Below are 144,179 nucleotides of genomic sequence, written 5' to 3'. Positions count from 1 at the left end.
CCCATTTTCTTTCCACTTTTATTCAGAACTGACCCTGTTACTCTAAACTTTTTTACGAGGTTTAATATAAGCGACTGTCGCGGACCCGTTCACCGGGAAAGACAAGCGCTGATGCCGGGCCGCTTGCCGCCGAGTCTCGTAGTGAACGTCAGGGAATGCTCTGTACTTGAAGCTCTCACATAATGCAGATGTTCGTTGTAGGTGAATGGAATTATGGTATCTTCAGGAAATAATTGCAGCAAAGATATATATTTCCAGGAACCAAAATTGAATTTGTCAACCAAATCGGAGATTATAATGAAATGGGACCCATTCACCGAGCATTGACGTGCAGGAGTGTCCTGGAAACATGGATTGATACTATTCCGAGTTCCCCATCACCGAGTAACACTTTCGAGAAGCGAGAGACAAGGACGTTAACAGAAACTGTTTACTCGTATTCGTGTTGACGCAGGATGCAGAGGTTTCATATCCAGCGTTCCCTCAAAGCAGGAACAGCAAATAAATTGGTATGAGCGAGGCAGGAGCGGTGAGTGTCTGTAGTTTTTATTCCTTTTTGGAAAGTGGGGCAACGGCGATGAAACGAAGGCTCCGCGGCTCTTAAAAACTTTCTGACGGTGGCTCAAAGGAGCGGGGGAGCCCGACGTTCTCGTCTCTCAACCGCAGAAAGAGAGAGAGAAAGGGGGAGGGAGGTATCCTCGCGCGGCCAAGCGCTTTGAGACTCGCTCCCTGAAGAAAGATCCACCGGCCAGAAAATACCGGGAAATCCACAAATAGAGCCGCACATCAAAAGAAAGAAGCGCTCTTATCCCGGCTCCCTGGCTATCCTAAGGGTCCGCTTAGAATCCCCGACACCGTTGCAGTAATGTAATGCAGGCAGAGCACTGAATCTGTGAAGAAGACGAGCAAATCCTGGGTAGATGCGGAGGTATCCGTGTTGAGCTGTTCGTCTGTGCAGAGTGTATATACCACTAGAAGAAGCATCTTGGCGCGCAACAACCCATTGAGCGTCAAGGCCTGGCAAGTGGTTTTTCATTAGGTAAATCTTGGTCACCTTCCCAGATCGTCGAAGCTAGTTTTCTCAAAGTAAATTGAAATTTTGAACTGCTATTTTTTTTCCTGGTAGCTCCCCAACTACGTCACCTTAAACTGTTGTTCCTTCACGGAGATTGTTATTATATATATATATATATAATCATACATATATAATGTAAGAAATATACAGTGTGACAACGATAAACTCCACATCACGTAGATGCCATCAAGGCTAACAGCTTTTATTGATGATGCTTTGGTCGATGCGGCTTCTTTTTGACACTTTGAAACTCAAAAAACAGCATTCCGGTTCTGAATGTATGCAACGACGTTGCACATGTTCAGAGTTGCCACTAATGGAATGACTTCTGAATTACGATTTGATTTGATATGCTTTATTTTACTTCGCTTTTTGTGCCACTTTTGGCTAATAAGTGGGATAAGTGATGATATGATGAAATTGATGAATAGACACTCACAAACATCCATTCCCAGGCCGGGATTCGAACTCGGGACACCTGACGTCGTAGCGCGATGTGCTAACCACTCCGCCACGGGGGCCAGCTTCTGAATTACGACAAACAAAATAGATATCCTATTGCCATGTCTGAATAGGTCACACACTCACGTAATTGCCAGAAAGCAAGTCTCGTCTCATCTCTAAATTTGGGAGTCATTTCTGGGCCATGCAATGCCTAACGAGGAATATATTAGTCCCGTAAGAAGAGTATTTAATTAAGTATGTACCTCGCTTGTCAGCATTATGGTCAGTAGGGAGACTCGAATTTAACCCTACGCTAAAATCTTGAAATTAATTTGAATTTGAAACCAGAATTCGAACCCTTACAGTCGTGAATACATAAGAAATTAGATGCGAAATATATTAATCTCGAATATCAATAACAAATAAAATTTCGACAATGAAAAATAAGACAAAATAATTTAAACTCAAAAGTTTGGCAAATTAGTTCTGAGCCCACTTTTTGCTCAAAGAGGCCAATCTGGACTGATCGTAGAATCCGAGGCCTCTTGAATGCAAGGCGACAACGTTAGCCAATAAATGTTGAAGTTAAAAGCGAAGAAAAAAAAGCGAACTAGGCTCAACACCGTAATCAGTGCGAAATTAATAAAATTTGTTAAAAGTTCAAAATACGATTTATAAAATGAGCAAGGCCCGATCAACATACAAACCCTAAAACACTGCAGAACAATTTAAGTGAACAGCCACGAAAGTTGAAATGTGGAACGTGAGTGTGCGGCAAGATCTTTGAGCAACTAATTCTGGTTGTGACATTTCGCTGTCAATAATGGCAAAGAAAAACGTATCCACAGTTCAAGAGCATTTCAAATAATATTCACAGAGTTGCCGACATTTTACATGAAAATTCCACGAAAACAGGAGGCGAACAAGTGCGCCTAGGAAGCACGCAACCAACACAACAGCAGGATAAAATGGGCTGCATAAGCATCAGGATACCAACCTCCATTGTTCCACCCCGATTACAATGTTCATAAGTGAACTTCGGTGCGAGGCTTGCTTCGAAAAGGCTTGCTGGGTAGCGAGTGCCCTATTCATGATGTTCGTGAGGCGTTGGACTGCCGCGCGAGATAAACGGGTTTGACTCCCGAGGTGAATGATCCCAGGCGTGAATTTTTCCGTCAGTGTACGTATACCCAAGACATGGGCATAATTTGCCCTTTCTCATCCATTGATCTTTTATATCCCATATAAGCTTACAGTATGAGAGAAGAGACCCTCTGTCTTCGCCATTTTTCTTTTAATTCTTGGGCCTCGTATTGAGGAAGGAAGAGAAGCTGGATGAATTGCAGGTTGTGTCCGTGTGTATCTTAAGGCCTCGTCAAACAGAAAGCGATCCTCCCGCGCAATCGCTGTGTGATTAAGATATACTACTATCCAGTCGAACAGTACGCGGGCAGACTAGGTGATCCACATCGCGGCGGTCAGTTTTCGGGTTGTAATTTTTCACAAAGACCGCGGCGATCACAACATAAAAATGGCCGATGACTACGTAAAGTCTCGAACATTTCTTGAGACATTAGAAAATATATGAAATATCTGTCTTCCAACGAACTCAGCTCCACACAAAGACACGCCAATCTCCTCTCTTTTTTCATTAATTTAGTGGACCCACTTTCTTCGCTTTCTTAAAACAAGTGCAAGCTAGTGGCGCAACTACAGGGGGGCAATTACCACCAAGAACTTCAAATTTTATGCAAATTAAAATAATTTTCGTAAGATTTTCTTGCTCGCTTGGCTCGCAATATCTGCTTTTCTTAGACTTACCAAGTTCAGAACCGTAGCTAGGGGACGCCGGGAGACGTCCCTGGGAGCTGAACGATCTAAATGAAAAAATATTGTAAAATTGATTCATTGATTTGTGTTTTAAGTCTACGTTATACACAGAAAGGCTAATTGAGACTGGGCCTATAGCTTAGAGTGGGTTCCGAACCACTATGTGCCTCTACCGGGTATCGAGCCCGAAACTCCTTGATCACAAGGCGACGATGTTACCACTACACCATCGGGGAAGCATAAAAGTTGTTTATGATATAATGCCATGGCGTTCCGTGAAATTATTTGCGCCCTATTCAATTAATATTGATTTCAGCCTGCAAAAAGAATGGATCCAAAAATGTTCTTGATCGCTTCGCTCGCAATTTATGTTTCTTCGCTGTAATGCATTGTAAATCACCAGACAGAGAAATAAGACTTGTCTTAATTGATTTTTTTAATGCATGAACAATTGTTTTGAGGAAAGGGAGCGTGCACATTTCAGAAACAATTTATGTAATTTTTGCTGTTGGTTTATTGTGAGATGGATGAATTGGTTGTGTAATGTATTAAAACAATGTATGCTGGATATAATATTTATTAAAGAAACTTTGAATACGTACACAATTTAGTGTCCATGTTGCATATATGTGAAACATATATCGTGCATGAAAGTTATGCTAATGTAAAAATAAGAATATACTTACTTGGCGTGCATTTATCAAGCATTTTCTGTCTTTCAAATATAGTTTATGTGCTTGTTTTCAGTTCTTAATGTGAAATTGAAAGTGTTAAAAAATAATTCAAATAGTTTGTTGGAACACAAATGCTTTAGCACAAACTTCTATCCCTTTTTGCGTAACTTACAAGGATTATAACGTCCTTGATATTACCACTACTAATAGTAATAATAATGTTGGTCCTGGGTTCGAATCCCGGTTTGGGCATGGATGTTTGCGAGATTATATTCATCATTTTCATCATGTCATCACTCATCCCCATCTTCGCAAATTAGCCAAAAGTGGCACAAGAAGCGAAGTAAAATAAAGCAAATCAATGATAACATTAATAATAATGTTATAGTAACATTATTAGTAACATTATTATTATTAACATTATTTTATTAACATTTTTATTATTAAGGGCTTCTTCTTCATCTGAACTGCTGGACATTGTAGGAAGGTAGGTTCCTATTTGGTGCTATACAGATTACAGTACGTACGTGCACCACACGGTGAACTCCCTCAACCGGATCGCTCTACACCCGCCCGCGTTCTGTTTGGCATTCGATATCGCGACGGACAACAGCGCGATATGCCCGCGCGCAGGCACGTATCCAGGAATTCCTTTTTAAGGGGTATAGATAGAACCTCACAATTGTTTAAAGCAGTAGCGGCAATTGGGTTCAAAAACGGGGGGTGCAAGGAAAATTTACTTTATCTTGGCAGACAAGGCTTAGCATTAAGAGACCATAGTGATAGTGTGGAGGCAAAAAAAATGGGGATCAACTATCCCATAAATCGTCGCCACAGTTTAAGGCTGTCATTTTAATCGGGACGTGAAATCGGAACATTTTTTACAAATTGACCCTCTGTTTCCATGCACTAACATTGTGTGTTGGAACCATCTCAGTATGGGTGTATGTCCATTTCTTCTCATCAGGCATCAAAACATTATGTACCAGAAGTGTTTTTACGAAGCTGCTACACATGCACGGGACAACGCGAGATTCAAACTGTGGGCTGCGAACTGGTCGCAGACAGTTCTCGAATATTTCTCTCCGATTCGAGCCTGAACACCACTAATGTGTCTTGTCCACCCATGTTTTCAGCTCTTACAAAAGCCGAAACCCACCAAAGTGTTCATATTCAGGCCTAAGCACTCGAAAGTGTTCAAAATTGTCTGTCATAGCTTCCGCAGTCTTGTCATATATCGGCAAGAAACAAAGGAAGTCTTCTAGAATACAGCTGGATCGCGAAACTAATGCACAGTGAAAACCCTTCCGTTCGCAACACATGTAATGTTTTGTCTCCCGATATGATCAAATGCTTACTCATTTATATCCAGTTATGTGCCCAAGGAGGGTTGGTTCCGTCCTAACCCCATTTTGCCCAGTATTCCTTCAAAAAAAGACCAAGATGGCAAAATGAGGACTGACCACCAAAAATAGTATGCGTGACTCCTCTCCCTTCCGAAAATCCTGGGCACGGCTTTCTATATTTCGGATACATTTTTTAAAATCAACTCACCAGAAGTTTCTGTCATTTCGTATTGGAGACTGAAGTAAGATACTTTCTTTCTGCAGCTTTGGATATTATCCTTAAGGGTGCTGTCGCCTGCCTTCGCACCTAACTTTAACAAAGCTCTAATTTTCCATCCTTGTGACTAATCTTCTAGACTAGGAAGATTTAAGACTGAAAGGACACTCGATACATGTCGTTTGGAATGAGCCAATCAACAGCAACGTTTCACACCATAGCGACAGAAAAGGCCGCACAAAACTACTTTCGACTTGTGAAATCCTCAAGGTACACGGTGTGAAATCTCGCCACTGTCATAGTTACCTAGAAATGGTAGCTCTTGTTGACCACAAAAGAAAAAAATATTCTCAACCGGTGTGAATGGCCCTCAGTTTTCTTCTCTCTCCTGGGTCAATCCATATGAAGTCATACAACATGGTTGCTCGACCATTTTTTAAAAAGTTTATTTTTTGTGTGGTGTGAGCCTCATATGTTGACAGTTCAGAACCACTGTTATTTTATTTTTACTATCACCGATTTGAAGATGGCGGGCATTTTCCTATCATGGTGCGCGTCATTTTCTCCATTCGTAAGCATCAGCGGCAACTTTTTTATCTCGGCTCTGGTAAGTCCTACGACAATGAGACAAAATCTGTGATGTTAAGCACATTATAGGCTACAATTATATTTCTGTGTAATTTTCTAAATATTATTCCTTCATAATAAATTTTAAGGTCAAAATTGTGTATTTTAATTGCTCAAAATGACATTTTTGAACATTTTTTTTGGCGGGGAAGGCAGTTTTTTTGACACTTCAATTTTTTTGTGCAAGTACCTGTGTACCAATAGAGTATGTCAAATTTATTTGAAGCTTGAGACTTTAATAATTTTTTTTCTACAGGGTAATAAACATGTACTTTTTGTTAAAAAAAATCCAAGTTCAGGGTTAAATATCTCTGGTGGGCAGTTGTTTAAAAATCTGAAATTTGTACACAATACAGTACTCCATGATAAGTAACTTCAGTAAAAATTTTGAGTTTGAGATTCAATTGGTTTAAGAGATACAAAACTCGTGAAAAATTCAATATTTTGCATTAAATATGGTATGCCTAATTTCATTTCTAATTAACATGTTGTGTTAAAATTCTGCAAAATGTAATTTGGAATGTCAATGAACAATATTAAAATCCTGAAATGGATCTGCAATAAAGTATATATACGAGGGCGTGCTGAAAAGTAAAGCTTCCTATCTTTTTATTTTCTTTGTTACCTTGTAAATGCATTTTGGATTTTGAGCAACCATACATTGCACTTATAAGACTTTCCCGCTTCTCCATTGAAGGTTTCAAACTTCTATCGCCAGGGGGTGCTGAACTATTGCGAGGAAAATGGCAGCATGTAACCATGAAATGTTGATGAAGCGCCTGAAGTAGCGTGCCGTGATCGAGTTTATAACCGCAGAAAATGTGCTACAAATTGACATTCATCTGAGATTGAAGGCATTTTATGGGGATGAATGCGTAGACATCAGTACTGTGCGATTTTGGGCTGTTAATGCTCGTAAAGAAAACCCAAGCTGAACACGATTCCGATTACTTCCATCAGTTGCAGTTCACGGCCTTTCATTCCATTCTCTCACATAGCTGAGATTTCTTCAGCTTGGGTTTTCGTTAAGAGCATGATAAACTCAAGATTGCACAGTACTGATGTCTACGCATTCATCCCCATAAAATGCCTTCAATCTCAGATGAATGTCAATTTGTAGCACATTTTCTGCGGTTATAAACTCGATCACGGCACGCTACTTCAGGCGCTTCATCAACATTTCATGGTTACATGCTGCCATTTTCCTCGCAATAGTTCAGCACCCCCTGGCGATAGAAGTTTGAAACCTTCAATGGAGAAGCGGGAAAGTCTTATAAGTGCAATGTATGGTTGCTCAAAATCCAAAATGCATTTACAAGGTAACAAAGAAAATAAAAAGATAGGAAGCTTTACTTTTCAGCACGCCCTCGTATATATACTTTATTGCAGATCCATTTCAGGATTTTAATATTGTTCATTGACATTCCAAATTACATTTTGCAGAATTTTAACACAACATGTTAATTAGAAATGAAATTAGGCATACCATATTTAATGCAAAATATTGAATTTTTCACGAGTTTTGTATCTCTTAAACCAATTGAATCTCAAACTCAAAATTTTTACTGAAGTTACTTATCATGGAGTACTGTATTGTGTACAAATTTCAGATTTTTAAACAACTGCCCACCAGAGATATTTAACCCTGAACTTGGATTTTTTTTAACAAAAAGTACATGTTTATTACCCTGTAGAAAAAAAATTATTAAAGTCTCAAGCTTCAAATAAATTTGACATACTCTATTGGTACACAGGTACTTGCACAAAAAAATTGAAGTGTCAAAAAAACTGCCTTCCCCCCAAAAAAAAATGTTCAAAAATGTCATTTTGAGCAATTAAAATACACAATTTTGACCTTAAAATTTATTATGAAGGAATAATATTTAGAAAATTACACAGAAATATAATTGTAGCCTATAATGTGCTTAACATCACAGATTTTGTCTCATTGTCGTAGGACTTACCAGAGCCGAGATAAAAAAGTTGCCGCTGATGCTTACGAATAGAGAAAATGACGCGCACCATGATAGAAAAATGCCCGCCATCTTCAAATCGGTGATAGTAAAAATAAAATAACAGTGGTTCTGAACTGTCAACATATGAGGCTCACACCACACAAAAAATAAACTTTTTTAAAAATGGTCGAGCAACCATGTTGTATGACTTCATATGGGTTGACCCTCCTTTATTATCTGGGCTTGTTCACTATACAGGCAATATCTTACGATTTGACATACACAGGACATGTACTATATAGACATTTTAACTAAAAATCAGTAGAAGTCAAGGGTGGCTCATGGATACTGACTCATCACTAATCGACTGTATGAATGGGGTCCCGGGTTCGATTCCCGGTGGAGGCACATGGCACAGTGGTTCGGATCCCACTTTAAACCGTACGTCCAGTCCCGATAAACCTTACTGTGCATAAAGTGGACACCAACTCAACTCCACTGTATGAACTGAAGTTTCATCTCATTAACCGATTCTGTTGTACAGATCAATCGGGGAAATTGAAGCCGCGTATTTATATCCTCATATATTCTAGAACGTTTCGCAGATAAAACGATTTATAAATATTGCCAGTAGTTCGACTCCTCGTATTCAAGAACATTCTCTCTCGCGGCTTCCAGAGATTAAAAATTACAATGAATCGCCTTACGTCTGGCGCTACCTTTGTTGTGCAGCTTCCAAATGCTGACAAGTCTCTACATAGTGCTCAAGTTCGCTGCGACAACATAGAAAGCGCAAGAAAAGTGTACGTGCACTATTATCAATAACAGGGATATACATAGAACAATCTCAGTCTTGCCTCGATAATTATTTATCTCCTCAAATTATCGTCACATTATTCAAAAAGCCAAAAACATAATATTATCTAGTGTAAACAGAAATATTACCTGAAGGGGGCTCGAGCCCCCTGCACCCTATCTTGGATACGCGCTATTAACAATAACAGGGTTATAGAACATTATCCGTCTTTCCCCCATAATTATTTGTCTCCTTAAATTATTGTCACATTATTCAAAAAGCCAAAAACGTAATTTTAACTAGTGTAATGTGAAAAGTTGCCCGGGGGGGGGGGTCGAAGCACCTGATCTCCACCTTGGATACATGCTATTAACAATAACAGGGTTATAGAACATTATCCGCCTTGCCTCGATAATTATTTCTCTCAAATTATCATTACATTATTCAAGAAGCCAAAAACCTAATTTTATCTAGCGTAAAAAAAATTCCTGAAGGGGGCTCGAGCCCCCTATACTCCCACCTTGGATTTGTGTTATTAACAATAACAGGGTTATAGAAGATTCTCAGTCTTGCCTCGATAATTATTTTTCTGAAATTATCATCACATTATTCAAGAAGCCCAAAAGAACGTAAAGAGAAAAAAATCCTGAAGGGGGGCTCGAGCCCCCTGTACTCCACCTTGCATGCGTGCTATTAACAATAACAGGGTTATATAACATTATCCGTCTTGCCTCGATAATTATTTCTCACAAATAATCACATTATTGAAGAAGCCAAAAACCTAATTTTAACTAGCGTAAACAGAAACATTTCCTGAAGGGGGCTCCAGCCCCATGTACCCCACCTTGGATGCGTGCTATTAATAATAATAAGGTTATTGAACATTCTTCGTCTTGCCTTGATAAATTATTTATCATCTTAAATTATCGTAACATTATTCAAGAAGCCAGAAACCTAATTTTATCTAGTGTAATGGGAAAAGATCCACACAACAACAATAACGGGGATATAGAACATTCTCAGTGTTTCCTCGAAAATTTGTTTATCTCCTTAATTTATCGTCACATTATTTTATTTTACACCACAAAAAGCCAAAAACCTCATTTTATCTAGTGTAAACCGAAATCTTTCGGGTGGCTCGAGCTCCCTAAGCTCCCCTTGGATACGTGCCTGCCCGCGCGGGAAGATCGCTTTCTGTATGACGAGGCCTTTAATGTGACTCTACCCTTATAAGCAGCTCTGGGGCTCCTCCAGTCTCTGGCAAGGACGAATCTGGTGAAAAAGCAGCCAGAGCGTGGTGTTTCTGATCAAATCACCTCCAGTAAGAAGAATCAAGAATCACACTTCCTCCCATATGTCTACATTGTACAGCGGAATGGAAGGAGAGCACGTCTTCGATGGCATGGTGACCTTGTAATCAATCGATCCAGGGTTCGATTGTCGGTGAAGGCACATTAGCTGTAGGCAGGAGCGTAACTAACACACACTACGCCCCTCCTCCCCGCAACTTTCAGCTGTGCGCGACTGCTCCTTTCCTTTTTTTAAAAAAAAGCTTTCCTTTCTAAAATATTAATTCACACCTACATGAAAATACACAGACAAACTGTAAAAAATTATAGATGAGTTTCAAGTGAGTCATACCTCGCTAACATGTCTATGATCTCAATGCCCCCTGAGAGCCAAATTATAGGTGATAATGTTATTATTACATCTAGAATTCTTTTAATGATTTCGCGCCACTTATCCAGACCTTACTGCAACATTACTTGAATATCTTTATGATTTATCCAAGTATGACATGCCATAGATGCATTCAAGTGAATTCAGCACTTATGGTGTTCTTTGATCTTTTTTACTTAAACCGTTCCAATCATTATGTTTCCCTTTCCACCACGCATCATTAAAGTGTTTATCGAACCTATCGCCAAACAATCAGCAGGGTTCACACTAAATAGCGTCTAAAACAGATGTGTAAAAAACAAAATCTCTGTTTTTTCTGTCCGGTTTTATTGCTAGCGTAATAATAATCGGACATTGAAATATTCAACTAATGAAGGTTTTCTTCGAATCTGGTAATTCACTTTCTAAGTATCTAGTGATTTTCTGTTTGCAGTTATAGGGGCATAAAAATATGTTTGGTTGAAAATATATTTTAACGGCGAAAAGAAAACTTTTGCGAACTATCGGTCTTTCTCAGTCTATCATTCTTAATGCGCCCCCGAAACTCGTGCTTTCCCCGCACGGCGGGGGTGTTGTTTACGCCACTGACTGTAGGTCTAATCTCGATTAGCATATCTGAGCGTAAAATACTAAAGCAAACCTTGTAAAACTTAGCCAATGGAAGCCTTTACCTTTTCGAGATGGTTCAGGACTTTTGGCCCAGCCTGTATCCACCATTTGCATGTCAGCTTGCAATGCGACATCCACTGGGAGCACCGTAGCTAATATGCTTTGCCATTGCGTGCCCTACCCCATCAAAATTCAGTCCTGAATGAAAGGATGCTGCATTTTTCTCTCCGTCGTGTGCGTCACTAATTACAAGGTACGCACAAACAGAAACGCCAGGTCCAACAACACTCCGATGCGTGGGAACAACACGTGAGGTTATTAGGGTTGAAATCCCGGCGGGAAAACTCGGGGCAGAGGATGCTCTTGAAATCCGCAGCGGAATTCTGAACATTAACGTCAGACAACGAAGGATTTCATATGCTTTGATAGGAAGGATGCGAAACACACCGCCCGCCCTTCCCGATGCTCATTTTGTCTATAGTCGTGTTTGCGGTGTTGCCAAGTCGATGTGCTCGGAGCCTTACAACGTGGCCACTCAACCCCCATCCACCGTCGAATGCAAAGTAGTGATGGACGTTTGTGTCCGAATGCAAAATTGTCCTAAACCTTCGGGATTCGAATATTGAATTCCGATATCCGAATCCTGAACCCGTTATTCAAAACATGAATTGTGGATCAGATATCCAAATATTCATTAGGAACCTATCGTGAATGTAAAATGTTTGTTTTAGTGGTGAGCTTAGAAGCAAGGCTACATTGCCGAATATCTTGATTCTAAGTAAGGCCTGGATGTTTCATTGAAATTAATTTATTTCATCCGTCCATCCTCATCGTTACAATTAATACTGAGAAGCAGAAACATGGCATAAAATTCCCAATGGTAGCTGCTGAACTCTTGAGACTAATATAAGCCGTTGAATCTAACAAAGAAATTCGTTTCTACGTTTTATAGATTTGGAAAAGGCTTTTGACAAGAGTATCCTGGACTAAGTTTCAGGAAGTGTTAGGAAAAAGAAAATAATATTTCTTTTACAATAATTATGTCTGCAAAAGCAATATCGAATATAAAGAATTTGTACATCAACTGATATGAGACAAGGTTGCCATCCGAGCACGCTGGCGTCTTAAAATTTGTGACATCTGTCCATATTTGGACGCTGAATCTACAAGTGTTAAAGGAGAATATTGCTTTATGTGTCATGGCGTCAATTCTATTCATTAACGTAATTACGTAATTTCACAAAATGGTTATTGACGGACTGTTCTAAGAAGCAAATTGAATTCAATTACAAAATAAATAACACAAAAATTGAAAGGGTTAACGAGATGAGAGATCTAGGAGTTACATTTGATTCAAAACTTACATTTGCAACACATGTTGAAAGGGTCGTAAATGAGGCACACAGGAACCTAGGGTACGCAATTAGAATGAGTAAAGAGTTTATGAACAAAGAAATAATGAAAATAATATTTAACGCTTTAGTCCGAAGCAAAGTAGAATATGCAGCAGAAATATGGGCTCCTCAGGACAAAAAGTACACGCATAAAATAGAAATGGTACAGTCCAAATTCGTAAGCTACGCCACTTATAAAGAAACAGGCATATATCCCCGATACGAATCATACACTTCCCTCTGTAAACACCACAACCTGCCTTCTCTCAGAAAAAGAAGGAAGATGCAATTGCTCTGTTTCTTGTACAAAATCATGAACAATAATATTAAAGTGCAACATCTTCTAGAACAAATACACATACGTGTTCCTATCTCCAAGACACGATCCAAAGAGGGCCTTTTTTACTGTAGTAACGGAAGATCGAACATTATAAATAAATCACCTATCAGGAGAATGTGTGAACTGTACAACAGATGTTCCGAAAGGGAACCAAAATTAGACATATTTCACATGCCTATTGGGACATTCAAAAAAGTTATTCAAGGAATGGAAGAATAAATGTCAACAATGTAAACATAAAAGCAGTTTTTGTAAATATATATTTCTTTCGTAGTTTATACTCAATTACATATATGTACGTGCTTTCTAGTGTGTCAATTATTTACAGGTCATTTATTACACACATAATTGATATATTTCTTTAATGTAAATAACTTCTATCCTTGATTTATACTGTGTTTATTTTATTTCCATATTTTATGTAACTTAATAATATTATATATCAGTATCTTATATATATTGTACATGGTGGTAAAGATCTGAAATACTGAGTGTAAAGATAAATACGTTGTGCATTGTACTTAATAATTGAAATATTGCATTCATGTAGGGTATTTTTGTAGATAATACGTAGTTAGATATTTTATTCCACTCTCTTCAATTAACATGTATTATTATAACTCGGTTTGTTAACTGTTTTATACACATAAAATTTACCGTTGACATGTTTTACGTTTATTTACATTTCAGAACAATAATATTTCTTACCAAACTGTAAATTTACAAACTCAAAGCAAGAAATGTAGAACACTGTAATTGTGCATTCGTCTGTTGTGTTTAATAATATGTAAATAAATAAATAAACATTGTCTTTGTGTTGAGCTGCGATAATGGTTTGATCTTGTACCTTCAGTTTTACTGTTGGGATTGAAGTAAGTTTGGTTAAAACGAATATAAATTTGATTTCTTATTTTTGTTATTTAGCGTCGTATTTTAGCCACGCTTGGCTAACTGCGACGATGAGAATGAGTGATGATATGAAGAAATTGATGAATGGACACTCGCAAAGAACACCCTTGCCAAGGCCGGGATTCCAACCCCTGGCATCGTAAAACACTGTTCTAACCATTCCGCTACGGAGGTCGGCGAGATAATTTACAGAGTTTTGAACTGCTGGCTGGTTAGCTACCTTCACGTTTCAAAATGACGGATAGCTAGATAACTTTGACTATTGATGCATACTTGCATGGAGCGAAACTTTTGATTTTTGATTGATTTTACTTCGCTTTCGTGACGCTTTTGGCTAATTTCGAAGACAGGAATGAGTGATGATATGGTGAAATTGATGATTCGAACCCGGGACTCCTAGCGTCGTAGCGCGATGTGCTAACCACTCCGCTACGGGGGCTGCCATGGAGCGAAACAGATGGACCCGTTTCAGTTTTCTGACACCACTTTGGAGAATACGCTTAGTGTGGTTCATGGTGCGAAGTTGTCTTCCTGTGTGCGATGAAGAAACGTTTTTGTCACGTTTGAAAATCTGTACAGTCAAATGCGAAACACACTGTATGTTATCACTTACCTTGCCTGTGTAAAAATCAGTCTCGCTTGAGTCGTGCCATTCTCACGGATGCCATAGAAGCGAGGAACTTACCTAGAAAAGAAAGGTTTTAAAAAAATGCTGTTCATTTTGCTCCGAATAAAAGGGGAGTAATTATTAAGTTGCTTTTTCAACTCCTTATAATATACCTGGTTGTAGTTTTGAACTCTGACTGAAGTTTCCTAGTTTCGAAAAGTAATGCTTGCCCTCAATAATATAATAAGACTAGGCCATTTTTTAAAATGTCTTCGAGTTAGTTTCCAAGCCCTTCATTGTCTTTCAAAGAGAAGCTAGTGTAGTTGGCTACAAAAGGAAAGAATGGGGAAACATGGGCCAGGCACACACAGAGCAGATGAATTCTATGGTGTTCGGGGAAAAGGCACATAAGTCACAAACTGCTATTTTCCGTTGCTTTTTTTAAATTATACATATATTATACGCTCGTATATATGTACAATACATATATATTATTATTGTATATATTAATACATATTATTATGTCTGTGTAAATATTCTAACAGTAATGAACCAACATATATATCATGGCTGTAATGTTTATTTTTTTTTTTTTACTTAGGTGCTTTTTTCGAACAGCCTGCAATTGTTACAGTATGTGTAAACTGATGAGATGTGTGGAAATGGCGACGCTACGGGGGAGGTTTGGCTCCAAATTTACCCTCAGACCTCCTAAAAACAAACGTAATCCCCAAAATGCAAAATTATGTGTAAACCCCTGGTAGTAATGTGTCACTGGAGTCAATTACCATGCTTTGGGTTGTCTACGTGGGGTCCTTATCTACCAAAATTACAGTCAGGATGAAGAAAAAAAAAGTGTTTATAAAAATTAATAGAAACTTGAAAAATATCATTTTCAGTAATATTTGTTGAATATTGTTTTTAGTCCACATAAAGGCTAATCGTGACCGGACCTAATATTCAAAGTGGGATCCGACTCGTCTATCTGCCTGTTTGACTTGGGAAGGTGGCGTGGAAATAGCAACCAGCCCGGATATGAGTGTCAAGGGAATTGTCTATTTGTGGCAGGAAGGTGTCATGTTAAATCTTATTACTGAAATATTTGTTATGCCGTTAATGCTGATTGATATAAAAGAGAGCTTGCACGCTTTGGAACCACCACGTAAGTATATTTTCGAATGAGCAGCGAATACTACATGTTGTTGTAGTAGCCATTGTGATATCTGCTGCCGGTGTGAGAAATATGAAAAATGTTTCCCTGCTTGTTAATTTCTCCTCGATCGCATTTACTTCACATAATGTACGTACATTTTAAAATCCACTTGATGCATAAGCAGACGATACTGCACTTCCTCCCTTTTGCCAACATGGGGCGCTCTGTTGCCACGGCCAGGATATGAACAGGAACGTTAATTTCCTACCAGCGTAGATTATCGTCTTTTGAATACCTCTTGCAGAATTACCCGTTGAAAACTAGAGAAATGCAACACCAATTCGTCATTAACTTCCGGTTTTTTCCTTATCTTGTTCCCCGCATGCAACGAGACTACCTCACCGTGAATGTGTCGCATGCAGACCACCCCCGGGGAAGTCCCTCGGAGCCTTGAAAGCGACACAAAACACTCATTCGGGATTAGATTTGTTTTGCTAAGTTCCTCTGTGCATGCGACAACGCCCATGCTTCAGTGGCATACGTTACTCAGGTGAATGCAAATTGATATTTGTTATTTCGAGTCCACATTCAACCTGTTTGTGCCAGTCACGACGATCGGAATAAAAAATAAAAAAATTGACTCATTCCCTTCCATTAATACGAAACAGCCATGTACTTGGGGTGTAAGGGGTGACCTTGCACGTAGGCGCCCAAAAGTCAACATCACTTCCACGTAGTACACCCCAGACTGCATTTTGCAGACGAACGAGGCTCTGGCGACTGTCCCCATGGCGAGTATAATTCTGTGTGTGTTGTCCTGCTTTTTTTGTCCTTGCGTGTGCTGAGTGCCCCTTTACAGACTCAGCTTTTAACGAAAGTCTAACTAACTAACTAACTCTCTAGCCTTCTTAAACCCGAAGGTTCATGGCTGCAGCAACACACGCCTTCCATCTTTCCCTATCTTGAGCAAGATCTATATACTCTTTTCCATCCCTACCGATTTCCCTTAGGTCCATCTCAACGTTGTCCCTCCATCTTCGTCTTGGCCTTCCTACAGGTCTCTTACCATCAGGTTTCCCAACAAGAATCCTGTAAACTCCTATTTCCTCTCCCATTTGTGCCACATGGCCTGCCCACCTAAGTCTTCTTCATTTAATTATTCTAATAATATCTGGACATGAATACAAATTATGTAGTTCTAAATTATGTAACCTTCTCCACTCACCTGTCTCCTCATCCCTTTAAGGTCCAAATATTTTCCTAAGGATCTTATTTTCAAATACTCTCAATTTATGTTCCTCTTTCAATGTAAGGGACCACGTTTCACACCCATATAATACTACAGGCAAAATTACGGTTTTGTATATTTTAACTTTTAGTTTCTTAGATATCAAACGAGAAGACAAAAGTTTATGAAGAGAGAAGTAACATGCATTTCCTGAATTAAGCCTACTTCTTATTTCCTCTTTAATATAATTTTCATTTGTTAATATTACTCCTAAGTATTTGAATTTGGAAAATGGTTCAAACGAGTTGTTATCAATAATTAGATTTTGATTATTACCTAACACTTGGTTTCGGCCTGTAAGCATATATTTAGTTTTCTCTTTGTTAACTTTCAAACCTATCTCTTTAGCAGTTTTGAAAAATATTTTAGCATTATTCTTAATTGTATTCACATCATCCCCCAGTAAGTCTACATCATCTGCATATGCTAACAACTGAGTCACACAATTTAATTTTAGTCCTTCGTTAGTTTCTTTTACTTTCCTAACAGCATATTCTAAGGCAAAATTAAAGAGCAATGAGATAATGCATCTCCTTGTTTTAACCCATCATGAATTGTAATTTTGTCAGACATATTAATACCCACACGAATTTTACTTTCTGTTTCACTGGTGCATATTTTTATCATACTAACAAGCTTCTTAGGTATTCCAAACTCGACTAATATATTATATAATTTATCTCTTTTGACCGAATCATATGCTTTTTTGAAATCAATGAATAGCTGATGGACATTTTGATTATATTCCCACTTTTTTTCAAGTGTCTGTCTGATGTGAAAAATTTGATCTGTAGTTGATCTGTTACGTTTAAATCCACATTGATAATCACCTATAATTTCATCAGCATATGGGGTTAGTCTTGTTAAAAGAATGTTAGACAATATTTTGTATATTGTTGAGAGTAGAGAAATTCCACGGTAATTATTGCAGTTCTTTTTATCACCTTTTTTAAACACAGGAACAATTATGGATTCTTTCCACTGTTGAGGGATTTCTTCTTTATTCCATATTAAACAAATTAATTTATGAATTTGACATATTAATGAATTTCCACCATATTTAATTAACTCAGCTGGTATTAAATCAATGCCAGGTGCTTTGTTATTCTTTAGCCTTTTAATAGCATCTTTAACTTCAGTCAAGTTAGGTTCTGGGACTAAAGGTTCTGCTGTGTGTACTTCATTCACTTCTGATTTATCTCCTACATGGACATTTAAAAGGTCATTAAAGTAGTTCTTCCATCTATTTAGAATATCGCTTGGGTCAGCTAGAAAATCACCGTCTTTATCTTTTATCAAGTTTACTTTAGGTTGCCACCCCTTTCTAAACTCACTTACACCTTTATATAAATCTCTGATATTTTTATTTTTGCTGTTTGTTTCAATTTCGTTAATTCTGCTTTTCAAGTAATCTCTTTTTTTACTTCTAAACGTGCGGTTAACTTCTCGCTTCATTCTATTATAATTGTTTAGATTTGTATCATCAGAGTTATTTAACCACCTAAGTCTAGCCTGATTTCTTATTTCCATTAGATTAACGAAAGTCAGAATATTTTAATATTTTAGTAACACGACACTGAAATTATGCTATTTAAGTTATGGTAAAAGGCTGGACCCTGTGTCGGGTCCAAAATAGCCTAAGTGCTGACGCATCCAAAAGTTTATCTTCAAATTCAAATTCACCCATGTACTTGGCCTACGTGATGGGGCCTCCCCGATGGCGCAGTGGTAGCGTAGTCGCCTTGTAAGCAAGAGGTCCCGGGTTCGATACCCGGTGGAGGCACATGCACGGTGGTTCGGATCCCACTTTAAACTCTAGGTCCAGTCCTGATTAGCCTTCCTGTGCACAAAGTGGACTTAAAACACCAAATTAACGAACCAAGCCTTCGTGATGAAATGTGTGATGGGTCGAATACAATTATACACCCATGCCTTGATCAGGGTTCGAACCTGGAACCCTAGCTTCGTAGCGACTTGCTCTGACGACTCTAGTGCCTGCAAGCTATATAACGAAATATATTATTGTGAGCGGTTGTATCTACGTTTTGTCTGGTATTATGTCTGGTATAAGGGCAACGAAATATTTAAAACTTTAGAAAGTTTTTAAAATGCCAATTAGAAGCAAGGCTTGACCACCACGTGATACGTAAGGTGCCTCCGGACGTAAGTGTGATTGGATTTGCTTTATTTTTCTTCGCTTTTTGCGCCACTTTTGGCTAATTTGCGAGGATGGGGATGAGTGATGATATGATGAAATTGATTAATCGACACTCACCAACATCCATGCCCAGGTCGGGATTCGAACCCAGGACTCCTAGCGTCATAGCGCGATGTGCTAACCACTCCGCCAGTGTCTCTAAATTCTAAACAATTACATCTTTTTAGAATTCCTTCTAGAAGATTCACATGAATCTTTCTGCTGTTTTCTTCCACTGTTGTCTAGATAGCTATGATATAAAATAGGCTTACGGAGTCAAGAATCTAATTGATATCTAGACAACAACTAGAAGAAACCGCTTACTTCAACGCTCTAGAAGAAATTCTGAACGGATGTCCTCTTTGACAATTTATTTATTTCGAAAGGAGATACATTTTGAAAAAGTATTTGCGTACGGACCAGCGGCACATTAAACAGTTCTCTTTCGTTTCAACTGACCTGTTATTTGCCAGAGTTCGTCCAGACAATCGTCCCTGTATCGTTTAATCGTCCCACGCTGTTCCCTCTCGTAATCGGCTTCCAGGAACTCGAACAAGAGCGCGCCTAGGACAACGTAACCGACGACGAGACCGAAAAGGCCGAGGTTCGAGAACAAGTTTCCGAGGAACACTCGGACGCAATCGCGGGCGCGAGCCGCGGTGCAATGCGTCCTGCGCGCAGCAGGCATCAGCCAACACTGATCGCATTGGCGGGCGACGCGCGAGCTACTGGGCTGCTCCGAGGTTCGTTAGTGGCAGGTCGCGTCCGCGATTGTGACGGCATTTCTCAGAAATTCCCTCTCTGAAGATGAAAAAATCCCTCTTTAATAAAGAAAACCTTCTCCATCGAAAAAATAAGTTTGAAAAACTTAAATTACACATGTGCTTTTCTTATTGCGCGTCGTTCTTCTTTCTCTTCTGATTAGTCGCGAGGATGAGCATGAATGACACTAGCATCAGTGGCGCAGTGGTCAGAGAAACGCGCTACGAAGTCAAAAGTCCCAGCTTTTTCGACAGTATCCATCAGGCCATATTTCATTCTCATCGTTCCGATTTACTCAAGAGGTAGAAAAGCCACTAAAATATCCGAAACAGAAAGAAAATGAACGATGAACTGATCAAATTTATGAAGGGACGAACATACACATATTCTCGAAACTCGTGAATAGGCCGTACAATAGCTTCGGCCACCGATGTGGCATTCAGATTATAAATTTCAATTAAAAAAAAACCTTCCCCTTTTGTATGAAAAACTTACCTTTTCTAAGGAAATCCCCATTCATAAGGACACAATTCTCTTTTGTAAGAGTTCCTTACATTTGTTGAACATTGCATACTTGTACCGTTTGAGTAACCGCGCTAGATAACGAAAACGCTAAAGAAGAGAGCCGTAAAATGAAAGGAAACTTCTGTTGCTTTGGCTTCTTCTTGGCATGCAAGGAGGGGAAGGGAAAAAACAAGGGCTGAAAGCTCCAGTGATGACGCCAGAAGGGGTCGGCCAGTCCACCACAGCATACAAGAAATATCAGGATTTGAGTTCCATTGCGCATTTTTTTGTACGGTATATTAATGTGACTACTGTGCGGAAAATATTCCCATCCTCCTCTTCCCCTCACTCATTTTTAGACTCGTTCACTGGGTAGCTTACTAGTAGAGCCACTTCAGAGACACGAGTTGGAGTCCTGATCGCGCCTGCATTTGTTGCTGTTTTATTGAAGAAAGACACATTACAGATGCAGTAGAATCCGCGATGGCGTTTATATTTCAGAACAAGTGGAGTAAACAGTGACGTAGAAGTCAAAATTGGCTTTAAATCCACTTTTAAGTTCAGATAGGCTAATCGGGACCTGACCTAAAATTTAAATCTAAATCCGAAACGTTGTGCAATGTGCATTCACCAGGGATCGAACCCGGGACTCCTCGATTACAAATCAGATGTGCTTGTAAGAGCTTCGGAGGATTAATAACATTCACATTTTGCTCAAATGTTTCTCAGAAAGGACATCTGACACGAAAAAGAAGTTTAAAAGTTTCCCGACTGATTAGTAAAAAATATTCTACAAATTGTCAATTAGGAACTATACACTCTTTTTTAACTATTTTGTTGCAGGATATTAAAGAAATGAGATTTTTCTTCAAGTGTTCACTGTTTATCTAAAAAATTACATTCAAAGTTCACTCCCTCCCACGCATCCACGTCGTCCCGGTATATTATTATCGACCTAACCCGTCAGAGTGCAGGTCGAGCACTCCGCACTATAACCTGGCACTGCGCATGTGCGTCATCTTGACTTCGCGTGCCCTCTCGCGGTCGTTAACTGAATTAATGCGGGACTAACCCTATTAGCAGAGTGATGTTCGAAGCAATTGGATTGGAAACTCCAGTCGGTCGCCGATGAACAGGCACGTCCAGCAGCTACCGGAGGCAAGGAAGGTCTTCCTGCCAGCGTTTCGAATCAATGAATTACACATTTTTGGGTGCATCGGCATTATGATCATTTTGCACCCTTCACTGTAAACGGAGCATAATCCCCTCATCTAAAATGCTTACCTGAGAGTTGAAAAGGGGTTAAAAGTGAAGGTTGCAAAAGGACCCGCACAACTCATTAAAAAGGTAAGCACACACTTGTAAAAAATTCCTCAGAGTGGACAGATTTATGATTTAAATATAGCCCATTTTCACCCCCAATTACTATTATATCGTCTCTGCCCTTCTCTCTTCTCCCGCATTTGACTTGAAGGAATAACTGCCATATTGCCGTGATGTCCTTGTTATTCTTGTCACTGCTTTTCAGGACTTTGTTCCTACCAAGTAAGGGTGTTCTGCTAAATATCCGATTTGGTTCGACAACGAACTTATCCTTACATAGGAAAACAAAAATCTGTCCTGGAACTTGTGGAAGCAGTACCCGAATGAACATACCCACAAAACGTTTAGTGATATTCGGAGACATTCAAAATATTTACTCAAAACAAGGTATACTGAATATGTAAATAACATAACAGCTGAGTGTGTTGCTGAATCGAAGAAGTTCTACTCCTTATTAAATTCGAGAAAACAGAAGCCTCGTGTACCTATGGAAATTGTAAATAATTCTGACGCCGCTGAAAGAACACAACTTTTTAACACTTTCTTTCATGAAAATTTCTCCTCAGAGACAGTTTCCGAACCTCTTCCTCGTGTAAAGTCTGTTATTTCCCACACACTCTCTCTTCGATTAAAACCTCCCCTCAAGAAGTCAAATCTCTCTCAACCCTTTGCCGTTCCTTAAGTCCCGATGAAATTCCGACTCCCTGGCTCACCCTCTGTGTCTCTTACTAAACAAGTGCTTTTATGCAGGTGTGTTTCCTGAACTGTTCAACTGTGCCAATGTTGTACCGATCTATAAATCTGGAGACAAACATTCGGTAAAATCTTATCGACCAATCTCTCTTTTGTCACCTCTCTCTATCATCTGTGAGAAAATAATCAAATACAGGTTGCTGAAGTTCACATCTCCCCTTATAAATACTGCTCAACATGGATTCCTTCCAGGCAGCTCTTGCTTGACCAATCTATCGGTATTACTTTCTCATGCCACTCAGTCTATCTCAAACAATTCCCAGCTTGACGTTATATATTTGGACATTTCAAAAGCTTTCGATAAAATTAACCATAATATCCTTCTTCATAAATTACAATCCAGATTTCACATCCATGGTAAACTTCTATCTTTGCATGCACGAGAGCAGCGTGTTATCATCTCTGTCTTCTCTTCCAGCTTTCTACCCGTCCTGTCTGGTGTCCCCCAGGGGAGTGTATTAGGCTCACTTTTGTTCCTTCTTTACATGGATGATCTGCCCGACAGACTGTCTTCTCTTCCCACAAATCTACTTCTCTTTGCCGATGACTGTAAACTCTTCAAGAATTTTCATCTGAACGCGATTCACTAATCCTACAACAAGCTCTTACAGAACTACTTTTGCGGTGTCGCCAGTGGAAACTTGAATTGAATTCTAAGAAATGCTCCTGCCTCAACATTTCCTTAAAAAGGACCAAAGTGCTCTCTTTTTATACTCTCGAAAACAGTTCCATGAAAAAGGTTTCCTCTCAAAAAGATCTTGGTGTTATCATCGACGAAAAGCTAAACTTCAATGACCACATTACACATGCGTCTCCTTGGTATTCTGTACAGGTTCCCTGAAATCCAAAACCAATCAGCCATTAGCATATTTTTCAAATCCTTTATCTCTCCCATTCTTGAATACTGCTCTCCCATCTGGACTATGGAGGCCTCTCTGATGGCGCAGTGGTAGTGTCGTCGCCTTGTAATCAAGGGCTCCCGGGTTCGATACCCACTTAAAACTGTAGATCCATTCCCGATTAGCCCTACTGTGCATAAAGTGGACTTAAAACACCAAGTCAACCAAACTGCACTATGGCATCTAAAACTAATCTTTCCAGGATTGATTCTGTCCTCAACTTTTTCCTCGCAATTGCTCGCCATAGAATTCCTTCTCTCAGACACCTCCATAAAACAGATATTATCTCTATTTTGAAGATCCAGTCACCACACACTCGTTACGAACTAGCAGATATGAAATTTTTGCATAAAATCATTAATGGCAAGATTAAAACCGAATTCCTTATCAACCAATTTCATCTACGAGTACCCGCACGGCAAACCCGCAACGTAAAGCTCTTTCACATTCCCTCTACAAGGCTCTCTCTCCTACAGCGGTCCCTTTACTATAGGCTCCCACACTTGTATAATAACCTGCCTGTAAATACCGATATTTTCTTGTCAGAATACAGTTTCCGACAATCGCTAAGAATGAACGTGTAACAATTTCTTTTTTTCGTCTGCCATCTTGTATTGTCTTGTGGTTTTTTGGGTTGTTTTTTTTTGTTGCTACAGTTTCAGTATAAAATGGTCTTTCAGTACTGTATCTGAAACGTTAAGTAAATAAATAAATCATTTTTAAAACATTTAAAAATTCTCCACAAATACCTCAATTACCCGTCGCAAAACGTAGAATTCAAGCGAACAAACTGTCCATCCTTCAGAAACGCATTAACTACCTGATTTTCCGCCCTCGATGGCGTAGAGGTTAGAGTATAATCCTACAAGGTCAAGGTCGAATCCAGGGAAAGCGTGAGCGAGAGTTTCTAAAACTACTTATCATCACAGGAAACTGATTGATTGACCTTTATTCACCTGGCTTGGAATGTCACCAGAAACGTCATGACGTCATCAACTCACTTTTGCAAAAGTGACGTCATCTTGTTTCTCTGTCCAGTAAATGAAACCCGTCGCGAAATAAAAAACGTGCCAAGACGCTTCGAAAAACAAAAGCGTGGTTTCTCCAAATCGAACAAATACGCAGCACCGCGCCGCGGCGGTTGAAGAACAATAGCGAGAGAGATACGAACGACTTTAGTCTTCGCCAAAGGTAAATAGAAAAAGGGAGACAATTTTTTCCGACTGTTTGCTTTGAAAGAGAAGGACTGTAACGTTGCATGCCAACACTGCCGCCTGGTGGAGAAATTTCGAAGTCACGAGAGGTGTTTCCTGGAGTCTCCTGGGGGAAGGGTAAGAACTTTTGTCTTGAGATATCGGCCTGCGTATGGGCCACCCACCATCGTGAGGAGATTGTGGAACTACGAATGAGTAGCGTAGCGCGGTCATGATAACCTACTACAACTGGTGGTTCGTCGTGCTGACCACACGTCACCCTGTAACTGGTTGGATGATTTCCCACCTCGGGTGAGAGAGTGAGTAGGTAGACCCGGACTCTCAATGGGCTGTTGCGCCACGGGTTATAAATGACGGATACAAAAGAGAAAAAGAGAGAAGTAAAGGAAAGAGTGATAGAAAGAATAAGAGTGTGAGAAGAAAAAAATTGCAGAAGAGAAATAAAGATTGATAAAGAGACTGAAATAGAATAAGAGCAACAAACTGAGAAAGAGAAACGGCAGGAAAAATAAAAAAGGAAAAGAACTAGAGTGAAAGAAAGTGAAAGAGAAAGAAAGAACTGTGAAGGAGCACTAACTCCACAAGAAATAAAAGGTCACGGTCATTCAGAGGCGTGTCGTCAACCCCCCCCCCCTTCCCCTTTGATTAGCAATTCAAACGCCACAACGTCGTTAACCTACAGTGATTTTTATATCCAAGAAAATATTACAAAAGGTATGGAAATGGGGCTGATGTATAACATTTTGGGCTTTAACTGGTCACCAGGATTAGCGCTGGCAGCAAGTGCTTATAACAGCCCGTTCCCTGCGTAGGACAGGAATAGATTACAATTTTCGCCTGGCGTGTATGAAACCCAAAACGACAGCGTTGTTCGGCGCGGCTGCTTGCGTTCGGTGCAGCAAAAAATGCATAATAAATGCGATTTCCAGCTGAAGAATGTTATTGCTCCTATTCCTGGCCTTATAAAACCCCTTCTACATGGTAGCCAAAAAAACGGAGCATTTGTTCGTATAAACGCTGTAAAAACCATCCTAACTTTCCACCATTGTTATTACTGTCAGGACGGACAATAAAGTTACATTCCACAAAGAATCAAATGTCAAATCACGTCTATCACGCAGTTCTATTGAAAAGTAACTATGGTTACCCAGCATTCATTGTCGTTCAACTCGCAGACATGTAGTAACAGACGGTAAAATTAATCCTTTCTCATGGGTCAATTGTACACGTAAATCACAAGATGATAATAAACGAATGAACGAGTTAGAATAGTAATAGAGAAGTCGTAAAGTCAGACATCAGCGCAACTGGCGGAGAGAATATGATTGTGAAGTTGTCAGTTCCTAATTCACACTCTTTGTTTCTATGTAAGAGATTTATTGTCATGTAATAAATCTCGTGGAGTGTTGACAATAAATTTTCTATTTACGGATTCAGTGCAAGTCCTTGCCGACGACTTGACTGCGATGCCATCTATCTGTAACAGTATGACACTCTTTTCCTTATTTCCACTTAAATTTGGTGAAAATATTAATTACATTAGAAAAAAGTGAAAGAAGTGTTACATTCTTTCCCTAACCCCTTAACCTAATCTATCATTAGAAACCAAAATAATAAACAGAAGTCACTTCAAGGAGCAAACTGCTTTTATCGTAACACTTCAGTTGATGGCCAGCGATGTTCAATCTTACTGTCATGTTAAGATCGTTGCAGACAGACGGGGAAAATGCTACATAGTACATCTCCTGTGTGTGCCTAATTTAAGGAATTGACATCTAAAGGCATGGAGGAAACAGGCAACGTGCACGTCTACAGTGTTTCAAAGGCAACAGATCCCGTTGCGGTAGCACTAGCTGAGACGTTTCCACACAGGTCAAACAGCGACAGCGAAAAATTGGGCGAAGCCTCGCCGGCTCGGTAGCTCAGTGGTAGAGCAATGGCACGGTATGCCAGACACCCGGGTTCGAGTCCTGCATTTTTCGCTGAAAATTCTACGTAGTGCATCCCCTGTGTTAGCCTAATTTAATAATATTTGGTTGTTATATATACCTATTACAATTTCTTAAAAGTTCTGAAATCTCGTTTTTAACGATTGTACCTAATCAGCACTTTTAAAGAATTTTGATAAGTAAGATTTTTTGGAACCTACTTCAGGATTTGTAGAGCCTAATTTAACATTTTTAGAACCTATTTTAGGATTTTGGTCCCTTTTTTAGAGTTCTTAATCCCTATTTTAGAAACCTAAAAATTTGAGATCTGCTTATATCTGATGGAAGCATACACATTTCAATATTGTGGGATTGAAATCAATCTAACCAAAGCAACATCAACAATAAAAGCTTAATAAATTAAACTTCTTTTCACTCAAATGTGCAGTTTTGGATTGCATTTAGAAGTACAGTATATCAGATGTAAATCCGTGACGAGGAGAATAAATTTAGAAATCATGCTCTGCCTTTTGTACTGCGCTTTAAAAACACACAGGCTGCAGTATTTGTCTTCATTCCGTGCGGAATCCACCCTCTCTGAAACACGTCACGTTCAGTCACGTTATTACTGCCATCTCGTGGGGATTATGAGAAATAAAAGAGAGAAAGGGGGAGAAGAGCGCGGGGGAGGAAACAGTTACATTTCGACCCATTAGTCTCATTAATGTTGACCGAACTGCCCTCTGTCGCTTCATTCAGGAACTACAGTTCACTTCGACGAAAAAATTATGTCAGTGTAGAAGGTTTTTCCTAATGAAAGAACACTACTCTCTTCATTAGAACAAGTTATGAGCTCCAATACTGAGTTTTGGAATGCATCTAAAACAGCCTGTTAATTAACGGTCGGTTGTTAGGGATCCCTACCCCCACTTCTTGTGTTCCCTGGAAATGATTGACAAGAGTACATGTAGAGGATTTAGTATTATCTAAGTTGTCAACTAATTTATGCGCTACCAAGTAGATACAACTACTTTTAATTTAAGATAAATATTTTTTTCTTCAGAGAAACAGTTAATGGCTAGTAGGTACAGTAACAATTCGTGAAACACAAAAAGTTCCGAATAGATCGTTAATGTCCGAGACAGGTAATAGTGTGAGGAATGAATCAGGTACATTTATTTATCTCTATCTCCACGAGATGGCAGTAATAACGTGACGTGTTTGAGAGAGATCAGAATCCGGGCGGAATGAAGACAAATAGTACAGTGTCTCTCAAAAGTTTTAGGACAACGACATTTTAAACTAGGCAACCCAATTTACACAAGGTGTTGGTGGGTTGCGTGTAGAGTTAGGCTCAATTTCAGGGTTGCCACATGCACAATAAATATTTATAAAATACGCGAAAGAAATAAAAACAAGTATTAGCGTATAAAAAGTATTAAAAATATCAATATTATATCGCAAGTGACAAAATTCTTTCTGAAAGAAAAATAATAGGTTTTCTAGCATTTCATCGCTGATGAGTCTACAGAAAAAAGAAGAGGTGAGAGAAAACGAGAGGTGACAAATGACAGGAGAAAGAGAAAGCGAGAGGAGAAGAGGAAAAGTAGAGGAGAGAAGAAAGAGAGGATAGACGAGGAGAGGAGATGTAGTGAGGAGAATGGAAAAATATTCTAGGAGAGATGAGGAAAATAGAGCAAAGAAGAGAAAAGAGAAGGAAAACGAGATGAGAGAAGAGTGGAGAGTAGAGTAAAGGAGAGAAAAAGAGAAGAACGAAAAGAAGAGGAGAAAAGTGCGTGGAGTCTGAAATCTAAGACAGGAAAGGAGATACGAGGAGTGGAGATGAGTGGGATGGAGATAAGATGCGAGAAAAGTAGGGAAGGCGATATGAGATAAAAGCAGAGCAGAAGGAGGGGAGAGAAGAAGGAGAAGGAGAAGAGAAGAACAGAAGGGACTGAAGAGAAGAGGTAGTTGCAGAAAATATCGTCTCAGCGTCAAGAATTGATGCATTGGTCAAATTATCGACATGAAACATTCAATAACATTTTGAAATGTATTGGAGAATGTATTAGATCGGTTCGAAATGCCTTTTGGCTTAGTTCAGAGCAAGGTAAAATCTTCCATGTAAGATCTTTGATTTTACCTGCGATTATACCACTAAAAACATGAATGTAATTTTCATATTTATAAGAATTATCCAATTTTTGTCCAATTCTCGGTTCGTTGAAATGGAGATTTTGTAATTTAATATTTCCCCTCCCCCCATCGTTAATTCCAAAGTGAATCATTCCGTTTCACACGGGGTGAACAATGAACACAGTGGGATAGGTCTAAAACTTACGAAAATTTTCTGCCACCGGAAGGGTTTGAACCTACGACCATCAGATTGACAGTCCTGAACGTTAAACACTACACTACAAGCTTTCGCTCCTGAAAGTAAGTAGAAGGAGCTGATCAATGTGAAATGTAGATGCAACTCTCTTCCTACATGTAATGTGCAAACAATACTTGTTTGTAACAAAGAAAACGAAGGTAGTACGACTCGGAGAAAACATTTAATGGAGAATTGCACATGATGAGAACTTTTCATTCGATATTTGCGGAGGTATCCTTGCATTGAACTTGAGTGGGAAAAGGGGTAAAATTAGTATGTCCTGAATTGCCACAAATATAAATAGTTATTTCATTAATATTTGTCAATGTCTTTGAAGCAGTACACAATTATCGTTAAAGTATTATAATTCACAATCTTATACATGAAAATATCCCTTTGAACGTGTGTCAATTCATTTATTTGTTTATTTTTTTTATAAATTCCATTTACAGAACAATGTAGCTACTATACACTGCTATTACAATTAATGTTACCATGCTCTTGTTTGTAATAAAAGGAGAATTAAAAAAAGAACACCTCCTAAGGAGGATCGAACCTGGGACCACAATGAATGCTTTCAGGAACTCTAACCACTACATCAGGCCCTTACTTTCGATTGAAACAACAATTTTTAAGTATTCTGTCTCTCCAATATTGTAAATGAAGTTGGGTATACATGTGGTTGAACTTTTACTTTAATTTTGGATTGCTTTCTTGTAGTATAGCAGATATCTTCGAGAAATAATTTTCGAAGTGATGAAGAAAAACGAGAATATTGGTAGTTGTGAAAATGCGAGTTATTTCTTTAACTTATTATTGTGATTAGACATTATTAATGAAAAATATCTAGAGGCTTGAACATTGCAGGACGATATTCTTTTCCTGTGATACTGCAACAGACGAAATGCTTGTTTACTGACGCAAGTCTGGTGTTCAGAACAGTCTTATGAAATGTATTTGCTGTTGCGTAAGGTAACACGAAATAATTACACCGTTTGCGAACTACCAAATCTGCGCAACGTTAGACGTAAACAGGCGGAAAATTTTATTCTTCACACTTGACAGTATTAGTCAAGAGAGACTCGTGGGACACTGTGTCAAGGTGCTGGAGTAAATCCTTCTTATTTTTCTTCCTCGAAGGACAACAATTTTTATAGTAGAGCAACAGTAGTTCCGCTCTTTCTTATTTCTTTTAAATTCTTCCACATTCCTTTCATTGGGTTAAATATAAATAAAAGTATTGCTTGCATTTCTGTCATTGACGTAGACCAGGCCAGTACGCAGGATTTCTTTGAGGGAGTGGCCAGACCCTAATATATATATGTGTGTGTGTGTGTGTGTGTGTGTGTGAGAGAGAGAGAGAGAGAGAGAGAGAGAGAGAGAGAGAGAGAGAGAGAGAGAGAGAGAGAGAGAGAGAGAGAGAGACAGATATTACAAAATAGTTCAAATAGTGCGAGCGCGATTCAAAAGTCATGATAATTCTATGTTTAGAAAATAATATATTTATAAATTAAATGTTGCGTACTAGGAATTATTATTACAATAAAGAACATGTCTAATTGTGAGTTAAGAAAACAACAATAACAAAGAGACATTCTCGCATCACGATTGCAGTTCGAAAAAGTCGGGACAGGGATTGAAAGTAGCGCACTGTCCTGACGAAATCGGTGAATCGGACGTCTGCTACTTTGCATTATAAAACTAAAACCATCCAATATGCAGCCTGAAGACTTTTGCGCAAGAAACAGATTCATTTATGTAAGAACAAAATTGAAATGTTTACACACTTCTAAAATCGACGATGTTATTTTCGTAGTTATTGATAGGTTCACATTTAAATATTTCAGGGTTCGAGGGGGGCATGGTCCCCATGCCCCCCCTGGATACTGGCCTGACGTTAGTGACGTAGGCAGTGGGAGAGAAATTTTGGAGAATCTTGTATTAAATTTATTATTTACATCCACCTTATGCTCAGATAGGTTTATTGACAATCGTGAACTTTTCGTTTAATAGATAATATTTGGTTTTAAACGACGGGAGAACAATGATCTAATTTTCTTTCTTGCTCTTTTGTGAGAATATATACTTCTACAATCGCGTTCGGAAACGGTGAAAAAAAAATGACTTGGTTTTCAAAGGCAGACAACCTTGGTAGCGTAGCTTGCTCGCGTTCAAAGTGACTCACTCACGCTATTCAAGGCCGCTTCTTATCGCAAAACATTGTCCGTCGATGCACCCAGATAGTTACGAGTGACCAGAGTTGAATTTTAAAGAGACTCTGAAGAATGATAGATTTCATCAGAAGCGGCTAGGTGGGCACTAGCTCAACATGCAATAGTTTAAGTGATAATTTCTGACAACCAAGAAACCTTATTGAATAAGTATTGGGATAAGTATTGGGATAGTAATACGCGTACCCGCTCCTTTTTAACAATGTAAGCTCGAAGACAATCTGTATTCCATTTGTTTGTATTGGCAACTTGGTCAACCTGAGGTTATTATAAGGAACTATTTCCTAGATGTTCATGTAACCATTATAAAATTACAAATAAAATATATTCACAAGCTTAGATATACTAACAACGAAGAAATGAATTCAGAGTTAATTTTCAAATGCATGTGTATAGAGTAATTCTAGAAGTACAGAGCTATATCAGAGTATTGAACTTCTTTTTGTAGGATAACGTTTACAATATTGACGCGACAGAATAATTAAGAACTGTTTCTCCAAGGGAAGCAAAGGGCGTAGTGTATTGGTTAGAGTTCTTGAAAGCATTCATTGTGGTCCCAGGTTCGATCCTCCTTAGGAGGTGTTCTTTTTTTAATTCTCCTTTTATTACAAACAAGAGCATGGTAACATTAATTGTAATAGCAGTGTATAGTAGCTACATTGTTCTGTAAATGGAATTTATAAAAAAAATAAACAAATAAATGAATTGACACACGTTCAAAGGGATATTTTCATGTATAAGATTGTGAATTATAATACTTTAACGATAATTGTGTACTGCTTCAAAGACATTGACAAATATTAATGAAATAACTATTTATATTTGTGGCAATTCAGGACATACTAATTTTACCCCTTTTCCCACTCAAGTTCAATGCAAGGATACCTCCGCAAATATCGAATGAAAAGTTCTCATCATGTGCAATTCTCCATTAAATGTTTTCTCCGAGTCGTACTACCTTCGTTTTCTTTGTTACAAACAAGTATTGTTTGCACATTACATGTAGGAAGAGAGTTGCATCTACATTTCACATTGATCAGCTCCTTCTACTTACTTTCAGGAGCGAAAGCTTGTAGTGTAGTGTTTAACGTTCAGGACTGTCAATCTGATGGTCGTAGGTTCAAACCCTTCCGGTGGCAGAAAATTTTCGTAAGTTTTAGACCTATCCCACTGTGTTCATTGTTCACCCCGTGTGAAACGGAATGATTCACTTTGGAATTAACGATGGGGGGAGGGGAAATATTAAATTACAAAATCTCCATTTCAACGAACCGAGAATTGGACAAAAATTGGATAATTCTTATAAATATGAAAATTACATTCATGTTTTTAGTGGTATAATCGCAGGTAAAATCAAAGATCTTACATGGAAGATTTTACCTTGCTCTGAACTAAGCCAAAAGGCATTTCGAACCGATCTAATACATTCTCCAATACATTTCAAAATGTTATTGAATGTTTCATGTCGATAATTTGACCAATGCATCAATTCTTGACGCTGAGACGATATTTTCTGCAACTACCTCTTCTCTTCAGTCCCTTCTGTTCTTCTCTTCTCCTTCTCCTTCTTCTCTCCCCTCCTTCTGCTCTGCTTTTATCTCATATCGCCTTCCCTACTTTTCTCGCATCTTATCTCCATCCCACTCATCTCCACTCCTCGTATCTCCTTTCCTGTCTTAGATTTCAGACTCCACGCACTTTTCTCCTCTTCTTTTCGTTCTTCTCTTTTTCTCTCCTTTACTCTACTCTCCACTCTTCTCTCATCTCGTTTTCCTTCTCTTTTCTCTTCTTTGCTCCATTTTCCTCATCTCTCCTAGAATATTTTTCCATTCTCCTCACTACATCTCCTCTCCTCGTCTATCCTCTCTTTCTTCTCTCCTCTACTTTTCCTCTTCTCCTCTCGCTTTCTCTTTCTCCTGTCATTTGTCACCTCTCGTTTTCTCTCACCTCTTCTTTTTTCTGTAGACTCATCAGCGATGAAATGCTAGAAAACCTATTATTTTTCTTTCAGAAAGAATTTTGTCACTTGCGATATAATATTGATATTTTTAATACTTTTTATACGCTAATACTTGTTTTTATTTCTTTCGCGTATTTTATAAATATTTATTGTGCATGTGGCAACCCTGAAATTGAGCCTAACTCTACACGCAACCCACCAACACCTTGTGTAAATTGGGTTGCCTAGTTTAAAATGTCGTTGTCCTAAAACTTTTGAGAGACACTGTACAACCAGTGTATTATAAAATGCAGCGGATTTCCTGAATCCAGCATTCGACATCCTCCACCTTCCCAAAGCAAAAGTACAAAGCTTGTAGGACTAGTACAGTACGGTTCATAAGTGTCACCGGTAATTGTATATCACCGGTTTTCATTCATTTTTCCCGTACAACATAAGGCACTCGACTGTACTGTTTCGTTGATGCTTTGTTCTTGACTCTCGCGTTGCATAGGGATGGTGTCGAGAGGAGACGAGGCTTGGCAGTCTCTCAGTTTCCTCTCGAGCTGTTAATGCCTGTCTCGTTCTCTGTGTCGTATCGATTTATAAACATGTCTCGTTTCAAGTCACGTAATATAAGCAACACATATGCAGGTCACCGAGCAACTTTTCACGTCGTACAGGGGCTGTTCACGAGCAGACAAAAGCAAATCGAATGGCACAATCGATTGTGGAACTTTAGCACAGCAATTTCCGGTTCGGTCAAAATGTTACCGTGGGTGGACAATTCAAGGCCATACTTGTGGTCTTCTCTTTCTCTTTTTGTGTGTCAGATAAAATGTATTACATAAATGTACTTAATGACGAGGAGAAGACGAGCGAGACATCTGGACAAAGTAAAGGGTTTTCCAAATCCTCTGGATGAGGAACTAATAAGAAATACGATATTATTCCAGGATGACATCCGTGAAAGAAATACGTGAAAACATAGCGATTTTCTTTGCAATCGTAAGATAAAGAGTCAAACGTTTAGTAACTAGTTTCCGCAGTTGGCAACCTTTCCGTCTGCGCAATAAAAAGGGGTGCAGAGAACAGGGAAAATGATTAGGGCAGTTCCCGTGAGAACCTCCAAAGAAATGGCCGGTAGTCCTGGCATTTTATTCATTTTTTTGCAGTCCTCGAGAGGGTGCTGTGCAATACGGGATCTGGCAGACTCCTAAAAGGGAAGCACCGAGAACCCTATTGGTCCAACAAGGTGGAACTACGATCAGACGGACAGAGTAATTCGGGGCTTAGAATATCTCTCCTTCTTTGGCTTTCTTACTCTCTTTTCCTCGTTCATCCTCCCTTCTATCTGAGTCTGTTGGTGTGTGTGTGTGTGTGTGTTTTCTATCCCCCCTCTATGTTCTTATCCATACCTCTCGTTTCCCCCTCTCCTATCTCTTTATCTCGCTCCATATCTTTCTCTCTCCGTGTGTTTCATTTTATTTTTGTTATTTAGCGTCGCTTTTCTGCCTCTTTTGGCTAATCGCGACGATTATGATGAATGATGAAATTGATGAAGGGACACACAAAGTACACCCATGCCCTGGTCGAACTTCGAACCCAGGACACCTGCCGTCGTAGTCTCTCTGTGTGTGTGCGTGCGTAAAGGTTCCTCTCTCTCCCTGTTTCTCTTTCTTTCTCTCTCTCTCTTCCTCTCAATCTCTAAATCCTGTTCCTTCCCGTTCCCATCTTCTATCTTACTATGTTTCGCTCTCTCTCTGTCTCTCTTTTTCTTTAACTAGCTTCTTTTTAAATATATCTCAATCCCTTTCCATGCCTATCTCATTTTATATCGCCCGCTCTCTGTAATGGTCTCATCATCGCAGACATCGTTGTTTCTATCAAGAACCAACATCTATCGCTCTCATTCTTGTCTGCATCACCTCATCTTATCATTTCCTCTCCGTTTCTATATACGTTTTATTTCTCCCATCATGACTATCTCTCTGTCCCCCCTATCTTCTCTGTTCATTCTTTATTCAACCAGAGGGAAGTGAAATTTATGTTAGCAAAATTACGGAGGAAAATAATTCTGAAATATGCATTTATTTTTAATTCATTTGAGGATTTCGGTGGATTTTTGAAACTTATTTAAACGTAAAACATAAAAATTTAAGGTTGCCGAACATGGGAATGTTATGTACCTACTTTCCTTGCACCAGACAGTAAATTTGCTAACTATTTGTAAACTGGGTTTCCTTGTGCAGACGTGTCGTATCAACACCTGAAAGCATCGATTCTGTGTTCTAAGCTTACTGGCGGGAAATATATTACACATCATGCTCGTAATTTACAGCTTGTACCGTTGCACAACTAACCTCGGAACAGGTCCCTACCGCGATACGAAATATCTCGTTTGAAGGGCTTGGTTGACCGTACGTCAGATAAGGCTCTTGTGTGTAAGGGGACAATATATTATGCTCGATAATTACCTTACGTGCGTAAGCGAAATGCCTTCAGTTGACGTGACCCGCAAATCAGCCAACTTTAAGAGGGAGCAAGGAACGAGGGTTTTGAATGTCTTTTGACAGCTGCTGGGGTGGAGATAACAACTAAAGGTTAATGGCGTAGCCTCGAACTCAAGGATCATGTTTCATGTTAACGAAGCTGTCTAGAAGAGATACGAAGTCAAGGTTGCTACACGTCTGGGAATCCCGAAATGATTATTCGGGAAGGTTGAAAATAAAATAAAGTTGTTAGAAGAACAAGGTAAATTTAGTGCAAGAAATGTAATTCAAAGGGTGGCTTATTTGAAACGTACAGAGTGGAACTAGATTTCAAAATCAAATTAGATATTTGATTATGATTATGAAAGCAGATACATTAAGACTTTTCAATTATTACGTGGAAATTAAAAAGAACAAATGCAGAATTGACCAGGACTCGAACCCGGGTCTCTGACATACAGTGTCATTCTTTACCAACTGAGCTACCGAGCCAGAACTGTCAACGGTGTGTTCACTGCCAAACTTTTACGGTGGCGGCGCCAGGCCAGCATAGCTGTATCCCTTCAAACTTTCGTTTGTCATTTGTTTGCCCGAAGCTTTACATTGGAGCGCAATGGAGTAGTTATTGAAACGTTATCAATTGGGGTTCGGAAGTTGAGGAAAAATCCTTTTTTTTTCCTAGTGTTCGAAGACGAGGTCCAACATAATATATGTTCATTTTGGGTCTTTGTAGGCCAGAAAAAGGTGGGTTTTATTTGTCCTTTTGGACGACCGAAATAGGATCCGAAGTTCTATTTCTGTAACCCTAGTGTGGTTAGGCCAAATATGATTCTTCAAATTATTGTTAATCTAAAAAATATATAATGTCTGAAAGAAGATGCATTTCATTCATATAGTTTTTTCGAACTGTGTGTTCCATACCACCAGAATTTTGTATTTTGTATTCGTTAAATATGTATAAAAACTCAATATGCTGACCAAGGCAGAAATTAATTTTATTATAAAACATAAACTAAACGTAACGTTTCAACCTTCTAGGAAGGACTTCTTCAGACTCTGTACCAAGTACAAAATGTATTTGTACTTGGTACAGAGTCTGAAGAAGTCCTTCCTAGAAGGTTGAAACGTTACGTTTAGTTTATGTTTTATAATAAAATTAATTTCTGCCTTGGTCAGCATGTTGAGTTTTTCATATCATGGAAACAAGGCTTAATGGTGTTATAATTAAAATTGGATCAAATTTATACGTCCTTTTTTCCGTTTTTAGGTCTTTTTATAGGACTTCTTTTTGGCAATTTATAGGTCTTCAACTTCCGAGCTCTAGTTATCACCTAAGCGAAAAACGTTTGGTCTACATTGATAATAAAAATGTATTTCATAAACTTTTTAGATAATATAGTATGTTGTAAGTTTCCGAAAATGGCATTCTTGTTAAGCTAAAAATTAATTTATGAAAACCCAAAGGCATTGCATTAAGAGCAATAAACTTGGTGTTATTTGGGTCGTTCCCAGTTGCCGATTGTTCACAATACAAAAATTTACGCTTTGTTTTTTCTGATTTCGAGTATGTGTAATTCCACTTCCCATAATACTTCAGAAAAATTTGTCAAGTGTCGAAAGCGCATGATATTTATTAGGTTGTCTGCAATAATTTAATGTTAACCTATGTTTTGTTCGTATTAAGCACACATACTTTCGTTCTATTTTTTATAGCACTAGCAAAATTTTAATTCCTGTCATTAAGAACGCCTTGGAGGTTGCGAGACGTGAAACGAAATATATTATGTTTCTTTGTAATAACCATTATGCTCGATAAATGCACATATAAAACAGACATATATTTACTAAATATGTCGAAAAGGGTAATACCATATAAAAATCAATTACTAACAACAACTAAATAAAAGTACAGTATTTTTCCTTAACGAACCAACTCCTAACAATAAAGCACGTAAACTCTGAAATTTACAAGTGACGTAAAAATAATATGTATATTTTAACGTTTATTTCAGTTCCGAAATCTTTTCTGATGTTGCCAATCATCTTTTTAATAATCCCAGTTTCACAGCAGTGTTCAGACATAATTCCTAAGGTTAAAATCAAAGTAAACGTGCAACTTAATACACCACCACTTCCAGCATCGATATCCCCATCGATTGAAATGGAAGAGCCATTGCCTGTCTGAAGCGCAACGGTGCTGCCACCTACAATTATCTTTGCTTGACCAGCCCCATAATTGTCTGATTAAAGAATAGAATTGATTGCGGTTTGATTTCTTCTCTATTCATCAATATATTTCTTTTTATTCCCTGACATTCGCTACCAGACTCGGCGGCAAGCGGCCCGGCATCAGCGCTTGTCTTTCCCGGTGAACGGGTCAGCGACAGTCGGTAGAGTCGCCTATTCAAATTACAGTTTTCATAATGTGTACTAACTTTGACTACAGAAGGTGTTAAAAATGATGTCCCTCTGCTGCAACACATTCCTGGCATCTCCGAAGGAAATTGGCATTTACACGTGCAAGTTCCTCTACTGTAATTCTCCCGATTTTTCGTACAATACTCTCTTTTAACTCACGGATGGTGTGCGGATTGTCTTTGTATACTATATTTCCCCATTTTCTTTCCACTTTTATTCAGAACTGACCCTGTTACTCTAAACGTTTTTACGAGGTTTAATATAAGTGACTGTCGCGGACCCGTTCACCGGGAAAGACAAGCGCTGATGCCGGGCCGCTTGCCGCCGAGTCTCGTAGCGAATGTCATGGAATGCTCTGTATTACACACCCTCGATCTCTCTCTCTCTCTCCTCTCTCTCTCTCTCTCTCTCTCTCTATTTCCCCCTCCTTTCTCCAGCTATTTCTTTTCCTCTACCAATCTATCTAGCGTTTCCGGCATGTCACTACTTCCATTTGTGTCTGAAGAAACCGCATAGAAAAGTGATTGACTGAATTGTTGTTTTAAGTTCACTTTATGCACAGAAAGGCTAATCGGAACGGGACTGGACTTACAGCCTAAAGTGGGATCCGAAGCATAGAAAAGTAAACTTGATTTAGGTAAACTACGTAGATCGGGTGTCTCAGTCTTTACAGAGGACTTTCTCATTCTCTCTCTCTCTTGTCTCGACAAGTCTCAAAGGAGCTGGTTTCGTTCCAGTCTCGATTTTGCAAGGCGGGTTCGGTTTCGTTCGAGACGAACTTGACGTGGAGGTGGAGGCAGAAAGTGTCTTAGCCCCTCCTCCTCCCCGAAAGTTGGCGATATGCGACCATATTCATGTTGTAATTAGCTCGGAAACATGTCCGAACATGCTTTTCATCCCTTGCCCAGACAACTTGCCGTAACTTCGGATTGAACTTCAGTCATTTCGGACAGCCTTCCCCTTCGCTACCCTCTCCAATCTTAATAAACGCATAACTCAAGTGACGCTGCGGATAATGCACTCTATTCTACGCTGATTACGCCTCCCTAACAACCTTCTAATTTACCTTTCATCAGCCTCCTCCGCAGAGCATTAACGGTGCATAGATTCGCTTAATGGGTACCTGATGAATTATTGAAAAATTTTCTCGCTAGGTGGTAGGCAGATCGCTCTTCCTTTTGCACCAGTGTTGCCAAGCAGGATCATCAAAAGGAACCGTGCTAAAATGAATTTTAATAGGGCCAGGAAAACTGGTTCTATTCTGTTTGCAACGGTTTTTCTAAAAGAAAAGTTTAAACATGTTTAAATAAATGTTTTTGTACATGAATATCTTAATCATCAACGAAGAATACAGAAGACAAATTTCTTATTCAATGTTTGTTTGCATTTATAAAAAATCTCATATATTCGCCAGTCGGAATTGGGTTATTTTCTTTTAGATGTCGCCCACTCGGTTCATTGTCGATATGAAGGTGACGAGGTTACCACTACGCCACCGGGGAGGCTAGTGGCAATTCAATTCGTGGGATATTTAACTTACCTTTCATGAATCAATGGAGTAATATTTCTAATTTGTTGCATTTTCTGGTTTACAATTGCATACTTTTTTTTTTGTTTGTTTCAGTGGTTACGCAACATGTTGCCGCCTTGCAATAAAGGGGTCTCTGGTTTGATCCGATGGAAGCGAATTGCACATTGTTACAGATCCCACGTTAGCCTGTCTGAGCTCAAAGGGATGCCACTGACTGCGCCAGACAATGATGCGTAGGGAGGTGGAACATTTTCCCAAGGCTGGTCACACCTAGCATACAACTAAATAACATGGGATAACATTATAGACAGATATTGAACTCGGGCAGCAAACCGTCTGCACTATGAATCTGTGGTTTGCTCTTACTATAACATGGGAGTCAAACAAACGCTATTTGTCGCGTGAGATTTAATGGAAAATAATGCTCAACGATAGACCAAAGAATAAGAAAAGCGTATTTCGTTTTTAACATAAATTGTGTTGAAGATTATATACAAGATATAATTGTGACAAAACAGGGACCGTGTTATACGCCCATAAAAACAGCATTAAATATACAGTATCAATAAGTACACAAATCCCATGGATGCTATCTCAGTCTCTACAGCACTGCCATCTTTCTCCTTCCAATTACTTTAATAGTAAACTTATCACTTCAAATCACTACTACTTTCGTGAAGACAATGGCCAAAAAAGCATGTTTAATCCTCACCAGTATGTTGTTTGAATATTTAGCTGCGATCCTTCGACAGACATAATCGAAAAAGTTGTTGTATTTTTATTATGTCTACTTTAAGAATAAGATACGCTCATAGTGCATATTTTCATCATCTGACCATCATTCCCTTAGTTTCTACTATCTTCCTATTTTGTACTCAAATAACAGAATGACCCTTCACCAGGTTATACAGCAGCATTGTCCGCAAAAATTAACACAAGTTTATAAAAATTAAAGTGAGTGTCCAGGCCCACGCAGGCGACAAATATTTTCTGTTACCAAAATTAAAGCTCTAGTGGAGCAAGGTAAATTTGCATTTCGGCAAATTTCCATCTGAAAGGTCGTTGGTTGATGAAAGGGTGGGTTTTCTCTATATTCGCAACCAGACCACCTGAAATGCTATGAGATGACTTTTGGAATGTCCTTGACCCAACTAGTGCCCATGACCAGACAGAAGTGGGCTATTTTTTAATGCTGACACAAGCAGACAAACTTGAAACGAACAATTACATGAGAAAATTACTCCAAACATATGCACATTAGGCTAAAATATGCACTAACGTCCCAAATATGCATTTGATTGACTGGGTGTTTTAAGTCCACTTCATGCATAGTAAGGCTAATCGGGACTGGACCTACAGTTTAATGTGGGATCCGAACCACTATGTGCCTCCACCGGGTATCGAACTCGGGACCCCTTGATTACAAGGCGACGACGCGCCATCGAGGAGGCCTCCAAATATGCATTTATATGCACTATAAAACTTTATCAGGGTAATCCACATCAAGTGAAATGGATAAATCCGTTGAGAGCATATGAATTTTCCTTAAGGAAAAAAACATGCAAATATGCAAAAATCCGCCCCATACTTATTACAGTATCCATTCGATAATTATAATTTGTTACCCTAAAAATTCCTATGACGTAGCGAGCATCATGTTACCTCCCAACCCACCCATCTAGGCACTTTTGCACCAACAACTCCCATATTTCAATACAGTGAGACTTCGGCACTGTTAAATATACAACCTAGTTTCTTTTTTACTTCATGTCATTGGACGTTGTCAGTTTTCGATAAATTTGAATTGTTCATGGCTTTGGTTTCGAAAAGTCTCTTACTTCTGTGAGTCTACGCCTAATCTTATCGTCAGTTTCTCGCAATGGTTTATCAACACAATATGATGATACTGTATTTATGGCCTACTCATCATTTTCGTGAATCTGAGCTTAAGCACGTATGTCCAAGAGAACCAGCGATCGTTAGTTTTTCGTTCTCTCACTACACTGCCCATTTTTTTGTGCTTAAACGAGTTGAGGCCGTGCCAGCTAGTCTTACGTGCAGTTTTTATATCGTAGATTGATTAGAAAAAATCGAAACAAACTGTTGTTTGCAAAATTGCATTTCTTACCCCTCATTACACAACGATTTGGAAACGCGTTATTCGCCAAATACTTCTGTCTTACCAAAGAAAGTATTTCAGTGATTCAAAAGTACAAATCAACAAAAGTTGGGAGAAAAACACTCTTACGTGATGATCCTGTAGCATGTCTGCGCCTCTGTTCATCCGTCCTTGCCAACTACCGGTATCTAAAAGATTGCAAGAGCTACGAAAAGATTGATGAACTGTTAGACATACCAAGCAACAGCTCAAAGCACCATAAATTAGTTCAATCAACCCGTCTGGCTGACGGAGGGACACCAATTGACCTGTCATTATCTCGACAAGCAAAATACGTAAAGATCCAAAGTTTTCTGAATTTTCAGCGTGAAATTGTGCTTTAACAAGTAAAGTAAAGTTTTCCCCTGTCCTTTACACCACGCCATGAAGGCGTGTAGAGGGTGTGGAGTTAAGGCCCCACACTTTCTTGATCACGGCCGAAAGTGGAGGTGATGTGATCAGAACCACGCCCCTGACCGCCTTTAACCTCCAGAGTATCTTCCAGGTACCCACTTTATGCGACGCTGGGTGGGCGTCGGAGCCGCTTGAACAGGTGGGAAAAATCTCGGTTTTCCCCCGCCGGGGATTGAACCCGGACCTTTCGCATTGTAGTCAGACGCCCTAACGACTTTTTTAAAAAAGAAATACCCCTATGATGTAGTATCCCCCGACAAACTGCAAACATCCATGTCCTAACCGGAATTCGAACCCGGAACCACTGGCGTCGTAGCACGCTGAGCTAACCACTCCGCCACTGAGCTACCGCGGCTCTGGTGCTTTAACAAGACATGAAATATTTCGACTGACCCGCTCCTCTCTCTATGACAGTAAAATAAGTGAATGTCAAAAATCGATGACTTTTTAATGTTCCAATATTTTCGAAATTACTCAAGCTTCAAATAAGAGTGGATTCTGATTATCGGCGCTAACCGTTTTATCAATTCCGGACTGCATATACCCTTAGTTACCAGATGACAAACTTTAAAATAGAGGACATTTTTAGATTTCACGGAAGTGTTATACTACATATAGAGTTACTCACAATGTTCGTACAGGGCAAACGTATCGACAGAGTCGGATTTGCTAAAGAGCATTTACATAAGGATCAGGAGCTTTGGGACAACGTGATCTTCTCCGATTGAACCACAATAAACCTGCTCGGATCAGATCGTGTAAGCAGAGTGTGGAGAAAGGCAAATACGCAGGACAATGTCGCCAATACAACGCCTACGGTAAAACGTGGTGGAGGATCCAGTATGATCTGGGCCCGTACGTAGACTAAAGGAGTTGCGTAAATGCAAGTCGTTGGTGGAATCATGGACAAACATGTATGTAATAATATCCTGAAGAATAACGTGAAAATAGTGCCCAGCAAATGGGGTTGCCACGTGTGTTCACGTTCCAGCAGCATAACGAGAGCAAACATACTGCTCAACTCAACAGGGACTGGTTGATTTTTAAAGTACCAACCCAGTTGAAAACACTATTTCAAAGTTCAGATCTGAATCCGATTGAGCATTTATGGACATTTTTGAAGATACTTGTCCATAAATATGAGTGCAAGTCAGAAGATGATCTGAAGAGGGCCGTCGCTTTAGAGTGGGAGGGAATCAGCCCAGACATCTGCAAGACCTTGGTCCCTTCTATGCACAGGGGATCCCAAGCAGTTATTAAGGCTAAGGGTTATGCCTATTAAATTACAAACAGTTGTAAATAAATCACCATACGTGTTATAATTACATGTAGGGAGAATACATAATGTACTAAGGCTTATTGAAATTTTTGCTTTCGTTTACTTCTCACACTTAATCTGTACGAACAACATTGTGAGTATACTTAGGTATATATAATATTTCTGAATTCTTGTTAGAATGTTTCGGCTTACCGCGAGTCGCGGTAGATGCTGGAAACAAAGTTCCTTGCAACTGAGAGTGTTGTATTTCCTTACTTTGAAATTGAACACTGAAACAATATTAACAATTACTTACAAATATAAAATTTTGTTACGAATCTTGAATTTGAAACAGTTGCCCATATCCTAGAAAAGAGGGCATTTCCCCATTTTCATAAAAACCCGCAAGGACAATTTTTAGGACCCGAAAAAGAAGATATGTCCGGGTAAAAGAGGACGCCTGGTAGCCCTATATACCCTCCATTTGGATACGCCGTTAATTTCGAGTTATTTAGTATTTAGTGTATCCGAAAAGCACAGGCATCAAGGAACTGCCAGAAGAAAAAAATATTCAAAGAAAACTGAACAAAAACTCTCTATGGGTAGTAAAACGTGCGCCTAAACCAAACATCTTGAAAAATGGGAGCTTATTTTTACTTTGGCTCATGGTTTTACGTATTTTGTAGCTAAAACGCAATCGCAAAAGACAAGCGGCAAATGTATCATGTGCAGGTGCTGAATGAACCTACGTTGGCCTTGCAAGGTATGCTGGAAGACCATGACTCATGCACTGACTTGAAGCGCACCACACTGTCAAGCCGCCGAGCAGAAGCTTACTTTTGGGGGAAGGGGGAAAGGGACAAGGGAGGGGAGGTGGTGGCGATTTCCAGTGCCTGCCTGCAGTGTTTTGTTGCTTTTACATTAGTGATTCTTTGCTTTCCCTTATGTATTTAATTATCCATTTAATTACATCTTATTTACCGAGAACTTACTGCAAAAATATATGAAGCTCCCCACATCACTAATTTCTTCACTTGTTAGATATATATATTTTCTCAATAATTGATTGATTTGGTTCATTTTTCTTCGCTTTTCTGCCACTTATGGCTAATCGCGAAGATGTGGATGAGTGATGATGTGATGAATGGACAATCACAAACATCCATACAAACATCCATGCCCAGGCCAGGATTCGAACCCGTGATCTCGGGTATCGTAGCGCGGCACCCTTTCAACAAGAACAAATCTTGTATTAAATAAAACACAAATTGCTTAAATTTCTTACTTAGCAACAAATTAACAAAGTTTCATTAGTTTTGATCAAATTTCTATCTCTCACTCACACACACATAAATATAAATGGCTGGATCTCAAAGAGATGGTATTATAAGTATTATGAGAATGAGACTGGGTGCTAATTTTCTTGTCGGTAAAGATCTAGAGTGGGAAATAGTTCCGACATAAACTATTGTCATTCTATAACTAATACTGCATATGATTTGATTTTTGTAATTTAGCGTCGCTTTTCTTCCACTTTTGGTTAATCGCGAGGATAAGGATGAGTGAATGTACACTCACAAAGAATAGCCATGTTTTGCCAGGGATCGAACCCGGAACCCCTGGCATCGTCACGGAAGTCGGTTCTTTGTATGTTGTGATGAAGAAAAGAAACATGGAAAAGGAAATTAACGGTTGTGACTCTCTCAGAGCCGCGAATGCACGACTCGGAAAGCCAAATATTAGGAATAAATTCGCAGATCTCAGCAAGGCACATTTTTATTTCTTTTTTCTTTTTAATCGAAAGAAAATCCGAAATTACAGCCATATTAGTAACAATATCGCCGAATATGACTACTTCGCTCATGAAATGGATATTCCCAAAACCCATAAAGTTCTCCACGATAGTCAAACTTCCAATTGTGATCCTATGGTAAAATTATTTTTCTCTCCCGAAAATGACATTTTGGACAAATATTTATCCTAAATCTTCCCATTAATTAATTTGTATGGATTACGGCACAAATTGGCAAATAAGAGTACATATTATGTACAAATACGTAGAAAAGTAAAAATCCAACTAAGTATATTTTACGGCTTCCGAATTAGCAGCGATCAAAGTTAGAATTGAGTGACGTTTTAAACACTCCATATTAGGTTTCTGCCTTGAGTTTTAAAAGAACGCTTTGTAACGACCTTCTCACAACGCCGTAGAGTTATGCAACACACGTAACGCCATGCGGGCTAGCGAGCATTTCAGGATCTAGGTGTCCCCTTTTTAGCCGCTGGCTATACAATATCATGCGCAGTACGAAAAAGGACTAGTTACAGCTCCAAAAGAGACGAGTTGGCAACACTATTTTTGTACGATCCTGAAAACCATCCAATATTGGTCTTGCCCCTCACTCCGCGTTATCATGCGCCCAGCTGCTATTTCATTACATCCTTCTCCCTAACCAAGTACACGGGGAGAGATCCTATACATTTCATTCATTAGCTTCGCTAAGATTATTTCTTGATGCCATAATTTTCAATGCAGCGTCGTTCCAGGACACGGTGATTTGATACTTTGGTGGTCATTAATTCCCAATAGTCGGAGATACCAATACGCTGCGTACATAGATTGTATGGGCGTAGGCAGAAGCAGATTTAAAGTGTTGCCTTCCCTAGGCCAAAGTAAAAATGCTAGGGGTGGAATCCAGACGAGACTAGACTTGGTAGTCCGTTGTCTCTGTATCCTCTTGGCGAGGGCAATACGAGCCTGATGTTGCTCATCTCGTTCTCGAAATATATAATACAAGCAACATATACAGTATGTCACCGAACAAACTTTCGCAGTGTACGGAAGTTTTTGGTCTGACGCCTCGTGTCAACGCAACGAACACTCGAAAAAATAAATCCATCCTGAATACATATTCATCCTTGCAGTACAGGTTCACAATTGCCAATAATGTTGAGTTGATGTTGCTGATTTGTTATTTTAAGTCAAATTTATGCACAGATAGGCTAATCGGGATTGGATATACAGTTTAAAGTGGAATCCGAACCACTATGTGCCTCCACCGGGTATCGAATCCGCGACCCTTTGATTACAAGGCGACGACGTTACCACTACGCCACCGGGAAGGCCCAATTGCCAACAATGGACTGACTTTGCAAGTCCTATAAAGACAATTGGTAAATGTTTACTATCCTTCGGACACCTATAACTTCTGAGTTTCATCAATTTTTGACATTTGTACTTACCTATCTGCTTCGCGGATCATTTTTTAACGTGTATTCACGTTTTTTTTATCAATTTTTTTTTAAAAAAATGTTTTTGTAACTGAAGAACGTACGTTTCCGCAAATGGTTTGTGGGGGGCTATGTGTCAATGGTTCGTATAGGGCTATGCGAGAATGGTGTGTGGGGCTACGCATATTTTTTTCGAAACCAATTTTTAACTATTGTAACCTAAACGTGACCCTACCTAACCTAACCTTACCGGGAATCGTTCATGGGGCTATGCGTCAATGGTTGAATTTCCGCTATGAAACATTCCCACATCACACAAAACACCTTCCAGATGTTAGACAATACTACAGGAACTTATTACGGTAAGTAGTTTCTTCTGTAGAAATGAATAAATCTGTCCGAAGGATAGTAAACTAGTACCTCATGATATAATACTTATTAGAAATCGTGGAAAGAAATAGCCTACCATGAGAGGGATTTAGCTAATATTACTTGTAGAGATATAGCCAGTCTTGTATCGTATTCGATTTGTTGGAATTGGTTATTCTGTAAGAATAGTGATCTTCGATTGTTTACTGTTATTATCTAATTTAGTTGAAAGGATGTTTGGTCGAACCTTGGGGTTAGCTGGAAGGATGCTCCTATGGTTTAGAATGGTGACAATAAGACAGCTAGGGGGATGCTTTACGAATAAAAATATTACTAACTGGGGGGATACCATCCTCCGCATCCCCCCTCACTTCGAGCACTGTCGACACCATAAGAAAACCCGTACCAAAAGTGAAAACGAAAACTCAAGACACTGTAATGTTAAAATTTCATTTTCATATAGCTAATAGCTTCTGTGAAAAGGGAATATGAAGTCAGACAATTAGGCTAACATTGTCGAGATAGGGAATTGAAACTCCCCTTAAGGCAGCCCCAAATAAATTAGTTTGCGCACGCCTATGTGAGCTAATCGTGAATAGACACAAGTTTAAAACGAATCTTAGCCACTGTGCAATGTGCCTCCACCGGCGATCGAACCCGAAAACCCTGGACTACAAAACAACAGCGTTAACTGCTACTCTATCGAGGAGATCCGATATACACAGCTCGGTCTCGAACTAGTGCTTAAAATGGCGATGTTGTGACTTGTAAGTCAACCACTTCAACTGCAGTCGTAATCTTCAATGAATACCCTGCATTGCTTTGGTGTAAAATTGATCTTAAATAAACCTTTCTGATTTATATCTAGCACAATAAAGTGACATATGTATATATACGGCAATTAGAATGATATGTAAATGTTAAGTTACTTACCTTCTCGAAGCTGTCAAACATATCCGGTCGACGTTTGCACGTCTTTCTCTCGTCGAATGCCCAGACTACACAACACTATTTCAGGCTGTCGTACAATCAAAATAGTTTCAAATACTCCTTCAAGTAACAGTTTTGTTACACTTGTACGTACAACGATAACTGACATTACAGCGAACACATGCAGCAACACCTTGAAACAACGAGTGACTCAACGCTTACGCTCAGCCACTTTGCACCTTCGAAACCTGTTTGTGCTTGTTCGCGATATAGTGCCCTCTTCACTCTCGTTAACCAGCCGTATACCAAACAAACCCTTGCAACTTTACTTTTCCTATGAAAAGCTTACATCAATGCTCGGTTTATGGACTTGCTATTTAAGATTGAGCCATTTGATAACGCCAACAATATTGCAAAGATAAAAAATACTGTCATTACAAAAAGGAACGACATCATTTCGCTACAAAATAAAGTCTGTTCCGGGTTTTAAAAAAAGACTGGAAACAATTTGCCACAGAGAATGCAAGGATATAGGGGAGGAAAAGTGTTGCCCTTGCACATTCGAATCAACGTGGAATTAATCTTTCAGCTGTAACGTAGTAATAGGGAGAAGGAAACAAAAAAAATTAAAGCTACAAGTGTGGCCGCGGTGGCTCAATCGGCATGAGTCTGCCTGCAGATCGTGCAGGTATCAGTTCGTACCGCGCTCCGCTCTTCGCGTGAGAAGGCTCAGTGATCGAACTGTCCGAGTTAGCTAGGGCCGTATACGGTTTGCTAGTGTTGTGTTAGTTCTTTTTCCTTCCGAGTGCAAGCGAGGTTTTGACTACAATTACCGTGCGTCAGTGAAGATACGATGAAATAGTTCACGATGAATACACAAAGAGAAAACACCTTGAAATTTGTTTTCCGTGAGGTCAAAACGCGACCTACGTCATTGGATTTTCATCGATGGTTTCATGATGTCTACCAAGTGCCTACGAACCAAGTGCTCAGTTTTGAAATAGATTACTTTCGTAAGTGTTTGTACGTGAAATTTGCGACAAAAGTGGTAGGAGAAAGGTTACTAAATGATTTTGGTGCTGAGGTAATCTACAGTGACGTAGATGGTGATCATAAAGTTGAAGTAGAATGGGCCCACCAGCGGCATGTAATCGTCAGAATCCATGTAGTCCCAATTGAATTAAGTGCAGAAGTGATAAGTCGCGTCATGAGGTCTTATGGGGAAGTGTTAAAAATTGAAGACGAGACATACTCTGCAGATCACATTTACCCTACTCGAACTGGACGTGTCTTGATTAAAATGATACTACGTAAACCCATACCCACATATGTAACAATGAATGGAGACTCTTATTGGGTAACATACCCTGGGCAGGTGCGTACGTGCCTCGCGTGTTCGGGGGAGGATCACGTAGTTGCTCAGTGCCCTAAGCGTCGATCCTCAGGGAACCAGCCCCGCAGGGGTCCGGTTAATATACCCGCTGACAATGTACCGATGGTATATGAACCAACTGTGCTACCCGTACGGACTAAACCAAGAGATTCAGCTCCGTTAGTTGCAGAAGTCCCAGCGTCAGGAGATAGAAATGGAGGGAACACGGATAGCCCCAGAATCACCGACGAGGAGACAGGTACCAGACAGGAAGTTAGTGAGAAGAATGCACCAACAGGAAGGGAAGAGATGGAGCAGCCAACATTGATCATTTCAGAGGAGATGCATCACATACCCCCGCCCCCACCCCCAAGTGCTTTGTTCGCGGAGGCAGAATTCCCCGTAGTTACCTCTCCTAGGAAATCACGGTCAAGATCTGTATCAAGGTTACGGTCAGTGGCGGAAGAGTCCATGGTGCTACGTAGAAAGAAGAAGAAAAATAATGAATGCGTAAGTTCCACAAAAGTTCATAACGAATTTAGAGTAGAACCTGGTACCGCAAAACAAGATGTTTCAAAGGGTAGTTTAACAAGTCACTCAGGAAATGTAATTAAAGAGAAACCTTCGACGAGTAACAAACTTACCCCAGATTTATTTAGTGGAAAGCATAGTTAATGCATTCTGGGCAGAAATTAGAGTTTAGTAATGTTGAAGAATGTAAGCAAGTTTAGTTTTCTTTTGTGGACAGTTCTAATCAGGCAAACATTTACCTCCCTTCATTAGGTAGTTTGTGTAAGGAGAAATGTTGGTTTATGTTTTGAGATGAGAATGATTTACGGGTGTAATGCGGGACAGAAATTAGTTTACTTTCCTAATGCATACAGTGTAATGTTACATATTACATGATAGTGAGTTACAAGATGAATATCGATATAATAACAGGTCGAAAAAATAGTGTAAATTGTGTCATGCACATGAACGATTATTATCATTCTGAAACCACTTAGAAAAAAAATACTTACTTTAGTGTAATTGAGCACCAAAAATGCACATTTACGTGGTATTCTTATATTCAGTTTATTATAACTTCCTATTGTGCATGAATTACAGTACTCGTCTGTGTACCCTTAATATCAATGGGATCTTGACTCCAGTGAAATGCAAATTGCTTGCGGACTTTGTCCGATTTCACTCGATTGACATTTTATACTTGCAGGAAGTTTGTATTGTAGATTTTAACTTCTTGTATGGGTACGAGGCTATTGTCAACTTGGGGACAAGCGGGAGAGGGACCGCAATTTTAATTAAAAGTGGTATAGAAATACAAAATGTAAAGAAATTAGTCGATGGGAGGGGAATTAGCTTTCAAAGTCAACACTATACTTTTGTTAATATCTACGCCCCCTCAGGACAGCAAAACAGATGGAAAAGGGAACAATTTTACCAGACTGACATAGTATAGCCTACTTACTTCCAAATAATGATTCGTGTATAATCCTAGGTGGTGATTTTAATCAAGTTCTGCGATCATGTGATTGTGTAGGCAAGTTTCAAAATAGTTTAGCATTAACGACCTTAATCAGCGATTTACAGCTGAAGGATATCTGGACCGAAAAACGAAAGGACATAGTGTTTACCTATTTCAATAACAAAGCAGGTTCTAGACTGGACAGATTCTATACACTTGGTCATACTATAAAATATGTGACGACAATAGATGCTTTGCCGGTACCTTTTTCAGATCATATAGCAATCAGAACGAGTATTAATCTACAAGAATCTAAATTAGTTTGGGGTCCGTCCTATTGGAAAATGAACTCTGCCCTACTTCAACATAATAATATTAATGATATGTTTGAAGAAAAATGGAAGTATTGGTGCCGCCAACGAAATTACAATACGTGGTGGGTAAAATAAGTAAAACCTCGAATTAAATCTTATTTTCAATGGCTAGAGAAAGAGAGTGCACGTGACCGGAACTTAATGTTGAACTTCTATTACCAATGTTTACATGAGTTATGTATGAGACCTGACGTCATCGAACATTATCCAGAGATACAAAAATACAAAGCACAAATCCTTACGTTGCAACGGCATCATTTGGAGGGTATCAAGATAAGAGCTACTCATGCGTCATCCTTGCAAGATGAACGAACCTCTTTATTTCACTATGTACAAACACAAAAACAAAAGAGAGCTCTTTTGATAAACAATATTGTCGATTCTGGCGGAGATACACATAGAACTCAACAAGGTATATCACAGGCGTTTTACACGTATTATAATAATTTGTATACTGGTAAAGAAGTAGATCAATTGGCTGTACAACAATTGCTCACCTCGGTAAATACATTTTTGACGGACGAAGACAGAACTTTGTTAGATAGTGACGTCACCGTCGATGAGGTGTATGAAGCACTGCGTACTTGTAACGTTAAGCGCACTCCTGGGAACGATGGCATAGGCTACCAATTTTATATACGTTTTTTTGATATTATAAAACATGAATTGGTCAAGATAATACAAGATGCTTTTCGAAACAAATGCGTGCTTCAAAATGAAGGTATAATTGTACTGATTGCCAAAAAAACGCGTCCGAGTGCAGTGACTGACTTTAGGCCCATTACTTTACTAAACTGTGACTATAAGATTATGGCCAAAGTCTTGGCTAATAGACTGAAACCTATATTATCTTCCTTACTCAGTTCACAGCAAACATGTGTCAGTAAAACTCAAAATATATTTTCAACGGTGGCGGGTATACGTGATGTCATATCTTATTATGAAATGCAACAAACATCAGCTTGTGTCCTATCCTTTGATTTTACAAAAGCTTTTGAACTTGTAATTCACCAATATTTGTTTGAAGTACTTCGAGCCTATCGCTTCAGTGAAGCTTTTATATCTGTTTTGCAAAGTTTCTATAGAAAGGCAACCTCCCGTCTTCTTATCAATGGATTCGTGACTCCTGCAATACACGTGACGAGATCCATTCGCCAGGGGTGCCCCTTGAGTATGCTTCTCTTCGCGTTGACCTTGGACCCGCTACTCCGATATATTCAGTGCCGAGCCCCACCCGCAGCGAGTGCTTTCCTTGAAACGCAAGTGTTTACATTCGCAGACGATTTATCAGCTTGTGTAACAACAACGAACCAACTTCAAAATATACTAAATGTAATGTGTTTGTATTGTTCTGCCAGCGGAGCGGAGGTAAACATGACAAAATCAAAAGCTTTACCTGTTGGCAACTGGAAGCAAGAAAATCCGGACATAGGGATACAATATGTAAACGAACTCAAAATACTGGGCATTACTTTTCATACTACCGAATCCAGAATGCTGGATCTAAACTGGACGAAAATTGTAAGCGAAATCAGGTTACAGTGCTATCAAATGAGAGGCAGACAACTCAATTTAATTCAGCGTGTTTGGTTCCTACACACTTTTATTTTTAGTAAATTAAATTATGTCACTCAAGTGTTGCCAATCACACAGCAATATCTCCGACAAATAAAGTCTGCTGTGGGATGGTTCATGTGGTACGGACATTTTTTTCGGGTACCTTTCCCGATCATGTGCCAAACACAAATGACAGGTGGTCTAGAACTATGGAATATTGAAAATAAATGTAAGTCGCTATTTTTAGCTAGAAATTATAAATTGTACTTAATCGAACAGTCGATTACATCAATGTGGTTGCGTATATTTACCGATACGTTGCCACCGCAAAATCCACCCAACTTGTCTCAACTAACAAAGCACCCTATGTATATACGAATTTTTGTACAAGAATGGAGTTATGTGGAGTTTCCCATGGATTTGAAGGAGAATACTTTGTCCAAATATTTGTATGAACATTTTCAACGACAACTTATCTTGCAGCAGAGTCGAATAGAGAAAAAAATTCCTAATGTTATTTGGTCAAATGTATGGCAAAATCTCCACAAGCCTTTCCTTGACACGGACATACGAAGTTTGTGGTATACCCTGGTGCATGATCTCGTTCCAACAAATGTTCGACTAAATGAAATAAAAAGATTACCAACAAATGAGTGTAGACAATGTGGAGAGGTGGATACAAATGAACATCGCCTCACTACATGTAAAGGAATTCCAGAAATTTGGGCCTTTCTCATTATGTGCCTTGCCAAAATATGTCGTATATCGCCAAAATGCTTTCAAGCAAAAATATGTATATTACCAGACTTCAAACATTTCCCTGTAAAGAAACAAAATGCTATTGTGTGGCTAATAGCACATACAATATACTATATATATAGCAAAAAGTTTGAACCAAATATCACAATATATACAATGTATCTTAAAAGATCTAGATGGAAACAATCAAAAAAACAAAATGTCAGATTGTCACAATATTTTGGTAAATATCTGGATGTAATGTAATTGTATGTATACATGTAGGAAAAAAATCCATTGATGTAAAAAGAATAAAAAAAAAAGTCAAAAAAAAAATCGGTAACGCGTCTGACTACCATGCTAAAGGTCCCGGGTTCGATCCCCGGCCGGTTCAAATCCGGGAACTTTTCTAACGTTGGAAGCGGCCCCGGCGACCACCCAGCGTCGAATAACATGGGTACCTGGGGGAAACCCTGGGGGGTAAAGGCGGTCAGGGGCGTGATGCTGATCACATCACCCCCACTCACGACCGGATCAAGAAAGTGTGGAGCGTTACCCCCACACCCCCTATACGCCTTCATGGCGTGGTGCTATGCACAGGGGAGCATTTTACCTTTTTTTTTTTACCAAGTGTTACATAATTAAAGTAATTATATGCACTGCGGCGCTTGGTGGCCGAGTGCGTTAAGTAGGTGACTTTCGATCTGGCCACCAAAATTCCCAGGTTCGAGTTCGAGCCAGGGCATGGGTATTCTTTGTGAGTATCCATTCGAATGATCATCGCTTTGATCTAATCCTCATTGTCGCGATTAGTTAAAAGTGGCAGAAAAGCTATGCTAAATAACAAATACAAATATTAATTACGTGTTAATGGAGCAACAATATGTTTACTATTATCTATTTATTCCTTATAATTAGTAGATCTCAAATAAGACACTTGTTAAGTTTATAACTATCTAGGCAGGAAGGAAATAAAAGTGTCTCGGGTTGGATTCTCGAGGGAGACACATTTCAGTGATTGGGAATTCACCTGAGGCTCTAAGGCAGAATTCACACCGAAGAAACACGCGGCACGCGACATGCGACACAAGTGTTTCACACCGAAGAGACAAGATGCTCGCGGCAAGCGACACTGGTTTCTTTGCTCAGTTTTCATGATTGTACCGATATAATTGCATTAATCAGTTTATTAGTTACCCGAAAATAACGTAACAACAGACATTGTTACATGTAAATTGCATTGTAAAATTTGTGCAAGTTATTGAAACTTGGGAGAGGCATTTTGTGCACGAGAAAACTGAGAAATAATATGCACTGACCTCAAACTGTATACGCTAGACTTTTCAGCCTGAATAAAGCGAATACCTACACACTAGAGAAATGGTTCTCAACCTTCGTGAAACCATGTCATGGTATTTTTTTTAAGTCAATGCCCTTAGCCGAAGAATTTTACTCGTAAATCTTTACAGTATTGAAGATTTTATGCATGAATTAAAATGTACCTATGAAATTAAATATTGATAAATAAATGCTAGCATAATCATAAGAGTAATAATAGTTTGATTACGTGTGTAGAATTGTTGACAAATATAAAAATATGGAAGACAAAGTGGTAACGTCGTCTCCTTGTAATTAAGCGATAACCGGGGAGGCACCGGGCAGATCCAGATCTTATTAGTATATTTGTGCATAAAATGGACTTAAGAAGCGAAAACTCACAACTCAAATATGATATTGGGATTATGATAGTTGTCAACCAGTTTCATCAGAACATTTCGGTGCTCAGTATAGTTGAAACGAGGGCACGGTATCGGGTCGCGGCCCGGCGGTTGAAAAACAATGCACTAGAGTACTTTACCATGTTGACTAATATATTTTGGACTAAAGTGCCTCCATAAGCTCCCTTTTTCAAATAAAAGCAGTCAGGTAAATGGCCAAAACTCGGCCTCTTTTCACGATGTTGAAGGCAAATTACAGCCGATAGATAACTGCATCAAAAAAATTGATAAAGCGAAATGAACGTTGTGTTTAAATCTTAAAACACTGTTAAAACATTGTACATATCGATACTTTATTATATCAACAAATTAGAGGTTCAAACATAATGCCGGTTGGGCTCTCTTCTAGAGTCTACATACAGCTCGTTGGAATGAAGCGCGAACAACAAACTGAGAAGCACGTAAGCGACACGTGACACGTGCATCTTGCCGTGTTTCTTCGGTTCGAAAGGTTGCATTGATTACTGAGTGTTGGCTTCCAAGAGGCACGTGTTTCGTGTCGCATGTCGCGTGTTTCTTCGGTGTGAATTCTCCCTAAGACTGGTCGCTCACAAAATGTTTAAAACGAGTTTGACAATTGTAGAAGGCGCGAGGGTAGATCGAAAGAGCAAATGTAAATTTTCTATTAAGCACTATTGAACTAGTACTGTAAATGGAGATTTGCACTTTTCAACAATCGATCACTTCCTCTTTTTATATCAGTTATTTTAGCGGTGCTCTTGTACAGCGGGATTTATTTAAACTCCCGGAAGGTGGGGAGTGAAGCTTCTCCTTCTCCTTCTCCTTCTCCAGACAGCTGTGTGGGTGTCGCTAGGGACGAGCCTGGTCAGGTGGTTCTACTGTCTGGCTGCCTTAGCCGAGACCATGGACAAAAGTGCGCATGCGCCAACTGGACGCGTTCGGTGGCTAAATAGGGGTGACGGAGCTTTGGACAGGAAGCGGGTTCCTTGAAAATCGTCTGCTGTAGAAAGAGCAATGAAGTTTCAACGTAGTAACATCGCCGCCAAAATACATACAGAGATGTTTACGAATTATGTAAGGGTTATGTAAGCCAGTCATATACTATATCAGCAAACAGAACATATCAGGAAAGTATTCATATCGTCACATTAGTAGATAAACTTGTTTGTAGAGCAGTAGCTTTATTTTAGATCATTCAATTAAATTGATCTTCTTAGTAAATATTATAATTAACACAAATGTACACAACATTAATCAGGATAGTATTCAATAATAATAATATTGTTGTATATAGTATTATAAATATAAATGTAGTAACTGAATGGCTTGTGACATTTTCTAGCAAAACGAGGGTGTTTTGTAGAATGTGCAACAGGGGCCAAAACGTCCCAATTTTCCTCATTCCACTTCGAAACGGTTTGTTGCGAATTGTAAGAGCCATCACAAACACAACACAGAAAGCGCTAATAAACACAACAAGCAAACCCACGCAAGCGAAATACCACAGGGTAGTTTGGCGAGTGCTTCTCCCTGCTTCCCCTCTCGCGTTTGGAATCGTCCTTTCCAGGTAGTTTCGTCTTCCTTGGCCGAACTGTACCTGCCTGTTACGTCATATCGCACAGGCAGCTCAAGCTCCTGGCTATGGTTGAAAGGAAAGAAAGTAAGCGATGATTCACATGAACGGCCCGTAACGCCTGCACATTTTGGTAAAAAACATATGCTTGAGAGCACATAATCGAATACAGATACTACATTTAGAGCACTTTCGATTTCCTTTCTGATTAAAAATTTAGAAGCGACTGCGAAATAGTGAGTGTCGCAGCACAGAGCCAAATGGCCAGGCTTCACGAGTTTTGAAACTCATAGACGCTTGAAGTTTTTTCTTAACGCATTTTTGTTATTTAGCTCCGCTCTCTGTCATTCTTAATCAATCACAGCGATTAGGGTGAGTAATGATTAGAACAGACACTCACAAAGAACACCCATGCCAGGATTGGAAACAGGGAACTTCGGTGTGTGGCTGCGTCAACCAATTAACACACTAGACCCCCTATCCGTATGGCATATATGTGTATATTTATAAAACTGACTGGCGTGTAAAAAAAGCATGAAAATGATAGATTTACTTGTATTTTAGTTTTCTCCTTAATTTTCGTCCACATACGAATTAGACAATAGTGAGTTTCTCAATTTCAAATCTTCGCCCCCCCCCCCAACCAATCTATTAATTTTTGAGAAATTAGAATTACACTAACACAGAATATTTACCTAGTATTCTTGATATATGCCCACCTGAAAATATTTCTTTATTTGAGAGATTTATTTCGATCTGCGCAGTGTTTTGAGGAGAATGATCGAGAAATTATTCAAACTGGTAAAACAATTTGAAACTTCACTCTTAAGTAATCGTGTTTCCAAAAGCACGCGCATTTAAGTAGTGATTGCTGCAAAACACACACACAAACGAAAAGGGGATACGATCGATTTACTAAAATAATGAAACAAGTTGTGTTAGGTGATTGGATATGAATTTCTTGATTTGCATTATTTCTTAAGTCAAAACAATGAACTGAAAACGTAGTTAAGATAATGGTAGTGAATTTTTATTCATGAAGGTCTAAGCTACAGTTTTGTTAATTTTTTCGATATTATTAACACTGTTATTCTCCCGGGGAAGAATATAAACATCTCAATATCATCCGACTATATTTCCACGCCCTTGGCTGAAATTGATCTCCAGGGGAGGGAACCACTGTAGAAGGCAACTTTTCTGAGCTCTTACATTACGTAAGACACCGTGTCACTAAATGTGCCCTAAACCAACATGCGGAGTCATAAATTAGTTTAAAGTGGTGGGTGAAAAATAATGAATATGAATGTTTTTAAACACTTCTATGCTTCGCAAGAATTTATATATTGTAAATAGCGTTAACTTATATATATTTAGCTAATGTGTTCGTACTCTTTAGCTATGTTTATATAAATCTTTGGCTCAAATGTAGCAGTCGACATACAGAAAAAAGTAAAACTAGACAATCCCAGGGGAAAGTATGAAGGGTCAGAATAACCTCAACAGTAGTGTATATTAGGCGTTTCAAAATAGTACTTAGTAGGTATGGTCTTTTTTTACCAATTGAATATCACTTTTTGACATACTTTGACAATTTTTTGTCGATGTTTTAGCGTTTAGCGATGTTTTAGTACAAATTTTCACTATACTCATTTTTCCCCCACTCGTACTTGGTAGGTATATCATGATGTTACGTGATACAACTTAACCTATCCTTTTTTTACGATTATTTAATTTTTTTACGATCCTAAGTGATATAACTTAACCTATCATTTTTTTTATTTATGCACTGTTTGAACGTTATTATTTGAGGATCATATTTTGTAGGTATTTTTTTTTTATCAATCGAATATAAGTTTTTGACATATTTTGACAATTTTTTGTCGATGTTATAGCGTTTAGCGATGTTTTAGTACAAATTTTCACTGCACTCATTTTTTTCCCTACTCGTACTTGGTAGGTATATCACGATGTTACGTGATATAACTTAACCTATCTTTTTTTTTTACGATTTTTTTAATTTTCTTACGATCCTAAGTGATATAACTTAACCTATCATTTTTTTATTTACGCACCGAACTAACCTACAAGGGGGACTCCGTTTGTTTTAATATTTCAGTATTATAAGGTTTTCACAAATTTTATATAACCTAAAATGTGTTGGATGTTGATTTTTAGTATGTGGCAATTTTTTATGAATTTTAAAACTGTTCCGTCACCCTCTCGTTCTTCACGTCGTGGACGAAGGACTTCTCTGCAATCAGGATGACGCTGCATAGAGTATCGGCAGGCAGCGCGTCGTGGAACTCGCAGACGATCTTGATGTTGGTGCGATCGTTGACCACCACCTGCCTTCTCTTAGATGTGTTGATGACGGTCATGGGTCTCCGTGCTTTGAATTCGCTGGGCGTGTAATACATGTCCACGCTTCCCTCGGTCACGCGTTTGTAAGCCGTGTAAGCTTCGTAAAGTTTGAGGTAATCGTTTTTGGTCACGTCGAGGTTGTAATTCTCGCGCGGGAACACTTCGTTGCGTCCATTTTTGAGGTAAACGTTCTTGATCTTGCAGTCGTCGAACTTGCTGGAATCTTTTTCCTGATTCTTGTCCCTCCCGATCTGAAAAAGCACCACGACGAAATCTGGCATGTCGAACTGTATGTTGTTGAACTGCGTCGTCACGTCGAATTCCATGTGACTTCCCGACGCCATCTTCTGCACGCACTGGTAACCGTGAAAGTGAATCGACACCTGCGGATTTTTCAAGATCTCCGCTTTGTACTTGAGGGCGTAGTTCGTTTCGTATTCCACCACCGGCATTCTCAATTCCATGCTTCGGATGACGCATTTCGCTGCTTCGGGTAAAGTGTTGGCTATCGGCGTGGTGCCGTCCGGACCCAAAGTAGCGTATCGCATCAGTGCGTCGTTGTCGTTGGCTGCTCTTCGAAACGTGATCCTCAGTCCTCCCTTCCACATGATCTCCTTGTAGTCCGAGAAGAAACCAGGCAGCAGACGCATGGGAAAGAGCACCGTGTGACTTTTCGTCGATATTTTGGTCCCGGCTTCGAATCCTCCCGCTTGATAGTACGCTGCGTCCGTTTTGGATAATTTCAACGTTCCCACTGCCGTCGACGTGATGCCTGGATAATCTATTCTGTCGATGACGGTGTTGTGTTTCCTCACCTCCACCTGCGAGAACAGGCGGGGCACGAAGTTGTCCACGAGTATCAAGTTTGCTGCTGCGGGAAACGCGTCTCCGCTTTCTTTCTTCACCACGTCGAATTGAAGGTAGAGGTCCGCTCTGTGAGGATGAATAAACCCGTCGCCTACGTCCACGTCGTATTCGATCTCCCTGTTCGCCTCGTTCAGATTGGCGAACGTGCGACGGTTGGGAGGGAAAGATTGCAATTCGTAACTTTCGATTTGCTCCATTTTACATGTATGGTTATTTATTATATGTTGATCTCCACGATGGCCGTCGTAGTGGCACCTGCGAAATCCACCACGTCTCCTTTCTCGTTCGTCACCACCAACTCTATGTCGTCTATGCGGTTGCGACATACTGGAAAATAGATCGGCGAAGAGGGCGTGTAGATGATCGGTTCCATGAACTCGGAACTTGGTTTGAAAGTGGCTATGATTCCCGTCTGCTTGTGACTTCCTAACAATCCGTCCGAAGATTTCGTGATCATACCTTCGGCCACGTTGCAGTGTACGTTCAGAGTCTCTATGGCCAAGAATTTAGGAATGTTGGTTGCTACGTGCTTGATGCCAGCTTCGAGTTTGGTGTTGTTCTCGAAACCTAAAAGTTCTCCTATGGTGCCCAGGTCCACGGTCTCCGTCGCGGATAGGATTTCCACTCTGTGCGTGACCGAATTTTGAGAAAGGTATGTGCCTTTGGGTAATTGAGCTTGCAAAGTGGAAAGATTGTATTGTCCTGGCGTGACGACGATGTGTTCGCTTCCGACGCTAATTTTGTTGTTGTGCTGGGTGACGTTAGGTATGAGGTACATGCTGTAGAATGCACGCAGAGCCACGGATTTAGGATAGACGATGTCGTCGTGCAGCGTGAGTTTCAAGATCGAAGATTCGCTCGTGAGATGGAACACGCCCATCCTAGTGATGCTGTTTGAGGTTCCACAATGCTTTCTGGAAATCCTCGATCGTAGGGTTATTTATTTTAGAGAGAAACGCGAGCACGGAGAGGCAGAGATGACCGCAGTTCACGTCTCCGAAATCTTGAATGCGTTCGTCGTTGTAGTATATGGAGGTTTTGTTCGTTTTCAGATAATGAATTAAATTTGTAGGTGGAACACCTCCGAAAGAATCGAAAACGAATGCTTTATCATCATTTTTGTGGTAACATATCCAATGCGTGCCTGGATTTTCTTGACCGTCCAAGTTGACTACTCCGCATTCTCTTCTTTTGACGCTTGAAGGTAACGAGTCGGACATGAAAACTCCTCTGAAGTGTTTGATTTGTAACGGTTCGATCAGAGATTCAATATCTCGGTTGGTGAGTGCTTCTGTTTCTTTTTTTTAAACTTCTTCATCACGCCCTTCCCCTTCTTCTCCATGGCCAGGTTGTGACGTTTCTGTTCTTCCAATTCCGCCTTGTTCTTCTTCGAGTCGATGACGGTTTTCGCGATGGCGGCACTTCCGCCGGCCAAACTTCCAACGGCCCCCAATGCTGCCAGGATGGCCGGGATGCTGAATATGAAACCTCCGACCTTTTGTTGTTTCCGCGAACGCTGCAATCTTTTCAATTGAGGTGTGCTGAGCAGCAATTTCATTCCATGTCCTTTCGACAAGCAAGAACGTTTCTTCTCACGTTGTTTCTTGGTGAGTAACCCATCGAGGGCACCTAGATTTTTAAGATTGGAGTATGGTATCTGGTACACGACACCCTTGGGCTTCATGTTGATGCTCTATGTGTTATTTTCACGGTATGTTATTTATATATATATTCTGAGATTTTTTTTTGTGTAGTTTTTTACGGTATGTTATTTATATATTTTCAAGGCCTCGCAGTCGTTACACAAATTCTATTACGTGCTTCGTTTTCTTGCCAAGAAGTTCCTTTGTCCCCTTGTATACGATTCGAGTTTTGTTCTCGATTAAAATAGATAGCTTCTCGTCGGATAACATGTTAGCGTATCGATCTGGTAAAAATAGACTGTATTGTGCGTTGAGCAACAGGCGTACCTTGGGACCATACTGGGTAGAAACGATTGAACCGGAAGTTATCGTGTAAGGTTTGTCGACTTCCAATTCCTGAATTTTTACATACTCGACTGACAAATTTAGCATTTGTTTTAATGCTTGGAGATCCCTTATTTTTTCGGTCGTCATATCAAAGAAAAATTTCAAAGTGTTAGAGAGAAATTTAATTGTTTTTCACGATGTGTGTTATTTATATATACCGAAGATTATTTTTTTTTCACGATGTGTGTTATTTATATATCAAGTTTTTTTTTGACACGTATATATATTATTATTTTTTAACAGAGGAAGAAAGTTCGTGCTTCGGAAAACGCGAGGATGTGCGTAGTGATATCTTCCGTCTCCTGCATAGACTTGTACCAATCATCAGTATACTGTCTTCTTCCCTGCCTTGCCTCGTACAGTTCGTCCGACCTATCGTCCAATTTTTGCCCTGCAGCCAAAAGCAGAATGTTGAGATCACCGCACCTCAGGCCGCTGATCTCCCGAAGAAGGTCCTTGAGAACCATTTCACAAGGGATGCGAAATTCCGGCATTGTTCTTGCTATGTTTACAAGTTTATTAACATCTCCGTTAACTACCTTTTTGAATATTTTAGATAGTAGCTCGGGTGGCAAATTAGTTATGCAATCCATGTTGTTTTTTTACTGTATGTTATTTATATACCCCACCCCAATTTTTGTTTCGTGTTCATGGCGATGGTGGTGCCTAGTGCGGCGATCCGTTCACCCAACGATGCGTCTCTACTCACGAATCTTTCGAAAGCTGCGTGCTCTAACTTTCTGTCTGCTTCGTGACGTGCATCCAGATCCGTCTGCGTGGTGTTGTAGGCGATGTCGTGATCTTTGCATGCGGCGTCCAACGGATTCACACCCTTGTCTCCTCTCTCCAATCTTTTCTCGAGTTTGGTACCCGGTCCGCAGTACTGGTAGCCAGGTAAATGCATCTCGAAAGGTAACTTGTTGATGATGTCGTTCACGAGTCCCTTTCCTTCGGCAACGTTCCAGAATTTCGGAGGCAGCGTGTTGATGATTTTGATCAGGTAACCTATGCCCTTGTCGTCGTTCACGATGAAGTTGGAAAGTTTCGTGCTGATCATGTCCACGATGCCAACCTTCTCGTTGTAGAAATTACGGTTGCCTGCATTCTCTTCGCCGGCTATCACCAACAATCGGTCCACGAGTTTCCTAACGTCGTCCACCCAAACGAATTCTTTGGGTAACGTGTTGTAGCGTTTGACGCCGCTGCCTGTTTTGACCTGGTTCCAAATCGGTTTGATGAGATTCCTGTACTTCTCGCCGCTGCTCGATTTCACCCTATTCTGCGAGGCGTCGTTGTTCTGGTACAAGGCATCCGTCATGATCAGAATTTCCTTGTAACTCTGGTAATCTTCGTCGGTGTAATCTTTCGGCTGCTTTTTGGCGACGAGTTCCCACAGTCCAACCGTACCCGGATACCTGTTCCAACTATCCTTGTCGCCTAAATTGACTTTAATGTCGTTGCCTTCGAAGGTCACCTTCGATTTCCCAATCTTCCACACCACACCGCCGCCTTCGCTGGTTTCCATGCTGGGATACAATCCGAACACTTCATCCTTGTCGAATTTCCCCGTGCTCAGGTAGTCTCGTGCCAAAGGTCCCAACTCGATCTTATCCGAAGACGACGACGTGCTGCCTATGGCTCGACGTCGTGCAGGTGCATCCTTCAGTTCGAACGGCGTCGAAGGAATGCTCGAAATGGGCGTGGGTACGGTGTAACTTTTAGCTGCGAGCGGTACGAGTTCATTAATCAAATTTTTATTTTGTTCCGTGACACTTTTAATTTCTTTACCTAGACCGCTGATGGCATCGATCACGGGTTGATCCTGACGTTTCTTCTCTTCGTAGAATCCGCGATTCTCGGATTTCCAACCTTTGAAGCGTTTCGCGAGGTAATCGCGAAGCTTGAGATTTTCGTCTTCGATTTTTCGTTTCGTCATGACGTTATTTATATACGTCGTTTCTCACAACGTTGCAACGTTTAGAAAGTCGTTGATTTTGTTTCTGTATTTTCCGTCGTTGGGTTTCCTCGTCATGTCGATCGTCGCGAATCCGAAATCGTCACCGTTCCAGCAAGTAGAGCAGCAGCCTTCCGAAAATTGATTGTAGTTCATGTCTCCGCCTACGTAGTCATCGTACGCATGCTTGAGGTTGGTGTGATCTTGACGAAACAAACATATGAAATTGGCGTTGTCGCGCACTAACTGTTTTGGAATTTTGGAAAACGTTTGAGCTAGGTAAAAACAATCCATACCTTTGTGACGACCTTGCGTGAAAAAGTTGCGAATTTCATTTTGATTTTCCAGGATGGCGTCGTCGAACACAACGACTGAATTTTCACGACAATCGTCGAGTGGTTTTATTTCCGAGGCAAACGTTGCAATGTCCAGACCATCGTACAGTTTCATCAGTTGCTGGTATTTGGATTGCTCCAAACTTTTCGAGAACACGTACAGGTGCCTGTTCTTCCAATCTAACCAATTCGGTGCGAGGAGAAAATTGTCCACGAGCAGTGTCGTTTTCCCACACCCCGAAGGACCTACGATCAGACAGCGGATGCTGTCGGGAAGCAACTCGCCGTTCTTTTTCTTCGTTTGACTTTCCGGATCCGGTAGACGCTTCACCACGTTCCACGTACTCACAAGATCACTTCGTTCGCGTCGATCCAACTTTTTTCCGGAAGTCCCAGCCATTTGACCAAAAGTTTGTCACCTTTCCTACGCAATACTTTCTCGATGAGGTACGTGTCGGGGTGTTTTGTTTTAGAGAGTTCCTCTTCGTAAAATCTTCCTTTCAAAATCTCGCCGCTACTATCTTTTATTATATACGTGTGTCGGTTTCCAGGTAGAACTCGAACCACCGTAAAGAGTTCCGTGCTCCAATTTTTTGTGAACCCCTTCTCGAAGGTGCGTTTGAATTTGCTGATCCTCACCTGGTCTCCAATTTTGTATTTAGCTTTTTTTGTCGTGGGTGTGTATTTTGGACAGTAAACTGTAGAAATTAAACGCTGCTCGTCGGACTTGGCAACGTCAGCTGGCTTCATGCCTATCGTTCTGTGTACCGTTTCATTATAGGTGTCGACGAGTTCCGGCAGGATGTCGACCCATTTGTAATTTCCCCGAAGCGTGAATCGTTTCCACATGTGTGTTTTCAAGGTTCGATTGAATCTTTCCACGATGCTGGCTTTGATGTGACTGAAGCTCGAATAATGTCGAATCTTGTGTTTTTGAATAAACTTTTGGAATACGGCGTTGTAAAATTCTTTACCGTTGTCCGTTTGCAGAAACCGTGGTCGTCTGCCGCCGCTTTCGCGAAAAATTAATTTGAATGCTTCCGTGACGCACGTTCCCGTTTTCGCCTTCAAAGGTAGAGCCCATGCGAATTTCGAAAATGTGTCTATGACGGTGAGGAGGTACTTGTTGCCCTTGTTCAATTTATGTACGTTTTTCAAATTGCCGCTACTCATCTCCACGAGGTCGCTTTGCCAGAGGTCGTCGATGCCCTTGGTTACCACAGCCAAACGTTCGTAGTTACGGCGCGCAGGTTTATGCAATTCTTCGACGATGGCTTGCCTAGACATTTTTTTTAGAGATTACGTTTCAAGAGAAGCACAAGCGTGATGGGATTCAAAGAGGGTGGCACTTCGCTCGTGTTTTGAATGATCAGCTTATCGCCGGCACTCACGTCGAAAACGGTGAGATCTTCGTCTTCGTGTATTTCATATATGTTGCGCGTTTCGTTCCAACGTGCCAGAGGAATGTTTCCTGCTTTCTGGACACCACGATTCGATATCAAAGTCATGGTGGGAACGCTAGCTTTTCTACCATGAGACCAGTACGAAAATTCGTTTATCTGAATCGTGCCATCGAGGAGAAACTTGTAGTACGGATGATAAGGATGCAACATGTACAGTTTGTTACCTTCGACGAACGTGGAGATTCTTTGTTGATTGGGTACGCTGTTGATTTCGATGGCTTGCAGAGAATGCAGTTTAGCGAATTTAGTGTCGACGCCGAGCAGATTACTGTGAACTTGTCCGAGTTTATTTTCGATGGGCAGCAAATGCTCGACTATGGTATCCGTTACGGCAGAAAACGACGGTTTGATTTTCACTTCCACGTTCAACTGCTTGTAGTTTTCGTTGAGTTCTTGCAACTTGGCACCGAAAGAAGCCAGCGTCGATTCCTGCGTGGATTCCAGCACTCCAACTTGATCTCTGATGTTGACGACAATGTTCTGAAGGTTCTCGACTTGATTCAATTTCGAGCTCTTCTCGGTAAGATCGTTCACGATGCTTCGCATCTCTGTAAACTGCGTGTGAAGGTCGGCGACGCTCTGGGAAGTGGGCAGCGTCGACACCAGCGAACTAATTTCGTCTCGAATCTGTTCCACGTTCGCCGTTTCCGTTTCTAGTCGTTTCAGCATACGTGATATGTTTCTTTTCAAAGCGTGCAATTCTTTGGAGGTGGGGAGATTGGCCACTTTACTCTCGAGATCGCTTAATGAACTTTTGATGTCGTTCGAATCGGATAGTGCCGTCACCGCCGTTTTCAATTTTTCCAAATCTTCGCTCGAAGGCACGCTCGTCCGTAACGATTCCAAGTCACCCTGTATGTTGTCGAGTACGTGATGAAAATGAGCGAGATTCGTTTCGACGTTCAAATTTTCTAAATATTCGATCTTCTGCTGAACCGCGCTCAACGTGTCTTGAATGCTCGTCAACGCTCTCGCTTCAGCGTGAATATTTTTAATTTCTTCGTTGATCAATTCCAAGGACGCCTGAAGCGTAGCGATGGTGGTTTGAATGTGTTCGAAATCTCGATAGGCCTCCAATTGAATTTTTATGTTCGCGACGCTTTTACCGATGACCTGCAGTTCGTCCGACGATGGTAGGTTCGTCATTGTATCTTCCAAAGTCTGCAACTTGGATTTAATTTCTTCCAACGTGCTGGTGAATTCTTCTTGTAATTTGGAAACGACGACATGCAAGCGTTCTACATCAATATCGTTCACGACGGTTTGAAGTTCAGAGAAATTCTTTTCTATTGCGGAAGTTCGTTCTTCGATTTCGAGTTTCAATTTTTCCAAATCTTCATTTTTCGATTGAAATTGCTGTAATTTGGCCAAATCATTTTGAAGCGAATCCACGCTCAACTGTATATTTTGAACGTTGTCGTAAGAAGGTACGTCGACATAATTTTTTATGAGCGTTTTCAGTTCGGAATCGATTTTCAGAATGGGGTCGAGACATTGCGTTTGGAGCGTAGCGATTTCCGACTCTAAACTTTTGTTTAAGGTCTCCTGCAAAGCGATCAAATCGGTCCTCAACTTCTTAACTCGAATGTCCAACATGAGAATCTCTTCTGCGTGGTCTACACGCTTGGTGTTGCCGAAAATGTCGTTAGGCATTTTTGGTTAACGGTTATTTATAATAGGATAGACGATTCGTAATTCTACGAAGAGAGGAATAAGTTTGTCGTAATCTCCGAGGAGTTCTATGTAAAAATAATCTCCTGCAGACACATCGTACGTAATATTAGAAAGCATCTTGTCGTGCTTGATTCGAAAAATGTTCTTGCCGGTAGAAATTTTGATTTCGCCTGCGTTTTCCGGATTCACGGTGATTTGAAGTTTCCCGTCGATTGGAATTTCGTAGAAATGTAAATTGTTATTAAAAACATAAAACATCTTGCCCACATCGTCATTCAGTTTCGTCCAAATGCTGTTGAGGTGAATGATCAACAGACCGTTGAGTTTAGGTAACACGGAAGGTAAGACTTCATGATCTGGTATGGACGGTGCAGTTTCCATGATGATCTGTTTTTTGAAACCGAACAAATTCATAGGCATGCTGGTTATTTAAGGATACGGTCAAAGTTTTATTTTGTAATGAGAGTCAAAGTGTTTTTTTTACTGAGTAACAAAATGTTTTTTTTTTCTTGAGTTAGTAAAAATTGTTGTGTGTGGTGGTGAGTGTTAATTATTTGCACTGTGCGCAATTCTTATTTATTTCTAAACGACGATGTCCCCAAGGCAATGTGTGAATACCACACTCGAGGACGCACCTCTTATCGTCGTTGGGATCCAGGGCAATTTTTCTAACTTTGTTTGTGCTGATGATATGGTTGACGCTCTGGATTCTTTGTTCTATGCTTAGTATCGTCGATTGTGAGTAAAGGCAATCGATGTAATCGTGGAAGGTGAGTTTGTTCTCCACCGTATTCTTGCCCACACCTTTTGCTTTCTTCGTGACGCTACTCTCTGTTTTTATGGCATACATCTTCGAACGCAAACCCGCGAACTCGACAATAATGTCACCGTTACATTCATCTTTCAGTTTACCTAGGACTTTTTTGTTGAGGGATGGAATTCCAAATCTGTTAGGTTGAGGGTACGCAGAAGTATCGAAATACTCAAGCATGGAGGGATTTTTTATGTCTTCGTATAGGTTAGGTGTTTGTATGCTGTAAATGAAGCTGTCGGTGTCCGTGTACAAAAGTGATATTTTATCATTGTAGAAGGGTTTCATCACGTCGTAATGAAATTCGAACATGTAAAGTTTCGACAAGTCGAGAACCGTTGCGCCAACGTAAATTGGTTTTCTGAATTTCATCAATTTTATATGTAGATTGAAAAGTGCTAAATTCTCGTTGTAAATTTTTCTCGACTTGAATCTAGGATCGGCTATCCACTTCCGACATTTATTCTTATCGGAAATTAATTTCACGTCTACGTGCTTTCTAACATTCTCCATGGTCTTTCCGTACACCGCATTGTTCATTAATTTAAAGAAGTCCTTGTCTAAATCGGAAGTGGCAGCTGTTCTATGTTGTGTGTTAGTTTCTATGTAAGGTCTTAACCACGTGGAATGTTTAAACTTTAGTATTCGTCTAACATTTACTATCTGAACCCCCTTCCCAATCAAAAACCGGAGATTCTTGTAGTGGACGACGTATCTCTGTTTAGGGTCCAATGTTAACAAAAGCTTGTCTTGAACCGAGTCGGGTGGACATTTGATTTCGGGAGTCGGAGGCAAATCCGAAAACGTGTCGTGCAGGTGGTCGGAGAATTGGAGATCTACTTCTGCGAAGAAACCACACTCGCTATCGTCGAAATGAATAATGTCTATCGAAGTGGGATCTAACCATTCGAATCCCCCGTAAGGAAGTTTCTGAACCATGGCATGTCCGTAGAGATTATTAACGTCAGCGTAGAAGATGTAATTCGATGCTCGATTTGAATCGTAATCTTCTTTCATGTGTACGTTATTAGCTTTTGCATGTCTCTGTACGCATTGCACCATTCCACCTCGTATCCCTCTTTCGATGAAAAGTAACATGTCAACGTCCGATATCAGTTCCAGCTTGACCTTTGTCTGGAATAACATTGCCGACCACGCTAATCCCGGTAGACTGTAGAAATACGCTGGATCTAATTTATAAATATTCGTTGCCGTTTTCCTGAACGCTTGAAAAACATCCGCGAGTATCGTCACGTCCAGTTTTAAGTATGCGTCGTGGTAGTCTCCGAGTGTCCTACATTCTAATTTCTCCCACATGAGTTGCGCGTGTTGGTATTCTTCTTCCGCGATTCCTTTCTCTCTGAGTCTGCTGTAAAATTCTCTTGGAAGTGGAAGAGCGTCGTCGTTAAATTTAGAACCATCACTAACATATTCGTAAGGATAAACTCCTTTACGTCTAACGAGTTCTATGTCTACGTTGGGAAAACTAGCTCTAGTTATTTTAAATTGATCGTCGGTGAGTTTGTTCGCTAAAGCATCCAGACTTGCAGAGAGAAATCTATACGAATCCAGAAAGCGCATCTCGATTGTATTTTTCGTTCCCGGAATCGACACTTGCTTGCTGAGACTAATGTAGCGTTCTTCATTCTCGGCCAAGACACCTATACGTTTCGGATCGTAGCCAAGATGTCTCACCAGGTGGTGAAAATCATATCCGCTTCCGTTGTGAAAGAATATGGGGATGAATTTAGGTTTCTGGATTTTAAGATTGCACGTGTTGCAAATTCCACCTATGTAGTTTCCGCTGAAATGATCGTGGTGGAATATTTTTTTGTTCTCATCAGTGAAACTTTGATCACATACCGGACACACCTCAGTGGAATTGTAATTTTGAAGTTCATTTTCAGTTAAAGGTGCCATCGGTTTTGATGTAAGCAGTACGCTACCAATTACCTCAACCTCCTCCACCATTTTTTCCAGGAAGTGTTCGATTACATTTGGTCCGCGGTATATATATGCTTCATTTATTTTATCACGTCGCACAACAACATAGCCGAAACTATTAGGTTGATGAAGCTGGTACGGCGTTGTGGAGGAAATTTCAGGATCCGGTTCGCAGTAGGAGAGTGGTTTGAGGAACGCCTCGAAATCTGCGACGATGATTGCGGGATGTTCCAACAATGCCTTGTGCATTTTGAATTCTTCGACTTCGTTCGTTTCGGGCATCAACATTCTAGCCGGTCTGTTGTCGCCGCAATACATTTTATGTTCGGCAAGTTTCTCCAGAGCAATTTGACGTCCGGTGTAATTTCGATAATCGAGTTGTTTTTGATCGTCGAACATGGTTAGGCATCTCGGGCAAACTTCGATGCAATGTTCATGCTTGGTTGATTGACTTCTGACCAAACGTGATAGTGAACGAATTAGCGTATAGTGATGAACATCCTCGTTGGAAATTAGAAGGAGATTTATTACACAGGCATCGTCATCGTCGATATCGCTTATCCTGACGGGATGCACGAGATATTTATCTGACGTGAAGGAATATACATTAATAGCGATGCGTTTTCCTGTACGATTTTCGAACTTTGTTATATCCGACAATGTCACCGGGTATTCAATGTCAGACATTACACTTTGAAAGTCGGTCTCGTATTGTTTGTAATGTCCAACCCACTGTGGATTATTTTTGCAATGAACAGGATGCAGTGCAGCCAACACACACCAGAGAAAACACTTGTTATCGCGGTTCTGTATATTTAGCACAGCCCTCTTGTGTTGAATGTTCGGTGGAAGAGGAACGTAGCTGGAAGCGCGAAGAGGCGAGAATTGGTTCACGTAAACAGTTAACGTGTGAGGACTTCCACATAGAGACCATCCCGACCCTTTAGCCTCGAAATCGTCATGTTTGTTAACCAGCTCGTTGGAAACTTTATAATAGAAGTTGTCCAAATTTTCGACGTTCGCCAAATAAAGAGTCTGATTTTTTGTACGATGATAAAAGACTCTTGTTGTACCATCGACTTTTTCGTATTCGGAAAATAGATTAACGTATATTTTTATGGAATTATTTTCCAATTTATTTTTTAGAATATTTATCACGGATGTTTTTGTTTCACGCAAGAAACTAAGAATGTCGCAGCCTGGTTCCGAAGTAAAAAAGAAATCCTGAATATGACGGTTGAAAGCAGATCTAATTGGTTTGCGTTCATTAGATAATTTAATTTGCTTGGAAGTGGAAGCTTCCGTTTCTGAATTATCGATTTTCCTTTTCGATGTTGCTTGTCCGGTCGATGGTTTGCAAATTTTGAGATGTTTACTTAAATTTGTAATGCTAATCATCTTTCCGCATCGAGCACAAGGCTTAGAAGGCAAGGAACGATTAATTCTCGAACCTGTTTCGCTACATCTTGCCCTGTGTACCGATAAATTGTTCCTTGAGATTAGCTTCCCACAAGTAACACATTCAGTTTTATCATTTTTACGATTGAAACTGGTGGTGGATGCCATTGCTTTCTCCAAAATCACAGAAATCAAAAAGTCTAGTATATAGCGACACAATTTTCAGGTATGTTATTTTATATAGAATTTCTTGGAGTGATTACAAAACTCAAAAATTCAATCTACTGTAAATAGAATTTCAGGTATGTTATTTATATAGAATTTCTTGTGTGCGAATACAAAAACTCAAGAATTCAATCTACTGTAAATACAATTTTCAGGTATGTTATTTTATATAGAATTTCTTGGGGTAATTACAAAACTCAAAAAATGAATCTACTGTGAATATAATTTTCAGGTATGTTATTTTATATAGAATTTTCTCGGGCGTTCAATATTGTCAACAGTATTATATTTGAGCGCGTCACTTGTCGCCTAAACACTACAGCTCACAGGTCGGGAAAATCTGGCATGAAAGCAGATAATACGCTTATACCTTATTTATATATAATTTTCACGGGGCGTACAATATTGTCAACGGTATCATATTAGAGCACGTCGCTTGTCGCCTAAACACTACAGCTCACAGGTCGGGAAAATCTGGCATGAAAGCAGATAATACGCTTATGCCTTATTTATATATAATTTTCACGGGGCGTACAATATTGTCAACGGTATCATATTAGAGCACGTCGCTTGTCGCCTAAACACTACAGCTCACAGGTCGGGAAAATCTGACATGAAAGCAGATAATACGCTTATGCCTTATTTATATATAATTTTCACGGGGCGTACAATATTGTCAACGGTATCATATTAGAGCACGTCGCTTGTCGCCTAAACACTACAGCTCACAGGTCGGGAAAATCTGGCATGAAAGCAGATAATACGCTTATGCCTTATTTATATATAATTTTCACGGGGCGTACAATATTGTCAACGGTATCATATTAGAGCACGTCGCTTGTCGCCTAAACACTACAGCTCACAGGTCGGGAAAATCTGACATGAAAGCAGATAATACGCTTATGCCTTATTTATATATAATTTTCACGGGGCGTACAATATTGTCAACGGTATCATATTAGAGCACGTCGCTTGTCGCCTAAACACTACAGCTCACAGGTCGGGAAAATCTGGCATGAAAGCAGATAATACGCTTATGCCTTATTTATATATAATTTTCACGGGGCGTACAATATTGTCAACGGTATCATATTAGAGCACGTCGCTTGTCGCCTAAACACTACAGCTCACAGGTCGGGAAAATCTGGCATGAAAGCAGATAATACGCTTATGCCTTATTTATATATAATTTTCACGGGGCGTACAATATTGTCAACGGTATCATATTAGAGCACGTCGCTTGTCGCCTAAACACTACAGCTCACAGGTCGGGAAAATCTGGCATGAAAGCAGATAATACGCTTATGCCTTATTTATATATAATTTTCACGGGGCGTACAATATTGTCAACGGTATCATATTAGAGCACGTCGCTTGTCGCCTAAACACTACAGCTCACAGGTCGGGAAAATCTGGCATGAAAGCAGATAATACGCTTATGCCTTATTTATATATAATTTTCACGGGGGCGTACAATATTGTCAACGGTATCATATTAGAGCACGTCGCTTGTCGCCTAAACACTACAGCTCACAGGTCGGGAAAATCTGACATGAAAGCAGATAATACGCTTATGCCTTATTTATATATAATTTTCACGGGGCGTACAATATTGTCAACGGTATCATATTAGAGCGCGTCGCTTGTCGCCTAAACACTACAGCTCACAGGTCGGGAAAATCTGACATGAAAGCAGATAATACGCTTATGCCTTATTTATATATAATTTTCACGGGGCGTACAATATTGTTAAGAGCGTTAGTTTTTGTAGAGCTCTTGTTTTTGTGAAGCTGTAGAAGACACAATTAGTTAACCTAGCATACAACACACCTTCCTAATTAATATGGATATTGTCACACATTTCTCTTATTTTATACTGTTGTAAATAGAAAAAATTATGTACGGTAAATGTTTTGTACATTATAGGAAAAAAATGCAAAATATCCTCCAATTTTAATTCGAATCGAGTCGAATTTTTACATATTTCTACGCCGCCACATATTGTCCTATTTGCTTCTTTTACTTGCCTTGCTTAATTAACTCTCGCTAATTAGCATTTTTTTGGAAGAAGTCAACTAGAACAACATATGGCGGTATGAGAAATATGCAAATTAAAGAACATTTTAGCAATATATGGGCCCTAGCAATTAGCTTTCTCGACTAAGAGTACTCTTTCAAACGTCTTCTGCTGATCGTATTACTAAACGAGGACGTTTAAAATTTTTGGGTGTTGAAAAAGTTTGACCTACTTTTTTATTTCTATTGTTTGCTAATAGATAGCGCTAATAGTACCCCCTCCCCTCCCCTCTCCCCTCTTCTCCTCTGCTGTATGACAAATAGCACAAACATAAAAATCAAGATTTTGGAGAGCAAAACATAAAATTTGCATGCATCTGATGTCGAACCAGGAACTTTTATCTTTCGGGGAGTCAACATTATTTTTTACTCAGTCGTCATATAACATGAACACACGCAAAGATTCACATGTGCTTTTATTATTTTGTGTTCGGTAAGTACAAGTATATTCTTACATAAATTATTGTTTAATTTAATAAATTGTAAACTCAAAACCTGCTAAACTAACACTCCTTCTGTGTTTCATTAAACTATTGAAAGCGAATGTTGCGTGCGCGCGGAAATAACACAGAAAAAAAAAACCGGATGGAAGCAATTTAAAATCACTGGGGCAAGGTCAGTATTACGAGAGCGTAAAAAACACGTGCTTCCATTCAACTTCGAAAAATAAGAATGAATGTGTAATAACACTGGTATTATTTGTAATCACAGTGCTTACTCATGTATTTTGTTTAATATTTTATTTCAAATTCACTGTCAGAAACTAGTGTTGTTAGTTTCTGCATGTAGGTTTATTTACTCTGTTGGTTGTCACTGTCAAGTTTTTAGTATTCGTACAGCATAAAAAGCTATAACCCCCCTCTCAAAATATATACATTGTATACACCAAGATGCGCAATAGCCTGGCAACACATCATGAAAAAACATGCCAAGAAGACCCAGTGGGTTTATAAGTCAGTGCTGCCAATTCCTATTTGTAGGTTAGCTTAGCCAGTGAAAGATCATATAGTAGAATTTTTGTAGAGTGGGTGTTTGCGAGTTCCACAACGCGCTGCCTGCCGATACTCTATGCAGCGTCATCCTGATTGCAGAGAAGTCCTTCGTCCACGACGTGAAGAACGAGAGGGTGACGGAACAGTTTTAAAATTCATAAAAAATTGCCACATACTAAAAATCAACATCCAACACATTTTAGGTTATATAAAATTTGTGAAAACCTTATAATACTGAAATATTAAAACAAACGGAGTCCCCCTTGTAGGTTAGTTCGGTGCGTAAATAAAAAAAATGATAGGTTAAGTTATATCACTTAGGATCGTAAGAAAATTAAAAAAATCGTAAAAAAAAAAAGATAGGTTAAGTTATATCACGTAACATCGTGATATACCTACCAAGTACGAGTAGGGAAAAAAATGAGTGCAGTGAAAATTTGTACTAAAACATCGCTAAACGCTATAACATCGACAAAAAATTGTCAAAATATGTCAAAAACTTATATTCGATTGATAAAAAAAAAATACCTACAAAATATGATCCTCAAATAATAACGTTCAAACAGTGCATAAATAAAAAAAATGATAGGTTAAGTTATATCACTTAGGATCGTAAAAAAATTAAATAATCGTAAAAAAAGGATAGGTTAAGTTGTATCACGTAACATCATGATATACCTACCAAGTACGAGTGGGGGAAAAATGAGTATAGTGAAAATTTGTACTAAAACATCGCTAAACGCTAAAACATCGACAAAAAATTGTCAAAGTATGTCAAAAAGTGATATTCAATTGGTAAAAAAAGACCATACCTACTAAGTACTATTTTGAAACGCCTAATATACACTACTCTCAACCTATTGGAACCAACCTCTCTTTTAACGTGAACTTGTTATTAATATAAAATTGTAGCCTTACGTAAGTTGGTGTTCCATACAAAATACTGTACTTTACCCCTATCTATTAGGACGGATTGTATGAATGAAAAATTCCACTAATATTAATAATAATAATACACCAATATTGAAGAGACCTTTGTTACTTCTACGTGATGCAGTATACAAGTGAGGTGACAAGGAGTCGAATGATCGGAATGTCGGAATGTGGCCGATCAGTAGAAGATATCGCTATGGCTGTCGGCAGAGACTCATCTTGTGTTAAATATTGGATTAAAAGATATAAAGAGGAGGGTGAAGATGGTTTAAAAACTCGCAGAAAATCAGACCCGAAACGAAAAACCACCATGGAACAAGATGCGGAAATATTAAATATGAATAGAATGAATCCATTTCTACCAGCATCAAAAATTTTCAAGATCTGAACCTGCCGTGCGCAGCATCAACTGTCCGGAGGCGTCTCCATTCGGCAGGTATTCTCGGCCGAAAGCCAGCAAGGAAAGAAATGTTGACAACCTATCACAGAAATGAAAGAATTGAATTTGCTCTGGAATATATGAGCAAACCTGCAGAATTCTGGGACACAGTTATATGGAGTGACGAAAAGTTGTTCAGTTCAGATCAACTGGGTCAACTTACGGTGTGGCGACCAAAAAATACTCGTTACGTTCCACAGCATGTCTTGGCGCATAAAAGAAGTGGAAGGGTGAGTGCTACATTTTGGGCCTGGATGAGCAGTGCAACTATGGGTGATCTGATAGAAATTTCACCCAGAATGAATTCGCAGGAGTACGTTTCAGTGTTAGAAGAATGTATGCTTCCTACTGTCCGTACAGTATACCCAGTTGAGGAGATGCCCATCGTTAATTTTGTACACGACAATAGCAGTGTCCACACATCTCATGTAACCAAGCATTGGCTTTTAAGTCACCAGGAAATTTCAACTTTACAATGGCCACCAAAATCACCTGACCTAAATCCTATCGAGCACATCTGGTCGATGGTTGTAAGGGAGTGGGAACCACGACGAGAACAGAGAAGAGAAGAGTTGGTTGCCCATGTTCAGGACGTGTGGAAGACCGTTCAAAACCGACCACGAATTTGTCAAAGACTAGTTCAGTCTGTTCCTAAGAGACTTAATGAGGTTATAGATTGTGACGGATGGTGGACACATTATTAAATAGTATTGTAAACAGCAATATTAGTGTAGAAAGCAACGAAAAGTTCCTGTTGCAATTGTAATTTTCTATGTAAAGGGTGTGATTTAACTGAAATAGTAGTTTGCAGAATAATGTGCAATAATTATTTGGTGAATAAGGGAAAGAATAGGAACAATACAAAAAAAAGAAACTTCATGACAAAATCATGTTTCACTCTATTTGTACTGTCTTGATTTTGTATTTGTTTTATAATATTATGTTCGTAATTTTACTCATGAGTGAAACAGGAAAGACAGAGTGAGAAGCATTTGTGAATAGAATAAATAGGTTATAGTGCTAATAAATAATATTTTAATTTATGGACTAAATTACAGACTACAGAAAAGTGTTCATTCTATATTTAAATACACTAACAAATATAAACCTACATTATCGTCTTATAATAAACACTTCCTCTCCCGGTCTCTTGTAAAACATGGCAAAGGGTCCATTGGAAAAGATACCTTGGGCGCATCTAACACATGGGCAGCTGGAGAGGGGGTGGGGAGCAAACCGGTTTCTACGACCACCTTGGAAAATGATATTTTAAATCATAATAAAAGCTAGTTAATATTGTAACCAATAAAAGAAAGAAATATGCCACCAGAGTAATTAAAGTACAAAATATATTAACCAGATCAAAACTTCATGTTTTCATATTCTACTACTTAATCTATGTTCTACATGGATCCACGAGTTTTAAAAAATTGAATTAGGAAGATTTTGATGTAACAAGTTACAAAACCCAAATATATGATTAAAATTTTGCTATTTGTTTCAAATATTTTTGTTAAACTAGCTGCGTAAAGGTTAATTACAAAATAAAATAACTACGCATTTCAGTGTATTAAATATAACGGATTTTCATTCGTGTAGTGGCTCGAATAGAAGTTTGTCCGAAGGCAATAATAATAATAGCTCAGTCATTAGGGCGTCTAACTACCATGCGAGAGACCCGGGTATGATCCCGGCGGTGGTGAACCGGGATTTATTCCACCTGTTCAATCGGCTCCGGCACTTACCTAGCGTCGTATAAAGTGGACACCTGGAGGAAACTCTGGGCGGTAAAGGCGGCCAGCGGCGTGGTGCTGTTCACATCACCCACACCTTAGGCCCGGATCAAGAAAGTGTGGGGCCCTAACTCCACACTCCCTGTACGCCTTAATCATGGCGTGGTGCAAAGCAAAGGGAGCATTTTACTTTTTAAATCTTTTAAATAGTAATAACAAATATAATAAAATGAAAGTTTATTAGTTATAATGATATCTATTATTGTTATTAATATTACATCATTACATTTTATGTCACGGACTCACCACCTCTAATAAAATTCATGACGACTCCCATGCACACCAAACGTATGAGCTAACATTTTGTTACAGTAGGTTTAAAGTCTGGCGTCGTGAAACACTGCAACTGATTTCTCTCATTCACAATACGCAACCGACCATTTGAAGTATCTAGCAGCTATGACAATTTCCGCTCAGTCTTAGTGTTATTGTGTTCGCAAAATTAACGCTCCTCGCCAAAATTTCTTAATTGGAGCATGAAACAAAATCAACACATTATTACTTTTTTTTAATGTAGCTCTACGATGGCGAAGATACATTGCTCGAGAAAGCTTTTTCCATATTAGTTCTCAGCAATAAACTTACTGTCAAGTGTAGATAAACAGTTGCCTACATTACAATTTCAAAATGGAAATATTGTCCATGGAGACTTGCGCATCGTGTTGATCACAATGTAATCAAATATTTTTTTGTATTTCGCCTCTAGCAAAGTTGCTGCGGCTGTTGGATTATGTTATTGTAGATGGGTTTTGATTATACACACGTTTAATGTATATTTTCTCAACTGTTTTAACTATTTATAATAAAATATACGCGGTAAATAATGGAAGTTGACATGCTGTTCACATGTTGCAGCTAGGTCCTCCCCAGTGTAGCAAAACGAAGGGACTCCGACGTCGGAATGTCCGAGAGTCTCTTGGAACCGATCTCACTCTCCCGGTCTCCAGGACAAATTTTGTTTTCTCCCGGCATGACAAGATTGAGTATTATTACATTTTCATTATCATCATTTTTCTTTTTTTCAATTGGTATGCACTAACAGAGTGAAGAGACTTGTTATTGCAAAAGAAACAATTAAACTTCAAAATATTATTTAGAAGGTTCATGAAAAAGTAGTCCTTGTTTATCTGAGTGAGATGAGGGAGAGATAGAAAATTTAAACATATTGTTGCCCCAAAGCGTTTACACCATAGGTGCAGAAAACGAAGAGAAAGGCATTGTAGCGAGACATCCTTATTTCCCTGCACACAATTTTGGTTCATTATTCAGATTTAGTTCGTTATGGCACAGTGTGGTTATCAGTGTTATGTTCTTGTCATTACCAGTTTGAGATCGTGAGAAAAGAAAATAAAGTATTACTACACTGCAATTCAATAATGCGCGGAATAGTTATTTCGATTGGTTAAAAGAGTCAGTTTAAAAGGGAATGTAGAGGCCCTATAAGTGTAAGACTGTAGAGTATATTAATTTTCATCTGTTTAGTTACAAATTGTGATTGCTCTGTTGCTTTGACAAAATTTTGAATTCCCAATAAAACAGGTTGCAAAATCCTGGGGGTCAGGGGTATTTCCCCCCACCAACTATCTTGGCCTCAAAAATCCCCCACCAAACATTTTCGGGGGGCGGGGGAGAGTTTTTGTTACAACAAACAAGAGATAAGCAATTACTTTTAATTTCAACTATACTGTGCTAAGAATAATATCGAATACATACACAAATTAGTGTAGTTGTGAGTGTTCAATGTTTTTTCTCTCTCAAGAGATCATTAACAAATCTACACCAATACGCACAATTAAAGTAAAACAAGAATGCAAAACAATAATAACTATGAAATCTAATTGATTTATATTAACATAAAGCAAAAACTTAATAAAAATTTACACATAATAAAACAACGTCAACTATTTCATAATTTATTAACATCTTTAACCAATTAGTAAAGGACGTAGTTTGCTACTTTATAATATCGTTAGTAATTTATTTTTACTTTTAATAACATTATGAACATGTATATCGTATGTATGTTTGTAGGGAGGGGCGTTTGTAGATTAAGATCTTTCTCCCCCCACCCAACAGTCTTATATGATTTCGCACCCTGCAATAGAAAGTCCACAGCTAACATTCAGGGCATTAATCTTCCATAACATTTTAATCTAAAGCGTTCAAAAGCTGAAAAGGAATCTCCCGGAATTTTATTTTTTGAAGACTACTTGAGGGTCAAATTCCTGTTACAGCTTCCTTCCTCTTCTCTTAGCAAATACTTGTAATAATAACTGGATTGAGCAGTCATTAAAGATTCCTTTCTCAACACGAAATATTTATATTTTCCTTTGTGCTATACCAATGAACTATCAAAGCGTATAAGCTGACATGGCATCAAAATGTGTTTTTCAGAGGATTCAAACTCACGATCTAAAACCTTCCTGCTCTTCAAATATACATGTGAATTTTGCAGTGCTGCCATTAAAAGTAACAAACACGTATGTGTTTATTTCGCTGTGTACTCCATCTCTCTCTCCCCCTCCCTCCATTCAGCATGAGAAACCGGTTCTGCAAATGTAGTTCGCCCGCTATTTCACGAGCGTCAGGTGGATGAAACCTTCCAACACAGACGTTACTTGGCTCGTACCAAGCGAACAACGTCCTACCTGTCTGGAAGGAGAGTTTCCCTCCCCACCGTCCGGAAATACAAATGGATTCCGCTGTACCTCTATGGGAGCTTTCAGGCCGAAGTGACAGCGACATAAGACGCATCAGGCTTCTTGCCGGAGTGGAAGGACAACCTGCACGTGTCGCTCAGACTGGGCCATTCTTTTCAATAGCACATGCATCCTGACGCCTCGGTCTGTTAGTCGCGTATTTGCAGTGAATGCTTTCTTCAGCAGTGGCGTATTCTCCATGGAACCGCCTTTAAACCAACTGTTATCTTTTTATCCATTTAGCTTTATTATATTGGGAAATAGCTCATTTCATTATACAGGGTGTACCAAAAGTCCCATTATCTCCCTTCCCTTTGAATTATAGACAAACCTGCAAAATGTTATTTTAACAGCATGCGTATGATGAGAGGATGGAATACCATTAAATCAGACCAACGACCACTATTTGCTCCAGAGGATCTGTGCGCACACCGCCATTTTCATGGCACAGTATTATTTGCCTCCAGGTGCGATGTGAAATCCTCCATAACATAAGATGTCAAATCTGGATTTCGGGGTGGCCATTTGAAGAAAATTCCTCAATGATGTGTTCAGAGACAAACGGATTGGACGAGGATCGCCAAATTTACCAGCACCTTTAAAATGGCCACCCAGAAGTCCAAATCTGACATCTTGTGATAATGCGCTATGGGGCACATCAAACAGAAAGTCGCCCATAATCGTTATCAGACAACTGAGGAACTTCAAGAAGCTGTTCGCAGTGTGTTTGCTTCCTTCACGCCAGCCAAGTTACGGAGGATTTCACATTGCACCTGGAGGCGAATAATACTGCACCATGAAAATGGCGGTGTGCACACGGAGTAAATGGTGGCCATTGGTCTGATTTATTGGTATACCATCCTCTCATCATACGCATGCAGTTAAAATAACATTTTGCAGGTTTGTCTACAATTCAAAGAGGGGGTAATGGGACTTTTGGTACACCCTGTATAGTATGCAAACTATTAAATCAAGCTTTTGAAACCAAATTATTGTAAATTGTACGCCACTCATCGTTCAACTGCTGGAAAGAGCGTTGGCAGGAGAAAACTGCTTGTTCCTTTCAGTATCTGTGGTGCTCTTGGCAGAGGCAACATTCCTACATAAATTTACGGTGAAAAGTGGAATTTTATGAAAAATATAGAAATTGGAAAATTTGAAGTTGTCTGGTTTCTGTTTTCGTTACACTTGAATCCATGCATTGGTATTTTATTTCTAGTATATCTAATTCATCTAGATAGGGGATGTATGATAAATATATACAATAAATAAGGTTGCGGAGGTACATATACCAGGTCGAATTTTCGGGATATACCTACAGATTGGGTGAGGCCCGGTGGCTTGTCACTTCGGTGTGAAAGCTCCCTGTAAGTTAATCGCGACAATGATGCGACAGACGCGCGTAGCTTACCTCAGATTCGAATTTAGAACAACCTAGAATAAAACATTAACATGCAAACATCCGAGAGTTAAGTATTTTCTCAGCTTGCCCATTTTGTATAATCTAGTCCATTTGTCGAATAGGCTCAAATTAAATAAATCCAGATCACCAGTTTAATTTTCCTGACACAAGATACATGTAATAAAATATTCAATGGTGATTTTGGTATAGTTACAAGGAAATTTGATAGAAAATACCTCTAATTCACTTTCACATATTTGATTTTCTTCCATAGTTAACAATTATTACATTCAGTTTCATACATACGTCTTAATCAGAACTAGTTCTATAGTTTAAATATTTTAATAATCTTAATTAACATTCTAAATATGGAAAAATTATAATACCTTGGATTAATAATGAGCTATTGTAGTTTAAGCGGCATGTTGGAGAAGACATCTACAAGTAACATTGCAAAGAAAATGATACTTCCTATGAAAAAGGAACATGGAGTCAGGACAATTAAGCTAACATTGTCCAGATAAGCAATTAAAACTCCCCTTAAGGCACCCCCAAAGAAATTAGTCTGCATATGGAACTCTGCTTGCTGAACATTATCGCCAAAGCTGCTTGGTAGGCTTCAACCTTCAGATGGATATTCCACCACGAAGTATGTTGTTCGGTACCACCTGGGAAATGTATCCACTTCCATCTTTACTTCTTTCTATTCAGGAAAGTCCCAAATTGTCCTAAGTTATCTTCAAATATATTCGAGCCCAAACGGTGCAGAACCCTTGGCCAATTACATCAGACAAAAGATGCTAAACTTTGACATTCACTTGAGTGTGTATTAATAGTTTTTATGCTAACTATAAAGTTCATAAATTAGTTCACAAAACACTAATGTGAATTTATTCTAAAGAATTGCCTCAAAGTAAAACAGAATCTTGATTTTATCTTTTGTTGAGTTATCCAAGGTGAAAAAACATAAAAGTAGGAAAATTTTATGTTTCGCTCTACAGAGACCCAGAAGATTGAATGCATAATGTGGGAAAATATAAAATCCAGGAACATAAAATCAGGGTTCCAGTGTGTCTCAATATTTAAACCAGGTTCAGCAATTTTGGGCGATAAGACTTTCCATCCAAAACTTATTTATTGTGAATCTTCGTCTGAAGAAGAGCCTGTTAGAGGGTGGAAACATTACGTTTTTAGTGTATATTTTTATGCAATAAATTTTTCCTTGGTCAGAATTTTAATGTTTTACCAAAACTTAATTCATAAAGGGAGTGTGACTTTCATACAATATCATGTGCTTTAGAACAACTAACACGTTCCACATTCTAACAAACAAGTACATTGTACTCTCCTGTTCACATTAAGTGGCACATATTATAAGGTGGACAGTTGAAGTATGTGCCACTTTATCTGAACAGAGTACATAAATAATGAAGAATAAATTAACCTTTTTTTCAGTTTAATAATTACATCAATGTGAATATGTGTGAGAACCGTGTGACAAAGAATTGTGGACCACATGTTGTGGCACAGAGAATGTATTTTAACTTACTTAATGTGGAAGCTGTGAGGGTGCGATGGAAAAAAACAACATGAGGCAAAGTGAAATGGAGTCTGTGAAAATGGAACTTCAAGTTGTACTTTTCTGGAAGTGTCTATTTTACATGTTTTTTTAATAATTGTGGACTTGAAAGTTATCTGTTATTAGAAGTGAAAGGTTCAGGATTCGATAAATACATATTTGATAGGTTTTGAACGCGAAAAGCGTAAGAAAGTGTGACTATCGAGTGCTACGATTGTGTTGTGACAGACATTTTTCTAGTTGTTTCAAAAGGATACCGGGAAACAATTAGATCGTCCCAACATGGAAGAAAGTAGTAATGAACTTAACGCAGCAAATGCTATGTAAGCTTTGGCTGACGTAACGGAAAACCAGAATGACTGGGCAGATATAAATGATCGAGAAGAAGTTGACATGACGGATCACAAAAGCAAACGTGTTCCCAAAAGGCAAAGAGAGGAAAACAATGAAGTAGGCCAGGAAAAAGTAGCTAAATCACCCACATCTGCTATACCTAACCTTAATTATTCTAGAGATCATTCGGGACCATATATTGTTTTATTAGAAGGAGTGGATAAAAATATTGGCAAACTAAATGGGGGAAGTTTGGGCAATTTTTTTCGTAAAAACGAAATCCCAGTTGATCTAGTAGAGCAATGTGGACGAAATCGGGTGAGAGTCACATTTGCTAGTGCACAAGCAGCCAACACGTTCGTTAATGACCGAACACTACACACACAACTAGCCGTACTGGCCCGCGTACCCCAATCGTTAGTTCAAAGAGAGGGTTTAATTTTTGGCGTGGCCATAGACTTAACAGAAACAGATATTCTGGAAGGAATTGATGCTGGTCTCATACAGGCAATAAGTGCCAAACGACAACAAAAGAAAATTTGGAACTCCGATGCGAATTTCACACTCAGAGATTCCACTGTAGTGTGTGTCACTTTTCGCGGAAACAGACTTCCAGAAAAAATTATATTAAATCTCGAAATCAAGGACGTACAACCTCGTATTAGACCTGTCTTGCAGTGCAAATGCTGTTACAGACTGTCTCATGGTGCAAATCAGTGCAAATCGAAAGCAAATTGCCCACAATGTGGATCCCCAAAGCATGGGGAATCTTGCAACAAACCACCCCAATGCATAAATTGCAAAGAACAACACAATGCTCTAGATAAGAATTGTCCAGCTAGGAGGGAAGCTCATGCCATACATACTCGTATGGCAATAGAAAATATTTCTTACTTTGAGGCTAGCCACAAAATACGGGGTACATATGTAGCCCCTCTCACAAAGGCGGAGGTATTACGATCACTACACGATCCACATACATACCCAACCTTACCTACCCTGGAAGCAGGTACCTCTTTTGGGGGACCACCGGCCTCTACAAGAAGAAACACTTATTCCAACATCGTGAGACAAGAACCTCCTACAAATAATAAAGCTAACTCTACCCAGGACTGTACACCTCTGGTGCGCCCTACACGTGGAAGAAGACGTAAGAAGAAAAATAATAAGAAAACCTCTGACACCTCGGACTCTTCTACCAGTGCCTCAGATGATGATATTTTCCATCCCTCACCCCCAATAGGATCCCGAGCCTTTCCTCCGCCTCGTAGTACAGGAGCTGGTGCACTTGGGAGAATTCCACCCAAGAGTACACCAGAAAGTATCACGATTCGTACGGACGAGAAGGTTCAAGGTCAACAAGGCCTAACAGAGACTCGTTCCGATAACACTTTACCCCCTATGCGGACATATGGTGCCAGAGACACATTATATCCCGAACAGCGATTAATATATCGTTCTCTACTTGATCTTATCCCGGATCTATGGGCCTCTGTAGTTAATATACCAGAAATACACGAACAGGAGAAAATAATTAGAAGAATACAAGAACTTACGTCCCACCTCTTGTCTATTATGTCGGGTCGTTAATACGCCCCGATATCTTTCATATTTATCTCTATCACCTCCCCTCCCCTATCCTAAAAACATGTCCTTGCCTGTTACTCTACAATGGAACGTGCGCAGTCTATCGGCACGTAAATGCGAAATTCAAGATCTGTTGGCGGATTACCGTCCACAACTTATCTGTCTACAGGAGGTGAAAGGTACTCATCATGAGAACTATCGGTTACCCCACTACATAATGTACGGCCCTCCCTTTGACCAAAATCAACGGGGAGTTGCTGTATATGTCCATGAAAATATACCCCATTCCGTAATTAACATTCCACATTCCCTCCCAATAATAAAAAAATACCAAGGTGAAATAGCTGCCGCCCGAATTAAATATGCTCATTATTTATTTACGCTTATATCTATGTACCTTCCACCACATCCTCTTTCTCAGCCTTGAACGAACTTTTTACAATCATTCCGGGTCCATATTTGATAACAGGAGATTTTAATGCACATAATCACATATGGGGTAACTCTCGGACGGATAGGCTGGGAACCACAATAGAAAATTGGGTTACTGAAAATAACCTTATTATTCTGAATGATGGTTCCCCCACACATTATCCTCATAACGGATCCAGCCCGACGAGTATAGACCTCACTTTAGTATCACCACATATATTCAATAACATCAATTGGTTTAACGACATGGATTTAAGAGGGAGTGATCATACCCCAATTTTCCTTTCTTTACCGGCTAATTTATCGACTACAAGCACAACTGTACCTCCGGTTCGTCGCTGGAAACGCGATTCCATAAACTGGGAAAATTTCCGCACTTCTTTCCTCCGTTTATATTATAGTGATGATTCAGCTTCAGTAAGGACCATTACATATACCCAATTCTTGCAAATGCTAACAATCGCACTCGATGACAGCGGAACGAGACAAAAGTTTTACTCTTTTGACCGTTTTCCAAAACTCTATTGGTGGAACCCAACCTGTGCCGCAATTAAAAAAAGAAAGAAAATATTAGCAAAATTATACGCCAGATATCCTATGCCGGATACCTGGCGAGAACTAAAGAATGCCCAGGCGATAGCGAAAAAAACATATATCAAAGCTAAACGTCAGGCATGGAAATCATATTGTCAGTCTCTTGACCTTAACGTGCCAATTAGTATAATTTGGCGGAAATTCAATTCTCTCCGACATCCCCATGTTTCCCATCCACGTCCAATTGATACTTCCTGGGAATCAGATTTTATGGATCTTCTCACCCCCCCATCCGTTCCTATGCCTTCCCCCTTTTATGACCGTGAACCTACCGAATTTACTGATGACTTCCCAGCTATTTCAGTTAAAGAACTAAAAAATATCCTTGATAAAATCAAATCCACGGCACCTGGCTATGATGGTATTACCTATGAAATTCTAAAGCACTTACCAGTTCAAGGGTTCGAAATTCTTGCTGCGATTTATAATTATGTATATCGCAGAGGAAAAATACCACGTGGCTGGACCCAACATATTGTGATACCTATTTTAAAACCAAACAAACCAACCATGCAAGCCTCTTCATATCGACCTATAGTTTTGATACCAGTTATGGCTAAACTATTCGAACGTACCCTCCAACATAGAATCGTTTGGACACTAGAAAAACGCCAATTTTTCCCATCCACACAATTAGGATTTCGCATCGGTCTTGGTAGTCAGGATGCTATTGCTACACTCACTGTTGCTATTCAAAATAGCCAACTCCTGAGACAATTTTGCTTCAGCTTATTTGTTGACATCGCTAAAGCATATGACTCCGTTGACATTTCAATATTATGCAATCTTCTTGATTCAATAAACATTCACCCGATTGTGGCTAAAATAGCTTGGAATCTATATCAGGAACGTATTCTGGTCTCATAATGATGTGAAGGGCCCGAGACTGGTTCGGAGCGGAATACCACAGGGCTCCCCTCTGAGTCCCCTCCTATTTAACATTTACACCAAATATATACATCAAATACCAAGGACCACTCACAACATCATTCAATATGCTGACGATTTTTGTTTTTATCAAAGTACATCAGACACCACACAAGGAATTTTAGAATTGCGCAACCTGATTCATACTCTACGTGTTCAATTATTATCTCGCGGTTTATCTTTTTCTGCCGAGAAATCAAAAATTATAATATTTAACCCTTATACATCAAACCGACATCCTAACAATCTGACACATATACTACAGATTCCGGTAGTATCTTCCTGTACTTACCTGGGGGTTTCCTTTGATAGAAAATTAGATTGGAAAGTCCATATTAACAAACTGCTAGCAAAAGGAAAACAAATAATCAATATTCTAAAAGGTTTGGCGAACACGAAATGGGGTGGACACCCCTCCATTATGACTTTGTTCTACAAAAATTGCTTTCGCTCTTTATTCGAGTATTCGGCACCCGTTTATGGTGGGACGATTGATACTTGGGCCGATAAAATAGACATTTTACAGAGACAGGCACTCCGTGTTTGTCTAGGATTAATGAAATCTAGTCCAAATATTAGTGTCTACAACGAGAGCGCTGAACAGGCCCTTTCATTTAGACGCCAGTATTCTACTACGAAATTTCTATTTAAAATATGGGAAAGACACAACCATCCTTTCAATAAAGCATTTGCAATACAACGACAACTGGGTGAAACTTTACCCTTGGATAGATCATGTTCTAGATATTATTTTTTGTATTGTTACAACATAGATAGAGAAGCATATCACTTAAGTTACACTATAGAAAATCCCTTGATTTACACTTTGAGGATTCCTACCGAGTCACCTGTCAATGTCAATTATGTTGATTTCGGTCGACATGAATATTATAAAGAAATTTGGCCAGACTATGACTTCATATACACTGACGGATCAAAAGATGACGAACATGTCGGCTGCGCATTCTACGCACCCTGCCAAAACATAGTCAGACAATTCTCCTTACCGCAAGACATGTCCATATTTTCGGCAGAATGTTATGCCATACACCAGGCATTGCTCTATGCCCGTGGAGCGGGATTTAAAAAAACTCTAATTCTAACTGACGCAATGAGTGTTTTATTTACACTCGATCGTTGTGGAAAAGATGCATACCGCATGCCCATTCTCCCGTCCCTGATCTTACAAACTACATTAAATCTCCGCCAAAATGATCAACGAGTGCAATTTACGTACGTAAAAGCTCATAGCAATCTTAATATGTATCAGGATTTAGTGGACCAATACGCAAAAAAGGCAAAGAACACTCCTTTTCCTACTCCCTTTCGTTTATCCTATACTGATCTTCTACCCCGAGTTAAAATGAAACTTAATTCCCAATGGGAAGCTCGGGCACTTAATCAAATTGCAAATACGACCACTTATAAATGGTACGCAGAAAAAGTAGTCAGTCGATCCTGGTTTCATAAACTGAAACTTCCTCGTGAAGTGATAACTTTCACACTTCGCCTACGAACGGGACACGTTTGCACAAACGAACACCTAGCAAGACTGCATCAAAATCCCTCCCCTGCTTGTGATTGCGGAGAAAACAAACAAACGCCAGTTCATCTCTTCTTCCATTGCCCGTTAAGAAGCAAATACAGACACGCTCTTTTTAACTGTTTACACAGAGCCAAAATACCATTTCCCATATCCATACCATCCCTATTATCGTCTCCTTCACCGCGTACGATGTGGATATTATATAGTTTTGCCAGACAGAATGGTATTCAATTTTGAAATTTGTGTGTATGTTCAAGCTTCTGATCAGTACTAAAATACAGTGAAGTGTAATATTACAATATCTTTACGACCACAACTTACTATGACTTCGATTCAATGGTACTTCTGCTCACAAGTGTACTACATCGCAGACCTTTGACCAAAACTGCCATATACCCGGCGGTAAGGGTCACAAAGAAGAAGAAGTGGAAGCTGTGAATGTATCGCAAATCAAACTTGGATGTTTGGTATTCTGTGTGAAAGCTGATTCAGCTACCAAGCCAGTCTGTGAACTTCCTACTGTTTCCCAGTGAATATACATACACACTTACATAACAATCCAAGTTGTAAAAATTGTGGAGGTACTGTGGCCACTACTGTTTGACCAGCGATCCGAGAGCTCTCGAGTTTTCTGCGCATGACCGAAGTAGCCGAGTCCAGTCGTAAATTGCAGGAGTTTGCGGAGGCGCTTCTCTGAAACGCGAGCAGCGCGAGTGTCACGTGGGGGAAAGAAAGCAATGTTGCCAACCGGAGAATATTGACGCAAGATATTGGAAGTGCTATGGCCGTGGAGAGGCGTCTTTGCAAATGCTGGTCTTGAACGTAGCGCAAGTTCGGCATCTTTGACCCAACCTCAGAGGAAGTAGACCGGACCCGTATCGGGTTTCGGGCCACCACCATGGAGGTCTGGAAGGTGGGGGAAAGGGGGAGGGGCATGAAAAATGAAAGTCAACCAAAAATTATGTATTTCACACATATAATTTCATTTTAGCCACAATAATATGTGTTAATAATTGCATGATCACCATAAATTCAAATTTAAGCAATGTTTTTTTATGGAACTGTACTATTTTTGGAGAAAATGTGCCTTGTTTGCCCCACTGGAAAAAAATACCTTGTATAAGTGAAACTGCAATTCTTTACCCTACTATCCTTCTATTTTAAATTGTAAGAAGGACAAACGACATGATTGTGATACAAAACAAGTCCTTGTCACAATCCTTTACTTCTGTGCATGTCCCTCAGTTTTCGATACTTATGTTCTGGTGGATAAGCATCCTCGCAGATTGGTAACACTGTTCAACGTGCAACCCCGAACTGCGTTCTCCCGCCTGCCTACCTCTCACGAACTTCTTTTTTCTTGGCACTTTGCCAACTGGAGCTCTCGGATCGCTGGTCAAACAGTACATGACCCTTCGATATTGTCAATTCTTGTAAGGACACCCACATGGGAAGTACATGGGGGGTTGGTGGACGATTAATTTCCCCATGGGAAGCTCAAAAGAAGGCACATCAAAAGGAAGCAGCCTCAAACAAAAATGGGGCAACTCTGCACTAAGCTATCCCTAGTCCACTTGTTAGAAGTAAGGGAGGTAACGGTTGACTGTTTCAGATCAGATCCAACAAACAAATGTTTTAACCGTGTCCATTTCTGTAGCAGAAGTTGGCTTGGTAGTTCAGTGTCAGAATATTGCCACAGAATGCTAAAGACCTACGTTTGATCTCTGGTTCAGAGACAAAATTTTCATATCAACTGATGCATGGTACAAATTCGTTACGCAATACCTGTTAAGAAAATTTAAAAAAACAATTTTTGCAGATAAAGTTTATTGATATTTAAAAAACAAAGTACAAAAAAGATGTAAACAAAAGAAAAAGAGTTTATGCTACTGGGTTTAGTTAAGCATTAAAAATAAAAATTAACCAAAATACAAAAAATAGTGGACAATGTAAAGAATTTTATTTTGGTAACGGATAACTGGTTCTCAGCTGTATCGTATCTTTCACAGCCATATTTTGTACTTGAGGTAGTCTTTCAGTCTGAGAGGAATGTCGGCCTCATCTATTTCTGGTGTTTTCATGTACTTCCTCACTGTCAAGCGCGACAGGTGAAGCAGGCTGGGAAATGCCTTTGGTGTGCTGTAGAAAGTCACATTGCCATCAGATGAACTAGAAGGGGAAAAAAAAGAATAATGCTTATTATTGTTACAGTTCTTCATTCACTGTTTTCCTGTACTATGTTAACTCACTTCAACAAATTTGCTTTCACCTATCTGCTTTAAATTTCTCATGTCATTTTCCTGCCATTACTGTTTCTTGTCCATTATATTCTTCCATTATTTACTTCACGTTGCCTCCATCATATCCTACTATGCATTTGCCCAATCCTGTAGAAAGGTGACTATTTATGGATGACTACTATCTATCTGATATGAAAAGATATTGTAGTACACAGTATGCCTGTTTAAACAATCGAGGTCAACACAAAAGATTAGTTGATAAGAGTTGCATCGCTTCTCATTTGGCCAAAGTTTACTAAAAAAAAGATGAAATACTAAAAAACAAGACATCACTCCCTTATGAAATTATTGAGCATGTAAGAACCCTTAACCACCATAGCAAAATGAAAATATTTCACCTAGTCTCGTTTCTAGTAACGACACAAAAGGGGGGATTCATAAATAAATTTATAAATACAGAGAAAACTAGTACTCGCTTACGGATAAAAGGGAGTACTAGTTTTCTCCGTATTTATATACTACCGCGTCTCTCATTTCTCAATTATGAATAAATTTATGTTGTTATTTTTCAAAGACTGTGATTTCTGTTTACACATATTCCAATCAGTAGTCATCTGACTGCCATGCAAGAAACCTGGTTTCAATTTCTGCAGAGCTTTTCTGGCACAATGCAGTGCTCGGGAGATTTCTTTGCTTAGCTTTTTTTTTACGTTATCTACTGCTTGCAAACAACAAAAATAAATTTACAGATGTGTGATATTTGTTTAGGAAAGACAACTTTTTATTGTATCTTTCCCAGTTTGCATCACTTTTCTGTCACACTGATCCCATACCATCGATAGGAATTAAAATAGATGCTACCCCGGGGCGAATCCAATGATAATTAAATAAAACTGATGAATGACACTCACAATGAACACGCATGCAAAACATTAGGTGGCAGAACAGCCTCAGCCTGAACCTCGCCTTTCAATAAGTACTTATTGTACTTATTGCACTCAACCATGACACAGCTCAAGGATAAACAAGAGATCAAATGTGTACAAACTATGGTTTAATGTAGGTACAGCAAGTACTATTCAATACACTAAAAAACTTACCCAACAGCCAGGCACCGTCCTGAAGGTGCAAATCTGCAGCAGATCATCTCATCATCTCTTGTAGCAATGACCTCTGGATCGATATCTCCCATAAGATTCCACATGCGCACAAAGCTGCAAAAGTAAGAATGAAAATAAATAAATGCTAGCCAGGCATGATATATTTAATACAAGGATTGAAGAAAGTATTCCATAAGAACTTTGCAGTTCTTGGAATTCAGGAAATAAACAAAAGGTGGAGAACCAAATAGTATATTTTATACACTTGAAAAACTCAACAACAGCCAATTTTGAAAGTTCCAACTTTGTGTATTCTTTGTGTATTATTGGGGTGACAAAGTGTATTATAAAAAAAGGTAATACGAGGGTAAGTTCAAAAGTGTTGCACCCTGCATATGTGCATCCGTTAGGATGGCATGATCACACTATTTTGCACACTGCATGTGTTGCATCAGTTGTGCTGAACAATTGTGCCATGAAATGGAAGAAAAAGATTCAGGTCAGATTTCACATAGCGACCAGCAGTCCTACATTGCACATGAAGTGAATATTTTGGTCACTTCAGTTTACAGAATAATGACTGACACATTACAGAAGAGGAAACTCGCTGCCAACTGGGTTCTTCTTCATCTGTCTACAGAGCAGAAAGCAAATCACAAGAGAATCGCAGAACAGAAAGAGCAGTTTCTGAACAGGATTTTGTTGGCATAAATGAAACGTGGATACGACATTCTGAGCCAGGACTGCCAGTCTCCTCGCAACAATTGAAGGTGAAGCTGATGCTGCTTGCCTGCCAGACTTTGATGTCTTCTCCAAACTGAAGCAACCACACCGTGGGAAACATTTTGGTACAACTGAAGAAGCTTCTGGATGCCCAAATGTTGGAGAACTGTGATAAGGAACATTGAAGTTTACATTGAAGACTTTTAAAGTATTTTTTTAAAATATTTTTTTTTTTTCAATTTAATCTTACAGTGTGCAAAACTAATTAGAAATTGAGGAGAGAGATAGTAAGGGAAAGAGTGAGAGAAAATAAAGACAAACGGAGAAAGAGAAAAAACAGAGAAAGACAAAAAAGAGAGAAATACAGACTTTGCTCCTACTATTCTGCCAAATAAAATTTCCTGACTTTCCAGGTCATCCAAGTATTTTGAAATACATTTCCAGACCACTTTGGAATGTTTTAACTTACTATAACTCTTCTTTACAGCACATGTGCAAAAGTTACCCCATGGGCTGTGTCTGGCCCATAGAGGCCTCATTCAGTCAGCCTGGTTAATAATTACAGTGGAACCCCTATTTTACATTTTTCCACGTTATACATTGAATCTTTATGGTCCCAACATTGCAAAATGTTATAAAATTTTCCTCAATTTTACATTTTCCCGCATTTTAAGTTTTTTCAGCTTGGTCCCCTGAAAAACGTAAAATTGAGGTTTCACTGTATCATTAATATTTATGACAGTTTCTCTGAAATCTTGGGGCTATTCAGGCATAAGTTTGGCAACTTTGTGTGCCTCAAAATTGTTGTCATCCTCCACTAAGTGAACCAAACTGACTGGTTCAAGGATGCTTGCATTCTGCCAATTCCACCTATGCAAGGGACGAGAATATAATTTCAAGTCTAACTGATGCAGCTCATTCAATGGTTGGACGAATTACTGAAAAGGTTTGCATCATTTTCATGAAATCGAAAACTCTTATCACCGCCAATTAAAGAATTCCTGCTACAAGTGGAAACAGAGGAGGAAGATCTTGCTTCTATACTGAAGTAAGGTGGTTGAGCATGGGGGACACACTTCAATGATTCTGCAATCCTAAAAATGATGTACATGAAAGGAAAATTTTGCGAAAGAGCAAGGTGACAGAGTGTCAGCGTGACCTTACCTTTCATGTGGATACTAGTAACAGTCACTTGAATGTTCTGGAATCAAAGTTAAAACTGGTTCATGAATTTTATGGACATGCTAAGTCCTTTCAGTGAAAACTTTCACTACAGTAAAATCCAATCAGAAACAACAATACCCTTCATTCTCAAACACCATCATAGTGAAATAAGTCTTCCTGCAAATTTACTTTATTCGTAAGGTTACTGGCAGATCCGAGTGAAGAATTTTATTCCAGAATAATCTCTATATGGAGGAAGAGAGTTTCAATATATTCTCAATGGCATTCGATATTGATGTGAGTAATGTTCCAGAACATTTGCGAATGAAAGTTATTGGGCTTCAGGACAAACTGGCTTTGATAGGAGTGGTGTAGGACAGTGGCCACATTAAATATTTATCCATGTGAAAAGTATCCTAACATGTCTTGTTTTCTGCAAGAGGAAAATGCCATTGTTTCGAAGTACTTATCTGAATGAACATGAAACCCAAAGAAAAAAGTTAGGATAGCTGACTTCAAACTCTAAAACTGCCTCCATGTTCAAACAGCAAGTGTAGCACCAAATATTGACTGCCTTGTCCAGAACATGAAGAATGAAGTTCCCATTAAGATTGCAAGTAATGTGGATACATTATTATTCTGTGCACGATTTTCATGTTATTGTTCAATGGAAATTTTCTACAGTATTTGGAAAAGAAGGAAAGTGGCATGCTCTTGAAGTTATACAATGTCACAAATGGCTCATGTTCTCATCAGCTCCTCTGTACCTGGCCCTCAGCCTGCTCCAAGTTGCACATGCCTTAAATTATGACTTTACAAATACAAAACACCTGTTGTACCAAATTGGTGTTTACAAAAATGCATATTCAATATTTCTTTCCCATATTTAGAAAGGATGGTGAAGATTCTAGGAACACCACAGAGTTGATTAATCAGTTTACTTACCCATCATCGGCAACGCTTGCTAGGAAACTCCCATTCTTGCAAAATGATACACCTCTAACCCAGGCACCATTCACACCGGAAGCAAAGATCAGTCTTGGAGGTGGATAAATATGGCACATCACTCGGACAATTGACCCTGCAACAAGAGCAAAGACAATCATTGGTTGTCAACACTAAGCACCTTTTCATATCTACATTAGGGCTCAAATGAGGCCATTTCTAACAGATAATATCAATATTCTTATACAAGGTCTCCGAAAAGTTCAGCACCATGGGCCAAATCACAGTGTTTGTTCAACATGTTCTCCACTGGGTTCCACACAGGTCTGTAGGTGAACTGAAAACGTTGTTGAGCACATGGAAACAAAATCTGTGGCTACAGCATGGTATTCATCCTCGATCCTGGTGTGGAGGTGGCCAGATCATGAATCTACATGCTGTACACTCAAGATTTCAGATAATCCCAGAATGCAAGTCAACACATTCAAATCGGGCAAGCATGGGGACCCATTCAACGGGTTCTTTGTGACCAACCCAGTGTTCTGGAAAGTGGAATCCAGTCAGTCTCATAAAACCTAGTCAATTTTATCATTCAAGCCTCTGGTGCAGGACTTTCTGGACACACTGTAGATTCTTGCTAAATAGGAGGTAGAAAAGTTTAACTAGTGAAGGATGTTTCAAAAGTCTCATTCAAATTTTGATCGCTTATAACAAAGAACATGGGACAGATATTCACATTGGGCTTTCTGCATTGCAACAATTCATCTACTGAAATAATTTTTAAATACCTTTGACTGCCAGTTCACTTTGTACAGTGAATCATAGTTAATGATAAGTCAGATTGAATAATTTTTCCAGAATGCTAATTTTCTGAGCAAAAATGGGATAAAAGCCACTCAAGGTTCATAATTCATAAGATTTCTCACTGCAGTCATACTAACCCATTGCAACCAGTAGGAGTCATGTGTAAGAAATGACAATTTTATTAGTGAAGTGATTAGTGGCTTATAATCTTGGTTGGCAACACTAGCAGCACAGAATTTAAGATGCAGATGCCATGTCACCTGTGTTTGATTGTTAGTGTTGCGAATGAAGATTATATGCCACCGAGGCTGTTTCTCCAATGTACAATTAAGGCTAAGTTAGCACATAACTGGTAGTTCGTGAAAATTTCAGTTTACCAATGTAGTTAGCTCATAAGTGAGATGGCGATTTACCTTAACCCCCACTCCTTCTTGCTGTTACCAGTTTAACTGGAAGTTGCAAAACAACATGGCTGCCTCATGGAGCTGTCAAAGTTCCATGGTCGACAACTTAACGAAAGTATATACTTTACACTGTACAAGTATGTACTTTCTACTGATAACTGTCTATTCAATTTTCTAAGTGTCACAATGATAAATCAGCATTATGCTGTACAAATGGTATGATATAACTAAACGCATTGACCTACCTGTATATGTATCCCATATAATGACTCTGGAATCCCATGATGCTGTAGCGAGAAGGGCGCTATCTGGCGAGAAGTCGCAGGAAACCACGTTGTGGTGGTGGCCATCAAGCTTGCACTGCAGTTTGTAAGTCTCAGTGTTCCAAATTAAAGCCTGAAAGAAAATGCTATTTTGAAACTCTGCTCACTACACACTGAAAGGTGAATATGTACGATGAACATACTTTTGTGGTGACTTTTGCGGCCATGAAATATCTTTGAAGCTTTTCATTCGACAGAGACAAAGCAATGAAATATAGTTCAACTTATTCCGCATCAGTTTCCTATACCAATGTGCATAGTATATGCACTATGTCTATTTACCTATTTCACAGAAATTTCCTTTTTTATTTAGGTTAATCACAATGAAGTTAGGGTATGGCCAATCACAAAGCAACACCATACCCTGGCCAGGTATAAAATCCAGCACCTCTTTGGTGCATAATCTTGAGAAAATCACTCAATATGCTTGAATCATGACATTAGTGATACATCTTGAGAGATTCCTTCCAATACCAAATTTAAATGAATTATGAGTTTGCATGTACATTAGAATATGACAATGTGGTAAATCAAATTGAGGTCAACCCACGATCTTGTTACTGAAGATTCCAGGTTGAAGACCTAGCGGAGCATTGTAAGCGTTCCATCAAATATAAACAAGAGTATTACAATGTAACTTTATGATGCCAATCTACAAACGAGTGTTTAATTGTGTTATGACTACAGTATTTGTAAAGCAATCACTTAATAAATAATTTCTCCAGAGTAAGGTTTTAAAATTACATTATACTTCCAACACTTATCAGTTATCTAGATGGAGATCATCTTTCACTGAATTCAAGACATTATTTCCACCTAGACTAAAGTGCTAATTACAAATAATCCCGACAAAATAATAATGCATAGAGTAAGATTAACCTTGCAGCCTTTGCTCATATTACGTTGGTCTTCTCAAGTTAGTTTGATGGGGAATACATCGGTGCCCTTGCAATATATACCTGGCCCACTCTTTACGAGCATCCACAAAATTGTTACAAGTGGATCTTGGAAATTTAATACAGCAATTTAATCAATTTCAAATTGAAGTGTACAACATAATATATTTTTTCTATGAAACAGCCACGGAAGTATTTCAGTGAAGGCTTACAGTCAACCACATCATATGTTCTCATCCAAACATTAATTAAAAAGTTGGTATTTTACACCATGTGTTGTCAACATATTAAAAACAAGATCAAATCACAACATGTACCTTGTTTTGTCTTCCAAACTTTTGAACCAACCTCTGTCTTTTTCAGTAATGGGAAAAAGAATGAGCTACGGAAGGGTTCAAACATGATGAAAATAGTTGAAGCTAACATATTTTCAAAGTAGCTGCAAATAACAGCAGAGAGCTTCAGAGAAATGATCAGGACATCACAAGTTTTTGCTTTTCAATTCCCTTTAACTATTTTAACCATGTTTAACCCTTCCACGACTCATTCTTCTCTCCCTTCCCTGAAGGAGAACAGAGATCGGCCCAAAAACTCAGGGAGGACAAAACACCGTACACGTTACGATGTTATTTTGTTTTTTATAAAACCAAACACTAATTTGATTTTTTTTTCTCTTGCACAGTAATTTCAATATAAAAGTTATTTCAGACTATGATTCAAGAACTTCAATTTGCCGTATATATGCCTTCATATCCTTTAAATAATACAATAGATGCTAAATCCAAAATAAGATAAAATTACTTATGACTCTTGACGTTGATATATCCTAGTGCCTTTTACTATGTTCGTTAATGCTTTTGGCATAATTAAAGCAAGCAATTTCAATTGGCAGGCCAGGAGAGACCTAAGGCAATAGCCTGGTTAACAGACTTGTAGGAAGGCAAAGGTGGAAGATGAACCTCGAAGGAAATTAACAAGGATGGTATAAAACTCTACAGGTATAACTAAATGTCCAGGTTAAGTGGATTAATTTGACCCAGTTGTGATGGCGACACAGGCAGGGAAAGAAATACTGTGGGAGACAAAATCAGAATTCCAGGTGGCCATGCCTTTGCTTGAATGAGCTTCAATGCAAGGGACGTGAATTTGCTGTCTCGGTAACACGGCTCTCCGGTGTGTACCATGCTAACTAACTCTAGTCTTCTTAAAGCCCAAGGTTTATGGCTGCAGCAACAAGCCTTCCATCTGTCCTATCCTGGGCAAGATCAATCCAATCTTTTCCATCCTTACCAATTTCCTTTAGGTCCATCTCAACGTTATCCCTCCATCTTCGTCTTCCTACAGGTCCCTTACCATCAGGTTTCCCAACGAGAATCCTGTAAACTCTTGTTTCCTCTCCCATTTGTGCCACATGGCCCATCCACCTAAGTCCACGTGTACCATGCATATGGGTTAATCAGCCATCAGCTGTATAGTTAGTACAGATAACACAAGTTTAGTTATTTTAAAGATACCATTCAACGTACTATGCCAGCAAACCAGCCTAAGCTTGGACTTGAACCCAGAACATTCAGTAGCAGAGGTTATTCAAAATGTTCAACTTGGGAGTGTAAGTTTACAACAAAATTAGATCTTTTTGAAAACAGTTTGGGGAGTTAATGCAGTTTAACCTTTCTTTAGATGCATATAACTCAACTAGCATGAGTCATCCTTTTGACAAACAAATTCATGAAAATATATCTCCCAAACAAAATGTGGATTGATGGATAAATAATCAAGCAACATAAGGCATACGAGCAATTTTAGTAGCAGAGTCAGATTTATATCCAGCATCTGATAAAAGCATGGTCTGGCCGTACTTGGTACACCCACAGTCACATACAATGAACTTACAAAAACATCCCAATGCCATTTGAAATGCCAAAACATTAATTTCAACCCATATTAACTTTCTCTTATTTTGGACATGAAGCAGTTCTCTAGGTACTGAGCATTTATCAAGTATTGAAGGTGCAGGGAAATTTGTTATATTTGATCTCAACTGATATTTTGGCCACAATGTCCAGTTTTCAATAAAGTTCTGAAAAGGCAATTTTTTATGCAATTTTTATAACTTTTTGTCTGCCGAAACAATGCTTCTTAACAAGCAGTGTCACAGTTTGTAGCCTGTGGATTGTATATTGTATAATTTTCTGTAGTGACAAGAAAGATTCAAACAAAGAACATTTCTAATGGAAAAATAATGATATTAAGTCAGATTCTACACAGTTTTGTTTGCAATGTTTTAACAACAGTATGTATTCAGTGTTAAATATATATTTTTCTTAAAAGCTTGCATAATCACCATTTTATATTACAAAATAAAATAATCAATCATTTGAAAGTAAACTTTTTTTAGAACTGAATGATATGTTTGTATAAGATTGTTTGTTTGATTTAGTTTAAGGTTGCCTTTCTGCCACTTTAGGCTAATCATGATGATGGGAATGAATGGTGATGTGATGAAATTGATGAACTGACAATCACATACATGGACATCCCCTCCCCTCTCATCACCAGATGGGCAACAAACTTATTCATTTAAAAATAAGAAATTCAACAATTTGATAAAGAGTTTTAAAATTTTAAAAATGTATTAAATACTTTTAAAATTTTAGGAAAATTTCCTCCAGTGTCATGCACCTAATTCGAGGTTCATAAAAAATTTAGAACTGGGAAAATTATTCTGCCCGTTCAATGTGAATATACTGCGCATAAAATTTACTCATTCTGCTTTTTTATGAAACTTTATTCATTTTTGTAAATACTGTAGATGGTGGATTAATTGTACTTGAGGTATACGAGTATAACTAATAAATATGTGTCTTTCACAAGTGTAAATCTATGCATTTAACAAATGGATGACACCTATGCATGGTGATTATCAATAACTAATACTTGATTAATATTTCTTTCAATGGTCTGTAACTCATTGTTACAATGCACGTATCTTATTATTTTCATGAATGACTTTCAAAGTATATAATCTCTATCTTCTAAAGAAACAGTCATATTTACTTCCACCACATACATATTAATAAAGGATATGAATATATCATTTCAGTACTATAGCAATCTTGCTGCACTATCAGTTATTATGTCATTAAGGATCGGATACAGTGGAAGCCCAATTTTATGTTTCTGGGTTTTATATTTCCCCCCATTATACGTTCAATCAAAATGTTATAAAATTTCCTCATATTTCAAGTTTTTTCACCTTGGTCCCCTAAAAAAAAGTAAAACTCGAGGTTCCACATATAATTAATCCAATCTGAATTTTTCTAAAGACAAAAAATATGGAAGAAAATTTAAAAAATCTACAAAACTTCTTTTACAGAAATTAAGTCATGGTGTATATATATCACTAGAAACAATTATAATTTGTATTTCTAAATCGAAAAGAATAGCTGTAAAGCATTTTTTGCTGAAAAAAAATATTACTGCATTCAGAATTATGGTGATGGATGCCAATTTGTTCCTTACGTTATGCAAGTATCAGAAAAATGGTGGTCATCAACTCTGACAATCAACCGAGGGAATACACGTAAACCCTTTCCCATCTTTTGTCATCTCTCCTTCGCATGATTCACTTTGGCCCTCACATGGTTAGAAGTGTAAGCGATGTAAGCATGAAGACAGCCTTTTTTCTTCATCTATTTATAATATTCTCCACAGACTGACTAATAGAAACCCTGAATTTTCTAGAGGTGCGACTGTTCTGCAGGCAAAGAAATTGGTACATCTTCTCCTGCATATTCAGTTTCTGTGAGCAAGGTGTCTTGTGTGTCACAAATAGGAAAATAAGTGCGATGGCATGGCAGTGCAACAAATCTGAAGTTCCTATCAATCTCCCAGAATGTTTTGAGGTACACCACATAAACATCAATTTGAAATATTCTGTACTCTAAGAATAGTTATTTTTCTCAATTAATGTGAAGTTTGATGTCAATATACTCAGTAATATCATCTTTATGAAGTATTCAAGAAAGTACCTAGCACAAAACATTTAAATTTTGGTGTAAAAAAACTGTTGGTGGTGAAAATGTATAAGTGAATGGGTTGAGAGAATTGCTTTCACATGCTCATGTACGTAAGAAAATATTGCTATTATTTTTAATTAAATCTTATTTATATCTCAAATTAATTATTTTCTTGTATGTACGAATTGTTTGCATTGTAGAATTATATTTTCTTGTAGAATACATGCTCCCTTCATCAGACATTATTCTTAGTTTGATTAATGTTACCTCAAAAATTGTTTATGTGCTTGTAAGAACCATAAACTTAAAGACAAACATATGATTTTTTGTTGGAGAAAATAAACCATGATGCAAGCATGTTTATTGTGTTCAACATAATGTAAATTTCAATATAGCACATTCAGAACTGCATACTATAATTCATAAAAGTGATACAAATCAAAATAGAAAGCTAACCTAACAGTTCTTTCGCCAAAATGATGACAATGCTTGTCACCTCCTTGGATTCCCTCAACCTTACTCTTTTGCAGGTTGGAGTTAAGACACTACTTTTCTGATAATACACAACATAACGAATAAAATGACACTAACGGGTCAATCCATATCAAGTGGTACAGAAAAAGAAATATTGGCTGCTTGACTATTTTTTAAAAAGTATATATTTTGTGTGATGTGGGTCTCACATGTTGACAGTTCAGAACCAATTTTATTTTTACTATCACCGATTTCAATAAGGCGGACATTCTTTTTATCATGGTGTGAGTCATTTTCTCCATTCGTAAGCATCAGTGGTAACTTTTTTATCTCAGCTCTGGTAACTCCTAGGACAATGGGACAAAATCTGTGATGTTGAGCACATTACAGGCTACAATTATATTTGTGTATAATATTCTAAATATTATTCCTTCAAAATATATTCTAATCATGGCTGGGAGTGTTCTGCACTGTTACCAAGTATAAACTTTAATGTAGGACGACACAGTGCAAGAAACCGAAAATTATTCTACACGGAGAGGTCAAGGGTCAACACGCATAGGTTTTCACCTGCAGTGTGCATGCAGGACACTGTCAATGAACTATTAAAAACTGTAGACTTCGATATGTTCACAGACTTGCGTACTGTGCTGAAAAAAAAAGATAATCACAACAATAAGTTCATAAATTGATGTAAATATTGTGTACACAGACGTTCATACTTCCATTTATTCTTTTTTTTTCTCTCTCTCTCTTGTTATATATTCACAGTGTATTATGTTCAACATAATTGGGAAATGTATCCTGTGCTGAACAAATAAATAATAATAATAATGTCAAAATTGTGTATCGTAATTGCTCAAAATGTCATTTTCGGATATTTGTCTTAGGGGGAAGGCAGTTTGTTAAACACTTTCTTCTATGTTTCCAATTACCTGTGTACCAATAGTGTATGTCAAAATTATTTGAAGCTTGAGACTTTAATAATATTTTTTTCTACAGGGTCATAAAGATGTCTTTTTGTTAAGAAATTCCAAGTACAGGGTTAAATATCTCTGGTGGGCAGTTGTTTAAAAATCTGAAATTTGTACACAATACACCCCTGTGAGATAAGTAACTTCAGTTAAAATTTTGAGTTTGAGATTCAATTGGTTTAATAGTTATGGTGATGCAAAACTCATGAAAAATTCAATAATTCTCAATAAATAAGCTATGCCTAATTTCATTTCTTATTAACATATTTTGTGTTAAAATTCTTCAAACTGTAAACAACATTACAATCCTGAACTGGATCTGCAATAAAGTATATATACGAGGGCATGCTGAAAAGTAATGCCTCATTTTTTTGTTACTGTGTAAACACATTTTGGATTTTGAGCAACCATGCATTGTACTTATCAGACTTCGCTGCTTCTTCATTGAAGGTTTCAAACTTCTATAGCCAGGGAGTGCCAAACTATAACAAGGAAAATGGTAGCAATGTCGGTGGAGTGTCTGAAACAGCATGTAGTGATCGAAATTCTAACTGCACAAAATGTGTTCCCAATTGACATTCATCTGAGAATGAAGGCTTTTTATGGGAGTGAATGTGTAGATGTCAGTACTGTTGAGACATTGGGTTGTTCATGTTGGTAATGAAAACATCAGCTGAAGAACTCTCAACGTATGTGATAGAATGGGTCGATGAACTCAACAGAAAATTAAGCTCTGAGAAAAGACTGTCTACCATGAAAGCAAAGATAGGGAAGATTTCAGCTGCTTTAGGAAGAAATTTTGAGAGGTCATTTCAGAGTGTAATGGAAAACCCTGAAGAAAATGTGAATTCCATAGATGAGTTGAGGAACTGATCAATGAACTCAAAGTCCATGAGTTTTATGAGTTCTTCAGCTGGGGTTTTCATTACGAGCATGAACAACCTAACGTCACGAAGTACTGACATCTACACATTCATTCCCATAAAAACCCTTCATTCTCAGATGAATGTCAATTGGGGCACATTTTCTGCGGTTAGAATCTCTATCACCTCACACCGTTTCAGGCACTGCACCGACATTGCTACAATTTTCCTTCAGCACCCCTGACAATAGAAGTTTGAAACCTTCAATGGAGAAGCGGCAAAGTCTGATAAGTACAATGCATGGTTGCTCAAAATACAAAATGCGTTTACACAGTAACAAAAAAAAAAAAAGAGGTATTACTTTTCAGCATGCCCTCGTATATATATTTTATTGCAGATCTAGTTCAGGATTGTAATGTTGTTCACTTACATTCCAAATTACAGTTTTCAGAATTTTAACACAAGAATAAGAAATGAAATTAGGCATACCTTATTTAATGCAAATTATTGAATTTTTATATTGTGTTACATGACTGTATCTATTAAACCAATTGAATCTCAAACTCAAAATTTTAACTGAAGTTACTTATCATAGAGTATTGTATTGCTTAAAAATTTAAGATTTTTAAACAACTGCCCACCAGAGTTATTTAACACTGAACTTGGAATTTCTTAACAAAAAATGCATATTTAGGACCCTGTAGAGAAAAAATTATTAAAGTCTCAAGCTTCAAATAATTTTGACACACACTATTGGTACACAGGTAATTGAAAAAAAAAAACAAGTGTTTAACAAACTGCCTTCCTCCTAAAGCAAATATCCGAAAATGATATTTTGAGTGATTACGATACACAATTTTGAACTTAAAATTTGTTATGAAGGAATAACATTTAGAATATTAATTGTAGCCTGTAATGTGCTCAACATCACAGATTTTGTCCCATTGTCCTAGGAGTTACCAGAGCTGAGATAAAAAAGTCACCACTGATGCTTACGAATGGAGAAAATGACGCACGCCATGATAAAAAAAATGTCTGCCATGTTGAAATCAGTGATAGTAAAAATAAAATAACAGTGGTTCTGAACTGTCAACATGTGAGGCTCACATCACACAAAATATATACTTTTTTTAAAAATGGTCAAGCAACCAGTGTTGTACCACTTGATATGGATTGATCGTAATTGCTATCACAAAGATTGCATGTAAAATGCAATTACAAAATTCACTAAGAAGTCTGTCTGCACAATATTCATGATGTTCTTATAACAGATACTTGGTGATATTTTGAAAAATTAAAATTGAGAAAAACAAGTTTTTTCCATGAAGACAATGATGCAAATAATAGCATTTCATGTACATTAATGGAAGATAATATATTTCACAACAATGCACAAGCATTGTTCTACACTAACACAATTAAATAGCTTTTAATTTCACTTGTGGCTCACACAGAGTTCAAAATTGGAAAAAAATATATGCTGTGGATAAAAAAATATCACTTCGACATACACTTTGTAAAAAAACAAAACATGAAAAAAGCACATAAATTTTCAACAAAATCATTTCAAGTAAGCATACCGTCAGAAAAAACCATTAACAGAGTTAATACTTGCTGGAAAGTGTGCACAGTTCTCGATCGACTGTGGCAACAGCCTTGCTCAACCTGTGGAGGAGACAGACGTGAAGGCAAAATGATCTACAAGTAACAAACGCTAAAGAGCACAAAAATAACAGAAGCACATGACAGCGAAAGAATAGCATGGTCGTTCTGCAGTGCAGAATGCAATCAATTCAAGATTCATATTCCAAGCAATGTTTTCAAGAAATTCTAGCATAATGCATCTATGTTTCGTGTCTAACAAAGATGAGTTTCAAAGCATTGATAGCATAATATATCATGGATTATCCAGTAGTACCTAGGCTGTGTATATGCACATGTAATATCTAGCATTTTAAAAACAAAAAAGTCTCCAATTTTAATGCACGCTATCCTTCAAGGATATGATAAAAAAAAGAATAACACTAAACTTGAAGAGAACAGATCTGACTTAACATATTACCTTTTGAGAATTGTGATTTGTACATAAAAATTAATATATAGCTTTCTTTATACTCTTGACGTTTCTATGCTACAAATATATCAAACATCAAGAATACAGTAAAATTAATATTGTTCATACATACAAATCAAAGTTTAGAAAATGAACATTGAGGGAATACTGGAAAATTAAAGAGATTTATTTTATGCATCACTAGAAATGCATATTTTGTGGTAAATAAAAAACTCAAAATTCTGTGAACACAATGTTGCAATAATGACAAATGAATTAATTCATGTTGACATGTATATTCAAATTACTCAGCTCTTCAATAAACCTGATACCTGAATGCAAGACAGGCACAAAAATTAATAGAATCTCAAGAGCACATTTGCTAAATACGAATGGAATTTAGACATTGTGGTGAATAAAATCTTTAATTTGGAAACTTTACACTTTTAACACAAATAAAAATTTCCAGTTTCACCCTAATTTCAACTTTTGCCACTGAAATATGAGGGTGGATCATTAATTATTGCACGACAATTTCTTTCTGCGACGTTATTGTGGCTGGGACGTTGAAATTTTACAGACTTATAGTTTGAAGTTCGCGCTAGAGACGTCATTTGTTCGATCAGGTATAACTCGTCAACGTGTGAAGAGCAAAGAGCTGTAGTTAGTTTTTTCTGTTGTTTTTTTGTGAGCAAAAGTACAAAACCCTAGTGAAATTCACAGGGAAATGGTGGGTGTGAATGGGGAAGACTGTTTGGACTGTAGCAACATCTTCAGGTGGTGCACATCCTTTCAAGGAGGCCGTGTGAACCTTGTTGACTCATCACATTCCAGGCAAACAATAACAGCTGCAATGGAACAGAATGTTACAGCCATTGAGCAGGTAATTCTCAACAACCGGCAGATCCATCTGAGAACCTTGTCAGAGCAGTTCAACATTTCTTATGGTACAGTATGCGATATTGTGAATGACAAACTGAATTTTCGTAGGTGGCCAACGCTTCAATCCCAATGAAGAAGTGCAATCAGTTGTGCACAGATGGTTGTATTCCCAAATCAGCGAGTTCTATGAACAGGGTATATTGAAACTAGTGCCACGATGGGGAAAATGTGTTGAAAGACTTGGCTCCTAGGACGAAAAGTAGCTAAAAGATGTGGTTTCATTGTGTATAATTTATCTTGTCTTACCTATTAAACTTTTTTTTAAAAAAAATGGTTGTGCAATACTTAATGATCCATCCTCGTAGTATGCTGCAGGAATTTGCATAACTTGTGAAATAATGCAAACTTGGTAAAGAGACGAGTCTGGAAGTTAACAGCAAGTTTAATGATTTAGAGTTTATTTTGCAACATTTTAGGACTGAAATTTCATGATTTCTACCATAATCAAACCTGGGACCATTCACATCAAAGGCAAGAGTGCTAAATCTTGACAATTAACAATTAACTTACTACAATTTTTCATTTTTGTTATTTAACATCTCTTTTTTACCACTTTTCATTAATCAGAATGCTGACATGAATCAGATGAAATTAGGAAACAATACTTGCACACGAACACCATGCTCAATTGAGAACCTTTGGTGGCAAGATTACGCTCGGCCATAGAGGCAGCTGTGAACTGAGTAATTTCAATATATATCATGAATTAACTCATTTGGCTGTCAGAGTCTTAATATTTGTGCAAAGAAAGCACAAAAAATTTCAAATTAAAATTTATACTCTGCAGAAGTAACTAATCGGAGGAAGAAAAAAAAATCACATAGTAAGAAAAAGTTTTAAAGTAAGTAAAAATACATATAAAAATTGTAGAGGCTGAAATATATCAATTATAAACATGGATGTTTTCTTTTTCTTATGATGATAATACCCTGTAGAAATGGAAGTATGGAATAATTCTTCAAAATATGCATAAGTATGCTTTCAGCTAGATATTACATGTACACATCTGCATACGTGGCACTTGACCGATACAAATTTCATGACAGATTTCACTATTTAGTACATTACTAAACTATCATTGAAAGAACACTACTTCAAATATTTTAAAAAATTGCATTACGGGATATGGTAGAAGATACAGTTGTAAACTGTGCAAAATGTTGCTATTGATTTTTAAATGAGAAACAATAGGTTGCAACGCAACAACACATTCACTGTACTAACTACATTGCACCTAGACAACATTTGGATGCGACTTGTAGCACAAGAATGAATGTACTGTTTACATCAATCGCCACATTTAACATTGTAAACTGGCATATAGATAGGCCCTGTCCTATGCATAGGTATAGCTACAGTGGAACCCTGATTTTACATTCCTGCATTTTACCTTTTCCCCCATTATACATTCAATCTTGATGGTCCAAACATAGCAAAATGCTATAAATATTCCTAGATTTTTACATTTTCCCACATTTTAAATTTTTTCAGCTTGATCCCCTGAAAAACGTAAAATCAAGGTTCCAGTGTTTTGGTATTACACCCACAGAGAGAGAGAAAAAGAGACAAGAGAATGAGGAAAAAGAGAGAGAGAGAGAGAGAGAGAGAGAGAGAGAGAGAGAGAGAGAGAGAGAAAAGAGAAGAGAAAGGTAGACTATGAGAAAAAGAGAGATACTGGCTTCATACAATAAATTTCGTTCAAAGGTCCACATTCAAATTTATTAGCCTTGTGCACAAACTATTGCCAAATCAGGAAGATAAGCATTTCACTGCCTAAAAAACAAATTAGTAAAATTTTTCCAATACTTCAATAATGTACTAAACATGGCAGTGTATTATGATATTCATCTTCCACTAAAAATCAAATAGTGGAACTTCATTAGTTCACTACAAAAGCAAGTTCCGGTTTCAATGAATCTATACTTAAGAATTTACAAATTCATTTTGTGTAAATCAGTATTCAACTAAACTTTAATATTTCCTCTCAATTCATCTTCAGTCATTATTCAAGAAAGATTGGTTTAGTATTTTTAAGGGAGGGAAAACAATTTGCAGCCATTCAGGTTCTATATGGAATATCTGAAATTTGATATTGTATTGTTAGACTATCGGTTATCGCTATGTCAAGTGTTGAATTATTAACAATTCTGCAGATCATAAAAATTAAAAATTCAATAAGAGAGTTAGAGTGCGCATCAAATCTCCTGCATATGGCCTTGAACTGCTGAACAGCACCAGCGAATCACAGACGTGCGGCGTTGCCTAGTTCAGAACCTGTTTCACCTCGCTACTAAATCGTGTACCTGGCGCTCGGATATAAATATATTATTTCAAGTGTCAGTAGTTCAACAGATGGAAAGATAATTAATTTGCGAGTATGTACGAAAAACAAGCGTGATTGTAGCTTATACCGTTCCCTCTGTAGAAGCAATGTCATTATAAACGTATTTGCATTGTATCGTTTTTGTTCTCCCTTCGTTCTTGTCGCATTCCGAAACTTTTCCGATTAGCGAAGGGAACAGAGCAGGTTCGTTCCCAGTGATGGTAGAAGGAGAAATTGACGAAGAGGATACCGTCACTGTTCGTTTTTCCCACGTTTTTAGTGTGTGTGTGTGTGTGTGTGTGTGTGTGTGTGTGTGTGTGTGTGTGTGTGTGTGTGTGTGTGTGTGTGTGTGTGTGTGTGTGTGTGTGTGTGTGTGTGTGTGTGTGTGTGTGTGTGTGTGTGTGTGTGTGTGTGTGTGTGTGTGTGTGTGTGTGTGTGTGTGTGTGTGTGTGTGTGTGTGTGTGTGTGTGTGTGTGTGTGTGTGTGTGTGTGTGTGTGTGTGTGTGTGTGTGTGTGTGTGTGTGTGTGTGTGTGTGTGTGTGTGTGTGTGTGTGTGTGTGTGTGTGTGTGTGTGTGTGTGTGTGTGTGTGTGTGTGTGTGTGTGTGTGTGTGTGTGTGTGTGTGTGTGTGTGTGTGTGTGTGTGTGTGTGTGTGTGTGTGTGTGTGTGTGTGTGTGTGTGTGTGTGTGTGTGTGTGTGTGTGTGTGTGTGTGTGTGTGTGTGTGTGTGTGTGTGTGTGTGTGTGTGTGTGTGTGTGTGTGTGTGTGTGTGTGTGTGTGTGTGTGTGTGTGTGTGTGTAGCATGTCGTTGAGTAAACCAAGTGGTAGTGATAGCGAGAGAAGAGAGAACAATACAGTGTTGTACGAAGCCAGGCACGACGGGTGATTTTTCAGGTGTACAATTTTTTAAAAAAAAATGTTCGAGTGAAGAAGAGAGCAGTAAAATTGACTTTAAGAAGTGCCAGGCTCTAACAGCTCAAGCGTGTGGTGTGAATCAAGCTACCGTTTCTCGGATATGTTCGGGGGGCAAAACAATGTGGATCGGGGCCTGCTCCAATGTTTCAATCACCTAGAAAGCACATTAACGTACCGAAAAGAACGACAAACTTAGATGACTTTGAAAAATACGTAGTTCGTAGAACCGTCTTTGAAATTTACGATTGTGGCGAATTTTCTACTGCCAAAAGGATAACGTACTCTTTACGGGACAAAATATCTCACAAAGGCTGTACAACTTCCACCTTGAGAATATTGAAACAATTATGCAGTCCCTCTGGCATAATCAGGTATGTTCTTTTCTTCCATTAAGTTTATTATATGTTATATTATCTAATGTTCCGTGCTCTCCGTGACAAGGTGTTTCGCTCAACCACGCTATCTCTTTTCCGTGTGAGATTTCGACATGGCACCGCTGCAGTGCACTGCTATTGGCTATCGCCATATGCAGGAGATTTGACGCGCACTATAGTTCTCAATCCTAAGTTAACAAGTAGATGTTTATCGCGAACAGCACACAACATATTCCCGACAGCAAGCACAAATGCAAAAGCATTTCTTGCCTATAGGTGAAAAGCCCAGTTGCAGCAGCCATTGTTGCCTACAATAATTAGGGAGGTGAAGTTATTATTAAGATTTTCCATGCATTGCCACCGATTATTGTAATATTGCTAAATTTTATGTCAGCAAGTTATTGACCCTTGTGAAAATTTTGTATCAACATTTATAATGTGTTTTATTTACGATTTATAATATAATTATTGCAAGAATAGAAAAACAGTAATATTGATCCATACTTCCTATTTTGATATGTACTTATTACAAATGAGAAAACCCTGAATAATACAATAATGACCCTTCATAGCAGTAGTGCCTTACTTTAAAAACATATCTATCCCTAAAAAAAAATCTCCTTAAGTACTTTTCCTATTAGCAAAAATCTAGCGGTCAAAAAGTTTCATATAGTAAATCAGTAATACTAAAATTACTTAGTGTGTAAACTTTTTCAATTACTTGGCACTTTGACACTTTTTGCATAAGTTTTCCTCTAGCGTTAAAAATCTTTAGCAAGTAGAAATCAATTTTTATTTTTATTAGTTCTACCACAAATGTGAGTACGTGGACAATCTGCAAAAATTTAAGTTATTTTCTTTTCTTCCAAAGCATAATCTGATTTCATCACTGTAAATTGTGGTATGTGAGCTGTTCTCCATTCTCAATGTGCACATGAATTCCAATCATGCATGCAAGCACCAGAATGACTGTGAAAGCAATCCCAAGTAACCACCACCGTTGGGCCAACCTCAGTTTTTAAGTGGGAAAGGTTGGCTTTAGTCTTACGTTAGGCCAACGGTGGTTGCCCACGTTTGCCCAACCATGGAAAAGTGAGTTAAAATCAGTTTTAAAAACAACTTTTTCGTGCTAAGAAAACGTTCTGGAGTATGCTCAAAATTCTAGAGTGTAAAATAAGTGACATGTAAGAGTGTTTCTTTTCGAATATTTCAATCACAGCACATACTGGAAATATAATATATTTTTAATGAAAGGAGAATCTATTTTTAACTTTCAGTATCTCACCAGTCCTTTGTCAGTCACCATGGATGAAACCTGTGTTTGGGAAATGCTCATTGTTTGTCTCTTTAGTTGTAGTAGAACTAGAACATTCTTACAGGTATTGTGATGGTGGTTAAGCAATGTTATGTGAAGACTAAATTGCATGAAAGGTGCAAAATTAAGTAAACTCTAGAAGGTTTTTGTGCTATCACTTAAAGGTATCATGCCTTGAAAACAATGACACCATGTGACTGAGAAAGTGTTGTGCATTTTTTTTATTTTCATAAATAATTTGCACTATTGTTTACATTTGGCTTCACAATAAATTATGTATACAATGAGAACACAAACCTATCTATTCTAAAATCATATGTTGGCCCAACGTTGGAACCACGACCAAAATTACCGGTACGGTATGTTTTTGCGTTGGACCAACCGTTGTCCAATCATTTTCAGAACGGTTGGCCCAACAACTTTTGGTTACTTGGGATATGGGTAATAAAACAATGTTAATGAAGTTAAAGAAAAATGTGCCTATGTTAAATGGAAATTTCAATTAATATTAATTGTTGCTAACATTAATTCTGTTGTGAAATCATTTCCCACTTGTATCGGAAGATTTTCCACAATACTTTCTTGTTTATTTGCCTGTGTTACAGTTATTGTAACCCTACATAAAACATGCTACAAAGCAAAAAGTCCATGTTACAAATCCTGGCTAAGTTACGTGTTGGTTTTCTAGTTCATTTCATAATTATTCAAAGCATTGTTAAGTAGTTCCTTAATGCTTAATTGATTCATATATTTTGTCCTATAAACAGCATAATCAAGAAATAAATCAAAGTGTACACATATGTTTATGTAATTTCTTCAGATTCATTCAGATCAAGAAAGGATGACAAAAAAACAGGAAGCAACATTACAAATAAAGTTACAACATTAAGAAGATAACTTAAGAATCAACTAATCACTCAAATAAGAGAATCTATTATTATTACTTCTTTGGTACTTTTGCTGCACTTGCAGGTTTGAGAGTTCAAACTGGTTCAAAATACAGCTCATGCTACATATACAGGTGTAATATAAAAAAATGAAACCCACTGAATTGATGTCTCTACTCGCGGTTTTCAAAATGCACCTATGAACATTTGGCTGCAAATGATATGGAGCTACAGATGTGAAAAAGTGCTGTAGGAAAGAAAGGAATAAGGCGAAAGTAGAATCAAATGCAGTATTTGAAAGTCACATAGGAATAAATTGATGTTACAGGCTTATTGAAAAAAAAAATGCTGAAATTCCAACAACTTTTACCCTGGCCTGAAAAACCAAGATTCCATCATGTAATTCCTATAGGTTTTTACATTGTATGAGAACCAGACGAACGTAACTCCAAAAGTGCAGTTCTGACTCTATTTAGAGTAGGGATATGAAATTTTGGTCGATACCAATAAAGTACATATATAAAATTTACCGATACCAATAACAGATATTCTACAGATTCGATATAAAATTAGATATGGTCCTTGAAGAATCCGATATGTTCATTGACCACCTTAATAAATGTGTGTTTCCAGGTGACTACAGTGCAAAATAAGTTGAATATTTAGACAACAAAATGGCACAATTTTGCACTAAATTATAAGATTTTATTGATATATTGGATCGGTAAAATAATCTCTAATTTTATCGATAAACCAATACACCGATATGAATATATCAGCCAATGCCGATAGAGTACAGATTAATCGGTCCCATCCCTAATTTGGAATCAGATCGACATATATCCACTTCCATTTCTTAGCAGTAAGGTGGAGTCGCGTATCTCCAATTTACAGGCATATTCCTAAGAAGACACATTATTTCCTCTCTCCTGTAAATTTGATCAATTGGAGTTGCATCTCTCTGGTTCTCATACGATGAATTATCTGCCTTGTCTGCCAACTAGGAATATAAATTGTAGGTATTTTAGTATGTGTTTTAATACTCCACAACAATGATAATTTACTCGAGACTGTACAAAAGATTCCATCAATGCCAATGGAAAGCCTAAATATGAAAGGATAAGGAACAAATAAATGACTATCTAAAGGTACACCATGCCATGGAGGCACATATAGGGCAATGTGGAGGTAGAGCCTCACAATCTCTTATCTCTCTACCTTTACCCCACAGGTAGCCCTCAGGTACCCATTCATTTGAGGTTGGGTGAACCCCAGAGATGCTTTATGCAGGGACAAGGCTGGAAAAATGTCAACCTTAGATCACCCATCCCGGGAAATAAATTGAGGTCCCCTGCATGGCTGTCAGGTTCCACTCTGGCTCCAGTAATGGTTATGATCTACACTAAACATAAACAACAACCATGTTTGTTCCATGAATTTAGTCTGTTTCAAAACCACTTTGTGTTGGATAAACAATGAGACTGGACTCGCAGTTTAAAATGGGATCCGAAAAGAAAGAAAATAACAAATAAGGATAAAGGCAAAGAGATAGAAAGAGTAAATGTGGTTGTACATTGCATTATTACTGGAGTAAATTTTGCTATTTCAGAGCGATAAAACAAGTCTAAACAACATGTTCATGGGTAAGGTGAAGTAGCCAAAATTCACTCTTCCAAAGTATCTTTCGTAGATCCACCAGTACTGCCACATTTCTTTCTTTCAGACTCCACTTTCTCACACCTGTAGCTCTGCAAATATACATTCCCAGTCACGTATTTATCAGAAATTATTTATTGTTTTCATGGATAGAACCTATTTACACAGCTTGTCCTCACATCATCCTGTATAACTTTTCCAGCCTACACATAGAGGTCTTATCCCTTCACGGACATATATAATTAAATCGTTTCAAAGAAAAATACATACCATCCATTTCACCCACCTGACATTCCATTTACCCACGCAAACCACGCCGACCGATCAAATACATTTGGAAGATTCATACAAGCCAAGAAAACAGGGACCACTTCAGCAATTCGCCCCCTTGGTGAATCACAGAAGCATTTGTCCCTACCTACAACCAGTCAACAATAATACACACACATACGTACATATATGCTAATTCCTATATGCTTCATGTGCATAAAATACCTGTTTCTCATGCATTGGAGGGGAAACTAAGAGACTTGAAGGTCAGACAAGTAATAAAATGAAGTTTATGAAAGAAGGTTAATCATTTCTCTGCATAAGGATAAACATTACTAATACTGTTGTCATGAAATACCCACAATATGCACCAAGAAATATGTAATGTAATAACTATTTCTTCTGCAGAATGTGTGTAATTATTCATTGTTATTGCTCTAGAGATTATAAACATTATGTGAAATTGTTAACGTTCTTTCATACTTCTTATTAATATTTGTCTTACTCAAGTTTAATACAGTATTATTCTTTTAAATTTCTGGAATGTAAGAAAGTTTCTAGTGGAATTATCTAGGTTAGAATCTTTTTCTGCATAAATAATGTAATGTAAATGCATTTACATACATATAATAAAAACAATCACAAGCCTTCAATATTGCCACTCACAAAATGAATTTGTTGATATCAAATTTTCACTTCTATTGCATTTTAAAAGAAAGAAATTAATAAAAACTTTCACCATGACTTGCCACAGTTGAAATAGGTTGTCGTCTAAATATTAACATTACACTTTCAGAATAAAGGATACAGGACACTTACATAAGGTTACATTCAGGGGTAAAGTTGGAAGTGTTTCCTACGTACTATACTGGAGGGAAAGAAAGAAGCTCTGCCTGTAACTTTCTCCCAATCTTGTCTAAGCGTATTGCCAGCTCTAGTAAGGAGGGTGCCTGTCTGCGACTTATTTTCTTTAATTCTGAATTATTATTTTTTTCAAAGTTTTTCTGCACTGGGGAACAAATGTGTGACAATGCTGAAAACATAACCCCAAGCTATTTCACCTCACCTTCAGTCTTGCAAGAGGCAGGGAAAAAGTTTCTTTAGCCCTGTCTATTGGTTTATTGTATTCTCTTCTTTTGCTTGCTTTTCTGCCACTTTTGGCTAGCCATGCTGATGAACATGAAAGATAACACTGGTGAAGAGACATATGCAAAAGAAACACTCGTGTCCAGACTGCAACTTGAATCCCGTACCCTTGTTGGCAAATGTATGTGTTGGCCACTTATGTACCTAGCCAACAATGCAGCAGATGTTTCTAAGATGGTTGGTCCTCAGAGTGAATAAGAAATCCTCATGCCTGATCTAAACAAAACTAAACTTTGTTGACTGGGTTATTCAGCACTGAATGTTTCTACGATCAGATTAATCACTATACTTCTGATCAAACATTTCTCTAGGTCATGAAAGGAGCACCGACCACTTACATTTTCAGGGAAATAACATCATGGAACCTTGACATCCACTACTGGAAACCATGTATTTCAAAATCTACTTCAACTCTGACAAGTCATGGTCAAATTTCATTTTTCCAAGATAAAGTTACAAAGGTTATCAAAGAATATCCTTATTTATAACTCACTTAATCTGAAAAATCACTACTGTCGTTCACAAACATGTTTATTTACAAAGTTGTTAAAAGCTCATTGAATAAATTAAGGTAATAAAAATATAGACATTTAAGGGAAAAGAGCTGCATTTATAATTTATTAATTTCAAAGTACAGCTTATTATTGGAACTCTGCCACATCAATCTATCAGAATTTTCTCGAAAATATTCATAACTTGACATATGACAATTATTTAATCACTCTCTTTCCATTGTGCTTTTGGTAAAATAATTAAAATTACGCATGTGCATTATTTGCAGGATATTTAGACTCCACGAGAAACTGCCCCTAGACATTTTCGAGAACTGCAAGATTCCCAAACTCTGGAAAAGTATCCACAGTTATCCGTAAATAAATTTGAACCGATCCGTTCAGATACTGATGTCACTCATTATCATACATCATCTGCATGCCTCCAAGAGGGAACAAGGAACTTGCAGAATGGTGGAATGAGAGTTTTATACATAACTTAGCAAGAAAGAGAAATGCATTTCAGTGGTACACTAGCATAGAAGAATATAAACCTTGGTATTTTGCATACAATTTACACAGGGAAGCAAGAGTATTGATAATCTGATTAAGAACTGGGCAAAAGTAGAATGATCATCATTTCGCAACATCCATTAAATGTCAATTGCCAAGTATCCCAACCCTGGATACCTTCACTTGATGTGGTCAAATTTAATATTTTGTGTAAAAACAAGAGTCCATTTAATATGGTATTCTGACTAATAATCAAGAAGTCTGCTGGTATCTAGCAAAAATACTGACTTGTCAACTCAACAAATTTCATTGTGAATGACAACAGTGGTTTATTGAAATCAAGTGTAACATAAATAAGAATATTCTCAGATAAATCCTCCATTTCATCTACTATATAATAAACCACAATTCTCTTGGTAGGAAAACAATACTCTGTGGAAGTAACAGTTATGCATAAAAAAAACTTCCTGCAATATTATGTAAATGAAAGTAAATTAAAAATATAAATCTCCATGGAATGTGATATTATCACAACTCTAAATGGTATACTTCATTTGGAAACACTGATGCAACAATTGTTAATGCTAGTTTATGGTTATAGTTTTTTCTTCTGGAAAGCCTTTAGAATAATGAATACAATACTTTTGTAACTGGGAATAGTGACAACACAATTACATGTTAACTGTTGGAGACTTGACTGGCAGTTGAGTCTGTTGGTTTATAGCCTGACCAAATTCAAAGATCTAACTTCTTGAATTCGTAACATACGGAAAGGGAACAAACATCAAGCGTATAAAATTTGAAACATCAGAGACTTTTCCCAAGACACTGACATTGCCTCTTTACATATTTTGCATTAACATTTATTTTATATATGCACAATTTATACAAAAGTTAAAAATTTTGCACAGAGTTCTCTCTTTATGCTAGAATATTTACATCTAGCTTGAAAATAATATTTCTTGTATCCATTGATTCACAGTGCAGATTGATATTGTTACATTCTAGGAGAAAGCACACTACCTAGATTACAGGCATGACAATTTAAGTAAAAAAAAAAGTTACACAATGAATCTTGTCAGTAATGTTTTGCTATATAAAAAATCATTATATTGTTGAAGCCTAATAACCTAATTCTCAACTGACAAATTTCAACTTGTGTAACGCTATAGATAAAAATGATTGTTCATTGTTATTGCACTTGAGAAACATGGATAGAATTTAAAATTTGTTAAACTCATCTTTAATATTCGATGAAGGAGGGACAAGTTCTCACCAAATGCAACAATGCAAAGTGTATTAATCTGCTTGTAACAACCGTTAACATAGAATGAAACTATGCACTGCAAGTAACATATACATCAAGAAGAAATGTATATTTTTATTTCTTTTTTTGCTTATTTACAGTGTATTTTGTTCACTCAAACTGCCAATCAAAACTCCCGTGTTAAATAATAAATGTTCAATGGAAAATATTACTTTCGTATAACAGTAAATAATATTTTTTTAAAAATTTATTTGTATTAAATGCTAATAACAGGGATTTTGAATTTCTGCTTGAAAATTTTAATGAAATTTAAATGTACAGAATAAAAGGGGGAAATACAGTGAATATGAATACTGTACTCTGAAATGAGGGATTGCCTTTAAATTTTTTTAAAAATAAAATAGTAATGATCCAAGCTCAGAATTTGATGAGAAAAATAATACTTAAAACCAGACAACACTGTATTTATTTGGCATTTTTTCAGTATTTTTATTGTGTTTTAAATATTTTGGCATGCTTTATCATATTGAAATTATTTTTAAACTGCATTTTGCTCCTCCATTTGTAAATATGATTGTATAGTGCTTTAAGTGCCCACCACTACCATTAGCAATCTACTGCAAAACAATAAAATTAAATATATAAAAAAACCTTAATTTCCTTAAACTTAGTATTGCCTTTTAATACTTCCTTATGAAAGAAACCAAACTATTGACATTTGATAATAGTAATACAAGGGGCATGGAAGTAAATTTAATACACTATACCTTGAATTAACATATTTTTTTTCAAAATTTCAAATTAAAAAATTCAACAGTCTTGTAAATATCACTAGCATTGATTGCTTGGCAAAAATACAGTGGGAGTATTAAACAATGCCACTTCAATAAATACAGTGCTTGCTGGTGTAATATATGTGAATTTTATCATTTTGAAATATAACTGCAACATACAATATGCACTATTAAACAGATTTAGGAATCTATTCAGAATATTTATTATCTTCAATATGCTACTATTAAAATGAAAAGTAACAAGCAGTGAAGATTTAGAAAAATGTTATAAGCACATAAAAAACTAAATAGCTCCTTATGGGCCAAGATCTACAAATCAGCTTTTCACTGGGTGACACGTGGTCAGTCACTGTGTCCATGGAGTTGTTGTCTGGCTATCAAGACCAGAGTCCCATGACTTTCAATGCAGGGTTAACACCAAAATTAGACATTTGACTATACGAGAGCTCTTATAAATTCAGAAGCATAGTAATAAAAACTTGACATTACAGTTCTAAAATTAACTAAAAATTTAGATACCGTAAAGGGAAAACAATAACTATGAACCAAAGTGTTTACTACATAAAGTGGCCACATTAACATTTGGAGAGTACAGATTTGCCTATCAAAACAAGATTATTGCATGGAATTAAAACAAAAAAAACGATTTGCCAAAAAAAGAAAGTACAATATTAAGAAAATCAAAATCCCTATTACAAGCACATCACTGCTCACAGTGTTGCAAAAGGTAATTATCAATTTCTGTCTTTAGCAAGTGTCATATTCAACAAGCAACTTTCAAAACACCCTACTGGTTTTCTAGTAAGAGCACTATATATAATTCACTTTCACACAATTCAGAGCAATCTAATAATAATGACAAAGTAAGATATCTAAAATATACATTCATAAATTGTATGAAAACAAACCATTATAAAAATATGTAGCTTCAGAATATTTACCACTAACATATTCCTAATAAAATTAACATTACAATGGCATAATGACATTAATTGCATTTAAAATAAAATTGTACTATTTTTTACATGTAATGAAATATATTTAAATATAAAACAACTCACATCTTTATTTGGTCCAGTTGAAGCCAGCATTTTAGCATTTGGAGACCAAGTGCAGGACATGATTATGTCAGTATGACCTTTCAGGGTTTCAAATAAGTTTCCATCGTCCTTTAAGTCCCACAACTATTTGGCAAAAAGAAAGAACATGAAATCTAAGTCAATGTTGGATCGATCACTTGGTCATATGTACAAGTCTGTACGCTTAATGCATCATAATTATCTGCGTAAAAGACACAGAAATAGGGAAGACAGGGAGGGAATTAAGAAAGGGGAAGAGGGGAAAGAGAAAAAAAAGAGACAAAAAAATGAACACACAATAGAGTACAAAAGATATAAGTGAATAAGTGTGCAGCCGGCTAAGAATGTAATATCAATGGTCACTGCTTATTTTGGTGTCTTTTTATTTTGTAGATTTTATTTACGTCATTGTTCTTACTTGCTACAAGTTTAGTAATCATTTCATATTGTGTGGGCAGTTTTAGTTGGTGATCTGCATCTGGAAATTACATAATAAAAAAACAGGGCAAACACCTCTACAAGGCACTTGATGTCCTGGTGCCTTTAGTACTATAAACCAGGATGAAATTTCCTCAGAATCATGGTTCCCCAGTTTTTAATATGTAATGCGCTTTGTGATTGTTTATCTAGATTTACAAAATAATAACACAGTGAAACCTTGATTTTAAGTTTTTCAGGATACCAAGGGGAGGGAAAATGTAAAATCAAGGAAAATTTTATTTCATTGTGCTATGTTGGGACCATCAAGATTGAATGCATAATGCGGGACAATGTAAAATCAGGGAACATAAAATCGAGGTTCCACTGTAGGTTCTTGATACATACATAAATAAAGTAGTAACATTTATAGGTTTCAGTTGTTTGTTCGAGTTCTTGTTTTAAGTCCACTTTATGCAGATATAGGGTAATTGGGACTGGGCCTACAGTTTAAAGTGGGATCCGAACCACTATGTGCCTCCACCGGGTATCGAACCTGGAAGGTTTCAGTTTTGTTTTGTTTAACATGCTTCTTCAGATATGCAGAACAAATGAGTTGCAATAAAATATGAAAGGTGTGGTACGTGCCATATATGCCCCAAACAATAATTTTAATCACCCTGTACTTTTAAAGAGATTTGCGTTTCTCACCTTGAGATCCCTCGCCATGGAGGCAGAAGCCAATCGCAGAGATCCGTCAGGAGCAAAGGCCAAGTCCTTGATGGAGCATTTGAGATCCACCAACTCCAACAGCAGCTGCCCTACAACGTAAAGGAAAATACAAGTGTATTAAAGGTATTTTAGGGAATATATACACTGCGGTGTTCGCAGTGAAGGGTTCCAAGATAACTAATATTTCTTTGTACCATGTACCGTTGGCATGACAGCAGAACTTCATATGTTCCAAATCAATGCAAGTTCTTGCAATCTCTCTAGGATCTAGGATATCAAAAATTCCTTCACCACGATGATCGAATCAAACACCACTCATTTTTACAACTGAACATATTGCCATACTTCCAGTTTTGTGGGGAGACATCTACACTGTAAAAATTACTTCAGATATTTTAAAAAAATGTATAAGAAAAAAGGAATTTGTGGTTATATATTTTTTTTTCATTATTGTTCAAGTTTTGACAAAATACATGTGTGTCTTTGTTAAGTGAAAAGATTAATTTTAAAATTTGCTAATCACAATGGAAGTTCAAATATTTAAATTTCACTTTCATCCCTTTCCTTCCTCAATTATTAGTAGCATATTGAAAAATCGAAGTCTGTTCAAATTAAATTAAGATCCCACGTTTTGTCCAAAGTTAGGGAAATCTCGATGTATAGAGCTGCTCAAAATGATGTTTCCGATTTGAAGCTTTCAGACAGAAGGGACAAGCAACAGAGGTCACCAAACTGGGGTCACATTGTGCATGCCTTTGAGAAAACATCTCGGCCCAAGAGAAAATGGCGGTACCCTTAACCCTCAGCAGCTCCTCGAGAAAGAGGAACATTTTCCATGGTTTATGAAGATTATGTTTATGGACATATTCCATTCTCTTTAGTTCGCAGAAATATGTTATTGTGAAGTTAAGTATGACTGTCACTTTACCATGAAGCAGAACAGCACGAAGGCTTTGCGGAAGTGAATATAGCACCCAACACGACATTCCACAACAGCAGCTATAACTTTACGCCGTTACGTTAGGATTGTTAGGTTTGGAATTAATGGAAATATTTGAAGTGTTCCTTCACTATTTCAGCTTGCATACAAACTGTTCTTACTCATAAATAGCAGCGAAAGTTCTCCAAAATGGCAGGTTCTTACTTACGTGGGCCACACTTTGGTATCAAATATCTCCATTATTTATGTTTTCTAAATGCTGGAACAAATTTTATATTACATAAAACGTTGAAATCTGTCTATGAAAAAAATTCAACATAATTCTCGAGGGGTACAGTGGGTAAACAACCCCAAAATGGCTCTCGTCAAAGACAAAGAACTTGGTAATTTGTAGTCAAATTCCTGCCAGACACTTTATAAACTGCACCAGATCATGATCAATTATTACGATGGTTCCTGTGGCACATGCTTGCAGATAAAATATGGTCTATGGTAAAGGCCATCTTTGTGAACCGTGTGCGTGAAGCTTGCATGCAGCTGTTCCACAGTTTCCTTGCAGTTGACCAGATGACTTTCTTGAGCACAAATGGGATATCCACTACATGGATCTTCAACAAATTTGATACAAAAATGCCAATGCATATAAATAACAGACTTATTCACCCATTTACATTTTACATTAACACTGTTAATGATTGTCGAATGTCCTCAGAATGACATGAAAAATAAAATTTTGGCTACTTTAATTTTACGTCGTTCATTAGATTCCAATATTTTGGCTCCTTTAATCCAACCATGAGAAGTACATGCACAATCAACAAAAATCTTAATTATCAATCAGAAGGCGTAATGTATATAATTAGCATTCTCTTATACTGGATACAAGAGCATTCACGTATAGCAATTAGTAAATACGTCACATTGCAAAATGTGACCACGTGGAAAATGATGAAATTCTTAATAAAAAGTTATCAAAGAGAAATGGCAGAAAGTACTTTTGTAGAATGTGTCATATACCACTGTATAAGGATAACCCTAATAAAAGACACTAAAAAAAATGCATACGAAATAATCTAACAGTTATTTTTAGTGGTTTTTATTGATTTTATCTGCGGCTTTTTGTTTTGGTTTCCCAGAACTTTCTCAATCTACACTAAGATATGCATACAAAAACACAATCTCACATGGCTAGTCACTGTACACTTGTAAGGAAAGAATGTGTCCTTATTTCCTCCTAGGTAAACTGGTTTTTCCTTGCATTTGTTCCTTACAGCTGGCTGATTCTCCCCCTCCCCTCCATCCTGTAACCTACTCTTCTTGCCTTCCCTCCCCTCCTCCTTCTGTTGGCACGGACCTTCTCTTTCTCCTTTAACTCATCTGGCAAGATAAAATCTTCCATTTTTGAAAAACTCAATATGCTGACCAAGGCAGAAATTTATTTTATTATAAAACATAAACTAAACGTAACGTTTCAACCTTCTAGCAAGATCTTCTTCAGACTCTGTACCAAGTACAAATGTAACAAGGTACACTGTTACCTGGGAGCAAATACAGAACATTCATTCCTTAGAAGTGTAGATTGAGAAAGTTCTGGGAAACCAAAACTAAATGTTGCACATAAAATCAATAAAAACAACTAAAAATAACTGTTAGATTATTTTGCATGTACAAAAAGTGGTTATGCGAACCTTCAAGAAGAACATTGATATATTTAAAAAAAATTGCATGGAATCCTACTGTACAGGGTGTTGGCATACAACTCTGGCAAACTTTCACAGTACATAGAGAACACAAAGACGGACAACTTTTCCTTGCAACATTTTGCTCGTCAAGGCTTCATTGCAGTACTACAAGCTCTTGAAAAACTGTACTGTATGTATGTTGCATAAAAAAAAAAGCAATGGATCATTTCTTCCTCTTATGACACTTCCAAACATTTCTTAAACCAACCTGAGTCGGCATCCCAGATCCGGATCCGTCCATTGAGGTGGCCAGTGGCGAGCACCATCCCCTTGTTGTAATTGACGCGACGCCACTGCTTCTCAGAGGAAGCTGAGATATCTCCATTGCCAGTGCCAGATCCAAAAGCAGCAGAGCACACAGGTGTAAGAGTCCAGATGGTGATTACAGTCCCTTTCAGTTTGTTTCCTTCCAAATCCGTATTATCTTGGCTCAATCTGAAATTACATAGCGTGTGTAATGAAATCATTCAAGTATTACTGGACTGGGTTTTTCAAAATTACAATAAATCTTATTTTGCAAGTGGCTTGTTCTCCTAGTGACAGTTCGTTCTAATTTCCTATATTTTTAATCAAGCTGAAACTTGATGTACATATACAGGGTGTCACCACACAATGCATACAAGTTTCACAGAACACAGACGAGATCAACATAAACAACTTTTCTCAATAGCATTTTGCACGTCGAGCATGGTTCCCATATGAATCCCAAATGTATTTTCCCCGAGATTTCCTGAACTATTCCAGAATCCTGAAACTTTTCCCACAGTTCATTACTTGTTAAATTTACTTTATAATGGTTCTCATAGCCACACCATCCTCACCTTTTTCATTATTATAAGGGATGAGACAGAATAATCAGTTAATTACCAAATATCAATGTATTAGTTAATCAGTAAAATAATTGATAATTTACTGCAAATTCCAATCATTTTGTTATTTTTATGAAAAAGCACATGTCATGGTTTTGGAAAGTAAGTTTTGTGTTCTGTTTTTCAAATTGGCCTTCGAAAATAACCCATTGAAACCTGTTTTGCAGTAAAAGGTAAAGTGTTCCCCTGTGCTTAGCACCACGCCATGAAGGCGTATAGGGGGTGTGGGGGTAACGCCCCACACTTTCTTGATCCGGTAGTGAGTGGGGGTGATGTGATCAGCATCACGCCCCTGACCGCCTTTACCCCCCAGGGTTTCCCCCAGGTACCCATGTTATTCGACGCTGGGTAGGCGCCGGGGCCGCTTCCACCGTTAGAAAAGTTCCCGGATTTGAACCGGCCGGGGATCGAACCCGGGACCTTTAGCATGGTAGTCAGACGCGTTACCGACTGAGCCACCGTAAGGTTGTATTTATACTTGCATTATTCATTTACCCTTTTTTTATAACTAATCGGAGCAAACTTTTGCTCCATAGGCAATAAAAATACAATGTTAATACATAACTATATCCTGTCCCAGCTAACTGTAGAGCAGGGCCTCGCATATCAGCAGAGGAGGAGGAGGCAAACCGAGTGGTGAAAGCGCAGCATTGACAACTGTACATGTACGGACGTACGGTCCAGACCTTATTCCCTACGCTAAATGCACACCTTATCAAAATTGCTCTTTCAGTTTTATCCCTAATATTCTCTAAGAAATTCTTAAACCAATTGTGAGGACCTGGAGACAAAAATACGGTCCGTTTGCCGTGTGCCTTCGGTATTATCCTTTTCAAAAGTTTGCAACACTTGCAGAGAGGAGGAGGAAATTGGGTAACTCCCGTTGACCATTACACAATCCCATATCTCTCGCTGTTCATTGGTGGAGCCTTGTTGTGTCACTACTTGCGCAGAGACTTGTTCTCGTTCACCTGGTCTACAATTAGCTGGTACGGAGTTTAATATATGGTAGGTCTGATATTTTAAAATGTAAGTAAGTAATTTCACAATTATTTTTTATAAATGATTAACTACATAAAATAGTTTTAAAAATGTGCATTGCTGCTCTAAAATAGTTAGTTTCTTCCCTAGAAAGTTAAAATATTGAAAAGTTCTAGGAAACTAGAACAAAATATCACCAAGGAGTAAGACTAGACTTTTTATTATTAAATGGTGAAACGCAACTTACGGGCAATTTTTGAACCGATTCCATGGCACGATAGTGATTTTCTTCCTGTCAAAGAGCCACGCAAATCTGCTCTCGTCTGGTGAGAAAACTACTTGCCAGCACTCTCTATGTCCTTTGGAGTGGAATGGCCATTGACCCTCACCAGGTGGGATATCTACTAACAACTCAGATGCTTTAGATGCATGGGCTGGAAATACAAAACAAACTGTCAGAGGATTTATTAATGAAAGTTGCATTTAAAATAGCATACTGACATTCTCCATGGTGAATGGTTAGCATAACGTGCATTGAAGGCTGGAGATCCTATATTTGAATCCCGGATTAAGCAACATTTCATTAGCCACTAATTAAGGAGGTCTTTGTACTGATGTTTGTTCAGTCTAAAAAAAAATATGTATATTTGAATTTCGGGCAGATAAAATTTTTAAAAACAACAATGGGGGATCTTTCAGTTTTAAATCAGATAGGCTAACCAGGACTGGACCTACAGTTAAAGTGGGATCAAAACTTCTACTGTGCCTTGTGCCTCCAATGGGAGTCCTCAGACCAAAGTGACTAGCAACAGGTGGCTAGTAATTGATTGATTGATTTGCATATAATGGGCATATCAGCACATAGGTATTTTTGCCCATCACACAATATGGGAATTGAGGACAGGCCCTCTAACAAGAAAATAAAATATTAAAACTTTCTACCCAATCATCAAAACTAATCCATTCATTCATTACTTAACAAGAAATAAAACTATGTTGTTTCTCCTAGGTTAAAAGGGGCACTCTGCACACAAGGCCAAGCACAGGATTGCCTAGCCCTGGTGGCCTGCAAGAAGCAGTTGCTAGGGTGTACTATGGGGAAGTGAGGTTGACTTTTGGGTGCTCCATTAGAAGGTCACCCCTTACACCCCAGGTGGCAAGTGACAAGGGTTTCACACAAAAGGATTACCAGAAACTACACACACAGGAATAGGACCCTCCAGACTATAAAAAAAACATTCACTGCATGTGCAGGACCAACAGACAAAGGCAATACAGTGCAAGTTTTAAGGAAGATTGCATTCATTTCTGAATATTAATTTCCAAGTGATAAGCATTGCTTGTCACTTTGGTCTGAGAGCTCCTTAACCTTATCAGATCAGTATTTTCAATACCATACCATAACCTTTCAGTAAGATGGAGAACCATGGCATTATGATGAAAACATTCAAAGATTCATGAAAGTATTAAAACGACTGTTGCAATCTCTACTGCAGATTGTCGATAACACTTAACACACTGAAACTCTTAGCAAACCAGCCGAGTGATACTTCTATATACAAGATTAGTTTCAATATGTGCAAATGAACAATGGTTTAAGAATTTTCACTTCCACTCATGGACATCCGCAGGATTTTTTCCAGGGGGGGAGGGGACAAAGGAGGCATATTTTTCCCCATAATAGTGATGCCCCTTCAAAAACACTGCTTTAGTCTGAAATTATCATGTTCCTTCTCCACCCTTATAAATTAACATAAATTGATGTGACGAATGAAATTATGTGTGAAATATATACTTTTTAGGTGGACCTTCATTTCCCAGGGGAGGCTGCAGGCCCACCTTCCGGACATCCATGCTGCCACTAAAAACAATATTTTTTTATCTTACTGTCAAATTTCTCCTATTGTTATAACTGTAACATTGTTTGTATTCAAGAAAAGGTAATCACTATGTATAGCACTAATCTCTAATGCTTTATCTAGGCTATATCAGATGTGATGAACTTATAAAGGCTTGATCTATGGCCAATATACATCCCAGATTTTCCAGGACAGTCTCAGAAAGGTCCTGATAAGTTTCTTTAGAATGCCCTGGAATTGGGTGGGAAAGCAGAAATGATTTTTGTGAACATTATTTCTATTTAAATGCGTGGACGTAATTATAAAATACTGATTTTACAAAATAATCTAACTGTACACTGAACCTCTTCCACTCAATAATACAAGAGTTATCAAATTACAAAAACTTGCTGCAGAAAACTTCATAATAATCATGGACATGGAACAGGCTTCCAGTCAACAGACAGACTGGGTCATTGGGAGATACAGCAATGACAAAGCAAAATAATAAAAATATTGCATTTTAAAATATTTTAGAGAAGAAGAAGTGAAAAAATAAGTCAGAACATTCGCATACTTGTGCAAAATTAGTCAAGTGACACAATCAAACAGGTGCAAATACGCAAGAGATTCACTACATTTAGCGGATCGAAATGAAAGCCCAGTTCTACCTCCTGTGCTCAACCGTCCTGCTACGTTTCCTGCCAAGTGCAATGGTCTGAGGCAAGCCAGCTCATCGCAGAATTGTGCGAATCTCTACCATTTAGATTTCTGCAGAAAGGTCCATTGCTACTTTCCCTCAAGGCCTTTTTTTAAGCCCCCATGATACAACCACCACAAGATTCCTCTGATGTAATCAAGATTACTACTTCCGAGTGTCTGCTATTTCAAGCAGAGTCACATTGCCAGAGGGAGTGGTCGGAGCTCTGAAGCCTTTATATGGCGGCTGCTGATATGGGATAAGACGCCACAATAAAATTCTGGCTACAAGCATGCTTTTTATTGAAGTAAGATTTAGCCTGAGAGAATCTTTTCGTCATGCTTATTATTTTCAAAACCAACACAAAAGCTTGACTTGAGATTTCGAAGTATCGAGTAAGCTATACGTAAAAGTCACATGTTCTTGTTTATCTTTCTCACAACAATCTGTATTTACCTTTAAAGGTGGCAACCAAGCTCTTACAGAAAGAAAAAATATTGAAAATTGTTGCTTTTTCGTGTTGCTCAATTTAAGTAGTGTAGTCTCCAAAGTATTTTCATTCAGGTTTATCATTTTTAGTGTTATTAGTAGTATTATTAAAGTTATTACTATATAAACTGACAATTTACAAAAGCAATATCAACAAGAAAATAAATACGATAACATGCTCTGCTGTACCGACATAATGTAAATTTGCTATATTTAATTACAGAAAGAATACAAATTAATGAGATTTGAAAATACTCATCGATTGAATGAGATTGTCTTTCCTAGTCGTAATACCTATGGTACTGCAGTGAGCACTTTACACTGAATAGCCAATGATCTTGAGGTTTAGCATGGAGAAATATTGTGAGTAGGTTAGGTTCAACCTTTCCCTAATGTTATTAACGTATCATAACATATATCATGAAATTGATTTCATTCATCTTAAAAACAGTTAGTTCTGGAAGTTTTAATAGGGAATCTGGTGTACTGGACCCAAAATTCATATTTTTACCCACATACTTTACAAATAAATGTCAGTTCCAATAAATGCTGAGAAGGAGAGTGGGCCACATTTGAACACAGTGAATTTCCCAGCCTAGGGAAGAAATTGTGCAGAGTTGACAGCAGTGGTACTAGATAGCTGTCAGCAGATAGTTGGGCCATTCATCAGATCCTATTCAATCAGAGTGTAACTGCTTGGAAAGTAATTGTTCATAAAAAGTTGTAAGATAACAACCACATAGCAGGGCAAGAGGTGAGTTTGATTATAGAATATTATTGCTTATGGATAGTTTACGTGCTATTATTGTGAAAGGAACATGTCTATTTTCCATACGAAGCGTAGATCTATCTGCATAGCCCTATGGGCAGATTTGAACAGAACACACTGAATATTTGAACTGCACTCCTGCAGCACATTTTAACAGTGATCAAAGTTTCCCATAAGTTCATCACAAAAATATTATCTAAATCATTTTACGTTATTTTAAAAATGAACAGTCCACTTAGTTCATGGATGGCAGGAGCTTCGTTTTCAATTTCTTTTGTAGCAAAGAATACAACCATTTTACTAATGGATACTCATGAAAAGAGAATGGAATGGTTCTCGTAACATTTCCTCCTCATTGAACCCATCAACTCCAGCCAATACATGGGTCTCTTTAAGGTAAAGCTACTGGTGGCACAAAATGACAGGGTGACAGCCATTCCTGGAAAACACATCACTACTTATGACTGAGCATCTTTAAGAAACACAGCCTATTTAAGTTAATTTATGATGAATATTATATTGGCATTTGCAAAGCCCAAGATATGGCCACTCTCTAAAGATTTCAAGCCATCAACTGTAACCAAGTAAAGATCATGTAAAATAATAGTATGAACATTAAACATTTGGTTTCCAATAAGATTAATAAAAACAAAGCATTATTCAAAAGTGCTCCATGTCTGTTCAAATGTCGCCCATGCTTGAGGCAGATTTTACCACACTACCAATGTTTTGTTTAACGTATTGAACTTGCAAAAGAACTGATTTTCATGGGTAAATATGTTTACATGTACTAGAAGACTTTTGTTCATTTTTCTGTTAAAAAGTAATAAAACAATTTTGACTATGAAATAAAAAAAATTTGTAGTGTTCAAATGTGCCTTAGTCTCCCCTGCATGTCTAGGCTGTTCGGGAAAAGTCACTCACGTCAAGAAATTCAACTTTACAGCAGATAGTTTTATGTTCATTCTTTCAATAGTAAACATTATAGACACGATATACATATTGGATTGTGACTGCTTAGAATCTTTACACATGTCCATATAAAAATTTTTACTTTTAATATTTCTTTTAATTGATTCCTTGAGAACATTAGACATCAGAAAATCACAGTTGCGACTTATGTGCCTTTTCCCTAACACCCTCAAATTAGGGCAGGAATTTGTGAAAAATAAAAAAAATGTTCTTAATTCTCAGAATTTGTCACATCGCTGGATATATTTCACTTGTCTTCCCTATAACTCATGTATATATGTATGTCATGAGGTCCACTTGACCAAACCAATTGCAATTCTAATTCTCAGTAACATGCATCTCTACAACTAAATTCACAATGCAAAAATTTGTAAAGTTAAAATGAAACTTACGTATTTTTTCCTTTGATTTGAAAAGAAAACTTGCCATATAGTGGTTTCAGTCTACAAATAGGCACAACCTAGAAGATAAACAAACTTTATTACGAAAGCAACTAGACTATTTTTAAAAAATCGGGGTCAAATGAGCGAGATTACAGCAATGAAAAAGGAGACTTCCGTAAACCTACTTTTCCCCACCCACGATTTTTTTCGCGTAAAGGTATAGTTTGGGAGGAAGGAGATGTGGTTCTTGTGCTATAAGAACTGTACCTATGAATATTGATGGATACAATTTTCGTTGACATCTGTAGATAGTTACAATACTTTATATCGCAAGCGCGGTATCTGCCGCTCTCGTTGTTATGGTGGTCGAATTTAAGTTCACTTTATGCACAGAAAGACTTAAGGGGACAGAACTACCGGATATCGAACCCGAAACCCTTTATCTGCCGCTCTCATTTGATCATTGTTAAAATAACATTTCGGACCAAGTTCTTCTTTTCTTTCGAATTAAGACTCCAACACTGAGATTCACAAACAACAACATAAGCTTCTATCACACTAATTTCCTTGACAACATATTTCCAACTTGCATATGCGACTTCTTTTTTTAATATAGGCCCAAGCTTCAATACAGAAATTATTTCCATAATTTCTTGACACTATTTATACGCTATATATATTAAATAACCTCAATAAGGCCAATAGATAAATAATACCACTAACTTTACATAATCAATTATCTTGTTCAAATACTAATTTGTATTCACCAACGTATAATGAAGCCTCACTCACTGAATATAGTAAAACTAGGATTGCTGTAACTTCACAACCCAATACAGCATGACAATGTTGTCAAACAAACACACCCACCTTTTTGACGAATCGTTGAACTCGCTGCTTGAGGCGTTGTCTTTATACGGCTACGTGCGACTTCCTTACCCAAGCAATGGAGCAGCTACTGCTGGAACAACTTCAGCTGTTTCCTTCACTCCTCTTGTTATTTAGGATATAAAATGTATTAATTGTTAAAAGGACAACTCTTAGTTAATACAACTAAGGAACCAGTCCAACTTGCACCACACAACTGCAAGTTGAGAAGTGAATTCACCACCTTGCTCAGTCTTGTTCTCTATCGACGACTCGCAGATTTCGAGTTTCTTTCGACGACGGACTAAACCGGCGCAGCTGGGTTGGACTGTTGCCAAGCGCAAAGTCTGAAACCGAGACAAAATGGCTGTTATCGATTCTGTTTCTCCCCCCTTCCTCTTTTTAAAGCGGAGTGTCAAACGTGCTATAAATAGCACACTGAAGACTGGGTAATGAATTAGCCTACTACTTTGGTGAAAAGAAACGCTTTAATTTTTGAAGGCATAGATAGGCATATTATTTATTATTCGACAATTACGCTTCATTCTATTACATTTCATAATCCATTTCTCTCCTATTAATTTTGTTGGTTCTACTATTTCTATTAGACTGTATTTGCAACTTCAAAATGTGAAGATCAAAAGAACACCGAAGAAAGAAGGAAAAAGTACGATGGAACGAGTTAGGAAAAGCAAACATTTGCGTGCCTTTCAGCAAGCAGAACCGGTTCGCGCATGCGAAGATGGTTGCTAATACCTATAATCAAATGCACGTGGCATAAGATTGTGCAAATTGCTTGTTGATGAATGAATTGCGCTGAAAGATCTGTTTCGTCTTGTTTGAAAGTCTTTAGATGAAACACAGGTCAGCAAAATCAGTGCTTTTGATCAGTGGCGTGCCTAGGATTTTTGAAAGGGGAACATGTCTTATTTTTCTGAAGTCTGTTCTGCCCTATATTTTGTCATATTTTCCAGCATATACAGTTATTTCTTTTAGAGGTGCTGAGCCAAAAGAGGTAGGGGGGAGGGTAGCCACCAACCAGGGCCGGCGATAGTCATTTTGCCGCCCTGGGCGGTGGCGGCAGATGGCGCTCCCTTTCGAACGCCTCATCCCCCCCCCCCGCGTCATTACGCAGCAACGGGAAATTGAAAATCAATATATCCCTAAGTAAAACATCAAACTACAAAATAAATAATGAGACTTGTTACGCTATTTATATACTATTAAGCACAAAAGGATATCTCGATCGACCACAATTTAACTTTAAAACATGCGACACTAATTTTATATTATTATATTTTATGAAAACTCTCTCTCTGTTAAACGTGTCTTAAATGTAACAAGTATTTTTACCGTTGTAGGTATGTGATATATGATGGGATTTTTAAAAGAATTCCATGTAATATTCCCGGATCTCCCGCGTGGGTAATCTAAGGTCTGAATTTCTTACCTGCGTTGTCCCCGCATAAAGCGGCAAATTAATGGGCACCTGAGGGTAACCCTTGGAGGTAAAGGCGGCCGGAGAGTGGTACTGATTACATCACCTCCAAAATGGCCGAGATCGAGAATGTGTGTGACCCTACCATGGACCTCCGCAGGATTTTTCCCAGGGAGGGGCAAGGAAGGTATTTTTTTCCAGGGGGGAACATGGCATATTTTCCCCAATAATAGTGTTGATCCCTCAAAAAACATTGCTTAAATTTGAATTTATCATGTTCGTGCAATAATTAACACACATTATTGTGGCTGAAATGAAATTATATGTGTGAAATATATAATTTTTGATTGACTTTCGTTTTCCAGGGGGGCACGGGCCCCCCTGAACCCCTTCCTGACGCCCATGGACCCTACCCCCACATCCCTTAAATGTGCCTTCATGACATGGTGCTATATGCACAGGGAACTTTACCTTTACCTTTGCATGAAATATTCTATTTCGTATAATGCTATCTTGCATAAAGTGGAAACAAGCGTGTTTCAGACATGATTGACCGAAGATAGTATTTTTATTAGCCTTAATTCCCAAAAAAAACTTTGTTCGCCATTTGCCAGGGTTACCGACAAAGTTAACAAATTCAAAATTGTACACTCACATTAGGTGCAAAATCATGACCCTTCATCAGTTTTAAATTTATTATAGCCAGGGGCGCCGACTTGTCAAAATTATTGGGGGGCTCTGATCACTGAAATAAATTAATGAATGACTCACTCCCTCCCATTTTTAAGTTTTGGACTCAGTGTTCTGAATCTCGTAAAAGCCATTGAATTCCTAAAAAATGTCAAATTTTTCATTCACAGTTCGAATGCAGAATGTCAATTGTTCACGGATGGATATGTCACAAGTTTCGTCAACCATAATAGCAAAATATTCCCAACTTTTAATATCTGCTACCACGGAGCGCAAAACAGATCTCCCTAATATATCAACGATCTCGTTCTGAATGTCATGTGATAGCCATTTGTAGCCCGAACTCCCATCCACTCCCCTAGTTCATTCACATGCACTCTTTTTAGTAAAAATGTTAACAATACTCATAATTATATACTTAGTATATAGTAATAAGTCATGTTTTGTTGTCTCTGGTCATAGCCCCCCCTCCCAAGTTGATGGTTTAGCGGTCTCAGCCCCCAAAGTTGATGGTATAGAACATTTCAAATGTGTATTCATGTGGCACAATTGAGAGTAAACTTTACAAGAGGAGAAAAATAATACATTAGATCCTCTTAAGTAAAATTATTTGGGGGCTCTGCCCCCACATCGTTAACATTGGGGGGGGGGGGCTCGAGTCCCCCAAGCCCCATGGAGTCGGCGCCTATGATTATAGCCGAAAGCACTTTTAGTTCATCTTTTAATTCAGTATAGTCTTCATGTGTTAACATTCCGGCAAGTTTGCTACACTTTTCAGACAAAAGATCAGATGGTATGTCATTATGCTTACTAATATCATAAAATAAATTGAAAATTCACTATCATGTTTAAGTTGCTCAAATCTTTCTCTTAGGGCTAAAATAATCGTCTAGGACTTGGTAATAAAAATCAACTTTGTACCGTTTTTGTGGATCTTCAACAGTTTCATCATACTGAAACTGCTTCTTCTTTCGATTTCGGACCTGTACAGTGTTGCTTGCCTATCTTTGGATCATCTACATCTAAATTCGATGCTAATTCTTTCTTGTCAACCGGGACTCGCAGGTCGCCGCCTCCACGAGTGGGGGAGGAAGGCCCTGCCAGGCTGCCAAGTGGCATCTAAGAAACCTTGAAATTTTTCATCAATTCTGCTTTATTCAAAGCGCTAATATGTTTGCAAGAAATCATATAATAATAATAACCTAACCTAATATAACATCATCTAATACATCGTAGATTAATGTTTAAAAGACATTTGCTCATTACATTACGTGGAGTAAAAAGTCGTACCAGATAACTAGTGAGCAAAGGAATGTAAAGCTGCACAACTGGTTTGCAATACACTGAGCCTCATGTGCGACCACTCGGACAGTTTTATTGTCGCCAATTATTTTAAGGAGCGCATCATAGACCTCACCCACTTGATATCTCAACGGAGTTAAGGCATCGAATCTGCTTTTCCACCTTGTGGCACTCAGTGGTTTTAAAGTGAGATTACTGATATGTTCCTTAAAAACGGTGGGTTGGCATCCAAGTTATATGATATAATATTATAACTTTCAAGTTTTCAATAGGTTCATTTTTTCTTCTCTTCAAATATTTTGCCGCCCTGACAATTTGCCACTCTGGGCGGTGGCACGGTTCGCCCCCCCCCCTCTTCCGCCGGCCTTGCCACCAACCCCTTCTTGGGCATGCCATTGCTTTCGATATTTGAGATTATCGATTTTGCGGTCCATAATACGAACTTTCAGTTCATAAAAAAACGATAGGGCTTTGATATATGAATACAACCAAACTGTTCCGTGGCGCGGTGGGCAGCGTCAAACGCCTGCAAGCTTCTAACCCTGGTCAAGGTATGGATGTATCATTGTGTTTCTCCAGTTCATCCATTTCATCTGCTCATCACCATAGTCGCGATTAGACAACGTTGTAGAAAATGGACGTAACATATAAACACAATAGAAGTGTGAATGGAAATAGCTAGATAAACAATAGGCTGCCGCTACTTTCGATTTATGGTGTGATATTTTCTGAACGCTTTGGTTTCTTTGCTGAATGTTGTAGTCTGCGTTTGTGTGCAGACCAAAGCTGTTTCTTATTCTTAGATATAATATTTCTATCACTTTAAAAACTCTTATTGTGTGAAGAAATTTGATTGTTGACATTTTGTCAAGTTGCTGGAATTTCTGCTCCTCATTTACATCATCATAATATAAACAAAACTTTCATATTCCAGTTTTTTTCACTTTACCGCCAGGTCCCCATTTATTAGAGGCTGAGTGAACCCCAGGACCACTTTATGCAGGAAGAACGCCGAAAAATTCCGACGTTTGGACACCTGTCCCGGGAATAAAACCCGCGTCTTCGACGTGGCAGTCAGACGTCCACTGCCGGGAAAACAGTAAATGGAGGTCAAAGTTCAGCTGGCCCTCCCATAGAAAAACATTCGAGAAATTCTATCCTCGAAAGGAATAGGTTAATCTGAGTTAATCCTAACACAAACGAAACACAGCTACAAGCAAACGAAGATACGCACACAGATACATCGGGAAAAATGCATGACAACATCATTCATTTTTTTACATATTCGATTTTCATTTAGGTTCTATAAAAAAGTCGTAAAATTGACTTAATGTGCAATTGAAAAACTATTTTTTGGCCGTGACTTCATCTGACCCCTGCTCTTACATGAATTGCCAATAGACCAAAATTGTGTAACGACAATTTTATTGCTATTTTATTACCCCTAATCTTTGTTCAGATGTTAAAATCTCACGGATGATAACTTTTTCTATGATCCTAAATTACGCACAATAATCATTTTAGACATTCCCAAATCTATTCTAAAGTACGATTAACTTTAAGAAAATGACAATTCATTGCGCGATGGAAGGAGGATGCAGAAGAAAGGGAATTAATTCATGTAGCCTGATTGCCTGTGTGTCTATGTTCAGGGGTTTATCCAGAAGGTTCCATCTGGGGAGAGGTGCAAGTTCGTATTTAGGGAAGTGTAAGGGTAAACTTAGAGCCAAAATGCCAAAAATTTTGACCTTTGTGAAAAATATTAGAGGGTGTTGAGAAAATTTCGGGTGGATATTAGGGATGGCCAAACGGATCCGGATCCTACAGTTCCGGATCTGGGTCCGGATCCGATAGTTCCGGATCTGGGTCCGGATCCGATAGTTCCGGATCTGGGTCCGGATCCGAAAGTTCCGGATCCGGGTCCGGGTCCGAAAGTTTCGTATCTCAATCCCATTATAATATTACCACACCTTAAACGGTATTATGATCTTCGATTACAAAGAAATTTTTCATTAGTTAGTCCTACAATAATTTTTTTCAAGTGTTGTTCCTAAAATACTTTGCTACGCATCGGCTAACACACACGTGCACAAGAATAATCTTACTTGTTTAACATAAAATGTCAGAGGTGATTTTGTAAATTCCACTGAAACGAATATGTATTCATTCGAATGTATTGGAAATGGAAACAAACATAAATGTGAGAAATTCCATTCCAGGATGAAACCTTTAACGCATATAACAAGATAGAAATGTTATACAAAAAATATACAATTTTTCTACAGTTACAGTTTTACAAATTGATATATGCAGTGTTATTTAATTACAAAGTATAAGACTAACAAGGGAGGTGTTCTAAGTGTCCCCCTTCGATTTCCATGAAAATTGGCAGGTTCATAGTGGAGCCCAATGGAAGAAATACGTATTTTTTGTTTCAGCTAAAATACTGTCTTGGGGCAAAACCATCTCAAATGTCAAGATGAGGACAAATTGAAGTGAGGATCTGCCCCTGTGTCCCCCTCCGATTTCCATGATACTTGGCAGGTGTGTGAATAAACGGGCCCAAAGGAAGAAATACGTGTTTTTTTTTCGGCTAAAAACTGTTTTAGGGGAAAACCCCCCTCAAATGTCAATGTGAGGACAAATTTAAGTAGGCATTTGACCTCCGTGTCCCCCTCCGATTTCCATGAAATTTGGCAGGTTTATAGTGGGGCCCAAAGGAAGAAATACTTGTTTTTTTGTTTCAGCTTAAAAACGGTTTTAGGGGGCAAAACCCACTCAAATGTCAAGATGAGGACAAATTTAAGTGGGCATTTGACCCCTGTGTCCCCCTCCGATTTCCATGAAACTTGGCAGGTGTGTGTATAAACGGACCCAAATGAAGAAATACGTGTTTTTTTTGTTTCGGCTAAAAAACTGTTTTAGGGGCCAACCCCCTCAAATGTCAAGATGAGGACAAATTGAAGTGGGGATCTGACCCCTGTGTCCCCCTCCGATTTCCATGAAACTTTGCAGGTGTATAAAGGGACCCAAAGGAAGAAATACGTGTTTTTTTTTGTTTCGGCTAAAAAACTGTTTCAGGGGCAAACCCCCTCAAATGTCAAAATGAGGACAAATTTAAGTGGGCATTTGACCCCTGTGTCACCCTCCGATTTTCATGAAACTTCGCAGGTGTATAGAGGGTCCCAAAGGAAGAAATACGTGTTTTTTTGTTTCGGCTAAAAAACTGTTTTAGGGTGCAAAACCCGCCTCAAATGTCAAGACGAGGACAAATTGACGTGGGCATCATCTGACCTCTTTGTCCCCCCTCCGATTTCCATGAAATTTGGCAGGTGTATACAGAGACTCTATGCCCCCTGTTTCTTCCTATGCCATATTTACGTAGTTTCGCGGTCAGATCCCCACTTCAATTTCTCCTCATCTTGACATTTGAGGGGGGGGGGTTGCCCCCTAAAACAGTTTTTTAGCTGAAACACAAAAACACGTATTTCTTCCTTTGGACCCCTCTATACACCTGCCAAGTTTAATGGAAATCGGAGGGGGAGACTTAGACCTCCCTTGTAAGTGTATTAATTAATTACAAATCGCGCACGCGCACACACACACTAACAATATGTTATAAACACATTCTTACTTTCCAAAGAAGCGCATTGGGATGGCAAAAGGGATCCGGATCCAGAAGTACCAGATCCGGATCCGAAAGTTCTGGATCCGGATCCGAAATTTCCGGATCCGGATCCGAAAGTACTGGATCCGGATCCGAAAGTACCGGATCCGGATCTGAAAATTCCGGATCCGCGGATCCGGATCCGAAAAATTTTAGGATCCGGATCCTAGTGGATATATCACTGTTTACGTGTCTCAAGTAAGCTGCAGTAAAGGAATATTGATTGAGACGATATTTCCATATACTTTACATCAGTGTGTGATATGAACTTTTTGCATTGGAGAGAGGGGCGTCCATTGATGGATTCAGTTGCGTACACACTTAATGGTGCATATTCACATGAAAATCCATTCCCATTTGAAGAGGAATTAGGGATAGCATCGACTCGACGCAAGACGAGGATTGGCAGTGCCTAGGTCTCCCCTCGAGTAGTAAACACCCATCTCGATTTATAAATCGTTGTTGCCATGGTTCGATACCCGGTGGAGGTAGTGGTTGGGATCTCACTTTAAACTGTAGGTCCAGTCCCGATTAGCCTATCTGGGCATAAAATAAAGTGGGCTTAAAACAAAACTCAAACAATTTACTGCTCGACTTGTCCAGGAATAACAAGCGTGTATCTATCTGATATGCAGTGGCGTGCCTAAGGGGGGGGGGGTGAGGAGCATAACCATCCTTTGGCTCAGTATTCCTAAAAAGAAGAGCCGGACCCTGTGGCCGAGTGGTTAGCACATCGCGCTGCGACGCCAAGGGTGCCGGGTTCGAATCCCGCTCGGGCTCGGTTGTTTGTGAATGTCCATTCATCAATTTCATTATTTAATCACTCATCCCCATCTTCGCAAATTAGCCAAGAGGCACAAAACGCGAAGTAAAATAAACTCAATCAATCAATCCTAAAAAGAACATCAAATGCAGAAAAATGAGGGCTGACTTCTAAAAAATGAATACCTAACCCCCTCCTTTCGAAAATCCTGGGCACGCCAGTGCTGATATGGGTCATTATTTTGTTTATTATCAAAGTGTAAGTCCATTTTATGCATAGGTGGCTAACCGGGAGTGGGCATACAATTTACAGTGAGACGTTACCCACTGTGCGCCTCCAGCGATTTTGTTCCTTGTAATTACAAACAAATTATTGGCGGCAATTGTCAGCCTGTACCACGTGATACATACATTCAGGATTTTTCTAGGGTTCGTAGCGTCACAACGAGGCGTCAATTATAAAATAAACTATAAGAAAAGTTGTTTGCCTCGATGACCCTATATTTTGTGAAAGTTTTTGCGGAGACACGTTGTATGTGCTGCTTGTGATATAAATTTCGGGATTCGCTCTACGAAACCGAGACGAGAACGAGAGAGGTGTTTATTGTAGACGACACAAACCTCTCTCACATACGAGACGAAACGAGAGACTGTCAAATCTCGTCTTGTCTCTATGTCAACCCAACGTGCTAAAATGTGTGTAGCGAAAAGAGAGATGAGTGTAGAAGTGTTATTGACATTTTGTAAGTCTCGATATTAGAAATTGTGAATGTTAGCAACTTAGATAGTTTTCCTGCCTATTTAGGCTAACTGCGAAGATGAGAATAAATGATAATTACATTATTAGTTTAGAATGTAGAGGGACCCTTACGAAACAAGACCTGACTGGGCCTCAAACTTGGAATTCTTCTACCCACCGCATTCGCCATCAAGGCGGCAGCAGTTGCATCTGAATAATTTTCTGTCTCTATTTCGGTTATTTTGTGTCGCTCTTCGCTTCTTGTGTTAATCACGAACATAAAATGAACGATGAACTGATGTAAGCAATGCTGTAATTAATCCCTTAACTAGGCTTCGAACCTGGGAACCTCTGGGTTCGCAGCGCGTTACGTTGACCATTCTGCCACAGGGGCCGTCTGAATAACTAGGGAAAACTCGACCAATAGAATGAATAATTAAGAAACTAGGCCAGAACTTTACATTCTCACATTCCAATTATTTAGACTGCGTGTTTGTAGGTAGACGTCCAAACTTACACGCAGAAAACATCGGAAAAAGAATTTCAAGAGGTGGTTTTCCAAGTTGAAAACATTGATATTTTTATGAGGGGTCAAAATAACATAAATTTTGTGACTGAAGATTTTGTTTTATGAAGACATGGTGGGGCGGAGAGGGGGAGATTGCCCTCCCCTGGGTCTTCGAAATGGAATAATTTTTATAGCTGTTGCCCTGACAGAAGTCTAAGTAAGTCGATAATTTGCAGTTCCTGTGTATAAAATCTATACAAAATGTTTCAAATTCCATGTTCGTATTTTAGCATTTCGCAGAGTAGAGTAGGTTTTGTCTAATGTGTACATTTGTCATATTATTTAATTTTGTACTGAAATAGTTTTCCTATGAATGCTACCCAGATATCTAAAAAATATAATCCGTTCGTGAATATAGAGTTATGCAATATTTTTGTGTATGGTTCCTTTGCCCCTCCCCGTCTTGAAAAAATCCTGTGGAGAATCATGGATGGAGATATTTAAAAATCTTACGAGATATGAGAATTACTGCATAATTTCAGACAAAAATATGGTCTATCCGGTCCCTATGTCTCCTCAAGGCAATAATCAGAATGGTATTTGAAGGGAGAATGGTGACTCTCTCTCTCTCTCTCTCTCTCTCTCTCTCTCTCTCTGATATATTCATTGATTGGTATTTTTTCTTCGCTTTTCTGCCACTTTTCGCTAATCGCGAAGATGAGGATGAGTGATGATATAATGAAGGAACACTCACAAAGAACACCCATGCCCAGGCCAATAAATGTAAAAAACAAGAGAAAAATTACGACAAAGATAATAATTGGCAAATTGTCCACGACCATACTTTCTCACTCTATTCTCTTCGATGCAAGGTAGTTATCGTTGGGTACTCTGTGGCACAATACCATTGCTTACAAAAATATGGGGAGTAGAATGTAAAAGAAAGAAAATAGCAAATACAAGCCGCCAAATGTAAAGTATACACAGTGACGTGCACTGAGGAGTAGCTAGTCTAGCAGAGATAGATCAATCAATCTCACATCTCGAATTATATTCAAATCACAATATTTATTGTCTTGTTAAAGCCACCACAGCTCATACGTAACACTTTCTTTTCCACGCACTTCTCGTCCATCGGTGTTCTCCGCGGGCAAAGCAGGCTGGATACCCTAGCTCGCTCTTCTTCAGCCAGGCCAGTTTCCAGGTAGAAACGGCCGGCCCAAGGAAAAGGAAGATTTCTACCTCTAGTTCCCTTGCCCCCACGCCCCCCGCTGCAATGGTTGAAAGCCCAGGCTTTCAGCTCCCCCAGTCTATCTCCTATAGGACAGATAGGGGATTGGTTTCTCATAATTTTTTTGTAAATCCTCTAAAGAACACAGGGTAAAATTTTCTGCAGTACTTCTGTTCTCTGTATTTACACAACCTTTTGCACGTTGTACAATATGTGCGTATGTATAATATGGGATGTAGTTTTATTATTTATGAAATGGGAACGTGTTATGTGCAGACAATGATGTTATGCTTTCTTTCTTTTTTTCTTTTACAAATATGGAATATATAATGATTAAATTACAAATATGTGCTCAGGCTCTCTCTGACTCTCGTTTTAGTAGTGTTTTATTTAAATATACTAATTTATTGGCCTGTAACAGTCATAAATACGGATGTATTTATTTGGGCAAGAGAACGCGTGTTCATATTGTTGTTGGTTTGGTTTATTTTACTTCGCTTTTCTGCCACATTTGGTTATCGCGAAAATGAGGATTGAGTGATGATATGATGAAATTGGTGAAGGAACCTCATATGAACAATCCAGGCCAGGATTCGAACCCGTGATGAGTGCGCATTCTTGTCCTATGTGTTGCAGTGAATAATGAAATAATTTGGAATGAAAAATGTATCTCAGAACTCAAAAAGTCAAATGAATATAATTGAAGAAACTACAATAAAGTGTGTTGTGTTTTGTTTCCTGTCACCAAATCAACCAAGCGCGGGGGAGTGGTTATCACAACGCGCTACGACACCAGGCGTTCCGGGTTCGAACCCCGACCCGGGCATGGGCGTTCCCTGTGCTCGTCCCTTCATCAGTTTCATCGTATCATCTTCACAATTAACCAAATGTGGCAAAAAAGCGACGCTAAGTAACAAAAATGAAATCAAATCATTGATTGATTGCTCAAATTGGATTATTTTACTTCGCTTTTCCGCCACCTTTGGTACAACAAAATAGATGAAGGAACACACACAAAGAACACAAATGGCCAATCCGAGATTCGAACCCAGGATCTCTGGCTTAGAGTCAAATCAAATAGTTTTTTATTTTCGAATGTGGGTGGGGGTTACGTGTACTTTTTTCTAGTACTCATTCATAATTTTGCAATATTTTCCTGTTATTGACATTCTTCTTTTTTGAAGGAATACTGGCCCTAAAGGGAGGAGGGGTGTGACTCACACCAACCCCCCCCCCCTGAGCACGCCACTGACTGCTACCCCAAGTGTCGACGTCACCGCACGTCACTGAGTATACATCTGTTCCGAAATGCTGATCTACGATAAGGCATACATTCTGAAGGCAGGAAAAGAAAGGTAGCCAAACCAGACAAGTTATGCTGGTCAAAAACTTGTTTAGCAACGGTGTTTCGAGCTGAAGCGAGGTTCGCTTCATCGTTTTCAGGCCAATGAACTTGTCACATTTACAAACTAGCTCTCCTTCCGTAATATTAAGGTGCTAAGGTTATCGTTTAAGTTGCGCATACTGTGACTAAAGGACGAAATGCAGACATGCGAGTTAAAAATATACATGTTTTACTGTATAATCCGTGTTTTAAATTAAAACAGATACAAAGATTGAAGCGTAAAAACTCACTTCCTGTGTTTTTTGTTTTGGGGGGCATTCACCAAACGCTGACGTGTCCAAAAACTGTCTCATGCAAAATATATATATATATATATATATTCCTAAGTGGCAGGAAGTGTTTTATTTATCTTCTGAGTCACTATCGCTACCTTGAACCATTTAAGTACTGAAACTCATCACTGATTGTCCAGTGTGTGTACGTATACATTGTCATGGTTCACCTGAAATTGATAAAACAATGTCGCATCAGAATTGTGAACTTTTTAAACCACGTTTGACATTGAACATTGTCATTGCACTGAAGTGTAAAGGGAACACTGTCGAAGTCAATATCAGGAATTTCAGAAAGGAAGAATTGAATTTTTTTAGCGTGAATAAACTAGATATTATCACTCGCTGAAGGGAACAAAATGTTTGTTTCAGTATTGCTGTTATAATTCAAAATGCTTCTGTTCGGTTTTTAATTGTAAATGTTATTTTT

The 144,179-nt window shown here is 38.3% G+C and overlaps 2 protein-coding genes across 5 annotated transcripts in view; both read right to left on the bottom strand.

Moving 5' to 3' along the window:
- The window catches only part of LOC145988496 (potassium channel subfamily K member 18-like), a 617,809-nt gene extending 597,968 nt beyond the window's left edge, over positions 1 to 19,841 (bottom strand). For both annotated transcript variants that reach the window (XM_083123359.1, XM_083123360.1), the window contains exon 1: positions 19,601 to 19,841. In XM_083123359.1, coding sequence (XP_082979485.1) covers positions 19,601 to 19,829 — 229 coding nt within the window. In that variant the 5' untranslated portion in view covers positions 19,830 to 19,841. The remainder of the gene's footprint in view (positions 1 to 19,600) is intronic.
- A 71,059-nt stretch (positions 19,842 to 90,900) lies between these two features.
- LOC145988495 (WD repeat and SOCS box-containing protein 1-like) lies at positions 90,901 to 132,062 on the bottom strand. 3 transcript variants are annotated; one of them, XM_083123356.1, is made up of 10 exons: positions 131,739 to 132,062; positions 130,878 to 130,945; positions 125,965 to 126,151; positions 124,076 to 124,302; positions 121,165 to 121,274; positions 120,019 to 120,141; positions 96,710 to 96,860; positions 95,257 to 95,392; positions 92,425 to 92,538; positions 90,901 to 91,253 (listed from the first exon to the last, which is right to left on the bottom strand). In XM_083123356.1, the coding sequence occupies exons 2-10, from the start codon at positions 130,912 to 130,914 to the stop codon at positions 91,088 to 91,090; spliced, it is 1,251 nt and encodes a 416-aa protein (XP_082979482.1). In that variant the 5' UTR covers positions 130,915 to 130,945; positions 131,739 to 132,062; the 3' UTR covers positions 90,901 to 91,087. The 3 variants fall into 3 exon arrangements, with proteins under 3 accessions (XP_082979482.1, XP_082979484.1, XP_082979483.1); XM_083123358.1 differs by having other exon boundaries at positions 131,808 to 132,062; XM_083123357.1 differs by lacking the exon at positions 131,739 to 132,062 and adding an exon at positions 131,592 to 131,668.
- Between the last annotated feature and the right edge of the window lie 12,117 nt (positions 132,063 to 144,179).

Source organism: Lepisma saccharinum, chromosome 6, assembly GCF_977018435.1.
Source record: "Lepisma saccharinum chromosome 6, izLepSacc3.1, whole genome shotgun sequence".
Classification (NCBI taxonomy): Eukaryota; Metazoa; Arthropoda; class Insecta; order Zygentoma; family Lepismatidae; genus Lepisma; species Lepisma saccharinum.
The sequence above is the reverse complement of the archived record's forward strand: the minus strand, read 5'-3'. Positions and strand labels throughout refer to the sequence as shown.

Bases quoted from the DNA above. Each gene is read 5' to 3' on its own strand.
- LOC145988495 (XM_083123356.1), bottom strand. From the start codon at position 130,914: ATGGCAAGTTTTCTTTTCAAATCAAAGGAAAAAATAC. The intron at 120,142-121,164 runs GTGAGAAACGCA...TTTGCCAAATAG, and splicing joins CCATGGCGAGGGATCTCAAG to TTGTGGGACTTAAAGGACGA. The intron at 91,254-92,424 runs GTAAGTTTTTTA...TTCCCCTTCTAG, and splicing joins GGACGGTGCCTGGCTGTTGG to TTCATCTGATGGCAATGTGA.